The sequence below is a fragment of the Myodes glareolus genome, chromosome 5 (genome assembly GCF_982192425.1).
Source record: "Myodes glareolus chromosome 5, mMyoGla1.1, whole genome shotgun sequence".
NCBI lineage: Eukaryota > Metazoa > Chordata > Mammalia > Rodentia > Cricetidae > Myodes > Myodes glareolus.
Genome location: NC_142030.1, coordinates 72,816,851 through 72,933,362, shown reverse-complemented (window position 1 = coordinate 72,933,362; position 116,512 = coordinate 72,816,851). Strand labels below are relative to the sequence as shown.

The 116,512-nt window shown below is 38.5% G+C and overlaps 2 protein-coding genes across 20 annotated transcripts; one reads left to right on the top strand and one right to left on the bottom strand.

Moving 5' to 3' along the window:
- Positions 1-5,921: 5,921 nt before the first annotated feature.
- Positions 5,922-75,303, bottom strand: Swt1 (SWT1 RNA endoribonuclease homolog). Of its 13 annotated transcripts, XM_048431034.3 has the most exons (22): positions 74,676-75,035; positions 69,666-69,764; positions 67,308-67,394; positions 60,396-60,476; positions 56,616-56,674; positions 54,533-55,247; positions 52,432-52,491; positions 50,466-50,595; positions 49,090-49,191; positions 48,336-48,524; positions 46,388-46,481; positions 43,005-43,150; positions 40,492-40,655; positions 37,952-38,090; positions 33,115-33,263; positions 29,195-29,382; positions 23,756-23,887; positions 20,158-20,224; positions 14,771-14,835; positions 13,220-13,254; positions 10,719-10,773; positions 6,690-6,824 (listed from the first exon to the last, which is right to left on the bottom strand). In XM_048431034.3, exons 2-21 carry the CDS (start codon positions 69,717-69,719, stop codon positions 10,736-10,738), a joined length of 2,694 nt encoding a protein of 897 aa, XP_048286991.1. In that variant the 5' UTR covers positions 69,720-69,764; positions 74,676-75,035; the 3' UTR covers positions 6,690-6,824; positions 10,719-10,735. The 13 variants fall into 13 exon arrangements, 12 of the variants coding, with proteins under 12 accessions (XP_048286994.1, XP_048286988.1, XP_085544252.1 ...); XM_048431037.3 differs by lacking the exon at positions 10,719-10,773 and having other exon boundaries at positions 5,922-6,824; XM_048431039.3 differs by lacking the exon at positions 14,771-14,835.
- Positions 75,024-106,873, top strand: Trmt1l (tRNA methyltransferase 1L). Of its 7 annotated transcripts, none has more exons than XM_048431053.3 (15): positions 75,024-75,135; positions 81,015-81,110; positions 83,078-83,191; positions 86,546-86,610; positions 87,032-87,161; positions 88,614-88,737; positions 89,121-89,200; positions 94,245-94,488; positions 95,139-95,351; positions 96,985-97,175; positions 100,115-100,193; positions 102,664-102,830; positions 104,041-104,103; positions 106,163-106,289; positions 106,390-106,873. In XM_048431053.3, exons 4-15 carry the CDS (start codon positions 86,554-86,556, stop codon positions 106,640-106,642), a joined length of 1,728 nt encoding a protein of 575 aa, XP_048287010.1. In that variant the 5' UTR covers positions 75,024-75,135; positions 81,015-81,110; positions 83,078-83,191; positions 86,546-86,553; the 3' UTR covers positions 106,643-106,873. The 7 variants fall into 7 exon arrangements, with proteins under 7 accessions (XP_048287010.1, XP_048287009.1, XP_048287004.1 ...); XM_048431052.2 differs by having other exon boundaries at positions 75,117-75,135; positions 81,015-81,125; XM_048431045.3 differs by lacking the exon at positions 75,024-75,135 and adding an exon at positions 75,486-75,960 and having other exon boundaries at positions 81,015-81,125.
- Positions 106,874-116,512: the final 9,639 nt, after the last annotated feature.

Genomic DNA, 116,512 nt, shown 5'->3' with positions numbered 1-116,512 from the left:
CATTTTTCTGTGTGTGTGTGTGTGAGTGTGTGTGTATGGTTAGCCTGGAACTTACTATCTTGTCCCAGAACTTACTATATATTATCCAGGCTGATCTTAAACTCACAGATCTGTCTGCCCCTGCCTCCTGAGTGCCAGGATTAAATGTGTATGTCACCATGCTTAGTGATGCCATATCTTTTTAATTACTTTCATTTTATTTTTTTATGTGTGTAAGTATGTATGTGTAGTGCATGTGTGTAATGCCCACAGAGGTCAAAAAGGTGTCAGATCACCTGGAACTAGAATTACATATGGATGGTTGTGGGCCAACATGGGGGTGCTAAGAGCCAAAAGACAGGATCTTATAATGTAGTACTCAGTGCTGGTCTCTTGTCTTCACCTCCCAAATGCTAGGATTAAGGGCACACAGTCCCCACACCCAACTGAGTTTTTGTTTATTATGACTTTTTAATGTACTGTTCTACTGTTTATAGAGTAGCTTAATACTCAGTGTTTTAAAATTCTCTAAAGACAATCATCATAGGAAAGAATGTGGTAGAATGCAAGAATCATTATTACCCAGTCACTATTTTTTTAACACACATTTTTTTAACCAGAAGGAGGCAGAGAATAATAAAGCAGTCCTGTAATTGCAGGGTCACCTCAGGTGCCTGAGTCAGCCAAGTCTCTAGTATTCTTTCTTTCCTTTTTTGTTTTCCTTCTTTCAACAAAAAGGATTTTAAGGTTCTGGGTTAACATAAATTAACTGAGAAGGATCTGAGTGGTAACAAACATTAACAAGAAGGGGAACAAAGCATAAAGTGGGGTGAGTCACGAAAATCAGAATGAATATCTAGTCTTTTCGAAAGCCAAACAAATCCACCATTACCAAAGTTCAGTGCGGGTGCGATATAAAGGAATAACTGCCACCAATTAAGTTTTTTCAGAAGTTAAAATGATACAGTGGCCAGTAAAATACTTAATTTACAGTGGTACATACCTGTAGTCCCAGCACCAGAGGCAGCCTATTACATACATAGTGAGTTCCAGGCCAGTTAGGGCCTGGAACTTTATCAAACAAAAACAAGCTTTTGGCCAGTACTTGAAATTGTTAGGGGCTTCACACAGGGCAGACAAATATTGTACCTGTAGCCCTAAACCCATTGCTAATCTTACTGATGATACAAATGTATTAAAATATCCAAGTTGTTAGAACATGCAGAAAGTAGAGATACTAAGGTGCAGGAGGAACTACAAGATCATGTAGGTACTTTGAAAACTGTAGTTCAGTAACACCTGGGACAAAGCAATTACATTTGTAGTTATTTATAAAAGTAAAATTAGATTTGTTCACACCCAAACCTGTATGGGATTAGAGCTCCCCGAACTGAAAGCCACAGTAGCCTACCAATTGGTTAATGGTGTGAATGGGATAAAAAGAATGATAGTGCTGATAGATTGCAAGCATTGAGCAATAAAAATCTGCCCATGCTTTGACAATACATACTAAGATTGGAGCCATACAGAGATTAGCATGTCCCTATACAATGATGTCATACAAATTTGTGATGAGTCGTCTTCTCCGGCTCATTCTTCAGGGGCATTTAAATCTTTAGGGGGACACTGTAAGGATGAAAACCTTGCATTGTCTTTTAAAGGACAATAAACCTATGCCCTCTATTCAGGAAGCATTTGACTATTGTTCAAAGTGTGATAACTTTCATGGATGGCACAAGACTGAACCTTTGAGAGCATCTAGTATAAACTAACAGAACTTGTGAATCTTGGCTTTTATAGACATACCAACATAATTTTCTCCTAATACAGTCATTTAGCCCATCTTTGGCAGGACAGTCTTAACTCCAGTCTCAATGCTTGGTCTTGGGAAAGCTCTTGAGGACTATCTTCAACTAGATGCAGTGGTCATTGTACAAGTGATGTGGGAGAATTGTCTGTATTCTGTCAATCATATTTTAATAAAACGCTGATTGGCCAGGCAGGCAGTATAGGCGGGAAAACCAGACAGGAAGTAGAGGTGATGCAATGAGAACAGGAGAATTCTGGGAAGCAGGAAAGTTCCTCTGCCACTCCTGCGCAGACCACCGAAGAGGCAACATGTAAGCTGTCACACTGAGAAAGGTACTGAGCCCATGTGGCTAACATAGATAAGGATAATGGGGTAATATATGTTATAAGAGTTAACAAGAAGCCTGACCTAATGGGCCAATCAGTTTATAACCTTATGGAGTCCTGTGTGTGATTTTTTTCCTTGGGACTTGCCAGCTGTGGGGTACTGGGCAGGAATAGATACCCCAACAAGCCGGCCCCTCATGTTACATACAAGGTACTTCATGATGCTCAAGTTGTTGGAAAAAGCAGAAATGACTTGCTGGGTGTTGCTTAGGCAACCATTTTCAGCAAGGGAATTCATAAGGTTGGTAGTCAGGACCGTGATGTCATTCAGGCTTTGTGCTTTGATGGAACACTGAATGTAAACACCATGACTTAAGTTTTACTGGCCCAACTTACTTTATTTAGACACAGCAGGGCCTGCCTGACTACAGATAATTTAAAAGCCCCTTACCTGTTGGAATATCCCAGATGCTGTAGCCATCTCCCAGGTAACTATAGGTCAAAGGACTTTCATTTTAAATAAGGTGGAGAAACATGAAAATATTCCCATATGAAACTTTAACTTCCACATGGGCAGGTACATGCATATACTTAAGTAAAAAGCATAGCACAAAAGGCCCCAATTCTGTAGCATTCTGGAAAAGGGGGAAAAGAAATAGCAAACATCTGTCATAAACCCAAAGGTAGGAATAGGAGTTAGCCACAAAAGGTCACAAGAATTTATAGGAATGCTGTGACTTAGGACGTGAACCAACTGGTGATTACATAATTATGTATTTAGTAAAGCTCACAGAATTCTATAAGGGGTATTTATTTTCTCTAGCTTAACCCATAAAGTATTTCAAGTAGGTTTAGAATGAAGGGTAAGACAAATCTATATTTCACCTCACTAGGAAACTAGTTATTCTCACCTTGGAGGCACCTGTACTGAGCTGATAGTTTAGCTTGTAATCATTAGTTTACAGTAGAGTTCCAGGGGCTGGAAAGAGATTAAAACTCAAAAACAATGTTAAGACCAGAATTGTGGAGCTAAGGTGTAGGCAAGCTGGTAGAATGTCTACTTAGCATGCAGGAGGACCCGTAGTCCATCCTTAACACCCTATAAACCCAGTGTGGTGCTACAAGCCTATTGTAATCCCAGCTAGGTGGAGAGGAGGAAGAATGCGTAGTTGAGATTGGATTAGCCATGCCACACACAGCTTTATGGTTATTTTTGTGGTTTTGTTTCAGTTTTATACATGGGGATGTTTTATCTGCATATATGCCTGTGTTGCAGGTGCATGCCAGCCAGAAGCCAAAAGTGGGTGGGGTTCAGTGTCCTGGAACTGAAGTTATAGGTGGTTGTGAGCCATCAGTCTTGTTTTATAGCTTTCGTTAACCTCTGGAATAACTGTGTAGACCATGCTGGTCCCAGACTTGTGGTAATCTTCTTATCCTTTCTTCTAAATACCTGGACTATAGGTGTGAGCCACCATGCCTGACTTCTGTGGATGTGTGTGTGTACAACAGAGGTCAACATGCACTATATTCCTGTCACTTCCTGAGACAAGGTCACTCAACGAACCTTAAGCTCACTGACTCAGCCAGACTGTCCAGCAAAGCCTCAGGGATTCATTCTCCTGTCCTGGAATTACAGGTTTGCACCATTACTGGCATTCTCACTGAGTGCTGGATATCATACTCTGGTCCTCAAATCAGCATGACCAGCCTTCACCAAATACCTAACCCTACCTCAATTTTAAAAAGATAAAATTCTATACTGGAGAAGTGGCTCAGAGGTTAAGAGTACCTACTGCTTTTATAGAGAGCACAGATTTGATTCCCAGAACTCATATGTTGGCTTACAACTGTCTGTAAGTACAGTTCCAGGGTATACACTGCCCTCTTTTGACTTCTATGGGCACCAGACACATAACTGGCACACACACATACATGCAGGCAAAATAGTTATACACATAAAATATAAATATCTTTGAAAATTCCATGCTTAGGTATCTGGTCCCATTTTATCAATTTTTCCAACCTAATTCTATAAAAACGGATCTATTTCCTTCCTTAGTTTGGTAGGTCCCCAGCACTAGCTGGGGCCGAGGAAAACTGATTACAGAATTGGAATGTGTAACACTGGACTAGCACAAGACTTGGACACCTGAGGCTGCGGATCAGAACTTCATAGATAGCTGTTTCACGTTGACATTGCAGATCTTCGATGGTATAGAGACCAGGAGACAGAGCCAAATGTTACTTTCTCAGTATTTTAAATGTCATCTTACTGGAGCAGTTTTCTCAGTCAATTCATGTTTATGTAGTCTCTTGGTTGTTGCGGAAGTATCTTCCGCTGCCTCAGCCAATAGTCGCTGAAGCACGAGCCCACAGTGCGGTGGGGAGCGCTGAAATACCAGCCCACTGGGGTGTGGTATATTTCTCTTTCAAAAAGAGCCACAGATCCCGGATCAGGCTCTCTTGGTTACGGCGCTTGGTCCCGGCTCCTGCTCCAGCGACTAGGCTCCCTTCCTGACAGTTTATGGTGTATGTAAGTTTTACCCCCCAAAATAAATAACCCCTTAAAACATAACTGGTGTGGGATTGATTCGCCGTTACTTGGTCAACTCTCAGAGCCTAGGTCATAGTGTTCATATTTCCGACTTGACAACCTCCTGTCCCAACTGTGCTTTTCAACCATGAATCATCATGACAGTCCTTCTCTACCAGGTATTCAGAAAATCTGTACAGTACAAAGTGCCACTCACAGCACTTGCAATCCACAGACTAGACAAGCCAGCCTGCCTGTATTTTCATTGCTCTTAGGATCTTTTGCTAGCTGGCCTGTATTTTCATTGCTCTTAGGATCTTTTGCTAATCAACCCACTAGAGTGACTAACCTTCGATGTAAGAGGGAACTACAATTATCCTATGTTTTAATTCAGTGTTGACAAATTGACAACTTGAAATCTCTGTGGTATGCACTGGTAACAAGCCACTTAATAAATTGAAATCATTGCATCTCTATCAGATCCTGGAATGTGCCCCATAATGACATTCTTCTGGAGTCAAAGCACCTCAAATTTTGCCTAAGGGATTTAACACTATGTACTACATTAAAGTGTGATACCTGCATTCAGGTGAGAAAAGTGCATACCTGTATTGTTAGTGCAGGGGAAACAGAGAGGAGAATCCCTGGGGCTTGCTGAAAACAGCCTAGCTGAGTCAGTGAGATGAAGGTTTACTAAGGGAACATTTTTCAGGAAGTGACTCGATCACTCTCCACCTTATTTTCGAGATAGTGTCTGGCCAGTGAGCTCTGGGAGTCATCTGTCTCTGTCTCCATAGCATGAGGATTATAGGCAGATGCTGCTTTGCCTGGCTCTTTATATGGAAGTTGGGAATATAAATTCAGGTCTTCATGCTTCATAGCAAGCATGTTACTAAAGTCAGCATGGTAGTGCATGCCTATAATGCTAGCCTTAATAAGGCCAAAGCAGGAAAAGTGCCATAAATTCAAGGTCAAACTGACCTATCAGGCCAGCCAGAGGTGTAGTCTATCAGTCTTAAAAACCAAGGAAGACCTGACATGCTGACTCTCCTAGCCATTAAGAGGCTCATGGTCCCGCTAGAACAGTCAACTATCCACAAACTTTAACACATGGGATTGTTTCACCCTGCAAACATAAAAAGCAGGATCTGCTGAGCCAGTCCTGCACGACTACTACATATCCAGAGTCAATTCTTTTTACTGGAAAGAATCACTTATAGTCACACCTTCTACTCATTTCAGAAAGTATTTGGAAGTAAACTGAAAAGCAAAATATTACTAAAATAAGTTATTTATTGTTATTTAAAATAAACATTTATTATAGAATATCAAATTTGACTTAATCTAATATATTAACAAAAACATAATACAATACACTTCAGTAAACAAGGATTTCCAACTTAATGTATAACTAAGTCAATTAAAACACTTGAGTTTTAGGTAGGGGCAAAGAGCAGCCACTGCCATCTAATTCCCCAAATCCATACTGCTTCATATTTAAGGGGCAACCTCAGAGGGGGTTCTTCCCCATTGGAAATGCACAGAAAAATGACGCAACCCCTAAAGCAGCTACAGAGGAGAGGGTACTACTAGATCAAAATTCTACTTCATATCCCTGAAAGTGGTGGTGGTTTTTCCCACCAGTTTTATAGAAATGGCAGTTTGTTCATGAAAGCAGCCCATTCATGGAATGTGGTAGCATGGTCATGTCTTCAATCTTAGGGCTTGGCAGTGTCTGGTCACATGCCCACATTCAGAGTTAGGAGATACTAAGGCTGTGGGCTGCCGTCATGTCACAGTGATTCCTGCCTCAGGAACACTAAGAAGATGGCTCTCTTCTCTTTAGAGGTAGGAAGTATTGTCAACTCCAGAAGGGCTGAGTCTACAGTTTACCCTACATTGGATTCAATGAGATGGTCAATAAAACTTTTTTCTTTGTATTTGTGAAAGATTTTTTGTAATTATCCTACATTTGGTTCAACAAAGCAATCAGTTTGAAAGTTACTGGGTTACTCCATGATGATAGACGTCATTCCTCCCAAGAACTTAAGTCCTGTTGTTGAACATTTCTTCATACCATCCTCTGTTTTTGGCTTCCATACAGACAGATGCATGGCACTGCTGCATGGTATATTCCATCTCAATCAGTTGTTGGCATCCAATGGTTAATTTTTCCCTAGGGGAAAAGAGAAATAGTAAATCACCAGAGGATAGTCAAAAATCCCAGGACTCCAGAGGCAGAGGCAGGCAGGTATCTGTGAGTTCCAGTTTAGCCAAGGCTGCACACCCTTTCTCAACAAGTATTTGTAACTGTATGTATACATGTATGTCTGTGTGTGAGCTTATGCATATGAATGTAGTGCCCACAGAAGCTAGAAGAGGGTGTCAGATCCCCTGGGGGTCAAGTTACAGGTGGCTGTTGCTGCTCAAGTTGAGTGCTGGCAACTCTAATCTTTTCCGAAAGCAATGAGACCCCTGCACCATCTCTCCAGCCCACCCTACATTTTACCTCCAGACCCACAAGGTAGAAGGCAAGAAGTGATTCTCCAAATTGTCTTCTGCCTTCACATGTGTGCTATGGTACACACACACATGTAATTCTTTAAAAAATTAGTTATACAGATGGGTGTGATGGCTCATTAGAGGCTAGAGCAGGAAAATTCTCAAATACTTAGTTCCAGACCAGCATGGACTACAGAATGAGCTCCTATCTCAAAAAAAAAAAAAAAAAAAAAAAGAATTGTAGATATTGACTATATATGGTATGGCTTGAAATATGTATGCATTATAGAATTGGCTTGGCTGAGATATTTAACATACGTTATGCCTCAAACATCTCTTGAACTACTACTCATAACTGATGTTTTGTGTCCTTTAATTAACATCCACCCAATTTTTCAACCACTACCTCCAGGCCTGTTACTCTACTGCCTGTTTCTGGATTCCACTATTTTGGCTCTGTATAAAAGCAAGCTCCTACAGTATTTGTTTTTCTGCTATCATAAGACACTCAACATAACGGTGTCCAGGTCCATCCATATGTCTACAACAATAGGTTTTCCTTCTTTTCAAAGGCTAGACAGTGTTCTACAGAGCATTTTCCCTTATCTATTCCTTAGCTGGTAGGCATTTAGATTTATTCCATATCTGGTCTACTGTAACTAATGCTACACTGAACATGAAAGTGAAGAAATCTTTTAAACATAGTAAACCCATTTCCCTTAGATACATTAAAAACTCTATTTGACAGTTCTGAGGATTAAAGCTAGACTTCAGTATGTGAGACAAGTGTTCCACCAGGCAATATTCTTAATATAATGTGACAATTTGAGAGAAGATACTCTTCTTAGCAAAGAGCACAGATTCTTAAATACCCAACTGAGATTTCTAGCTGTAATTCCTAGAATTCAAAAATAAGAGTTCCCATGGCAGACCTCTGTAAATAAGCAAAGTTTAATCTTTAAATAGAACACTGTGGGTTGAACAGCCTAAGTTTCTACCTAACTCTCTGAAGGACCTCTAGCTTATGTTTAGATGTCACCAGGGGCTAAGTAGCACACTGTATCTACTTCAGTTGGAGAGGAAAGAAAGGTGAACTGTAAAGGTAGAACCCACTCCAGCAAATTTCCTCTGACCTAAGCATTCCCTCATCCCAAATAATAAAACCACTGCTGTAAGCCAACTAGCAGTTAATTGAAAATTCATACTCTTAAACCAAAGGTGAGATATGCGGAGAGTGGTGAAGTGAGTTCTAGGTCATTCAAAGCTACATAGTGAGATCCTGTCTCAAAATAAAAACTGTGGGAAAGCAGGAAGCCATACCTAATATACTCCATGCTCACATCACAATTTTTAAATTATTACTTTTTAAAAAAGATTTATTTTTACTTATGTGTGTTGTGGAATATTTGTTTAACTAGGCAAAGATGTGTTACATTTGTTTAAGCTGCAGAATATTACTTTATGTGAAGGTATGTTACATATGTTTATGCTGCCTTTGTTAACAATGTGTATGTTACACTGCATTTGTTTAACTATGTAAAGACGTGTTGCTGTTTTACCTTGCTTGCCTAAGGCACCTAATTAGTCTAACAATAAGCTGAATGGCCAAGAGCTAGGCAGAGAAAGGATAGGCAGAATAAACAGACAAGGAGAATAAGTAGGAGGAGCAATCTAGGCTGTAGAGGAAAGAAAAGAACCTGGGAGAGAGGGACACACCCAGAGCCAGAAGCCAGACAGCTGCCAGCCATCCAGACACAAAGAGGCAGTGAAAGGAAGATATACAGAAGAAAAGAAAGGTAAAAAAAAAAAAAACCCAAGACAAAACACAGATGAAGATAAACAGGTTAAGTTATAAGAGCTAGTGGGGCAAGCATAAGATAAGGTCAAGCATTTATAATTAATAAGCCTCATGTCATCATTTGGGAGCTGGTTGGTGGCCCAAAAGAAAAAAAAAACCTGCTACATTATGCATATATGTTCATTCATGTGGGAGCCAGAAGGTCAGAGGGGGATATTGATGGAGTTAACAGGTAGTTGTAAGCAACCCAACTTAAGTTCTGGAAACAAAAATTCAGGTCCTCTAAAAGAGCAATGGTACTCTTAACTGCTGAGCCATCTTTTCAGCTCTAATTTACTTTTTAAAAAAAAAAACTTGAAGTGAGAGGGCTGAAGAGAAGGCTCAGTGGTTAAGAGCACTGGCTGCTCTTTCAGGGGTCCTGAGCTCAATTCCTAGCAACCACACGGTGGCTTACAACCATCTGTACTGAGATCTGGTGCCCTCTTCTGGCATGTAGGCAAACATGCAGACAGAACCCTGTATGCATTAAAAAATAAATCTCTTTAGAAAATCTGTGATGAATCCAGTTGATTTGCCAAAAACTAATAAGGGCAAAATTATGAGACCCCTAATTTTAGAGCACTAAAGCGTTTTATTTAGCATATTTCTATCTAATAGGTGGTCTCTATAAATTCAGGAAGATTACTCAGTTATCTAGTACAATCTCTAGGCATGTTATTCAAGATAGGGCAATTATCTTCTTTATATTAAGAATGTCATGATTAGGGGCTGGAGAGATGGCTCAGTGGTTAAGAGCATTGCCTGCTCTTCCAAAGGTCCTGAGTTCAATTCCCAGCAACCACATGGTGGCTCACATTCATCTGTAATGAGGTCTGGTGCCCTCTTCTGGCCTCCAGGCATACACACAGACAGAATTATGTATACATAATTAATAAATAAATAAATAAATAATTTTTTTTTTTTAAAAAAGAATGTCATGACTAGTCAGGTGTGGTGGCACATGCCTTTAATCCCAGCACTCAGAAGGTAGTGGCCAGTCTGGTCTACAAAGTGAGCTCCAGGACAGTCAGGCTGTTATAGAGAGAAACTCAGTCTTGAAAGAAAGACAAAAAAAGAGAATGTTATTACTTCCTTGGCTTCTAGGATGGCTCAGAGCTATGTCCATAGTGTTAGAAAGGACTACAGCTACCTCTCCTCCCACATGATGGATCCCTTGATAGAGGGTACTAAGGGGAAAAGAACAAGTCAAAACTCAGGATCCTTGAGAGGAAGGAGAGACAACAAAAAGTAGATGTGCCATATATGAACTGCCCCACTTCCTGAGGATGTGTGGCTTCTCAGTGACTAAAAACAATTTGTGAGTGGAGGATGGGAAGGATGGACAGATGAGAGAATATGGAGAGGATTAACTGATTCTAAACACCTTTCTAAAAAGCTGTATGGAAACTTACTACAGTAAAAACTTCCTAAGATTACGTGAGCAGCACGTGCACACGCGAGCGTGCGCACGCACACACACAAGAGAATTTAAATGGAATTATCCTAATGAGATTACAACACCAAACTAGATATCATGCACTACCAGATAACCCACTTCCAGGAATGGATTGCTTCTTTTTCAGCTGTTAGCCAATGAGACCCAATAGACTGCCCCAGACACAATCAACTACTGGCACTGTTCTTGGTTACCCTCCAGAACTTGACAGTAAGATCCTATTGCTAGAAACACCACATAATTGAGTCATAAGCATGGAGAGATCAGGTACTGACCTGGAAGCTTCATCCAACTAGCTGGCTCTTACAGGGCTGGAAGGAGCTAGGCACACTACCAGAGGAGAAAAGTAATCATCAATCTCACTCAACGATGAGCCCTCTGAGCTACAATAATAACTTGCCTGGCAAGATATGCCCACCGGTACAACAGTGGCATGAATGTTACAGGATAACCAATCAAATTCTGGCTGGATTTAAGGCCTGTTTCAGAAGATAGACCCACATCCAGCACAGTTAATGACACCAAGAACCTGTGACTTGATAGACTATAGGCCATTGGAGAAAACCTACTACTAGTGAGTCTGCTGAATGGGCACAGCATTAAAACTCCTAATGACTTACTGCTATACATAGATAAATGCTAGTCTTAACCCTCATCAGAGAAGCTTAATGCAGGAGATGGTGATCACACAGAGAACCATAACTGTCAACACACAGAGTCAGTCTTATGAGGCACTGAGCCCTAAATAGGACATTTATATCATACCTTCCCTTTAAGGCTAATGGATCTTTGAGGAAGAAGATGGGAAGACTGTAAGAGCCAGAGATAGTAGCTGATGTCAAAGAAATGGTGTCTTCTATACCTAACAGCAGGTGCACATACAAACTCACAGAGACTGTGACAGCATAGACAAGATTTGCACAAGCTCAAGCCAAACAAAATCAAAGTATGCCGGGAAGGAGGTATGGGCACATATAGTCTCATCCTTCCATGAGGAGTCATTGGCATTTGATAGTTGTCAGGAAAGGCAAAGCCAGTATTTAATTGTATGACCTCTATATTACCACATTCCATGGCAGGTTCCACACTCAAAGAGCAGTTGGCAACATATACTGGATTTGATGAGGAAAGAGGGGGAAGAGGGATAGAGAAACACACAAAGTTGGGCAGTTAGAGAGGTGGGAGGGGGTGAATATGATCAAAATATACTGAAATTCTCAAAGAATTAAAAAATATTATTTTAAAAAACTTTGGCTTTGAGTTACCCTAGGTCTATTTCCTATACTTAAAATTTTTGCTGCCAATTCTTCCCAACAACTCAAAAAAAAAAAAAAAACGTTTTCAAAAAAGTCTTGTACAAGGTTGGAAACAGCAGAGATGAAAATGTTTTCTTATAAAATTCTTAAAAAAAAAAAAAGGCAGGTCCATATTCCTATCCTTGGTCATTTACTCTACATTTGAAAACAAAAGAACGTATCCTTCAGTAACCAAATCTATTTCTGTATCCTTCCTTTTCCTTCCCTTCCCTACCAGAGTTAGAAGGGGCTCCCTCTCCTCTTTAGCCTGGTGGTGCTGAGCTCCTTCCCTTCCTGTGAGTCAGTGTTCTGGCAACAACCACTCAGTTATTTCCTGCAGCGAGTTGTCAGTGCAAAAGGCTGCCGGGTGTAGTTAGTGTGGTGACGGAGTTCCTGAGTTCCTTTCCTCAGGACTCACCTGGGGGACCGATAACCAGCCTCTGAATTCCATTCTCTAGCACCTCCAGTGAGTCACATCCCTTGAGCACTCACTCACCCCTTGGTAAATGGGGCCCTCACAAACATGAGAAGCAGCCCATTATATTTTGGATACTCCCAAACTGCCTATAAAAGCCATTTATCTGAGCCCAAGTTAAAATGAAAACTATTTCTACTTTCTTCCTCTGATAGTCTTATTAAGTTGCTACACCTGGCTTAAATATGTGATCATCATGTCTCAGCCTTCTAAGCAGTTGAGATTACAGTTATGCACCACACCTACCTAACACTCTAGAGTTCTAAGTTCACATAGAACAAATAGATATGGCCCATATGAACATAATAATCTATAAAGATAGATGGCGGTACATGTCCACAGTCCCAGCTACTACGGAGGCTGAGACAAGAGGACCTGCTGGCTCTTCCAAGTTCAAAACCAGTCTGGGCAACACAGTAAGACCTTGCCTCAGAATAAATAAAAAAAGATCACACATACATGCATACAAGAAAGAATCTTGAGGTTGAACATTTGAAAAATCACATTAAACTATACAGTTGATAAATTAACTTAGGCTTTTTACATATATGAAATATTTTGTACCAATAAAAGTTAAAAATAATAAGAAAGGTTGGGAGACAACTTTATTACCGTACTTGCCATGAAAACATGAGGACCTGAATTCAGACTTCCAGCTTCCACATGAAAAGTCAAGCATAGCAGCATCTGCCTATAATTTTCATGCTATGGGGGCAGAGATTGGCAGATTTCTGGAGCTCAGTAGCCAGACACTATCTCAAAAACAAGGTGGAGAGCGATTGAAGAAGAGAGCCGACCTCCACTGCTGGCCTCTATGAGTTTACATACACATCAATGTTAACATACACAGACACACACACACACACACACACACACACACACACACACACCATAAAAAGTGACTTCACCCTCACACAGTGATAGTAAGCAGGGTAAAAGTTTGTTATAGATATGCTGGGGACATTATTTATCATAGCACATGACAATATTCAAGGTGTCAACCTACCAGTTTTCTGATGGACGAATCTCGTTTTGCAAGGCCTGTGAGAAATATAGAGTCCCAAATATCTTTTGCTTCTGTCTATAATTTTACAAGTGCTAAATTATACTCTTTCCCTAGTGGCTATGAGGAATTCCCACAGCCTGTATCTAATGTATGTGTATCTCATGAATATAATCCCAGTCTACTGGACATTTTATCTGTAGATTATCAAAAAGTGGCTCCTCCTTAGCTGTATTGTTGAATCAATATTAACACTGTTAGCCCATACAGAATCTTGATAATAAATACAAAAAGATGCTACTCAAGTCAGGGGTTGGAAGTTCCTATTAAGAACTTGAGAGGCAGAGGCAGGTGGATCTCTGTGAGTTTGAAGCCAGACTGGTCTCCAAGAGCTAGTTCCAGGACAGGCTCCAAAGTTACAGGGAAACCCTGTCACAGAAAACAAAAATAAAAACAAAAACAAAAAGAACCGTCAATTGACATAATTTCAAAGTAGCTTTAGATCAGACCAGGTGCCTTACTAATGAGTTTTAAGATAAACTATTCACAGAAAAATAAAATCTTACTTACAAGGACACATAGCCAGCTGTCTGATTTGTTGAGTCAAGGTAAACAATGCAAAGCAACTTAATTGTGACGCCAGGTCTAGCTGATACCCTAGGATGGTGATTAACTTTCTATACAACTTTCCAACCTTGGTTTTACTGGCCTTTGTTCAGATACCATGGGAAAATTTTCTCTAACTGGCCAGGGCTACAAAATACAAACTAACTTCATAGCCCTATGAAAGAGTTACAAGTTTCCCTTTTTTATGGTCAAGGGTTACATGCAGGACAGAAAAATACATTTTAATATTTAAAACACTTTTAATGTCATTGTGCTTTGGAGAGTGCCGCATGAGTGAACCCACCCTCTGCCCTGCAGCTTCTGGGCCGCAGTGGTTCAGCTCCAACAATGCTGCACTCTGACAACACTTTGCTCTTTGCAAACAATCTCCAGTCCGACAAAGTCCAGCCTTTCACAACTGCTAATCACAAACTGTTAGTTTAAAATGTTTATACATTTAGAAGTATAGGATATAGCACGCAATTTCCTTATTTCTTTCAGTCTCCTTAGTAGTTTAGTTTTATAAGGCTACCTCTATAGATAACAAAAAGATTTCTCCTTTTGCAGCTGCAGGTTACCCATTAGGAAGTTGACTGAGTGAAATGCTGCTTCTTTGCTACATGACAATTTATCTGGATTTATTGTACTGTGAGCTGTTGGAACGACTCTGTTTCTTATCATTTACCTAAGAAATAGTATATGACCTCAGATGTAATGCCTAAAAGACTTTGTGGATCTTTATAAGCTGTAAAGAACAAAGAGAGCTGGCAGAATTTAACATGGGAGAATAGAGTGACACCATCAGAAAAGTGTGCTTCCCCCCCTAAAAAACCTTAGGTAGAAATGCTGATTCCGTGGCTTTCTCTCAATACCCTGGGTGTGGTCTAGGAGCTGGCTTTCCATAGTCAGAGTTATAGATATCTCATTATCACATACAGATGTGCTTACCGATACTCAGTCTGAGAAACACAATCATAAAGTTCCTGGGCAGTAAATCTGACATTTTTGCTTACCTGAAAAGAACCAAAATACAATTATTAAGGAGATATGCTAAACTAAACAAGTGATGAAAGCACAATTAAAATGGGGCATATTCTGAGAGCAGGATATCAGATCTTCAGTCACCACCTAAATGAAAACTAAGACAGGAATAGGAAGAAGTTTGGTGACTAAAATGTTAACACTGAAGTATGTGTAAACGTTAGTCCTATTATTACAACTCAACCTAGTCCCAGAACTAGAAATAGTAGAAACAAGATGAATCTAAATTAACAGGAATCTTTAAAAAGCACATTACTTTGGCATTCAATTGTACAGAAAAAATACTATAAGCTGTGTGGAAAGGTCTGATTTAGGAAAAGGTTTGACCCATGTAATTCTGTCCCTCCCTCTTCTTCCTTCCTTCCTTCCTTCATTTCATTCATACATTCCTTTTCTTCCTCTCTCCCCACTTCCTTATGGCTCTAGGAATCAAACTCAGAGTTTTATACAAGCTAAGCAAATACCGACTCTAGAGCTATACTCTAGCCCATAGACATTTCCTAAAAACCTGTATTTTAAAGTGTTACCCAAAGACATAATTTATAAAACCACAAATAAGAGTCCATCATTCAAACTGTTGTACACCTGAAACACAAAATGAAGGAATCTTGTTTTTTTTTTAATTTTCCTTTATCATTAGTGTGTGGACAACTATCAGGGTAAGAGGATAATCTTGAGAGCTAGCTCTCTCCTTTTGATGTGGTTCCAGGAACGGAATTACAGCACCAGGCTTCACAGCAAGTTGTCCTGGAATCTTTATTTCTTGAAACTCCCTGCTTTTGATGCAGACAATGTTGGATTTTTTTTGAAGATTTTTTTTTTAAATTAATGATGTGTACAGTGTTCTGTCTGTATGTATCCCTGCCCGCCAGAAGAGGACACCAGATCTCATTACAGATGGTTGTGAGCTACCATGTGGATGCTGGGAATTGAACTCAGACCTCTGGAAGAACAGTCAGTGCTCTTAACCTCTGAGCCATCTCTCCAGCCTGACAATGTTGTATTTATGTACAAGAAAGAACCTTGAACTTTTTATCAGGAAATTTTGTGTAAGTATCTTTTTGGTTTTGGTGCTAGAGACTGAACCCAGGGCCTTACTAGCCAAGTACATCCAATGAGATACACACCTGCCCACAGAATTTCATTTTTAAAGGTGTACCTAAGTTGTTCTTAATTCATAATCCTCCATCTTCTTCAGCAAACTGCCCACTAGCAGGTGTCACTTCAGTGGGTGGTAAATTCAATAAATAATACAGTACTATTTAAACTTTCAGAAATCTGGAACTAGTGGAGAGAAACTCAGTAAAACTATCTTCTATTCAATTACTTTCAAAACTATATAAAGAGCTTCAGATGCAGCTCACTGTACAATATCCAGCATTGTAAAAGAAGCTTGAGTTTTACTAGCTAGTCCATATTTTCACTGAGGAAAAATATCCCTATCCTGATTCATATTACTTTAAAGGTTCTTATATCATACAAATGATCAATAAAGATCAGGGTATTACTTATTTTAAAAGTTCTGTAACTTTCTTCAATGTTTTCTTATGACATTACTCATACTTATGAGGAAATATTCATTTACTCTAAGTTAAATTCTATAAAATTTTTAAATACAATTATTTTAGAGCTGGGGGGTGTAGCTTACTGGTCGAATACTCACCTACCATGCATAAGGCCTGGGGTTTGATCTCAAATACTGTCAAAATACATGAGAGGGATATAGGTATCTTTAGTTTATAAATATATATACTTTTTAAAAGTTAATATAATACTAGTATTTTTTCTAAAATGAGGATCATATGTCTATATATTAAATTTCTAGTAATACATATATTTAATATTATACTTAATGACTGATGAAATTGGTATATAGTTTATTATAATTTTATGTGATTTATAATTCTTTAATTTTTTTGCATGTGTATCTATGTGTGTGTGTGTGTATGTGTGCGCGCGCGCGCGCGCACACAAGTGGATACATATGTGTGAAGGTTAGAGGTTAACATTAATTATCTTCCTCAATGGCTCTTCCGTTTATATATTAAGGAAGCATCTCTCACTTGAACCCAGACGGCCAACTTGCTCCCAGGATCCCATCACTGACTCACATGTTGGAATTACAAACATGCTACCATGCCTACCTGGTCTTGATATGGGTCCAGTCCTCAAGTTTGCATAGCAAGTGCTTTACCCACTGACTCATTTTCCCAGTTTTTGTATTTAAGATTTACTTACTTTAAATCATGTATACAAATGTTCTGCCTGTACACAAGAACGTGCATCATGTACATGCTTGGTGCCCTCAGGAGGCCAAAAGAAGGGACTGGATTCCCTAGAGTCAGCTATGAGGTCCAAATCTTGGTCCTCTATAAAAGTAACTCTGGCTCTTAACTACTAAGTCCTCTTCCTCTCTCTCTCTCTCTCTCTCTTTCTCTCTCTCTCTCTCTCTCTCTCTCTCTCTCTCTCTCTCTCCAGTCCATTAGGTTTTAGATTTGGGGGTTTTGTTGGTTTATTTGTTTTGGTTTTGATCTATATGTCTGTTTTGAGATACTCACCATGTAGCCTTGGCTGTCATGGAACTTGCTACATAGACCAGGCTCTTCTTAAACTTGGAGATCCTCCTGACTCTGCCTTCTAGGAGCTGGAATTCCAGGCATGAGCTACTATACCCAGCCCTATAATTTTTGTTTTAAAAATCATTTAAATTTTTTTTAAACATACATTTGGAATTAAACCATCATGAGTCTAGTTTTTCCTTTTGTGCATGTTTTGTCCTTGCCCCACATGCTAGGACCAACAAGGTATAAATCCGGACAGCCTGTCAACAGGCTACAGATGTTTGATCATAAGAGAAAGAGAATGGTCTGTTTGGTTAGTGGTTGGGAGAGAAAAAAAAATAACTGAACAACTGATTCTGAACATGATATAATAAGAACACGCAATAATTCTTAAGTTTCTAAAAGATCTTATTTTAAAAAGTACCTAGAACTACCTTTTAATTTTAAAATCAACCATTCCCATATACTGAGAGATTCAATATAAATAAAGGCAACATGACTCCACATTAAGTTAAACAACTTATAAAGCACATAGTTAGCTTACTAATGAAAATTAAAGCACAAGTTCATAAAATCTATACTCATTAATTTCAACTATTACGACATTTTTCCTTTACTCATTTGTAGACATTTTAAATTACTCTGTTACACCTCCATTTATGAATACATTATATATATATATGTATGTATGTGTGTGTTATGTATGTATCTTTGTCTGAGTGTGGCAGTCTTATGTAATACATAATACAGAGCAGACTCAAACTCACTATGTAGCTGAGGATGACCTTGAACTCTTGATCCTCCTGATCCTCCCAAATGCTGCACTATGTTACCACATGAGGCTGTAAATGCACAATTTTAAATTCCAAAGAACAAATAACTAAATGGTGTCTTGCCCAGCTTTTTACTAGGTTGTTAATGGACAATATGCCACACATAAAGTTACATGAAGAACTAACCAGGCATGAAAGTAAAGGAATATATTCAAATAAGTTTGACTCCCTATAATGTGAAGCCCCAGCATGTGCTGCTCCTTCACTGAGATCATTTATAAATATAACACATAAGCTAAGAGTGGTGTACATGCCAATAACCCGAGTACTCAAGAAGGTGAGGTAAAATGACCAGGGTTTAAGAACAGTCTGAACTACATAGTAAGTTTCAGGCTGGCCCAAACTTTAGCACAAGACCCTGTCTCAAAACCCAACAGGGCCTGGAGAGATGACTCAATTCCCAGCATCCACACGACTGCTCACAACTGCCTGTAACTCCAGTTCCAGGGAATCTGACACTCTCACACATACACATAAGCAAACACCAATGCACACAATAAAATAAATTTAAGAAAACAAACAAATAAATGCACAACAAAAGACACCATATACACATAAAACTGAGACAGGATATACAAAGAATAGCAGCAGAGAGCTTTTAACAAACAGGAATTAGGGCTGGAGAGATGGCTCAGCAGTTAAAAGCACTGGCTGCTGGTTCAAAGGTTCTAAGTTCAATTCCCAGCAACCACATGGTGGCTCACAACCATCTATAATGTGATCTGATGTCCTCTTCTGGCCTACAGGTATACATGCAGGCAGAAAAAACACTGTATACATAATAAATAAATCTTAAAAAACAAAAAAAAAAAACCCAGAAGTTAGAAATCAATAGAGCACTGTCCTTGGATCAAAAATGATGAGGAAAACATGGAGGTCAATGTAGAAGACACACTGCAACCTCATTTCAGTTCTTAGTCGAGGGTCTATGCTGCTCCATGCACTTAGTACCTAAGGAGCTAGGATATAGAACATCTTGCATTCATCCCACAATGAAGCAATGACCTGCCCAAGATGTTAAGTTCCCTAATGAGAAAGAATTCTGTGCTGAAACAAATATATTTCAGGACTCTATTGTAATTTCACTTAGGGAAAAAGATAAAAATTGGTTATGTTATTGTTAAGGAATAGATTGGAGAGGAAGATACAGATGAACAAATGCAGCAAGCTACTACACAACATGAAGACCATAGTTAATAACATCGTTAAATTTAGGATTGTTTTGCTAAAAAGGTAGATTTTAATTTTATTGCCAATTAAAGGGCATATTATATAAGATGGTGGTTGTGTTTATTAACTTGAATGTAATAGCTACTTGTTTTTTTCAAGATAAAAACTTTTAGAGTGTGCGTACGTGCATTTGTGCACACAAACACCCACAAGGCCAGAAAAGGGCACTGGATCCCCTGGAACTGGAGAATAACAGACAGTTGTGAACCGCCTGTCCTGTAAGCAATATATGTTGTTAAAAGCTGAGCCCCACCTCCATCCCCTTTTGCTTGTTTTTTGTTTGGGGTTTTTTTTTTTTTTTTTTGAGACAAGATTTCTCATAGTCCAGGCTAACCGGGTACTTACTACGTAGTCTATAGTGGTCTCTAAATCACAACAATTTTCCTACCTTAGCCTCCTGAGTCCTGAGATTACAGGCATGAATTATAATGTCCAACAAAACATTATCTTGTATATCTTAAATATATACATTTTTTAAACAGGTAGAGAAACAAATGTCACTGGAAAATTTTTATGACACTCTCAAGTTTTAATTCTGACCAGTCTGTATAAAACAGGAAGATCCTGCATCAAAAAAAAAAATCATTTAAAGAAAATACCAATAGCAATCTTATTGTACTTATATTCAAACAATATAAATATTATGTGAATAATATATATTTTTTCTTACCTCATACTTGACTAGGAAGTTATAGAGAGTCTCAACATCTTGGAAATTACTATTAGGAGCTAAAATTCTAAAAAGAAAAAGAGATACATTAACAAAAGAACTATGGAAATTAATTTTTAAAAACCTTTTATTTTCTCCTTCAAACTTACCCATATCTATGATCATTAAGTTTATTCAAACCATTAACTTAATTCAACTGAGATTAATTCATTAAAATATTTCAGCTACTTTAATATCTATACATTAATTATCACAAACATTCTTCTTTTAGTCTGCTGAGACAGTCTCATATAGGCCAGACTGTCCTCAAACTGGAAATATAGCCAAGGCTGGCCCTGAAAACCTAATTGCCCTGCCTCCACCTCTCAAGTACTGAGATTATAGACCTGTGCCACTGGACCTACCTGCCATAAACATCCTTACACATGAAATTATAATTCACATATTACATTATAATAACGCATAGTTCTCAAAAAGTAGACAGAAATGTAAATTTACACTCCCTATCTTTTAAACTGCAGATTTCTTTCTATAATGTTTAGCCAGTTCAAAGAGACAACAAATAAAACTAACAGACACATAAAAAAGACTGTAGTCAAATTCAAATAGCACCGAGCTATCTATCAGCACAGTACTCTATGAAAACCAGTAATTAATTAGAACTGATGGAAGTAACACAGAACAAATTATAGAAATCTTGCATTAAAAAAGAGGGCAATTATTTTCCACCCTCTAATAGTTAGGTATTATTTTTGTATACCAGACTTATTTGTTTGTTTGTTTAATGGCTATGGGTCTTTTGTCTGCATGTATGTCTGTGCTTTGAATGTCTGCCTAGGGTCAATGAGGCCAAAAGAGGATACTAGATCCCCTAGGACTGGAATTACAGACAGTTGTGATCCTCCGTGTGAGTGCTGGGAACTGAACCAGCACTTCTGGAAGAAGAGTACTGTTCCATAACCACTGAGCCACTGCTCCAGACCCTTACATGATTTTAATGTTTATAACATCAGTATGTAGAAAATTAACATGGAAGGTTATCTCCCATTTAAGACCAGTATTGGCTTCACAGTGAGTTCCAGATACCCTTGGCTATTGACCCTTGCCTCAAACAAATACATAAATACAATACCTTTATCATAGGTCTGGAAAAGCTTTTTGAGACAGGGTTTCATGTTATAGAATATTAAAGATATGTCACATTTGTTTCTGCTGTGGAATATTTGTTTTGCATTGTATTGTATTCTTTTATGTTGCATTTGTTTAACACTGTGAAGCTGTGTTACTTTGTCTGAACATTAGCTTGGTCTAATAAACAGTTGAAGGACCAATAGTGAGGCAGGAGAAAGAATAGGTGGGGCTGTCAGGCAGAGAGAATTAATAGGAGGAAAAATCTGGGAAGAGGAGATAAGGGAGTAAGAGAAGGAGGAGAGGGTACTGGGGACCAGCCGGCCAGCCACCCAGTCAGACACATAGTAAGAAGGAAAGAAAAGATATATAGAAATAGAGAAAGGTAAAAGCCCACAGGGCAAAAGACAGACAGGATAGTGTAAGTTTAGAAAAGCTGGATGGAAACAAGCTAAGATAAGGCCGGACAATTATAGGTAAGAAAAAGCCTCTCTGTGTGATTATTTGGGAGCTGGGTGGTGGGGGCCCCCAAAGAAAAAAGAGTCAAAGAGTTAAAAAACAAACAAACAAACAAAAAACCACAACTACAGTTTCGTGTAGCTCAGGCTGGCTTGAACTATGTAACTGAGGTTATCCTTTAATTTCTCATTCCTATATCACCATACCTGGCTCAAATTAAGAATATCCTTAATATTAAGTCACTTTAACTCTTAAATTCCAAAGGGCTTTTAACCACAATAATATCCCTAGGCCCTTGTCTTTGCCAATCATAATACCACAGCAAAGTGAAGTGATCTCAAATTTTTAGCTGTATCTTTGTAGATTATTTGTTTTTATTATACTTATGAAAGCTTCTAAAAATATTTCATAGGACATAGTCAAAATCTGAAATGTACTCTGCTGTCTTTTTTTTTTAAAGATTCATTATTTATTATGTATATAGGCTCTGCCTACATGCCAGAAGAGGGCACCACATCAAATTACAGATGGTTGTGAGTCAGCATGTGGTTGCTGGAAATTGAACTCAGGACCTCTGGAAGAGCAGTCAGTGCTCTTAACCTCTGAGTCATCTCTCCAGCCCTACTCTACTGTCTTAAAAAGGGGACATCCCATTATATCTTTTTTAAAAAATGATTTATTTATTATGTATACAACATTCTGCCTCTATGTATGCCCGCACACCAGAGGAGGGCGCCAGATCTCATTACAGATGGTTGTGAGCTACCATGTGGTTGCTGGGAATTGAACTCAGGACCTCTGGAAAAGTAGCCAGTGCTCTTAGCCACTGAGCCATCTCTCCAGCCCCCATTATATCTTTAAAATGTCCAAAAATTTTAATAATTCCAGTTTAATGGGAAAAAGTTTTCTCCTAGCAAGTAATTTTAAAATACAACCTCATGTCAGGCCATGGGGGCACATAACTTTAATCCCAGAACTTGGGAGGCAGCGGCAGGCAGATCTCTGAGTTCAAGGCCAGCCTGGTCCACAGAGTGAGTTCCAAGACAGCCACGACTACATAGAGAAACACTGTCTTGAAAAACCAAAAAATAACATAAAATAAGATAAAATAAAATACAACCTCCTAAACAAAGAGATAAACCATAAATCTCTCCCTCTCCCTCTCTCTCTCACATACACAATGCATATATATGTGTATACACACACATCAGAAAGGGAAAGGATCCATAAGCAATTTGCTATATATAAAAAGACAAATGTAGTATCACTATGTATAGTCACGCTATGTGCCTATTATACAAGAGCTTTCTCAATCTAAATACAACTAAACAAAACAAGAGAAACAAAAAGTCATCTAAACTTAAGCCTCGGGCTGGGAAAATGGTTCAGCGGGTAAAGTGCTTACTGCACAAGCAAATACCAGGATTTTAGTTCAGACATGTCTAAAGCCAGACATGACTGCACATCTGTCACCCCAGTGCTAGAGCAGAAACAGAAGATTCTGGGGCTCACTGGCCAGTCAGTCTAGTCAAAATGGTAATCTCCAGGTTCAGTGAAAGACCCTGTCTCAAAAAATAAGATGAAGAAAGACTTGAGGAAAGTACCTCAACATAAATCACACACACAAACACACACAGTACAAAAAGAGAGAGAGAGAGTATGTGCTTCAAAATGTACCAAGTTTTCTCATGAAAGACTAACTCGTTTCTCCCACTTTCCTCTCCTACAAAGGATACAGAATATAGGAAACTAAGAAAGGTAAAATTAAAAGCCAATCATCTGCTAGGTGTAATGGTACACACCTTCAATCCCAGGACTCAAGAAGCAGAGGCAGGCAGATTTTTGTGAGTTTGCAGCCAGCTTGGTCCAGACCTGACCATTCAAGCCTGTTTAGTGAGACCCTGTCTCAAAAGCAGCCAATAGTTTCTAACTTGCTAGACAACTCCTAGCCAGTCTAAATTAAGCTAATAAGTGTGGAATTTATAAACTTTAGATTTAATACAATGCTTACCTTTTAATTCCTTCAAGAATATCCTTCACAGCTGCCATTAACTTTTGAAGATATATAAATGCTTCTTCAAATGATGCTATTTTTGAAGTGGTCAGAGTTGAACTTGAGTCCAGTGTCTGAAACACATCTGTGCTAAAAAAAAAAAATGGAAAGAAAAAAGTATGTGCTCATTTAGTACTTATAAGTGCTTTCACTGATGACACATAGAAAATAATGAGTAATCTTTTGCAATGCTCATCTATTTAAGTAAAAGATCAAAGACAGTGAGTGACATGAGAGAAGTCTGGGCTAACATCCACACAAGGGATCTTGGTCACACACCACACAGACCTAATTTAAAGGGAACATGAAAGCTGGGTGAATAAACTTCACTCTAAAAGAGCACAGAGATGAAAGAGAAGTAATACTACTAATAGACATACAAGTCAGTACTCCAGAACATAAACATGAAGAATTAGGTATCAGATTAAATTAAAAAACTGGATGTTTATCCTTGTAATTCCACTTCCAGAAACTTATTGTGAATTAAGAATTACAAAAAATAATTAGTGACACCTTTAATATTTACTTAATAAAATACTAAAATGTTTATGCTATATATATTGGTCAAAACTAAAAATAAGATGAGGTATTGTAATAATCCTAGCAGTTGGAAAGCAGAAGCAGACAGATCTAAGTTTAAAGTTAACCTGGTCTACACAGTGAGTTCCAGGCCAGCCAGGGCTACATAGTGAGACCCTGTCTCTAAATACATAAATAAATATTTACTTAGGTAACAGCAACTATATTAAAAAATCAAAACACATTGTATTGTATCTGAATGGTGTCCTCCCCAAATTCACATTCATCTAGAGCAATGCTATGAGTCATGACCCCTTTGAGGTCAAATGACCCTTTCACAGGGTCACCTAAGACCATCTGCAATATCAAATATCTATGTTATGATTCATAACAGTAGCTAAATACAACTATGAAGTAGTGATGGAAATAATTTCATGGTTAAGAGGTCACCTCAACATGAGAAACTGTTATTAAAAGGCTGCAGCATTAGGAGGGTGGAGAACCACTGTGTTAGAGCTTCAGTATGGACCTCACTTGAAACAGGTCTTTGGCAAATGTAAATGGTTCAGCTAAATGAGGACTGGATTAGAGTAGGCCACACTCTCTCCATGAAGACAAAAAGCAGAGACTGGAGTGATGCTCTTACTAGGCAAGGACTGAGGAAGACATAAAAACAGAGCAGATTCTTATTTAAGAGTTTCCGCCAGTCTTTTGTTTTCCACTTAAAGGCCTTTGTGGTGGTACACACCTTTAATCCCAAGGCTTGGGAGGCAGAGGCAGACAAACCTCTGTAAATTCAAGGTATGGTGGCAGACACCTTTAATCCCAGCACTGGGGAGACAGACACAGACAGATCTCTATGAGTTCAAGGACAGCCTGGTCTATAGGGGGAGTTCCAGGACAAAGATATGCAGAAAACCTGTCTCAAAAAGCCAAAAGTTAAAAGTAGAAATAAAAGAAATAGAGGTTAAAATAAAGCCACAAAAAGATGGAAAATACACAGAGAATTTTGATAGTGTATTTATTATGCTCTCTTTGAATTGTTTAAATGCTGAGGAAGGAGCAACAGCTGCTAAAAGATATTTGCTTATAAATGCTGCAGAATTAAGCCAAGATAGGTATTCTGTAAATACCTTGGCTTCAAAACTGAAGTCAAAAGTATGTTACTTTGGAGAAGAGATTTTGCTTTTGTTTCCACAGAAAACGAGAGGCTCTGGATTTATTCAGAGTTAAGAAAAATCATCTTTGATCAAGGAAGACCACCTGAGAAATCTCCGGTAGGAACAGATGGCCCAATATCAGAGTTCTGCATCCAGAACAGGTTCAAGACTGCTGCCTGAGATGATCAAGACTTACAGGATACTTAAGTCAGGACTTGATTATAACTCGAAATTTTCTTTAGGTCCCCATAAGATTATCAGCGCCCCCAACCAGCTGGAAGTAGCCTGGACTACTACGCCCACATTCCCCCAAAAATGGACTATGGATATTTTCCTTTTTTTTTTTTAAAAGAGGGGGAAGTGGTGTGAGACAGTTGTCTGTATTCTGTCAATCATGTTTTAAATAAACGTTGATTGGCCAGGCAGGAGGTGTAGGCGGGAAACCCAGACAGGAAGTGGAAATGATACAAGGAGAACAGGAGAATTCTGGGAAAGAGGAAGTTGATTCCTCCCACTCCTGCCCAGATCACTGAAGCAGCAGGATGTGATCTGCCCCACTGAAAAAGGTACTGAGTCACATGGCTAACATAGATCAGAAAAATGAGTTAATCAAGATGTGAGAGTTAGTCAGCAAGAGGCTAGACCTAATGGGCTAATCAGCTTTATAACTTATGGAAATCTATGTGTGATTTTCTTTGGGACTAAACAGCTGTGGGAACCAGGCAGAACATAAAACACAAACAAACAGGACTCTTCATGTTACAGGCCTTCTTAACAACAACTAAATAAATCTCTACTACTTTAAGATATACAGTTTGTGGTGAATCATTACAGTTTCCAAACAGAAACATTTTAAACCAGGCTTATGTATGAAAGCTGCAATCTACTTTCAGATTCAACATTATGAAATAAGCTATTCAACTGGTTAATCAGTTTATAGAAAATTATGAACTATCAAACTCATTTTTTATTAGTTTTGCCTATATATTTTAATAACGTCACTGAGAATAGTAATAACAAAGGTAAAAGGAATCGTAACTATAAATCTTTCTGCAAAACAAAAATGCACATTTAAATAAGTACCTCAAAAACTTGAATGACAAACTGCAGGAAACCTTTTTATTTTCTAGACAGGATCTTATGTAGCCCAGGCTGGCCTCCAAGTCACAGCCTTTCTGTCTCACCCTCCTGAACTGTAGGATTACTGTGTCACCATGCCCAAATAAAAGATTATTGTTCTACATGAATCAGCAATACAAAACACTCATCCAATTTCCTCGTAAATAGACAATAAAAACCTAACCTGATATGATGCAAGTTCAACACTGATTAGTAAGGCACAAAAATGATGGCATTTATAGTTGTATTTAAGAACTTGTCTGTTCCTTTTCCTATTGCTGTAATAAAACACTGACAAAACCAACTGAAGAGAAAGGTTTCCTTCAGTTCACAGTGGGGTCTGAACGGAGTCATAGGAGCTTGAGAAACTGGTCACGTTGCATTGACAGTAAAGAGGCAGAGAGCAAGAGATAAACCCACACTGCTGCTCACTCCCTCTACTTCAGACATCCAGGACCCAGGCAGAGAATGGTGCTGCCCACAGTTGGTGGGTCTTTCTACTTTAATTAAGCAATCAAGATAGCCTTCAACAGGCACAACCAAAGGCCCATCTCCCAGATGTTTCTAGATTCTGTGAAATTGATAACACTAACTGGAGTGTATTTTAGTAACTTATATGAGTAATTAAGAATAGACCTCCAAATGAGCATTTATTTGCGAAAGGATTATATTTAATAAATTCTATTGCAATTCTGGTATACAATCAGGTTTGTTTAAAAAAAACTAGGCTAAATAAATATGTTTTGTTAAAGCAATATTAACATTGTCACTTACTGAAATGTTAGTATATACAGTCTGTTATTCAGAAATAGCATGGAGCACTCTAACATGCGGTACAAATGCATGAATATTATAGATCAACTCCCATGTTTTCATATATCTTTTTTTTGGTTTTTCGAGACAGGGTTTCTCTGTAGCTTTGGAACCTGTCCTGGAGCTAGCTCTTGTAGACCAGGCTGGCCTCAAACTCATAGCGATCCGTCTGCCTCTGCCCTCCAAATGCAGGGATTAAAGTCATGCCCAACTCAAATGTCTTTTAAAGCAGCCATTCCTGCCTCCTATAAAAGGTAATTTTATGTAAACAAGAACATTAGATTAGCTAAAGCACCAAAAATATGTTGAGTAGAAAAACAAACTGACTCATAAAAAAAATTATAAATTTCTAAGTACTATAGTTTTAATTCATATGCCAATTGTAGCTATCTTTTACATATGATGGGTTAGAAAGCAAAATATCAGGCCATAAATTTGTTGAAAAATGTTTAATTATAGCCAAGGAATAAAAAAGGAGCCCAAGAACAAAGCAGACAAATGGGAGGGTAGAAAAAAGGGGAGATAGGTGAGAATGAGGCACAGGGAATATGCAATATAATATACTTGTGGCAGTGTGGCACACGCCTTTAATCCTAGCACTTGGGAGCAGAGGCAGGAGGATCTCTGTGAGTTCGAGGGCATCATGGTTTACAGAGAGTTCCAGGTCAGTCAGGGTTACACAGAGAAACCCTGTCTCAAAACCCAATAAAATAAAATCAGAGGTTTTAAGTTATATAAGCTATCCTAACAGCACCTATCTGCAAAACTATTCAAGGGGAATGCAGCCCAGGTTCAGAACACCTGTCTAAAACACAAGTGGTCCCAAACACTGGGGGGAAAAATGAGGCAGCAAAATGGCTTTAACAAGTAAATCTGTTTGTTGTTAACCTTGATGCCCTGGGCTTGATTCCTGGAACTCACATAGCAGAGGGAAAGAACCCATTTCTGCAAGTTTATCCTCTAAGCTCCACACTATGACACTACTACACACACATATACACAAATATAAAATAAAAATTTTATATTTTTAAATGATCTCTGTACCTCATTTCATTAATTCTGAAGTGTTTTATGTTTATATACTAAAGTAATAGTATTTTCCTTTTAAACAACAGTATTTATACACCTTTAAATTCTTAAACGAATTTTCTTTAATCGAAGGAACTTTTCTCAAGTAAGGAACTTTTCTCAAGTTATTTCCAGTTTAATTACAGATTTGCAATCTGCTAAACTGCTGAATCAATCTAAGTGCCTCACTGGTTGTGACCTATGCAAGCAATGTTCCTTATCATGATTACATTAGAATCACCTAGAGAGGTTTTTTTTTGTAACTTATTAATTTTTATTTTGTGTGCCTCGGTGTTTTGCCTGCATGTATGTCTGTGTGAAGGTGTCAGATCTTAGAGTTACAAATAGTTGTGAGCTGCTATGTGGGTGCTGGGAATTGAACCCAGGTCCTTTGGAAGAGCAGTCAGTGCTTTTAACCACTGAGCTATCTCTTCAGCCCCAAGAGACTTTTTTAAATGCATTCTCAGACTCAACTCTTCCCCTACTGAATCCAAATTTCTAGGAATAGTGTGTAAATATAGAAACTTAAAAATTTCCCGGGTAATCCTGATGTTTACCCTGATTTAAACATAAATATTTCTAATGCACCAATTGGACCAAAGGCCCATAGCACAATAAAATCAGAGCCCAAACACTAACTACACTAGAAATTGTAATGGAAACCCTACAAAAGCAAACTTGTAATAATAAAGTGGAGGATGTCTTGGGAATTTAGTACCTGTTCTGATATATTGAAGTCCAAACATTCTCCAGGATAGACCATATTTCTTGATGCCTGGTGAACTGGGGAAGAGGAGAATCCGAGAAAACAGTAACATCTTGGTTATGAAGCTTCACCAAAGAAGTGTCTTTCTGCTTTTTACCCATTGTGCTTTCTGAAGAATCTGGCTTCAGTTTTGTCTTGACCTGTGACATAAGAATTACATAAAATGCATACCAGTCCTTCACTAGCAACTGAGAAAACAGAGACACTAGCTTACTAGAAATTCTGGTTACTCTTTCTTTCATATGTACAGAATATTCCTAGAAAAGCACTAGACTTAGAAAAAGTATTTTTCTTTCCTGTTTAAATCAAATAATATATCAGTTTATTTACTATAGTGATCTTTCTTACCTAACATTCGAATGTCAATATATTGTTATGGAAAGACAAAGCGCAAACCCCATGATTAAATGGGGAGGGGATAGAAGGGTAAATAAGGAAATCTGGAAAGGGAATATTAAAGGACATTTGAAAAAACATTTAGAAATCTACTACTGTATAAGTGTCTTAAAATGTATACATGAGTCACTGAATAATGGGGGACACAATACCTCAACTAGACATATTATGCCACCAAGTAAAACCTCCAATGCCAGAAATGGATTACATCTTGTTGAACTGTTGGTCGAAGCAGCCCCATGGAAATCCCCAAACATCACAGATGACTGCCAAGGCTATTGATTACTCTGCAATCTGATGGTGAGGTAAGACCATATTGCTGAAGACATCACTTACACATGCCATGTAACATAAAGAAGTTGAGCTGATGCCTAACTACAGCCTTCACTACAACTGACTGTTCATGGTACTGGAAGTTACACTATAGTCTATCCGAGGAGACTACGTCCAAGCAACAAACCCCGTGGCCTACAAGATTAACTGACCTACAAGATATACTGGTGCAACAGTATCACAAATGTTATAGGAATATCCAACCACTTCTGATTGGAATTAAGGCCACTCCATAAGATGGAATCTATACCTGATGCTACTAAAGTGGTCAAGAACCTGAGTCTAGATAGACCGTGTGCCTAGGGAAAACCTAATACTATTATTTACAAAAGGAACATAGCGATAAAATGATGTCTAATGACATATTGCTATACACATAGTTCAGTGTCTTGCTCAACCTTCATCAGAGAAGCTTCTTCTTGAAGCAGATGGGGACTAACAAAGAGACCCACAACTGGACAATGTGCAGAGATTGAGAGACGTTGGAGCACTCAGTCCTAAATGGGATGTCATCAAGGGTCAGGTGTCTAGTGGAAGAAGAGATGGAAAGACTGTAGGAGCCAGAGGACTCCAAGGAAACAATGTCTTCCAGACACAACAGTACTGAAGCACAAATGAATTCAGAGACTGTGGCAACACACACATGGCCTGCACATGTTCAAACCACATGGGGTCCCAGAACTGAGAGGGCCAAATGGACATAGGCTCTCATGCTTGACCAAAAAGTTATTTGCAATTGATACCTGCTTGCAAAGGCAAAATTAGTTTTCTCCAATGGAGTCACACTGGGTTTATTAGCCATACTTTAAGGCTGACCCCATGCCCAGGAGTAGCTGGCCAACATAAAACAAAAAACACTATTTCTCTAGGGTTAAGTTTCCACATTAATAAAAGAATGATTTCCAAAGTTAGCTTAATGTCGTACTATTTCTATGCTTTAAAATGTTGTGGTTTTTTTGTTTGTTTCTTTTCTTTTTTTTGGGGGGGGGGTTTTCAAGACAAGGTATTTTTAGAGCCTGTCCTGGAACTAGCTCTTGTAGACCAGGCTGGCCTCGAATTCACAGTGATCCGCCTGCCTCTGCAAATGTTTTAAATAAAATTATAATACTGTAAAAAAAGATGTTACTATTTACGTAAACACGCTGTGTACTGGAGCCCTCGGGGTTTTATATTAACTTACTCAGTCCTCGTGACTACACAGTACTATGACACAGAACTGAAACCCTATGAAACAGAAACAATTCAGACTTTTAAGTGAAGGAAAGAGAAATACAAAGATTAAAAACATCATGCAAGATAATTCAAATGGTAAGAAGCAAAAGAGATTTGACTCTCAGCAATCTAGAAAGTTATGATCCTACACCAAATGCAGAGGTGTTACCATGCTCTACTTTGTGGGGCAAAAAGCAAAAAGAGATGATCTTCTCATTTTCCCTGTTTGTATTAAATTATGAACTTACTATATATAAATAATGGCCCTATATATTTTTTCCTGAAATTAATTTTTGTGGCAATACTGGGCTGGACCTCAGGGCTTTGCTCATTTTTAGTAAGTTCTCCCACTGACCTATATCTCCACCCAGATAACTGCTTTAAAATCCATAAACGTTTAAAACTGAGTATTTGCCTATTTCTCCTTTGCTCTGGCTCTTAAATCTGAGTATACACAATCACGCAAGTAAATTTTTTTTTAAAAAAATAAACACTTATATATCACTTACTATCTGCCAGGTACTAATTTCTTCAGTAACGGTTCATTCTTATGGCAATTCTAAGTCAAGAATTATTACTGTACTCATAATACAAAAAAAGGGGGGTAAAGATTCAAAGAATTTAAAGAACTAGAGGCAAAAAAAAAACTGAAACAACAACAAAAAATCCACAGGTCAGAATCCTGAGCATGTAAAACCTAAAACTAATCAACAAAATTGATTTGAATTATTTTAGCATAGTGGTTGATCAAAATTTTGGGGTGTCTGGGAAGCTAACAAAACAAGGATGTCTCTTCCTACTTCAACCCCTCTTACACACATAGCTGAAAATGGTGCTAGTTAACTGTTTCATCCTAGTTTCTCAGAAGCTTTCCAGAAGCAAGTAGAAGATGAGTAATTCTTTTCTTGGTTTTCAATACTTGATAATTAAGATTAGGTGTACTTCTCAAGTTATTATTATTAAGAAACCTTACTTTGGAAATAATATATTTATTGTTCAGGTTAGAAACATAGATATTTAAGACATGGATCAAATCTAATGAATTATCCAACAACGACCAGCAAAATATATTCTAGGGTTCAGGATGTCTTAGTTGATGGAGTGCTTTGCCTAATATGCATGACACTCTTGATTAGATCCCCAAGCATTACATAAACACAGTATTATAGTACACATTTATAGTCCCAGTACTCAGGAGATAAAGGCAAGAGTATCAAAAAATTAAGGTTATCCTTGGCTACATTGCAAATCTGAGGCTATCCTGGGCTACATGAGACCCTGTCTCAAAAAAAAAAATCTCAAAATTTACTTTGTTATTTTTTTAAAATTATGTGCATGAGTGTTTTGTCTGCATTCATGTATGTGTACTGTGTGCATGCCTGGTGCCAGAAGAGGTCAGAAGATGGTGTCAGAACCCTTGAAAGTAGAGTTAAGGATAGGTGTAAACCACCATGTAAATGCAGAGAACTGAACCTGGATATTCTCCAAGAGCATTAAGGACTCTTAACTGCTAAGAGTCTCTCTAGCCCCTCTTTTTTGTGTGTGCACAGCTTTCTCTTGTCCATAAATGAAATAATATAAAATTCAACAACAAAAAAATAAAATCCCAAGTTTATAGTGGTATATACCCATAATGTCAATACTACAGAGTACTAAAAAAAAAATCATGCATTTGAAGCTTGGTGAACTATATAGACAAACTCTATCTCGAAAAACAAACAATTCAACTATTCTGCTATACCTTCCATAGAAAATGGATGTTTCATAATCTGTAAAAACACTTGCCTATACTTCAATGTACTTCATATTTACTCAATGCCTTTAAAATGCTAGAATAAATCATGGTAATATATCCTTTTATTGTTGGCCACTAAATCCACATTTGAAATATATGATTAACTACTCTAAACAGTACTCCATAGATATCTTACCTCTGCAAGTACTTGAAGTAGTCTGTTTACTTGCGCAAAGGTCTGTGGAAGAATACCATCATAATTTGACCTTGTACTGAAGGCATGTAACAAACTTTTAGAATCCTGAAGCAGGAATTTTACTGTTTTAAAATCCACTGCATTATTAGCTAGTAAGAAAAAAATTAAGAAAAAAAAAGTGAGAGAATAAGCATACAACATCTTGTAACACTAAGTATTAATTTTGCAATTTAAAGAGAGTAGACATTTACACATACATGTCATAACTAGCATGTCTCTCTGGTATAGAAAGCAACAACTGAACACATTTATTTATAGATTAAATGTTCACGATGAATCTGATATTCTGTTTTCAGATTCTAGGAGTTCCTTGAATACAGCCAACTTCAAAAGATAGGAAAGTGAAATATTACATTCTTCAGTAAAAGGAATTACTCACTAGACAAAAAGCCCAACCATGGTGTGTTCAAAGTTGAAGCTGTCTCACATCCAAATGACTATCATAAACAAAGAGCCATATGTAGGGACAAGCATATAAGTCAGATGTGACTCCTATCATGACTGCACAGCTATCATGTAATAACTTACCTGAAATTCTATCACGTGAAAAGTAAAACAAGATTTATTGAAAATAATATGTTATCTCTCTGCATACAACAAAAGTTCAGCTAATAAAGAATTTGGACAACAATAAGAAACAAAAGCTATAATTGTCCGCCTTTAAGTTAAATTAAGATAATCTACCATAACTTTCTCTCAAGAGGCTAAAAATATTTCCACTAATTCCTAAGTTATTGGTGACAATCATTTTGAAGTTTTAAAAAGTTAGGAAGAAGCCAGGCATAGTGGTATATGCCTGTAATTCCAGTGCACAAGAGCAAGAAGCAGGAAAGTCGCTATAGTGAGGGTCTATTGCAAACAAAAAACATTTTGAAAATGAAATAAACAAATGAGAGAAAAGACAAATCTTTGCCATTAAAATATAATGCTAAGTAGTTGCTTCCAAAAGCAGAAATCATCATGCTGCAATATTTGCTTTGCTTCTGTTTGTGGAGAATGGTGAACAAACAAAGACTTCTAGGTGTGGCAACGTGGGACCCTCACCCCTTATTCTCAAAGGGACAAAAAGAAATTTCCTAACAGAATGTTTTAAAATTAAAAACACAGACTAGCCTCACGTTCCCAGAAAGACAGCATTTTCCTTCCCCCTCTCATCCGGGAGATTATGAGCACAAGGACACTGAGCCCAGCCCAGTCAGCCACCTGGTTCAGGCTGCTAAAGATGGCCTGACTCAGGAACAGGGTGGCCTTGCTCTAACAAGAAAGAATTAGCTGACACAGCAGGTGGGGACAGAGCAAAAGACCTTGCACCCATGCCCAAAGCGACTTCAAAAGGCCTCTTTGTAGTTACACCTTTAAAAGCCTACCCCACAGAGGAGATACAACTCCTCTCTACCTCACTGCAGCGGGGTGTTAGAGATGGGTTCCAAATTAGCTCGTATTATGCTAAATAAACCTTGCTTATTACAGTCTGGGCCTCTCTGGGGGTCATTATCTGGGCACAACAGCAGTAAGCGTCTTTACCTGCTGAGCCACCTCTCTGGCCTGCAAGTTTTACACTTTTACATATTTCAGTAACAAGGCAGAGAGCATGATGTATGTGATGTACACCTATCTAGAATATGCCTCTAGTTTTGTGGTCTTAACTTCTAAAGAACTTCCTATTAAAATGTGTGTTCAAATGCTACAACAATTATTTGTATAGGTTCTAGTAAATCTTCCTTATTTTTTATTACCTGGCTTCTGTGCCTTTAAAACTCATTTTTTAACCAGGACTGGGGATTGAATCCAGGTCCTTATACACTCTAGACAAGCATTCTTTCACTAAGCTACACTTTCATACTTTTTTTGTTTTGTTTCTGTTTTTCAAGACAGGGTTTCTCTGTAGCTTTAGAGCCTGTCCTGGAAGTAGCTCTTGTAGACCAGGTTGGCCTCAAACTCACCATTATTCATGAGGGATAAAGTTGATTATTGACTCTTTTCAAATTCTACATGTGAAGCAATCTATTCTGCTTATTGTTTATATTCAGCCTATTTCTTAAAAAGGATTCACTGGCCTAGGTTAAATAACGCAAAACAAAACAAATAAATAAAATAATAAATAAATAAGTATATAAAACAAAAGAGTCAATAAATTAGGTTTAAAGTATGGGAGTATAGCCGGGCGGTGGTGGCACACGCCTTTAATCCCAGCATTTGGGAGACAGAGGCAGGCGAGTGCTGTGAGTACAAGGCCAATCTGGTCTACAAAGCAACAGTCAGGGCTGTGTACACAGAGAAACCCTATCTCAAAAAACAAAAACAAACAAACAAACAAAAAGATGTAGCTAGTTGACAATACATGAACAGTTAAGGCTAATTCCTTGACTTTAAAACATGAAAAAGTTGCAAAACCATGCACCAGTTAAAGCTGGATTTGCAAATCAAAGATACCAACTACTAGACTACATTCCCACTCCAATTTTGGCAGCAGAACTTCAAGAAACCAAAGTTTATGTCCAAAATAGTTTAAAAACCACAACTCAATGACTATGCCCTCTTCTGGTTCTAAACTCACTAGGAACCAAAACCAAATTTGTACAATGTAGTGCATGAAATGTGCTCACAGTTTGTGTTCAAAACCATGAAAAATGAAAGGGAATCATTTTAATAGAATTTTTTTTTTTTTTTACTTCTTATGGTTTTTCAAAACAGGGTTTCTCTGTAGCTTTCGGGTCTGTCCTGGAAGTCACTCTGTAGACCAGGCTGGCCTAAAACTCAAAGAGATCTGCCTGCCTCTGAGTACTGGGATTAAAGGCGTGCGCCACCACCACCTGGTTTTAATAGAGTTCTTGAGTAGATTTTGAAATGATAAAACATTTTTAAAACAAGGCGTGATGCACAACTATAATCCCAAACTTTGGGGGCAAAAGCACAGAGCTGGGAATTTAAGGTTTCCTTAGGGAGCTAGAGGTCAGTTTGGACTATGTGAGAGCCTTTCTCAAAGAATCCCAAAATAGCAACTTAAAACAAAAACTGGCTTTCTCGTCCATTTTCATATGATATGTGTGTGTATTCATGTGTGACACATACATGTATGGGGTGCACATGCACATGTGCATATGTATTGAGACACAAGGTTGATAACAGGAATCAGTCAAGCCCAGAGCTTACCAATAATAATAATCAATAATAATCAAGCTCTTCTTGGTAGTCAATTTGTGTTGATGATCCCATCTCTACCCTTTGAGTTTAGAATTACAAGGGGGTGGGTCACCATCCCACCAAGCATTTCTGGGAGTTCTGGGGATTTGAACTCGGGTTCTCATGGTTGCACAGCAAGCACTTTAACTGTTGAGTCATTTGTCAGCTCCAGAAGCAGCTTTCAAAGCACATATTATTAAAAATTATATTTACAGTGTCTAGAAACATTAAAAATGACACAATTTATAGTCACGACTTTTAAGAATTGTATCCATTCATCCAGCTGCCACAAACTTCCTTTGGAAGTATAAATCACTGTGAACTGATTAAAAGATTTTAATCAACTCATCTCCAAATTTATGACACATTTTGACTTAACTTGTGTGTTCATGTGTTCATATGTATTTGTGTGTGTGTGTGTGTACGTGCACATGTGGAGATACATATCCATGTGTTCTTTGTGTATGTAAATATAATGCCAGAGGCCAGTGTTAGGTCTTCCTCACTTTCTACCTTATTTTTTGAGACAAGGTCTCAAGCCCTGAACCTGGAACAATTTAGTTAGAGCTGTCCAACAAATCCTAAAGATCCTCCTGTCTCCACTCCCCTAGCATGGGATTACAGGCACAAAATAACATATCCATTTTTTAACATGAGCGCTGGACTGAACTCAGGATTTCATTCTTGTTTTGCAAGCATTTTACTGACTGAACATCTTTCCAGCCCTTTTTAATGCTTGTAAGTATAAGAGTGAGGGAGGGATGATGGAGGAAGGGAGGGATGATGAAGGAAGGGAGGGAGGGAGGGAGAACTTCATACAAGTATGCTTATGTATGCTGTTGAGGTGCCTGTGAATGTATGAATGAAGGTTAGAAGTTGACATCTTCAAGTACTCCTTGGTTGTTTCCTGACCTTATTTTTTTTTCAGTTATCATCAATCCAAGACTCTACTTGAACTAGCTGGCCAGTAAGTCCTTGAAATCCACCTGCCTCCATCTCCCAAGCACTGGGATCAGAGCACACTGCTACACCCAGTTTTTCCTGGGCTCTAGGGCTCTAAACAGAGGTCATTATGTTTATGCAGCAAGTACTTTACCGACTGTCTATTGCTGTGAAGACACACCATGACCACAGCAACTCTTATAAAGGAAACCATTTAAATGAGGTGGCAGCTTATAGTTTCAGAGGTTTAGTCTATTACCATCATGGTGCAATATGGTGGCATGCAGGCAAACATGGAGTTAGAGAGGTGTTGAGAGTTCTGTATCTTGCCCAGGCAACAGGAAGTGGTCTGAGACACTGGGTATGGCTGGCTGGAGCTCCCCTTGGGGGCCACTTTCTTCCAAACCACCACACCTACCGAGTCATCTCTTCAGCCCATTTTGATTCATCCTTTTTTTTCTTTTTTCCCCATCTGCTTTTTAAAAGGGTCCCATGTAGGCTGCTATTGCACTCACTAGTAACAGTTTATCTTGAACTTCTAATTTTTCTGCCTCCACCTCCCACATGCTAAGATTACAAGATTATACCAACATACTAGATTGATTTAAACTTATAAAAACTATTGTGAAAGAAAAAAAATAAAGATTCATACCTTTCAAGAGATTTTCATATAGGCTCTCAATAGTTAAAAGCAAATTATTTTCCATAACTAATCCAAATACAGCCAGCCAATGTTTTTTAAAGCACTGCAATAGATTTACTAGAGTCCATGGTGGTTTCAAGTACAGCACCTAGAAAGTATTACAAAATTATCATCTATTGTTTATTTACCTGTTATTTAAACATACCTGTGTAGGAACTTATACATGTCCCTAATAAAAATACAGCTCTTCACTCTATTTTTAAATTAAGAGGTGCTAATCACAATTTTAAAGAGGTAGGTCTAATACAGATTGATTTTTATAAAATTCGTATTAACTTTTAGTTCCATAACTTTTAAGTAAATAAAGAAAGCAAACTCTAGTTAGAGAAGTAGTATAGTTTTAACAAGAATGGTACCTCAATCTACTTTTTTCTTTTTTTAAGTTAATGCTTTTGCTATATTTTATGTGTAAAAGTGTTTCCTGCATGTGTGTCTGATCCCCACAGCGGCCAGAAGAGAGCATCAGATCCCCTGGAATTGGAGCTACAAATGGTTATGGGTAGCCATGTGGATGCTGGCTGGGTCCTTTGCAAGAACAGCAAATGCTCTTAACCACTGAGCCCCCACTCCAGCCCCTCAATCTTCTCTTCTATATGGTCATTTCCATAAGCAAAACAATCTAAATATTTCATATAGAAGAGGGAAAAATCTATATAAAAAATAATGAAATGCAACTGTCACTTGCTACACTCTTACAAAAACATATTTATAGATAATTGATCTCAGTTTAAGAAGATATCAATGCCTTTTTCTGAACCATTCATACTTCTATGAAATATTCAACATATAAACAATCCTCTTAAATATTTTATTCGTCTTCATTATTTTTGGATCAGCATTTGAAAATACTAAGCAGCAAATATATCACACTGGCAAGTTTTAGAATCTTGTTGAATAGCTGGAACAAAGGCATCAGCTACAACTAATGGGTTATAACATTTCTCTTAGCAAAAATGTGAATTTGAAACAAGTATTAAACTAACTTTTACAGCTGGGCAGTGGTGGTACAAACCTTTATTTTCAGCATTTTTGAGGCAGAGACAGGTAGTTCTCTGTGAGCTCACGGCCAGCCTGGACTACAAAGTGAGTTCTAGGACAGCCAGGACTGTTAAACAGAGAAACCCTGTCTCAAAGAACCAAAAACTAAACCAAAGTAATAAACTAAGTTTTATAAGTATGCTTGCTAAATTTGATTTCATTTAACTGTAGAAAAAAGACATTAAGCTAAAGAAATTCAAAATTCCTTAATTTTTAAAAATAACTTGTTTAACTTTATTTTTATGTACATTGGTGTGAAGGTGTCAGATCCCTGTAGTTACAAACAGTTGTAGGCTACCATGTGGGTCTTGGGAATTGAACCTGGGTCTTCTGGAAGAATAGCCAATGCTCTAAACACTAAGTCATCTCTCCAGCCTCCAAAATATCTTATTATGATCAATTTTTACTCTCATATTTACATGGCATAAAAGTCAAATATACAGTGAGATACAGTGGTGTATACCTTTAATCCCAGCAATGGGGAGGCAAAGGCAGGCAGACTGCTGTGAGTTCAAGGCCCACCTGGTCTACACAGAAAGTTACTAGGCAGCCCGGGCTACACAGAGAAACCCTGTCTTGAAACACACACACACACACACACACACACACGGTCAAATATACAGACATTTTGTCATACAGTTTGAACAAATCAAATTGAATGAGCAAAGTATTTATATATTGTCTATTTTGCTTGATCTCTTGTACCCCAAGCTCACTACATAGCCAAAGATAATCTTGAATTCCTGATCCTTATGCCTACCTTCAGGTGCTAGGATAATAGGAATGTACACCATACACGATTTATGTGGCACTGGGAATAAAACCTGCAGCCTTAGGTTGCTAGGTAACCATTCTACTAACTGAGCTATATCCTAGTCCTTGTGCAAGAACTTTCAGGATTTAATTTAAGTTCTAGGAGGTCAATGTATCAAATATTCATAGTAGATGAACAACAACTATTGGTTAATTTAAAACAAATACAGAATCTTCCCTTGGAGTACCTACCTCTTCTTTCTCATTTTTCCTTAATATATCTACTTTTGCTCTGTTCAAAGCAAAATAAATACTATAAAGTCCTAGCCTGTAAGAAATGTTCATCATATAATTATCAAAAAGTTATTACAAGGCCAGCAATGGTTCAGCATATTAAGATACTTGTCACCAAGTCTGACAACCTGGGTTTAATCATGACAAAAGGAGAGAATCAATTCCTGTCAAGTTGTTCTCTGACTTCTACAGGAGCACCAAGGCAAACACATACTTGCATACATGTACACACTTGTACACAAACAAAAAACAAAATAAATATATAATCAATTTGAAATTTTTAAATTATTATAAAACTTAGAAAAAAATGTGATATGGATTACTGTAAAGTTTTTTAATTTACACAAACATCTTCTAAGATAACAAACCATCAATAATAAAAAGTATCAACTAATATCATGTACCTCCATCCAAAGATTTCCAAAAGCAATTTTCATTTCTGTTTCTAATATTGAAGATAAAGCTGTTCCAAGAGATTTTTCAAAATCACATATAATGTGCTCAAGCAGAATGGACAGTCCAGAATTTGTAGATTCTTCCTTAGATGTCTCCTGTATAGGTGCTGTTTCTTTAAGACAAAGTTTCAGGTTTTACTAAAAGAGTTATCTTTAGTTTAGTTTAGTTTGTTTTACTAAACAAGTTATCTCTTGTTTTGAGACAGGGTTTCAAGCAGTATAAGCAGGTCTCTAAGTTACTGTGTAACTGAGGATGACCTTGACCTTCTGACCCTTGTCTCTTTCCCAATGCTGGGATTACAAGCATGCATCACCATGCTAAGTTTATATAGTACTAATATCAAACATAACGATAGGGCTATGCTCGTTCTAGGAAAGTACTTGACTAGCTGAGCTACATCCCCAATCCCCACTTAGGGTTTTTGACAAAAAGCAAAAACAACCCCCCAAAACCCTAAATTTTTTTTTTACTCAAATGGAAATATGAAAAAACATGTTATTTTAACTAAATAAATTTTATTATTTTTGTGTGTGTGCAGCAAGTGCTTTTATCCATTGAGCCATGCCACTGACCTCATTTTACATATTTTTATTTATTGACCATCTCTTAACATTAAGGCATTGTTTTTATTATTTAAAAAATCTAAATAAACAAAAAAACAGTAAGATAAAAAAATATCAAAATGAAACAATGAAACAAGAAGCCTACACACACACACACACATAAGACTCATTTTGTGTTAGTCAGCTACTCCAGGGCACTGGACCTATCCTGGAGGTGGCTGATAGACCCAGCCAGATTCCATTGGAGAAAGCTGATCTTCTCATCCCAGCAGGTATCAGCTGCAAACAGTTCCTTAGCTAGGGGAAAGACTTTGCGTACATTTCTTCTCAGGGCTGAGATGAAAATTTTATTTTATTCAAACAGAAGAATTACAAGAATTCTTTATTTTCTGGTTTTTTGTTTGTTTGTTTTTTTTTTAAACTATCTGGCAACTGCATCAAAGTTGGTTTTCTTCCCCAAAATGGTGCATATTTCAACCCGTATCAATAAAGTGTTTTAAAATGAACAAAGTTTCTGGCTTATCTACATCCATGCTAACCTCCTTCAAAATAATCTTTTATAAGTTCAGCTGTTACCATTTCATTAACATTATACTTTTATACTTGAAAAATCACTACAATTTCTTTACAGTAAATTCAAATACCGAGTGACTCATCTCCACAGACCCCAGATAAGGGTTGAGAGTGACAGTAATAGAATGGACAAACTGAAGTTTACTCCTGGAAAACCATGAACTATAATATCCTGTAATTCCTCCCAAATATCATTTTGAGTATCATGACAAAGATACACTATTCTCAAAAAGGGAACAAAGCAGTATATATGAGTGCATTAATATTTATACAATTACTTATAAAAGTATATCTAATGTAAAAAGTCAACAATTGCTTTCTCCACAAAGAGGCCAGAAAAATGGTCAGATCCCCTGGAACTAGAGTTGTTTGTGAATGTTGGCAAATGAACTCTGGTCCTGTGAAAGAGCAGGAAGCACCCTTAAGTACGGAAGGAAAGTTCTCCATAAAAAGAAAAGCTGTAGTGGTATATTAATCATTTTGATGAATAAATCTTGCCTGAAGATCAGAGGCAAAGCTAAAGCCACTACAGGTCAGGCAGGCATGGTGACACCTTTAATCCCAGGATTTGGGAGTGTTAGAGGGATCTCTGTGAGTTCAAGGTCACCCTGGGCTACACAAGATAAATGCAGAAACAAATCCAGGTGAGGGTACCTCACCATGAATCCCAGCACTAGGGAATCGTACACCCTTAATCCCAGCACTAGAGGGAATATAAAATGAGGGGAGACAGAGGCTTAGTCTGTTTAGTTTGCAGTCGCCCAGTCTTGGTAGAGGTAAGACTCTAGAGTCTACTAAGACTCTAGCAATGTAGTAGTTTATCAAATATCAAATCACAGAATAGATCATTCTAATAAAAAGTCAGTATTGTCCTTATATTCCTTAATTATTAGTTTAAATTTTAAGAAAAAACTATTTTACTAGAATTGTATATCTGATTTTTCTATGTTAATAAAGGATTAGGAATATGAAACTAATTTTACAAAAATTAAAGTTTCATGTCAAAAGAATAGTTCCTACAACCATTAATAATTTAAAAGACACGTTTTACAAGGTACAAGTTCTGTCCACAATGATTATAAATAAGTAAAAATAAAAGTGAGAAAATGAATAAAAATAAAATTAAAAGTATATGGAGATAAACAGCAAAAATAGTAATGCTTGCTTCTGCATTTTCATAATTTTAATTTAATACATGAGTAAGTATTCTAAGCTTGCTATTATTTTAAATTACTAGATAAAATTGTATATTAGTTTTAAATGTTTCCAAAAATATTAGTGCACAAGATGTACTTCTTTCTAATCATTAGTAGTAAAATTATTACCTGCTTTCAGCTGTTGATTAGAAATACAAGGCTGAGGACACACACTTGTGTTCAGAGCTAAAGATACCATCTCTGCATCCAATTCTTCTTTACTGAGTGACTTCACACCACTTATCAGTCCTTTACTTCTTAAATTCCTATCATCCCTGAAGGTATGGTTACAGAAGAAAAAATATTTTAGAAGATCAACTATATGTCAATTCAGAAACACAGGTTATCAATATAAACATTAAAAATCGTTAGAAGTTTAGAAATGAAATCGAGAAAAGCATTTATATGGGATTAAGGGGTTGTTTAGTGGTTAAGAGCACTGTCTGCTTGTGCAGAGCACCAGATGCCCCGGCATCCGAGTGTTCCTGTGCTCATACTCATGTGCCCACACATACACACACAAAATCAAAGATTATAAAATAAAACTTAGAGAAAGATTAAGGCTTAGATTATTTGAAGTTTCTATAAACGTCTCTTTAGGCACTAGCAATAGCCCATAAACTTCATATGGTGCCTTTCAACTGTCATTCAATATTTGTACTTGTGTGCTCACACACACGTGTCACAGAGGCCAGGAGAGGCTGTCGGATTCCCTGGAAGTGAAGAAGTTCTAGGTAGTTGTAAGCTGCCCAATGTCCGGTTGAAAACCAAACTTGGGTCCTCTGAAAGAGGAGTGCATGCTTTCAACTGCTGAGACATCTCTCTAGCTCCTAAGCATCTTCTTAAGAAACAGGAAAAAAGGGGGAAGAAAGGCATACCAGTACTTTCTGGGATGATCAATATGTTTTATATACTGAGAGAAATATGAACCATGCTACTGTGTCGATTTGATAATGCTGATAGTTATTAATATATCTGTGTATTCCAACATAAGTACATTTTTTCTCAAAAAAATAACTAAAAATAATCAAGCTAGATAGGGAGTGAATAAAGATACAGACGACAGAAAAAATAGCAGACTCTTAATAATTGTTGTAGTTAGATTAGGATTTCATTCCTCCCTGCCTTCTAGAACTGGGAATTGAGTCTAGGGCCTCATGGATGCTAGTAAGTGCTCTACCACTGGTACATTTCCAGTCCCAGGAGTTTATTCTTCACTTTAAATATTGTTGGAATTCTTCATAATATAAATAAGGAAGTACTATTTAATTTTTAGAACAATAAGGGTATCGAGTGAGGAAGTAGAAAGCATGATAGTGTTAACTGTAGAAAAGGGGAAAGTAGCATGCTTTAATGTGGAGTGGTGGCAGGGAGATAACAAAGAGACCCAGCAGAACAAAATATGAAAGTATGCTCTTTACACAGGACTCAGCATAGGACTTTGGAAACAGATCAAATATGGTACTTTTCACTCACTTAAAAAATAGTTTAAATTAGGCAAAGTTCGGGGAATCCTGAGGAAGTGGGAAAAGAAGGATTGAGCCAGAAGGGTCAACAGCAAAACAAGAAAATGGTCTACACAATCAACTAATCAGGGTTCACAGGGACTCACTATCAGGGAGCCCATATGGTTGACCTAGGTCTTCTGCATACATGTTATGTCTGTATAGCTTGGTATTCTTGTGGGGCTCCTAACAGTGAGCAGGGGGTTGTCTGACTCTTTAGCCTGCTTTTAGAACCCTTTTCCTTCTTGGCTGCTTCATTTAGCCTTAATATGAAGGGATATTCATATTAAGTCTTAAATGCCTAGTCTTAAAGCAACTTAATATGCAATGTTTAGTTAATATCCCTAGGAGAACTGCCCTTTTCTGAAGGGAAATGGAGGAGGAATGCATCTGGGGAGAGTAAAGGTGGGAGGAGGGGGGACTGGGAGGAGAAAAGGAAGGGGAAATGAGGTTGGGATGTAATACATGAGGAAAAACCAAGAGTATTTTTTTTAATAATGATAGATTTCAAATGTCTTCAAAATACAAGTGAAACTATCAAATAAGTAGGTGAGTATATTAGCCTGGAACTTAGAAGAATCATATAGATATGAGATATTAAATGAGATTGTTAGTTCAGACAGTAAATCTAAGGGAAACACTTAAAATAATCTGGAGCAGTGGATTCTGATTCCAGATCCCCTCGTCTCATGAGGAGTCTGCTTTCTCATCTTCTTTTTAAATAAAATTTGCTTTCCAAGGTTCCAAAGAAAATAATGCATAGTATACGGTGTTGTGCTTTTTCCTATTACTATCAACAACTGCTAACAACTGTAACATCATCACCATCATTATCCATACAGCTAAAGACATGCACCCTCACAATAGGTACAAGTTGGAAGATGACTTCTACAACACACAGTATCAACACTTAAAGAAAAGCCCTGTTGAGTGCAGCAGCACATACCTTTATTCTTACTACTCAGAGCACAGAAGCAAGTGGGTCTTCATGAGTTTGATGCCAACCAGCTCTATATAAAAGTTCTAGGCTAGACAGGCAGTGGTAGCTCATGCTTTTAAACCCAACACTCAGGAGGCAGAGGCAGATGAATCCCTGAATTTAAGGCCAGCCTGGTTTACAGAAGAATTCCAGGACAGATTTCTCTGTATTGGCTAAACAGAGAAACCCTGTCTGAAAAAGTCAAAAGAAAAAAGTTCTAGGCTAACCAAAGCTACATGGTTATATGAGCTCTAGGCCAACATGAGCAACATGGCTACCTTATCTCAACTTAAAAAATAAAAAAGTGACCATGTTCTAGGCACTACCTCTAATTCCTTTACATATATTACCTAATAAACCTTATGAAGCAGGTATTCATCCTTCTGTTTTTTAGACACAAAGAAGCTAAGTTAGAAAAACTGGAGAGTCGTACAGCTGATAGCTGACAGACCTAGAACTATAGCCCAGGCAAATTTACTGCAGAAGAGGCACCCACAGGGTAATGTAACATAAGCTACCTTCTCCTTGTATATAAATAAATAACCAACTTTTTGTCTCATATGACTGGAAAATTTTTTTAAATGTTTATTTATTTATTATGTATACAATATTCTGTCTGTGTGTATGCCTGCAGGCCAGAAGAGGGCACCAGACCTCATTACAGATGGTTGTGAGGCACCATATGGTTGCTGAAAATTGAACTCAGGACCTTCGGACGAGCAGGCAATGCTCTCAACCTCTGAGCCATCTCTCCAGCCCCTGGAAAATTCTTTAAGATTTTGATATCAACTTCCCATCCCTCAAAGTGTTCTGAGTATTATATAAATTATATTGAAATAAAAGCTCATTCATTTAGTATCTCATTCCTCTGGGATCGTGTATCATAAAAAATAATAGCTGAGTATGATTAGTGGTAGATTTAGAAAATTGTTTGATCCTTAATTTGGTAAATAAAATTTCTAAAAATTCTTTACTGTAAGTTATTATTTTAAAAATCAAAACAAAAACACAATGACTATGACACTCACGTGCACAGAATAACAAGAGAATATGGAAATAATTCCTGGTACTGCAGACAGCATTTTAATACTCGATCATCATTGTTCTCATCACTCAATCCATCTGCAAATGGAAAGATAACTGTCAATAAGTATATCAGAAATCTAGACATTGCTTGTGCATGTTGACTCATGCCGGTAATTCCAGTATTCAAGAGGCTGAGGCAGGAAGAGTGTCACAAATTCAAGGCTGGCTTGGGCTACAGAATAAGACCAGGCAATGGGGGAAAAAAGCTGGGGAGGGGGCAGGGAGGGCTGGAATAATAGTTTAGGTAATTTAAATAAGTGCCTGTTTCTTCAGAACAACTGTGCTTTCCCATGTACAGGAGAACATACACAAATATGTATATACACACACATCAGAAAAATACACCTACACAAAGATAAGAAATCAGGATATCACCTGAGTAATCTAGGCAATATTTACACATTAAAACTATGTAGGTTTTAAGGCAACGAAGCTACTCTGACAGCAGCACAGTGGATACATGTCAGTATATAGTTCTCCAAACCCATACAATATAAACTATGTGACAATGATGTGCCAAAGTGGGTTCACTGATTGTAATACATTTCTTTTTTCTTTTCTTTTTTGGTCTTTTGAGAGAGAGGGTCTCTCTGTAGACTTGGCTGTCCTAGAACTCACTACGTAGAGCAAACTGGCTTTGAACTCACAGAGATATGCCTGCAACTGCCTCCCAAGTGCTAAGATTAAAGGCATGAACCATCACACCTGGTTGTAATATATTTCTTACTCTGGTGGGAAGTACTGATTATAAGAGAATTATTATGCATGAGAATAGGAAGAATATGAGAAATTTCTATAACTTCTGCTCAATTTTGCTGAAAAGCTAAAACTTGTCCAAGCTTTTATTTTTTAAAACATATCTGAAAGAAAACTCATTCAATAAAATGAGGATAGCGAAACAGTATCTTCAGAACTCTGAATCCAGACATCACAGTCTATAACTAAATTTCTTGTATATGTTTTTCCTTAACATCTAAAACACTGCATTTAGAGAAGTACAGGAAAGGAAACATGACTCCTTGGCAGAAAACACAAAAAGTGAGCCAGGCATAATAGCATATACTAGCAGAGTATAGGAAGAAGGGTAAAGAGTTCAAAGTCATCTGCACCTACATAGTGAGCTCATGGTCTGCCTGGGCTGAGACCATGTCTTGAAAAACCAAAAAGAAAAAAAGGGAGGACAGGGAAAGGTAGAGGAGAGGAGGAATATAAGGGAAAAGGGGGAAGGTAGGGAGATAGAGGAGGGAAGACAGAAAAAGAAGAAGGGAAAAGGTTAAAGAGGGAAGACAGGAGAGGAACAAGAGAAGAAAGGAGGGAGAGGGAGTAACAGAAGGAAAATGTAAATCATTATATAAAAAGGGGGGGCTGGAGAGATGGCTCAGCAGTTAAGAACACTGGCTGCTCTTCCAAAGGACCTGGGTTCACTTCCTAGCACTCATATGGCAGCTCACACCTGTGTGTTAACTCCAATTCCAGGGTTTCTGACACCCTCACACAGACATATGCAGGTGAACATCAATGCACATAAATAAATTATTTAAGAAAAATGGAAAATCCGAAGTTCTATAGCATAGTCAAGTATGTATAAAAACTATTATTTAAAAAAGAGGGGGAAATCTAAAGTTCCATAGTATATTCAAGTACACATAAGGAACTATATAATCATTATCTGTGAAATACTAACACAGCCTAAGAAAGGATAGAAAAAACAGTAAGACAAAACCAAAGACTCCCAAAATGAGTCAAAAATTGCCACAATACCCTTTCCATTTCACATTTTTATAAAGGACTACACACTGTTAATTTTTATATCACTTCCTTCCAGTAATAAGCCAGCACCCAAACAAATCTTTATCAAGGATAAAGACACCCAGGAACAATAGTACTTACAAAGTTTTTGGGATGCCAGTTGTAATGACTGACCCCACAGCTTTCTATCTTGACTTCTGAGGCTGTCATTGATGAAGTGAATTGCAGGCACAGCTTTGTGCTGGACATGTTTTAATAATTTTCCTGCCTTCATGCGATCTAGCTCTTGCACAACCACCCAGGGAATTATTAACACAAGTGTGTCAAAGCCTAAAAACAGAAACATTTCTTAGAATCCAACATGCATTGAGCTTCTACATCAGTTTCTGTAGAAGTCGAAGTTTTAAAGTACACAGCCTCCAGGCCATCTTGATGGCTTGGCGGGCAAGTACATTTGCTGCTAAGTCTGAGGACCCACATGGTGGCAAGATAAATGGAGTCAAGCTGTCTCCAAGTTATTCTCTAACTTCCACACATATCCTGTGGCATGTTAAGAATTTAAATATTAAAAACTACCAAATTACAAAAAGAATGAATTTAGCAAACATGAGTCCTATAATCAAGGTTTGCAAATGTAAACAATTTCACAATAAACAAATAATTTTACATACTGTTCATTTAAACCATTTCCTTTCAATAATAAGACAACACCCAAACAAATCTTTATCAAAATTTAAATATGCTAAGTGGCATCCAAAAGTATATTTTAAATTTCTAGATTAGGATATCTTTTAAAAAATTCAGATGACGTAATACAACTGTGAGAAAAAACAACTGTTAATACAGAATATCAACTCAAAAAAGAAAATCAGCATCTGTGAATTTTTATATATACCTGGTATCTCTGTAGTCTTCAAAATTTTAACAAACTTGAGATGATTCATCAGAATATTTGTGTCAATAACAATTAGAAGCTTTTTGTCTGTGGCAGTATTTACTGGAGAAGAAGAGCAGAGGTGGGATTTCACAACACTTGAAAATACATTATGATCAAATTTGGGGATCATAAAAGTACAGACAATTTATTGAACTTAAAAACCTTAGCTTAATGGAATAAGAGAATCATAGGATTCTCAAACTAACACCTATCTGATCCACTACTGTTGCCATGTGACTTTCACTCCAGCCAGGGTTCCCTGGGTAGCACCCACAACCTTATTTAAGCCAGAGAGTCCGGCAAAAGAGGGTCAAGGGAAAGTGAAGCCTGATGAAGCAGAAGTGCAGGCACAGACAGGATCAAGACTAGCGAACTGTCCATAAAAGTGTTCTTAGGAACATTCTTATAGGAAGAAGTCCTTTAAACAGGGACTACAAAACTCCGATTACTTCAGTTCTTAATGGAAAAAATAGTAACCACAAGTTCCCACCCCAGTAAACTATCATAAATTGTGGGTATATTTTCAACATAAACTGACCTGCCCCCGCAGTAACTATGTACGGTTCTAAATTCTGCCCTGCATCCCTGAGAGTTATGCACTCAAGAAGCATAAATTAATTTTATTATAATCTCACTAAAATAATTACTGAAAATCTGTTTGCATGTAAAAAAAAAAGAAAAAAGAAAAGCAGCAGTGTTATTTCATAGGACCTTTGGGAAGATCTAGTAAGTTTCCTACCAGATCATACAGAAAAAATGATTAGAAATTTGTAAAATATAAGCACTTTAAATAAGAATAAGAGGTAGTACTATAATTTTTATAGTAAATTCAATATAACATACTAATTTAGATAACCTTATTTGAGACAGGAATATATAAGACTATAAAGAACAGGCTGTCCTAGAACTCTACATAGCCCAAAACAGTCTTGAACTCCTAATCCTCCTGCCTCAGCTTCCCAAGTGCTGGAACAACAGGCATGCACCACCATGTCCAGTATTTTGAATAACTGTTATTATGTGTTCTCAGTATTAAAAATTTTACTATATTAACAAGGAAATCATGAATATAATACTGTTAAGCAAACTGCCTTCTATCTGATCAGTGCTTTTATATGACTAAAAGAACTAAAAGTTGTAATTAAGAGCAAGCATAAAAGACAGTGCATAACCTGATTATTCTTGAGAAAATGTCTAATAGTCTACTAGGATAAGAAATTCATGATTATCATTTTAAATGAGCACCTTGTAACATCTGTACACAGTAAAACCTGAATGCTAGTACAACAATTCTTAGAAAAAGCACAGATCATAAAAAGTAACATAGAGTATACCAGTAGAAGAATGCACATCATCTTCCACCAAGTCAATTTCCATACTCATTAATTCTCCAGAAGGTGGAACCACAGGTAAATGCACACTTTTCCCCACACGTGCAGCATGGAGCTCTTCTACTATCTGCATCTACATTTTAAAAGACCCCAGTGAAATATCTGAATTACTTACTAAAAATATTTAATAAGAAAGCAATACATCACAAACACCTTAGAGAAATAAGAGACAACACAGTAAAGCATATAGATTTATAACCACATGGTTTTAAAATCAGTTCCTTTCTGTAGCCTTAGGCAAACAAACTGTTTTACTACTTTAGAACTTAACTTGTCCATTTATAAAGAATATTAAATTTGTCTATTTTCTTTATGATTTTTATATAATTAAAGTTAAGTCATGTGAAGTTCCTTGCCTAAAACCTAGTATATAGACAACAAAATAAGTTCACTGTCATGTCTATTTCATCTCACTTTAAGGAGTCAGCTTTCTCCATCTTAATGTGTGTGAAGTGAGTGTGAACTGAGAAGACAGCTGAGTGCTAGAAAGTTTGCTCAGCATGTGTGAGCCCCTGGATTCAACCCCTGCCTCTATTAAAAACCAAAAATGTCTCGTCCAATGTCCTTGACACTTCTAATATTGTTTATCCTCCATCAGAAACTAAGCTAAATCTTTTATCATTAATTGTATTATACTTTAAAATTATTTGCATTGGGGCAACACAGGAGTGAATGTACACAAGCATCTTTACCCCCGCAAGCCATCCCGTTGGCTTTGCACTATAAATCTTAAGATCCTTCTCATTTTACATGTACTTCTCTGATGGTATTTTGATATAAAAAAATTAAATATGGCTGGGCATGGCATCACACACCTACAATTCCAGCACTCGGAAGGCTGAGGCTGGAAGATCATTCAATTCAAGGCTAGCCTTCTTCACACAGCAAGAACAAGGCCAGCCTGAGTCACACAGTGAGAAACTGTATGATTTAAAATTTTTAAAAAAAAAAGAAGAAACAAGAGTATGTTCTATCTTTAAAGCAGTCAGGAGCAGTCTTTTATCAAGGGGTACTGACTCATAAAACAGGAGGAAAAAGTATTACAAATAAAAGTTATCAACAATATTAAAGAGAAAAATGCAAAATGGCAGTGAATTTTAATTTACTCAGGCAACATAAAATTTACACAATAACCTCATAAAGATAAATCAGAAGATTCTAGGTAGAAAATATAGCAATAGGCAAAAAGATAAAATACTGTGGACTTTTTTTTGACAATAACAATTTCATCTTATTGCTGAGTAGAAAAATGAAGAACAGGTTGGCAAGTCTAGGTATAAATATGGAAAGGCATAACATTAAATCAAAATAAATTTAACTTGTGGTACATGAACACCACCCTCTGTTTAAAGTAGAGCAGCTTATCAGAAACAAAAGCAAAAGTCAAGCAAATGTATAGACTTCTCCCAGTAACTACCCCATGCTAGGATTAACCCAGAGCCTTATTCTGCTAGAAAAGTACTCTACTACCGCATTGCATCCCTAGCCCCTCTGAATGGTGTTTGATGACCTAATTAAAACTTACAGACTGATCTTCCTAGTAAATCAATATACAGAATTCTTTTGGAGTTTAAGTTGAGACTTTTTTACAGATAGTTTATTAAAAATAGCAACTGCTTAGCTAGGCATCCTGACATATACCTGTAACTACACCAATCAGGAGGTCGAGTCAGAAGCATCACAAGTTTGAGATCATCCTAGGCTGCATAGTAAGACCCTGTTGCAAGTTACCTTCACAAACACACACTGAAAAAAGAAGGAAGGAAGGAAGGAAGGAAGGAAGGAAGGAAGGAAGGAAGGAAGGAAGGAAGGAAGGAAGGAAAGAAGGAAGGAAAGAAGGAAGGAAGGAAGGACGGACGAACTGTTTGAATTTCTTTAAATAAACAAAATAAGAAAGTGCATCAGTAACCTCTTCATCTGTATCTTGGATGTTCTCAGATGACACTGAAGAACATGGTGTTTCAAAATTCTGAAATGAGAAAAGGATTTTGAGTTAAGCTTTATGTGGTGTATAACAGCATCACTGAATTCAAGTAGTCAGCTACCAGAACTGATACTCACCCTGCCCCCAATAACAAAAAAATAAAAATATGTATTTATGTTTGTGTGTGTAAATCAGAGGACAACTTGGCAGAGTCAGCTCTCTCCTTCCTCCGTGTGGATCCCACGAATCAAAACCAAGTCATCAGGCTTGGTGGCAAGTTGCCTTCATCCACTGAGCCATCTTGCCAGTCCCCACCATATTGACAAAGAAAAGAGTTTCCAAACATTAATGAACACCCTGAGAGATAAAACTGCCCCCGCATGAGAAATCACCTCTAGAAAAAACCTGTTCTCCTAAGTCATAAAATGTGAGTCATATTCCTTAGGGCTTTCAGTCATTAAAATACTCTTCTTTCAGTAACAGAATTATATGCTAACATAAAGATAAATAAGCAGATTTTCAGTGGCAGAAAAATTTCATTCAGAAATCACTGAATTCCTTCACAGCCCTTTCACTAAAACCAAGTGCAGAAGTCACTGAGCCATTTCTAAAAGTAACCTGATAAAAGACACAAAACAAAACAAAGAAATTTGAGGACTGTATAACAGCTAAGAAGAAAAGGCCAAAACCCACAGGGCTGCATTACATGTAGTGAGAGCACCAGAAATCTGTTTTATTGTCTGTCTTCTAATAGAGAAGGGAAAAAAAAAAAAACTTTCCAACCTTTCCATAAACTCCAATTCTGTACCAGCACTTTAATATTTCATGACAAGATCTCCCTCTTACTTTAAATATAATTAAAATTTATTTAAGGTTTTCTTAAGCTAAAAAGTGCCAAGGGAGATAGCTAAAATAATCAGAGCTGCTTGTAACTAGATATTCTAATATCTATGTTATCTTTTTTAGGCTTGTTCTATTCATTGTTCTCTGACATCACATCACTTCCAGAGAGGTCAATGAATCTTTCACCTAGTGTAAGAAATTCATGTCATCTCTGAAACTTCCTAAGCCTAATACAAGTAGAAAGAAATATTAGAGGGCACTGAATTAATGCTCCACCTTACTATACTATACTTTATTAAATACACTGAATGTGGATAACAAAGTGACTCTGAATGGAAAAACTCAATGATCTTGCTTCCCTGATTACCTCTCAGTGTCTCTCTTCCATCTACAAGATACAATACAAAACACTAGGCTTTCCTATGACAGCGTCTTAGTTACTGTTCTATTGTTATGAAACAACACCATGACCAAGGCAACTCTTATAAAAGGTGCAAAGGTGACCTATAGTTCATTATAATATTATAAACCACTAGAAGAGATTTAAGATTCTAATTTAAGATATGATATGTAACACATAAAGTTGTATGTATGCAGAACTACATATAACAAGTACACACAGAAAAACCAGTGCTATGCAAATAAGCTAAAAATCCAAACTAAAGTAACATAAAACTGCAACTCTTTGTGCAGTAGGGTGGAAGTTATGAGTTCCTCTCTATCCCAATCAGCTTCTTCCCCTTGGAAGTATATCTTCTAATAAATTGCTGCTGCCTGGAATTGTATCCTTTCTGACTAAATTTTTCTCCCTTTGCTTACCACTATCTATATGTACAGTTATTTGTCCCTGAACACAGAACCTAGATACTGCCCTGATTCCAAAACCAGGTGCTTTCAATATCATCCTAAATCAACTGGAATGAAATATAATAAAACAAGACTCAGGGCCCGGCAGTAGTGGCACACGCCTTTAATCCCAGCACTCGGAAGACAGAGGCAGGTCAATCTCTGTGAGTTCGAGGCCAGCCTGGTCTACAGAATGAGTTTCAGGACAGGTTCCAAAGTCACACAGAGAAACCCTGTCTTAAAAAAACAAAAATAAAAACAAGACATGGATACATTATCTACATGGCTAAATCTGAATTAGCACTCTACGATTATCATCAATAACAGAAGCAACTAAAACTTGAACATTTTAAATAAATGATTTTGCTAAAAGCAAATCCTCTATTTTATACATCACCTGGGTACGGTTTTCCTTCGAATCTGAACTATTAATATTAACTCTTGGATGCTCATGAAGGTCTTTCCTTTTCCCCTCACAGGCAGTCTGCTTACATGTGGACTCTGAAAACAAGTTCCCGGCTTTGGGCCTGGTCAAATCGAATGACGTCTGGGAACTTTTCAAGCACTCCTTTTTTTCCTGCTTATTCTTTGACTTTCTAGAATCAACACTGAAGACGTTTCCTTTTACAAGCTTCTGGATGGCGCCAGAGGGCTTTTTGGGAATTTTGAAGCTGATCTTCTTTCTTCCAGAGTCAAACGGTTCCTTGATTATATTGCTGAAATTGTAATTCTGAGGAAGCTGATTTTTCTTATATTTCTCCAATTCTTCAGAACTGTCTCTGAGTTTACTGTTCTTTTCTTTCTTGAATTCTTTCATTTTCTGAATAAGTGAATGAGGCCAATTCTTTTCCTTTGTCTGGCCTTCAGCTTCAGATTTCGTATCTTTGGTAATTTTAATGCTGCGATGTTTTTTTATTTCATAATCAAGCTTACTTCCAATATTTGTCAATTTACTATCTTTAAGTTTAGTATCTTTAGTTCCATTTGATGCACAACTCTGTGAAGTAACTCGATTGTTATTTGAATATGATGTTACTTGGAGTTCAGTAGGTCCTTCAGTGGAAGAACTGAATTTTGATCTCTTTCTGGGCGTGTCAACTTCTACATCCGATCTATAAAGCAGCACAGAAACATGTTGTACTTGTTTACACACTGCTGAGATGTGTCATTATGTTACAGTCAATCGGGCTGGAGAGATGGCTCAGCGCTCAGGAGTACACACCACTCATGCAAAGGGCCTGAGTTTCATTCCCAGCACCCACACTGGGTAGCTCACAATTGTCTGTAACTTAATGTACACATTATTCTTTTTATATTTATCTCCATTATTAACAAGAAACTCCTTAACTATAAAACTCTTTGAAGTTTTTATCCAAAGAATGAAGAAATTAAAGAAAAATAATTTCCTTCTCTCCATCATTTTTCACATTCATTAGTTGAATTCACAGGAAGGCTAATTAACATAATTTTAGAGCCTTGTCTATAATTTAGTAAATTACATATTCTTTCACAGGTAATCTATAAAAGTAATCTATAAATAATTTCTAAGTAAATTTTACAAGTTCTCTACTAGCACATAAAATGAAGTCATGTATCTTATAATTATGTATCGAAACCAGTTCCCTGGAGTTAATAATAATTCATACTGAGTCTGAGTGCATTTATACAACAGTTTTGATAGATTTTTCTAATTTCACTCAACTTTTTTTTTATTTACTTATTTATTTTTTGGTTTTTCAAGACAAGGTTTCTCTATGTAGTACTGGAACTCACTCTGTAGACCAGGCTGGCCTCAAACTCAGAGATCCACCAACCTCTGCCTCCTGAGTGGTGAGATTAAATGCATGTTACCACCACTGCCTGGCTTTTTAGTATTTTTTCCTCAACTTTTTTCTTAAACTTCTAGTAATCTATGATATTACCAGAAATATCTGCATGTAAAACAATACTAAACAAAGTAAATAAAAAGTTTACCAAATTTAAACATTTAGTCTTGGGCCAGCAAGGTGGCTCAGTGGGTAAAGGTACTTGCCACCACTAAGCCTGACAACTTGAGTTCAATCCCTGGGATCCACATAGTGGCTAAAGAAAACCTACTCATACAAGTTGTTCTCTGATCGCCACATACCAAAGCACATATAAATAAATAGAAAAGGATAAAATAAATATAAAAGTAATTAAAATTTACATAAACAAATATTTAGTCCAGATGTTTATCATGGTGCCTCAAGATAAGGGAAGAGGATCATGAGTTGAAGATCTAACCTAGGTTACACGACAAGATCCAGGTCAGCCTGCTCTACATGGTAATAACCTGTCCTAGAATCCCAAGGGTAGGGATATAACCCAATGACAGAGTGCTTGCCTAGCACATACAAGATATTGGGGTTCGAGCTCAAGTACTGGGGGAAAAAAATCTTTTAGTGTCATTAATTCTGAGCTAAAACTGTAAAAGATGTGAATAAAGAGAGAGAATTTACCTTTTCAGATCTTGTTCTCTGTTTGTATTATAGTATGCAATGTCTGTATCATCTGATTTCTGAAATTTAAAAAAAAACAATTATTTAGAAAATATAAATTGTGTACTGTTGTTACAGTTACAGAGAATAAGAATGGGAAACGTCTATGTTCATCAACAGGCTGTCATAATAGTTTACTTAATCTTTCTAATCATCTTGGGCCAGACATTATCATCTTTATTTTATAAACAAAGCACCCAGAGCTTACAGAGTCTGGCATCTTTCTGATCCAGTGGAAGTAGGTGGCACTATCATGATCCAAAATACATCTGTCTGACTCAATTCCACTGTCCCATATATGTACTCTGAGGATCCAGACACAAAAAGATAAAGGAGACATAAAGAATATGTATAAAGGAGTCTAATATAACTAAATGTCAAAGTAGAATACAGTCAGTATATGCTAAGATTTCAAAACATTCATCACAAAAACGTGAGTATCTCTCGTAAGAAAAGATAAGCCGAACACATATGAAAGATTGAAAGCAGTAAGTGGTAAGAATTCAGCAGAAAAAAATAAATTAACTGAGCTAGAGTAAGAGTGCTTTTGTCATAGAGCAAAGAGAGGGAAAAAGGGCAGTGAGGAGAGGATAAATTAAATAGATAAGATTAGACCAAATTTAATTTGGCAGAGGACAAATAAGAAGATTGGGGGCTGGTAGTATGTATACTCAGCATGTGTAAGGCCTTGGGTCTAATCCCCTGCACTAGAAGACTGATATAAAAACAATAAACTGCCAACAAAGTCTCCTAGTAATGGGGTATATAGAGCCCAAACTGGCCCTCTTCTCTAACCAGGCAGGCTCCTAGCAGTGGGACTGGGAGGTCTATCCAGCTACATCCAGCTACAAAACCTTCAGCCTACAATCTGTCCTGCCTGTGAGATGTGCTAGGGCAACGGTGTTATAGAACTTATGGGAGTGGTCAACACATGACTGGTCCAACTTGTCGCCCATATGAGAGCCTACAGCCTATGCCTGGCACTGCCTAGAGGGCCAGGAACCAGAAGCAGGACAGTCCAGAGACCCAGAAAAGAACCAAATACAACAAGCAAAGAAAAAAAAAGTCAATAAAATGATTTCTAAGGATATTCTGCTATACTCATAGAACAGTGCCTAGCCCGACAGTCATTAGAGGAGCATTATTCAGCAACTGATGGGAGCAGATACAGACACCCACAGTCAAACACTAGGTGGAGCCAAGGCAAACCTGCAACAAAAAAGGGGGGGGGGACTGAGTCAGAGGGGTAGAGGACATCAGGAGAACAAGGCCCACAGAATCAACTAAGCAGGACTCATAGGAGTTCATAGAAACCGAAGTAACAAACACAGACCCTGTATGGGTCTGAGCTAGATTTTCTGGTTGCGTAGCTAAGTATTCCAGTGGGATTCCCAACAATGTGAGTAGGGTAATATCTCTGATACTTTTGCCTATGCTTGGGACCCTTTTCCTCCAACTGGGTTGCCATATCCAGCTGTGATATGAGGCTTTGATCTCAGTCTTACTGTATCTTGTTAAGTGATGTTTGATGGATATCTGTAGGAGGCCTATTTTTCTTTATTTTTTAAGGGAAACTGAGGAGGAGTTGATCTTGAGGAGAGGGACTAGGAGGAGTGGAGGAAGAAACTGTAGTGGGGCTGTAATGTATGAGAGAAGAATAAAAGTTAAAAAAAATATCATTTTAATCTTTTGTAACATATCTTTACTCTTTTCTACCTTCTTCTTTCCTTTCTTTCTTTGGAAATGGGAATCTCATTCTATATCCCAGGCTGAACTAGAACTGTATAACCGAGGCTAAACTCAAATTTGCACAAATCCTCCTGGCCCTTAGCTTCCTGAGTGCTGATATTCAAGTGTTACCTAGACTGTGGAGGTGAAGACAAGTGAATTCCGGGAGTTCACTGGCCAAACAGCCTAGTCACATCTGGAAGCTCCCGGTTCAGTGAAATACTGCTTCCAGTATGAGAATGACTAAGGAACACACTCAGTATTGGCTTCTTGCCTCCATGCAACATGTGCACACAACCACATGAACACACACAGACACGTATACCCCGGAGACACAAAATTATACATCCCTACGTATAAAAAAGAAAAAATGTTAAAATACAATTCTGCATACCTAGAACTTTCACTAGACTTTATCCACCACTTTATCGCAATTTCACTGTGACCAGTACTTCATAAGTCACCCATAAATTAGCTTCATGTGTTTAATTGACTGTTATTGTTTTAACCATTAGTGAAAGAACAGACAGAACTCTAGATTTGGCTCTGTTGCAGCATATAATTTTATATTAATGAACAATTTGTTTTTGTGTATCTAAATTTCTTATCTCAATTTCTAAATCTGGGAGTGTAAGCAATGTCTCTGTTTCAATTACTTCAAAAGGAGAATGTAAGTCAAGCCTGGTGGTACATGCCTATAATTTTTGCATTTAAGAAGCAGGAAGAGTGCTAGTTCCAGTGTTCCAAATCTGCCTGATCTATGAGCTACATAATAAGACCTTGTCTCATTAAGTAAATAAACTATAAAAATAAATATGACAGTACATATAAGAAGACAGAAAAACTCTCTAAATTTATTTTTATGTTCCCTAATGCTATGTAATAGGGTCTACCAACATAAGAAATAAAACCTGCTAGGGTGGTGACACACACTTCTAATCCCAGCACTCAGGAGAGGCAGGGTGAGACTGAGGCCAGTCTGGTTTATGTTATCAAGCTCCTGGAGAACCAAGGCTACATAGTAAAAACCTGTTTCAAGAAAGTAAAAACCTGGGGCTGGAGAGATGGCTCAGCAGTTAAGAGCATTGCCTGCTCTTCCAAAGGTCCTGAGTTCAATTCCCAGCAACCACATGGTGGCTCACAGTCATCTGTAATGAGGTCTGGTGTCCTCTTCTGGCCTTCAGGCATACACACAGACAGATTATTGTATACATAATAAATAAATAAATATTAAAAAAAAAAAAGAAAGCAAAAACCTGCCGGGTAGTGGTGGCACACGCCTTTAATCCCAGAACTCGGGAAGCAAAGGCAGGCGGATCATTGTGAGTTCGAGGCCAACCTGGTCTACAAGAGCTAGTTCCAGGACAGGCTCCAAAGCTACAAAGAACCCTGTCTCAAAAAAAACTAAAAGAAAAAAAAGTAAAAACCTGAAAAATTACTTTTGGCAAATAAAAGGAAAAACAAAACACTGGATGGCTTTCACAAACTAAGCATAACAGAAAAAAGTTACAGAAAAATAGAAGTTTTATATCATAGACCCTCTAACTGTACATTAAAATTTTACTATGTTTGGGCTAGAGAGATGACTCAGTGGTTAAGAGCACTAGTTGCTTTTCCAGAGGTCCTGAGTTCAATTCCCAGCAACCGCAACCACATGGTAATGAGATCTGGTGCCCTCTTTAGTTTCAACTACTTGGAAGAGTAAAGCAGGACTGATTCATCTAATAGTTCAAGGCCAGCCTCAGCAATATAGTCAGAGTCAAATAAAAAAGAAAGAAAAAACAAACAAACAAGCCGGGCGGTGGTGGCACACACCTTTAATCCCAGCACTCAGAGGAGGTAGAGGCAGGAGGGTCTCTGTGAGTTCAAGGCCAACCTGGTCTAAACTGTGAGTTCCAGGACAGACTCCAAAGCTACAAAGAAACCCTGTCTCAAAAATCCAAAAACAAACAAAAAATAATAAAAATTTCAAGATAAATAATATTTATTGAGCTATGGTATTTAAACACTTACCAGTTTTCTCTTCTTGGCTGAAATAAGTTTAATACAGTGTGCTGAACTAGTAGAGCCTGCTGAGATTTCTCCCTCCTTGTCCTAAATGTCATTCAGGAGAAAAAAATATGTACAGAAAGGCACAAAATAAAGCATAATTTATTCACTATTATAAATTGACATTCTCATTAAAAAATGAGCTCTGAGGACATTTAGAGACACAAATTTAGTAGGAAGGGAGCTCAACTAGAGGACTCAAGGAGAAATTAGAAGCTCTGGAGATAATTACTTATCTATAAAATGAAGATAAGAACAGTCAGATAAGAACACTGTGAGACAACATTGTCATAGTGGAATTCAGTCCATAAAATAAAACCAGATGTCCCTCAGTGGATCTTGAGTTCAAAAGGCTGAAGGCTGAAAGCAATGGTGTTTGAAGTATCAATTATGTACCAAAGATGTATCAAACAATGAGGGGAGTTTTTAAATAAATAAATATTGTTCTTGCCTCCACAAAGTTACAATCTAGTACAGAATTTACAAGTAAACAACTAATATGTTTAGAATGTCAGATGATGTAAAGAGAAAATCTCAATACTGAACATCCATGTCCCAAATACAAGGGCACCCACATATATAAAAGAAACACTTCTAAAACTTATATGATACATTAAATCCCACACACTAATAGTGGAAGACTTCAACACCCCACTCTCACCACTGGACAGGTCTGTCAGACAGAAAAATAACAAATAAGGGAACTAAGAGATGTTATGACTCAAATGGACTTAACTGACATCTATAGAACATTCTATTCAAACATAAAAGATATATCTTCTTCTCAGCACCTCAAGGAACCTTCTCAAAAATTGACCACATAGAACCTGAAGAAAATCATGTAGTTATCCTCCTGGAGATTGGAAATAGACAAGAGTCCCAGGTAACCTCGGGTGCATGGGGGGGTGGTTGTTGGAAGGGGAGAGGGTTAGAGAGAAGGGAGTAGGGGAGGAATGGGGAAAGCTCAGGGGACTGGGAGGGGGGGAGGGAGGAAGAGTAGATATGGGATCAGGGAAGAATATATCTCAACTAAGGGAGTCATTTTAGGGTTTACAAGAGACTTGATTATAAATGGGATCCCAGGTCCAAGGAGAGATCCCCAGATTGTTCTCTGAACAGAGGAGAGGGTGCCTGAACCGGCCTTGGCCTACAACCATACTGATGAATATTTTACTTATCACCATAGAACCTTCATCTGGCGATGGATGGAGATAGAGACAGAGAACCACATTGGAACACTGGACTTAACTCCCTAGGTCCAAACGAGAAGCAGAAGGAAAGAGAATATGAGCAAAGAAGGCAAGACCAGAGGGAACCTTCATCCAACGATGGATGGCGATACAGATGGAGACCCACATTGGAGCACTGGACTGAGCCCCCCAAGGTCCAAATGAGGAGCAGAAGGAGGAAGAACATGAAAAAGAAAATCAGGACCGCGAGGGGTCCGATCACCCACTGATACAAGGGGACTGATCTAATGAGAGTTCACCAAGGCCAGTTGGACTGGGACTGAACAAGCACGTGATCCAACCAGATTCTCTGAATGTGGCCGGATTCTCTGAATGTGGCTGGCCCGGAGTCTTTCTGAAAAGCCATTGACAATGGCACTGGGACTTGTTTCCTCTGCATATACTAGATTTTTGGGATCCAGTCTGTTTGGATACTCACCTTCCTGGACCTGGAGGGAGGGGGGAGGAACTTGAACTTCCCACAGGGCGGGAAACCCTGACTGCTCTTAGGGATGGAGAGGGAGGAGGAGGGGGAGTAGGGGGAGTGGGAGGGTGTTGGGAGGAGGGGCGGAAATGGAAACTTTTATAATTTAATAAATTTCACACAGTTGAAAAAAAAATTGATCACATACTCGGTAACAAAACAAACCTCAACAGATACAAAAAATATGAAATAACCCCATGTATCTTATCAAATCATCATGGCTTAAAATTAGAATTCAACAGGAAAACTAATTCCAGAAAGCCCACTTACCAAAATTAAATCAAGACCAGATAAGCAAATTAAATAGACCTATAACTGTTAAAGAAATAGAAACAGTTATCAAAAGTCTCCCAACCAAAAAAAGCCCAGGACCAGATGGTTTCAGCTCAGAATTCTACAAGACTTTCAAAGAAGAACTAATACCAATACTCCTCAAATTGTTCCACACAATAGAAAGATAAAGAACATTGCCAAACTCTTTTTATGAGGCTACAATTACCCTGATACCCAAACCACATAAAGACTAAGAAAGAGAATTACAGACCAATCTCACTCATGAATATTGATGCAAAAATACTCAATACTGGCAAATGAAATCCAAGAACACATCAAAAAAAAATTATCCACCATGATCAAGCTGGCAACCAGAGATGCAGGTCTGGTTCAACATATAAAAATCTGTCAATGTAATTCACCATATAAACAAACTGAAAAATAAAAACCACATGATCATCTCATTAGATGCTAAAAAGCCTTCAACATACTACAACATCCCTTCATGATAAATGTCTTGGAGAGAGCAGGGATACAAAGTACATAAACAAAATAAAGTCAATATACAGCAAGCCAACAGCTAATATTAAACTAAACAGAGAGAAACTCACAGCAAACACACTGAAATCAGGAACAAGGCAAGGCTGTCCACTCTCTCCATATCTATTAAATATAGTTCTTGAGGTCTCCTAGATAGAGCAATAAGACACCAAAAAGGAGATCAAGGGATACAAATCTGAAAAGAAGTCAAACTCTCGTTATTTGTAGATGATATGATAGTTTACATAAACGACTTCAAAAATTCTACTAAGGAGCTGGGAGGTGGTGGTGCTGGCCTTCAATCCCTCGGGAGGCAGAGGCAGGTGGATCTCTGTGAGTTCCTGGTCTACAGAGCTAATTCCAAGACAGGCTCCAAAGCTAGAGAGAAACCCTGTCTTGAAAAACAAACAAACAAAAAAACCAAAAACAAAAAAATTTCTACCAAGGAACTTCTACAGCTCATAAACACTTTCAGTAATGTAGTAGGATACAAGATTAACTCAAAAAAATCAGTAGCCTTCCTGTACACAGATGATAAGTGGGCTAAGAAAGAAATCAGAGAAACATCACCCTTCACAACAGCTACAAATAGCAAAAAATATCTCAGAGTAACTCTAACCAAACAAATGGGAGACCTGTATGACAAGAACTTTAAATCTTTGAAGAAATAAATTGAAGACACCAGAAAATGGAAAGATCTTGCACATTCATGGGTAGATAGAATTAACATAGTAAAAATGGCAATCTTACCAAAAGCAACCTATAGATTCAATGCAATGTCCAGCAAAATCCCAGCAAAATTCTTCACAGACCTCAAAAGAATATTCAACTAACTTCTTAAGGAAAAGCAAAAAACCCAGGATAACCAAAACAATCCTGTACAATAAAGGAACTTCTAGAGGCATCACAATCCCTGACTTCAAACTCTACTACAGAGCTAAAGTACTGAAAACAGTTTGGTATTGGCATAAAAATAGACAGGAGGGCCAAGGGAACTGAATAGAAGACCCATATATTAATACACATACCTAAGAACAGCTGATTTTTGACAAAGAAGCAAAAAATATCAATGCTGGCATAACTGGATATCAACACGTAGAAGAATGAAAATAGATCCATATCTATCACCATCCACAAAACTCATCCAAATGGATAAAAGACCTCAACATAAAGCCTCATATTAAACCTCATAGAAGAGAAAGTGTGAAGTACACTTGAACACACTGGCACAGGAGACCACTTCCTAAATATAACTCCAGTAGCATAGACACTGAGAGAAACAATTAATAAATGGGACCTCCTGAAACTGAAAAGCTTCTGTAAAGCAAAGGACATGGTCAACAAGACAAAACAGCAGCCTACAGAATGGGAAAAGATCTTCACTAACCCCACATCAGACAGAGGTCTGATCTAAAATATACAAAGAACTCAAGAAATTGGTAATCAAAAGAACACATAATCCAATTAAAAAAATGGAGTACAGACCTAAACAGAGAACTCTCAACAGAGTTGAGAACTCTAAAATGGCTGAAAGACACTTAAGGAAATGTTCAACATCCTTAGTCATCAGAAAAATGCAAATCAAAACAACTCTGAGATTCCATCTTACACCTGTAAGAACGGCCAACATCAAAAATACTGATGACAACTTATGTTGGAGAGGATGTGGGGTAAAGGGAACACTTCTCCATTGCTGGTGAGAGTGCAAACTGGTACAGCCCCTTTGGATATCAGTATGGCGATTTCTCAGAAAATTAGGAAACAACCTTCTCAAGACCCAGCAATAACACTTTTGGGTATGAACCCAAAGGATACTCAATTGTACCAAAAGGAAATGTGCTCAACTATGTTCACAGCAGCACTGTTTGTCATAGCCAGAACCTGGAAACAACCTAAATGCCCCTCGACCAAAGAATGGATATGGGAAATGTGGTACATTTATACAAGGGAGCACTACGTAGCAGAAAAAAAATAATGACAGCTTGAAATTTGCAGGCAAATGGAAGGATCTAGAAAATATCATATTGAGTGAGGTAACCCAGACCCAGAAAGAAAAACATCATATGTATTCACTCAGAAGTGGCTTTTAGACATAAAGTCAAGAAAACCAGCCTACAATTCACAATCTCAGAGAACCTAGACAACAATGAGGACCCTAAGAAAGACATACGTTGATCTAATCTACATGGAAAGTAGAAAATGACAAGATCTCCTGAGTAAACTGGGAGTATGGGGACCATGGGAAAGGGTTGAAGGGGAGGGAAGAGGTGGGTAGGAAAGAAGAGAAAAATGTATAGTTCAATAAAATCAATAAAAAAAGAGTGTCAGGATGCTTTGGATGAAATAAAACAGAAAGAAGGTGGACAAGAAAACTGAACTGGTATAAGTAGGAAGATCTCCAATTTTTAAATGTGTTCATAAAAGGTTCCATTGATAAACTGACAGCTGAATAGAGACCTAATTAAAGAAACAAGGGCTGGGTATGCAGCATGCATAAGGCCCTGTGTTTAATCTTCAGCACTATATATACCATGCACAGTGGCACACATATGCAATCCAACTACTCAGGAGTTGGAAACAGGATGACCAGATACTCAGGGTAATTCCTAGTCCCCCAGAATTTGAGGCCAGCCTGGATACTTAAGACCCTATCTAAAATAAAAAGAAACATGGCTGGAGAGATGGCTCAGAGGTTCAGAATATATACTGCTCTTACAGTGGACTCATTTGGTTCCAGACACCCACGTCAGGCAATTCACACCTGCAAATAACTTAGGCTTAGGGGATCTGAAGCCCTCTTCTGGATTCCTCAGCACCTGCATGCACATGTTCAGATATACACATAGGTACACACATTATTTCAAAAGTAAGATCATTTTTAAAAATGAAACAGTGTATTTTCAATTTAAAGGGAACGACTGACTGACAAGTGAGAAACCTCAGAGACAGAAATGCTCCTAAGAGGCTGGAACAAAGAAAGTAATGTTAAGATGAAATGGGGAGAGTGAATGGCCTTCCCAGTCCCAACAAGAGGATGTCAACATGGAAAACCCCAAGAAAGTACAGAGCAGAGAAGTGACACAATCTGACTTACAGTGTAATAGGACCACATTCGTCACTGTGTTAAGAATAAATCACGAGGGAGGCAAAGGCAGAGACGGGGAAGGATCTAGAAATCAATGGAATAACTAAGGAAAACAAGTTCTTTGCTTAGATCATGGTAACACCAAGGGGGAAGTAGTGAGACTCTGAATATGTTAAAAAGAGAAGCAAATAGAAATCACTTATAGACTGGCTGCAGGTACAGGCTAACTACTAAGTTTCAGCATAAACTGAAAAAAATGGAACTGTAGTTTATTAAATTAGAAAAAGTGAGCTTAGGTACTTGAAAGGTTATAACTTAAGAAAATGAGTAAGAAAGCTGGGTGTAGTGGCATACTCCTTTAATCAGAAGCAGAAACAGGTAGATCTCTTGGGGTTCAAGGTCAGTCTGATATACAGAGTAAGTTCCAGGACTGCCAGGGTAGTAAGTAGAGACATCTTGTCTCAAAAAACTACAAAGAGAAGAGCAAGGGAGGAGAGGGGGAGGGAAAGGGGGGATGTGGGGGGAGGTGAGGGGAAGGTGGGAGGGAAGGAGGAAGGAGGGAGGAAGGAAGAGAGGGAGGAAGGGAGGGAGAGAAGGGGGGAGGGAGGGAGGGAAGGAAGGAAGGAAGGAAGGAAGGAAGGAAGGAAGGAAGGAAGGAAGGAAGGAGAAAACAGGGACAAGAGCTGTATGTAGTGACACTTGCTATAACGTCAGCTCTTAGGAAGACTAAGATAGGAGGATGATAAGTCTGAATCTAGACTGTGCTACATTAACAAGGCCTTGAAGATCATGCTTCAAGAAAAAAAATACATGGTGGAACAAGCAAAAGAAATATGAGAAACAGTCACCAAGAAATAAGGAAAATTAACAAAGCAAAGTACCCCAGAAGTCAAGTCAGAAAAGGGTTTCAAGGAGAAGGTATAACTGACTACAGCAAACACTGCTGGAATGTCAAGGAAGACAACTCTCAGAGTTAACCGATGGAGTTAGCAAAATATAAACCATTGCCGGTCTTGAAGGGATCATATACAGAGAAAACTATTCCCCAAGTCTCAATTTCTTAACTGTGATTTGGATAATAAAAGTAAATAACTCATATATTTGTGATAAATTAAGTAACACCAAGAATGGAAAGAAATGGCTTTCCCTTGGGACTGATAGGCAGAACAAAATTTTTAAATGTCATTGTAAAGCTAAGGAGTTTCTTTTTCATTATATGATTTTTAAAAAGAGGTATCATTAGATCAGCAAATTAAAATTCTTACCTCAATAAAAGCTGGTGAAGAGGTAGTCTGTTTTTTCTGAGACTTTTCTTCTTTCTCACAAGACTCTTTGATAGACATCTTGAGAAACTAAAAGAAACATGCAAAACATACTTTTTCACCACAATAAAAAGTTTATCACAAGCCACTCTTCTCTTAGTTACATAAGACTCGAGTTTTACAAAACAATTTCATTTTCTTGCCAAATCCAGCACAGCAAAAGCTAAAACTTGGTAGTTCCTGGGAAAGATCAGTGACCAAAAAGATTCACAGGGATTCTCTGGGTTTCTTTCATTGAGGAAAGCAGAACAACTTTATTTTACTGGGAGTGCCAGGCTTAGCTAGAGTTTTAGAGATACAGGCTCAAAGACATCTCAAGGCATACTTTCCCAAAAGACACAACTAAAGGCATTTCCTTCTGGCTGTTTTCCAAGACTTGGTAAACACAGGGAAGGGATTCTGAATTACAGGTTATCCTTGAACCTAGGTATGCCCTTTCAAGGAATTTCTAAATACTCTCAAGATGTGGTTGTTTACCCTCAGTGTCTTTTCTTATATTCTCTTGCCTAAAGATCTGCTCCTTCAGATTCATCAATCAACTTTTCAGGAATGGTTCTCAAGACAAAGCCTTGAAACTCTACCTTTTACCGTAAGCATCAGATTAGCATTTCTGACTTATTATTTTGCCCTACCTACACCTGAAAACATATTAACCATAATTCTTCATTTCTCAACACTATGTGATACTTCAAACAAATGGCATATATTTTTCTAAGCCCCAGTTTCATATTATGCAAAATAGAAACAACTTATCTCTGAATATTTTTGGTTTTGTTTTCATTTTGGTTTTAGAGAAACAGTTTCTCTGTATGGATCTGGCTGTCCTAGAACTAGCTTGTAGACCAGGCTGGCCTCGAACTAGGTAATCCAGCAGCCTCTGCCTCCTGAGTACATGGATTAAAGTGTGTGCCCCCACATCCGACCATAGAACATTTTTTAAGAAGCCAAAGAGTACAGTAGACATAAAAATTACTTTGACGTTGGTGAGATGGCACAATGGACAAAAGTCCTTTCTGCACAAGTCTGAAATCTTGTAGAGATTTGGAGACCGTGATATAATATGCAGGGATCGTGCCACCCGCATCAGGGGAGGTGTTGAGTACTGCCTTGGAATCTAAGAGAAGTTTCATGGAATGCTATGGAACATTTCAGAGTCCTCTGGCCTTGTTGCAAGTTTCACACACCCTGTGGTTTGTGGAAGTGGCTGCCCTGAGGCACAGTCCCTGCTTGAACCAGCTGTTCTGTTTACTGAAGGAAGTCTTAGATTAGATCACGTCTCTGGAGACCCTTGTTTAAAATAGGCCAGGATGTTTTGCAAGCCCTCAGACCACCCTTGCTACGTTAAGCTGCCTTGTGTGCATAATCTAAGTAAGTCGTTGGTTAGCTCATGATTTATAGTTCCTCTTTTAGATAAAGCTGTTGATTGAAGCAATTGTTTCAAAAGTGTATAAAAAGATTGCTTAATAAATGCGCAGCATGCAGTTGCAAGGGCTGCTTTTGCTCTGCAGCCCCCGTGTCCTGGTTTGTTCGTGACCCTTGCCCAGGGACCCCGACAAAACCTGAGTTTCATCTCCCAGCCACACAGTAGGAGAGAAGTGATTCCTGAAAGTTATCCTTTCACTTCATACGCACACACACTGTGACAAGTACGCACCCACACTTATGCACACACAATAATAAAAATTTTTAACTACTTTGCACAAAGTTATATATAGTAGAATCTAAATAAAAACCTATGTGATTGGCTTTCTATTAGACCTAGAGTTCCTTGAAAAGTGTGCTACATAAAAAACTTGGAAGGCAAATAGGCTTAATAGATACAACATGCCTATAATCTCAGCATTTTGGAAGCTATAGCAGGAAGATTGCTCCAAGTCCTAAGCCAGATGGGTCTACATATTAAGTTCTTCAGAGTAAGACTCTATTTAAAAGAACAAAGCAAAAACTGGAGAAATATTCATGAATGACTAAGTAAATGAATGAGTGAATTCATTCTCCTTAATGTATCAACTTTTTTATTCTGAGTTATTTCCAACTCTTTCCTAAACCACAGAATTCTCTGTTCATTTCCTAACCCAGTTTCACTTTTTCAGCCCCACTTTAGACCAAGACAATACTATTAGCCAATGACAAAAAGAAAGACAGAGAGAGGGAAAGAGGGAGAGAGGAGAGAGAGAGGGAGGAGAGAGGGAGGGAGGAAGAGAGGGAGGGAGAGAGAGGGAGAGAGAGAGAGAGAGAGAGAGAGAGAGAGAGAGAACAAAGCAACAGAAAAGAAATGTGTTAAGACAAGTATAGTCATACCTTATGATCATAAACAGTCTCAAGCTTGTGGGCACTGGTAGTGCAGAGAAGCATTTTGTGGTGGGATATGGTGGTCAAAGATTGGACACATCACCAAGTCTGTTACGGCAGGACAGAATGAAAGCCCGAAAAACAGTTAAAAACTGGCAATGGCAATATGAATATAACAAAGGCTATAAGCCAAGTAATCCAATTATTCCTAGTTAGTCATAAATCAAATAGGTAAAGGTGTATAAAATAAGATCTCCCAGCATTAGGGAGGCCGTGGAAGGCTACACAGAGAGACCCTGTCTCCAAAACACCAAACCAAATAAAATAATATCTAATGAACTTGAATAAAAACAAATGCTGGTAGCTAATGGGGGGGGACTTACAAAATTAATACATGAACAGTTAACAAACTTCTAAAAACAATCTCCTAAGTACCAAAAATGTTTGCCTTCAAGGATAGTCTATGATAACAGCTCAATTCATGCTTCTGGCTTTTTCTCTCTTGTCTAAAGAATTTAATTCCAGTAGCATGGATGATACAACAAAAAAGAAAAAAAAAGAACAACAAAAAACTCTCGAGTCTGGCCTGATGGCCTTTGATATCTATAGTCTCAGTTACTTAAAGGCTAAGGCAGGAGACCAGACTGAGTCCCGGAATTCTAAGTCAGCCTGGATTGTTTCTTAATATAAGACACTGCTTACAGAGTATGAGGCTGCCCTTGACATTTTCGCTGATTCATCTCAGTTTGATGTTGTTGCTTTGGATACACTAATATCTGAAACTTCTCTTCCAATGAGATAGTAGAAAAAAAGCACTAGACAATGTACTATCCAAGGAAAAGCATCTGCCACAGTTGAGACTTGTACTGAAGAAATAAAGGCCATGACTAAAAACAAGCTGGGAAGGAAAGGATTTATACTTCCATATCACAACAGTCCACCAATGGACTAAATAAATGAAGTAGGGGCAGGACAGGGCAGGCAGGAGCTGATGCAGAAGCTATGGAGGAGTGCTGCTTACTGGTTTGTTCAGTCTGCCTCCACAAACACTCCAGGACCTCCTGCCCAGAAGTGATAGCACCCACAATGGGTTTTGCCCTCCCACATCAACTACTAATTTAAAAAGTACCCTAACCTGGTACTCAACTTCATTTGGAAAAGCAAAAAACCCAGGATAGCCAAAACAATTCTGTACAATAAAAGAACTTCTGGAGGTATCACAATCCCTGACTTCAAACTCTACTACAGAGCTACAGTACTGAAAACAGCTTGGTATTGGCATAAGAACAGACAGGAGGACCAATGGAACCGAATAGAAGACCTGGATATCAATCCACACATCTCCAAACACCTGATCTTTGATAAAGAAGCAAAAAATATCAAATGGAAAAAAGAAAGCATATTTAACAAGTGGTGCTGGTATAACTGGATATCAATATGTAGAGGAATGAAAATAGACCCATACCTATCACCATGCACAAAAACTCAAGTAAAAATGGATCAAACACCTCAACATAAAGCCAGCCACACTGAACCTTATAGAAGAGAAAGTGGGAAGTACATTTGAATGCATTGGCACAGGGAACCACTTCCTAAATAGAACCCCAGCAGCACGGACACTGAGAGAAAAAATTAATAAATGGGACCTCCTGAAACTGAAAAGCTTCTGTAAGGCAAAAGACATGGTCAACAAGACAAAATGACAGCTTGAATTTTGCAGGAAAATGGATGGAGCTATAAAACATTATTTTGAGTGAGGTAACCCAGACATAGAAAGACAATTACCACATGTACTCACTCATAGGTGGTTTTTAAACATAAAGCAAAGAAAGCCAGCCTACAAACCACAATCCCAAAGAACTTAGACAACAATGAGGACACTAAGAGAGATTTAAACAGATATAATCTGCGTGGGAAGTAAAAAATAGAAAAAGACAAGATCTCCTTAGTAAATTGGGAGCATGGGGACGTTGGGGGAGGATTGAAGGAGGGAGAGGAGAGGCAGGGAGGGGAGCAGAGAAAAATGTAGAGCTCAATAAATATAAATAAGAAAACAAACAAACAAATAAAAAAAAGTACCCTAACCAAAAGAGGTAGCACATGCATTTAATTCGAAACTCTGGAAGACAGGCAGATCTCCATGAGTTCCAGGCCAGCCTGGTCGTTTTGGGAGGTGGTGGTGGTGGTGGTGGGTATAGTGTTTTATAGTGAGTTCCAGACCAACCAAAGCTAAAAGGTGAGACCCTGTCTCAAAAAAAAAACAAACAAAAATGGAGACATTTTCTCAATTAAGATTCCCTCTTCCCAGATATGTCTCTACCCTATGTCAACTTGACCTAAAACTAACAAACAACGCATTCCTGTGTACTATGACATTCTTTAAATTCATTTTGTCATAAAGTTTACATTCCTTTATATGCAAATTAAAACAAATAACTGAAGAGGATTTTCTTCAGTTTCTTCAGTGAGCAGTTCTCTAGATTCCAGCGTCTTAAACTATGGGTTACAACCTTATATTAGCAACATTAAAGGGTTTCTGAACACACAAAGACTAAAATTAATTGAAAGTCATGTGTAATGAATCCTAGATGTTTCTGGCTACACTCACAGTACTGCATCGAGTGACACCACTGCAGCCTTGAACACAATATACACGAACTTTGCATTGCACATGCCTTCATACCCACAAAACCCCAGCTAATGCTACCTTTAGTACCTTCGCTCATATGCATGGCTGCTGTATGTCATGAATTGCAGTGTTGGTTTTTTATTTTTTTTATTTTATTTATTTATTTATTATGTATACAGTATTCTGTCTGTGTGTGTGCCTGCAGGCCAGAAGAGGGCACCAGACCTCATTACAGATGGTTGTGAGGCACCATATGGTTGCTGGGAATTGAACTCAGGACCTTTGGACGAGCAGGCAATGCTCTTAACCTCTGAGCCCTCTCTCCAGCTCGAACTGCAGTGTTTTTACTGGACATGCAAAATTTTCCTTATAGAAACACATTAATAATGGCTTGATTACAGAAAACAAAGAATTTTAATATCTTCCTACAGCACTCAATTATTACATCTTTGGACTATATTGCTTTAGAATGTTTGCATGCAAATTGCTGTTTGAGTTGCTGACTTCAGTTTCATATTTCAAAAATGTTAAATTAATTTTGGTTTGATATTAGAGAAAAATTTCCAATAATTTTTGAAATGATCATAGAGATACCCATTACATATTTATGTGAAACAATATTCTCAGCACTGATTATTATAAAATCAAAATTATCAATCAATCATCTCTGAAAAACTGAAGTACTTACAGTATCAAATATTCAGCTAAAATTTAACTATCATTTTGTCTTTGATAACTCATGCTAGGGAAAGCCAGACACCAAGTCCTAAATGACACCAAGTAGCTCATGGAAAGTCACACACAGCAACCAAAACCAAGTTTCAGACAAGAGAGTGACTTTGAAGCTGACCCTTGTCAACTCTTTACATGACAGTGGACCTTGCAGATAGTTTGGAACTGTATCCTCATTAAATACTCAAAGCCACATCTGCCCAGGAAGCTAATTTTAATTTTTAGCTCCACAAAACCTGTGGGACTTATGTTTATTATTGCTTTAAGATATGAAAGAACAGTTGGATAATGAAGACAGACCTAAGCGCACCTCTAAGTTCGAGGTCAGCATGGTCTAGAGAGTAAGATTCAGGACATTCAGGGCTACATTGAGAACCCCTATCTCAAAAAATAAATAAATAAGTAAATAAATAAAAGATATAAGATAGCTTATTTGGCAACACAACTGATGTTGAAGAATACTCCCTTAAGTCTTCAAACTGAAAATTCTTTCATACTTAGAAATTCTGAACTAAAACTGCCACTGAATCCCCTTGCTACCATTAACTTAGTGTGTTATTTAGATGGCATTAAATGAGATTAAAATATTGAATCAAGCTTTCAAATTAGGCATTTAATTGAATGCTGAGGATGTCTTTTAAAGATAAGATACAGTGCTTCCTATCCATACCCAAAGTCCTGGGTTTCATCCTCAACCTCACAAGGTGCTGCAAGAGCACAAGAATAAAGGGTAGGGGTGGGGGAGTTCAGGAAATTAAAAATAATGTCAAGTCTTGGATGGTACACTGATACAGTTAGCATTTCTTTAAGTTGTAATTGGTGCCATTATCTCATTTCTAATGACTGTTAAACGGTCAGTCAACTCTACACACAAGAATACTCATCAAGGGCTGGAGAGATGGCTCAGAGGTTAAAATGCTCTTCCAGAAGTTCTGAGTTCAATCCCCAGCAACCACAGGGCTCACAACCACCTCTACTAAGATCTGATGCCCTCTTCCGATGTGCAGGCATACATGCGGACAGAATACAGTATACATAATAAATATTATTTTAAAAAAGAATACTTGTCAAAAAGAGGTGATAGATTGACAAAAAGGGTTTTAGCTGTCTGGTAGTATCAGGCCTCTGACGTAAAAGCTTGTGAGCTAAGCAAATACTCTACCACTGAGGTAAGCACATTCGCAGCCTTAAAGGGACTTTAGAACTTGCAGAAGATTCCTGGACAATCTATTAACAATAAACCGGGAAAGGAAAAACACATTCAAACACACTTTCTAACTAGGAGAATGAAAAGATGAATTTCCAGACAGCACTTCAGAGGGTCACATAAGCAAGTGTCATTTCTTACGCTTTCCCAACAGAGGAAGAAACAGACCAGCGAGCAAAGACTTGACCCTATTAAGCAAATACTTGACCACCCTCGAAGTGTGGGTTTTATACCTGCCTTTAACATTCATTCAAGAGAGTCCCAAGTGGGGCAACCAAAATGGAAATTCTTTTTTGTTTTGTTTTGTTTTATTGTTTGTTTTGCTTTTTTCCGTCTACTCCAATGCGCGTCTCAGAAATAAAGAGAAAAGAACGAGTAAGGCTTCGGTGCCATACAAGCCCAGGATAAAAACGATAAAATCTGGGATACAGAGGATTCATTGGTCACCTACCTTGGAGAATCTAAAATGCATCTGAGTGTCCCGGTTGCGCAGATCGCTGTTTTTAAAAGTCTAAAACCAGGTCAAAACAGCAAAAACCATCTCCCACAACCACACCGCGCTTGTTCTGGTAACGCTGAGGCAAAACAGTAGGAGAAAAGAGAGGTCTGCTCAGGAGCTTGAGGAAAGTTGGGAATGGGGGGGCGGGAGCAGACGCGGGACTCTTCCTCAGCGCGGCTGACTGAAAAGCGCCACCGCGAGCCCTCCACAGCCTAGGCCCACCCCCTCGGAAGCCGTCATCCCCTCAGCACAGCTGGAGCAACCTGGCTCCCAGTCACACCCTCCACAGAGAGGGCCGACAGCCGGCCAGCCAACAGAGTCGTCCCGCCACACCTCGGCCCGCAGTTCCCGAGCCCGACAGGCATCTGGGTAGCCGAGACAGGAGCGGAAGGCTGTCGCCCAGCGAAAAGCCGTGAGTCCCGAAAACCCTAACTTACCAGCGCCGGAGGCAGAGGCGGAGGCGGTGGCGGCGACTCCCAAGTCCCCGCGGGTGCCAAAGACGCCTTCCTCGAGCCCGCTGCACGCTGGGAAATGTAGTTCTGCGCTCTGACCCAACCAAGCGCCGAACACTCCAGGGAATTCTAGAGTTCTCGGAGATCTCTGTGTACTTCCTCCGAGGACCGGAACTGAGCCCCGCCCGGGGGGCGCGATGCTCCTGGGTATTGTAGTCTTAGCTCGGTTCGGTGGCGGCCTGTGGAGCACAGAGGCACCGAGGAAACGGAATTCTTACTCCTCATTGGACAGTGCCCGCGACGCGCTTCTGCGCAGTCTGTGGTGGCGTCGTAACGCCTCGGGGAAGGGGAAGCCGGTGAAAGCTCGAACCGCTGCCTCTGGCCCTCTGCTTTTCGGCTGGCAGGGCTGTGTTACTGACGCCTTGCTGTTCGTCTGTGGCACCCGTGCAGCCTTCCCATTTGCTTCCCCCGCCCTGGATCCAGCCCTGTGGGCATTAACGTCAATTCTCTTGCTCCGTCGCGAGTCCCCTCCGCGTCCCCTGGCACGGAGGCCGTAGCTATGGAGAATATGGCGGAGGAGGAGCTGCCACCCCAGGAGGAGGAGGAGGCCCAGGTCAGGGTCCCGACCCCGGCCCCGGAATCGGCTCCGGTCCCAGCTCCGGCCGCAGATTCGGCTCTGGACTCGGCTCCGACGCCGGACTCGGCTCCAGCCCCAGCCCTTGCCCCGGCCCCGGCTCCGGCCCTGTCCCCGTCCCTAGCCTCTGTCCCCGAGGAGGCTGAAAGCAGTAAGTGCAGACGGCCTGATCTTTCTGCCGCAGAGAAGCGAGTAACCTTTCCTCTCTTGGGGAGGCCCTTCTCCGGGGTGGTTTTTAATGTGGAGAGGCAGATTTAGGGAAATGGGAGGAGGAACGAGAGCGGCAGGAAGGAATATAGAATGGAAGGGGGTACCTCCGTAAACCTCGAGGACATCATCATGAAAGATACATGAAGGCCAGGGGTGATGCAGATAAAATAAACAATGAGATTAGTGGCGTTGTCGGTTAGTGTGTCTAGTAGTTTCCGTCTCAACCCAGTCTACAATAGTTAAATAACTCCTTTCAAGTGTGTTACAGTAACGGAGGCAGCCTCTGAGGTGAGATCCTGTCAAGATTTAGAAACTGTAAACTGATTTTTCAATCAGGACGTACACACACACACTCAGGTGGATTTGTCTTACTAAATTTTCTGTAGTATATCTTCCTTCCAAAAATAATTTGAAATCCATAGACACGAACCTGCTAAAAGCCAATTGAGCTTTGTACTTCATTCCATCAGAAGACGATCGTGAAAACTTAATAGTTCATTCTTTTGTTCCCTGAATGTGTTTATGTGTGTTCTTAGTGATGGTTTATTGGATCATCATATAGGAAACCCAAGATTGATAATTAGCACTTTAAGAACCTTCTTTAAAAAAAAAAAAGACCTTAACACTATACAGTGAGCCTAAGAAAGAGTCAACAAGTTCTTTCAACACATCTTGTAGTTCATAAATTGATCTTTATTGATCTTTATACTCTTTCCAAATTATCACTTATGAGAAATTAATACATATTTACTATTTCTAAGCCAACTTGGGGTTTGATGTATATAAAACAGTCATAATCTAAAAGAATTATTTTGCAGTTCTAAAACTACATTTAAGAGTTGCAGGGCTAGTCACAGGCAAAACAAAATCAGCCAGTGGGGGCTTCTGATCATTCGCAATCACAGCTTGCAGTGCAAAATAAGGCTGGCCCTTCTTTCTTCCTTCCTTCCTGTCTTCCTTCCTTTCTCTCTTTACAGTCTGATGCACAGAGAATTTCCTACTCTTAAGGAAGTAGCTACTGTCCTCCTGATTATGTTAAATAAAAATAGTTCAGCAGTTTGGGGAATGCATGCCTTCTTGACCCCCCTCACCATTTTAATACCTCGACACGGGGCGTAGATAGTGGCTCCACATGGTAGTGCATGCCAGTAATCCTAGCATTTGACAGACTATCAGGAGGGCTGATAAATTAGAGATTAACCTGGTCTCTTTAAGGAGACATCTTCTCAAAAGTGTAAGTGTTAGGGGACAGGGGCTGGAAACATTTGCATATAAATGCTAAAATAAATGTGTAACTTGAATATACTGTTTAAGAAAGCTTCAAACACACACTAATCATCTAAAAATGTATTTTCAGTTGATGTAGTTAGTCCTTTGAAGTTAGTCATAGCAGCCAGGCAAGATGAAGATGGTAATTCTGAACTAGAGTTGAAAATTGAGGAAGAAGTAACAGAAGTTGTGAAAGAACCTTCTAGTTTATTTGGTTTATCTGATTTAACAACAGGTTTGCTTTCTTGATTATTAGTATGTTACAAAAAAAAGTTGACTGATTTAAATACAGAATGATATCGACCATGTTAAGCCAAAAAGTGATTTTACAGATAATTCTAGGCTTATGACGAATTTTCAGACAGGTTTTTTGTTTATTTGTTTTTTAGTTTCCTTCAGTAGTGGACAACAGCATTTTCAGTTTGCTTCTCCTAACTTAGTAGGCTCTTTCTCTTGTTTTGCACAACCTGGCAGAATAGTTTAAGCACACCTTTATACAGCATATATAACTTGTTGCACATACATGTCTGGACCATGAAACAACCTTTCATGATTTCAAATGTGGTAGTTTAGTATGTACACATGGATTCTTTTTTGATCATTACTGTCAATTCTAAAAACTAAGGATGCTTTTTTCCCTCATATATCTCATTTTAACTTTTTGAGTGCAGCCTGGTATGTGAGGTGCTCAAGCCTGTAATCCCAGCCTTTAGGAGACTGAGGTAGGAGAATAATGGATTTCAAGCCAGCATGTGCTGCATAGTGAGTTCCAGTCTTAGCTATACAGTGAGCCCTATCTCAAAAAGTAAAAAACTAATACAGTATTTGTCATTCTGCTTTTGCTTAGGAAATTGTTTGAGCAGAAATGTCTGATGGTGTTTGATTCCGAAGTTGGGATAAAAATGTGCTGCTACCTTCAAAAAGTAATGGTTGCTGGGCGGTGGTGGCACACACCTTTAATCACAGCACTCGGGAGGCAGAGGCAGGTGGATCTCTTTGAGTTCGAGGCCAGCCTGGTCTATAAGAGCTAGTTCCAGGACAGGCTCCAAAACTACAGAGAAACCCTGTCTCAAAAAAACAAACAAACAAACAAAACTAATGGTTTTTCAAAACTACTTAACTATCCTTAGTGCCTGCTGAGTACCAGTTCTGTGCTTGACATTCAGCCACCAGAAGGATAAATCAAGTATAACTGCTGCCTTTTTATTTACTATGAGAAAGAAGGAAAAAAGGACACAGATTATGCACACGTATGAATGAGTGGACTGAGAATGGAGCTGGTAGACAGGAAGGTGGCAGCATCAAAAACTGAATTAAAATATTTGAGGCTTTAAATTATTTAGCATATTGACTGGGCCTGAGATTCCATTCTCTTTGGAGATGTTCATCTGTCAGGTAACATCCCCTGGCCTTATGAGTTCGGGTTCCCACTCTGTAAGAATGCCTTTCCTTTGGAATGCCTATGTATTCAGAACGCTTCATCTTTAGGAAGAACAAACTGCAGTTTTTATCTGTCTCCTTTTCTGCAGTACCAGAGTCCTGAAAAGACATCTACACTGGGTTTTGTGCTGATATTTTATTTGTATTTTAATAAATAAATCTTGCCTGAAGATAAGATTGCAAAGCTAAAGCTACTAGAAGCCAGGGAGTGGTGGCACACACACTTTAATCCCAGGAGGCGGGCGCAGATTGATCTCTGTGAGTTCAAGGCTATCCTGGGCTACACAACAATGATCCAGCAAGAGACCCAGGTGGTGGCCACTCACACCTTTAACCCCAGTGTTTGGGAGACACACACTGCTAATCCCGCCACTAGGAAGGTGGAGAGAGGACTATAAAGGAGAAGAGACAGGAACTCACTGGAGTGTGGAGTCTGAGGATTCATGAAGACAGGATCTTGTTCTTTTGGTCTGAAGATTTGGTAGAGGTAAAAGGTCTCTTTAGTGACTGGCTGCTTTGCTTTTCCGATCTTCAGCCTGAACCACAGGATCTGTCTCTGGGTTTTTATTATTCATGCTACAGGTTTTCTGGATTTGCTTTCTCTTTCCTTTTGATTATCTATTCTTTGCACTTTTTCAAGATCACAGGAAACTGGATGGTGATGGCATACACCTTTAATCCCAGCACTCAGGAAGCTGGGGCAGGCAGATCTGAGTTTGAGGTCTACAGAGCCAAGTTCCAGGACACCCAGGGATACACAGAAAAACACAAGAGACCGTTTACTAATACAGTAGTGTTTTCTTGTTTATTCCAGCTGTAATACTTAGTTATGTGCATTCCTCTCTTACACTTTTCTCCTTTGGCTGCTCCTCCTCGATTCACCCTGCCCATTTATTCTTTCAGATTCTACCTTCCTGCTTCTTTTGACTCAACTTCTCTTTCCAGTCACTTGTAGATTATTTACTACTTTACTCAGTAGTAGATTTAACAGTTTAAGACTGCTGCCCCACCACCAGCACACACACATACATACTAAACGAAGTGCATGGTCCAGCATATTTCAGGAAACTTAACTTATAATTTCCAAGCATTTGACTTGAGGAATGTGTTGTGTTTAGGAAATCTCAAAGTGCATAACAGACAAAAATGGTTGGGAAACATAAACTGTATTAGAATTGAAACACATGTTAGTTGCATTTAAGAACTAATTTTCTGGCTGATGAGATGGCCTTGTAGGTAAAGGCATTTACCGCCTGGTCTTCAGAGCCAAGTTCCAGGACCACCAGGGCTACACAAGGGAAACCCTGTCCTGCAAAAAAGTATAAGACTAGTCACCAAGTCTACTTAACTGAAATTCTGTTCATAACCTCAGTTATGAAATTGTTCGTCATTTGTTAATTCTAATAAATAATATTGCCAGCCACTTGTTAGGATTGACTAGGCATTCCTTGGTATCATATTACCTGTACATCTGATATTCATACATTATATAGCTACTATGTTAAAAATTAACATCTTAATATCTTGCCTGTAATTAAAGCTCTTTGAAGACACAAAACATCGATTATAGTTCTCAGGCTATTTTGTACAGGGTAGAAATTTTTTTAGTTTTGGTTTTGTTGTTGTTGTTGTTTTGACTTGGTCTCATATAGCCCAGGCTAGCTTTGAAGATATTTGTAGTTGGGCTGGAGAGATGGCTCAGAGGTTGAGAGCACTGACTGCTCTTCCAGAGGTCCTGAGTTCAATTCCCAGCAACCGCATGGTGACTCACAACCATCTGTAATGGGGTCTGGTGCCCTCTTCTGGCCTGCAAGCATATGTGCAGACAGAACACTGTATACATAATAAATAAATAAATCCTTTAAAAAAAAAAGATATTTGTAGTTGAGGGTGACTCCGAGCTTCCTGTCCTCTTGCCTCCACCTCTGTGTGCTAAAGTTATAGGTGTGCACCACCATGCCCATTTATGTGGTCCTAAGCTTCAGACTCAGGACTTCCTGGATGCTAAGCAAATACTCTACCAACTGAGCTACACCTCCAGCCCCAAGGGCAGAAACATTTTCCATGGAATTACCTTGACTAAACACACTGGAGTTTTTCTTCATAGCGTTTGTCTCCTGAAGTACACTTGCCATTTTCTGATCTGAACTATAGCCGTTCCCATGAGGTACTAGACTCCATACGATAGAAAACAAAAGTATAAATGTCTGTATGGTAGGAATAACTAAAAATGGAATAGGGGAAAATGCTAAAACAATTTTCTAACTCTTTAAAATTTCTTTTCAGAGAGACACATCTCAATTCAAAGACGACTTGCTGATCTGGAGAAGTTAGCTTTTGTGACTGAAAGAGATGTTGACTCTGCCAGTTCATTGAACTCAGGTACTCTGGATCCAGGTATACCCGTGTTTGGGGGTACACACACACTTTCTGTTTTGTTCTTTTTGTTTTTGATTTTTTTTTGAGACAAGGTCTCATATCTTGTTTTCATTGCTCTGTTTTGTCTTTATTTTTTCCTTTTTGAGACATTTAACTCATGAAAACAGTTTGTAAGAATAAATTTATTCCTATTGAACTAGAACAGTAGTACAGAGTTTCTATAGGGGGGTAATTGAATTAGCAACAAGTTTTGAACATCCCAAAACACTGCTTTAAAATAGCTTAGCAGGGACTGGAGAGATGGCTCATTTTTTGTTGTTGTTTTGTTTTTTGGGTGTTTGTTTGTTTGTTTTTGGTTTTTTGAGACAGGGTTTCTCTGTAGCTTTGGAGCCTGTCCTGGAACTAGCTCTTGTAGACCAGGCTGGCCTCAAACTCACAAAGATCTGCCTGCCTCTGCCTCCCAAGTGCTGGGCTTAAAGGCGTGCGCCACTACCACCTGGCAAGATGGCTCATTGATAAAGAGCACTGGCAGTTCTTCCAGAGGGTATGGGTTTAAGTCCCAGCACTTGGACTGGGCCACAGTCATTTATAATTTTAGTTCCAGGGGACCCAACGCCCTCTTCTGGCCACTCTAGGCACCAAGCATGTCCATGGTACACAGACATATATATTCAGGCAAAACACATACACATAAAATAAAAATAAGTTAAAAAGCAGGTAAAATTCTCTGGTACAAAGTGGGGGCAATATAGTTGGAACAAATTTCTAAAAGGTTGTCAGTGCTCCACTCTCCTGCCTCTACCCCACTATTCATCCTCATAGTTTCTGTCTCTCTATTTAATACATTTTATTTATTTGGTAAAGAGAGCACGCTGTGGCACACATGTGGGAGTCAGAGGGTGACTTGCGGAGCTCAGTGCTTTCCTTTCGTGTGCCTCCCGGAGATCCTAAGGCTGGATGACGAGTGCCTTCCCACTGAACGTCGCGTCTGCCCCGCTCTCTGTTCTAGGTGCTTCCCATCGCATCTGCCCGTGCTCTGCTCTGCTAAGTGCCTACTTCTCGTGTTTGTTTAAAATAAGCAGTGTATATTCAAAAATGAATTATACTTATTCTTGCATTATTCTATGTACGAAAGATATTTTTGCATTAAAATCATTATTGATTGGTAATTTCTGTATATTTTATTGCTTTAAGCTTAAATTTGAGATTGTAGTTCTTATTTGTTTGCCTACTTATTGGCAGTGTAGGTCCTGGGCATTGAACATAGGTTGTCAGGCTTGGTGGCAAGTAAATTCCTTTACCTATTGAGCTGCTTGCCAGCCTGAGATTTTAATTCTTGGACACTTTATCAGAACTGTTATTTAAAATATACTGTATTGCTAAGTTAATGCATATTTTGATGATCTAGTCTTTTCAGTAATACTTCATAAATAAGGGAAAACATAAATGTAGTGATACAGTAAAGATCAGGATATGATGGTTTTTCCAGGTCCCTGGCCTCAGAACAGCAATGCATTGCGCTCTGTCTTCTATTTTTTTTACCCTGTCTTTTAGCTGTCTTCACTACTGCCAGTGTAGTAAGGGAAGTACCATAGCAGATGCCCAGGCACCTCTGCCCAATACCTGCCTTTTAGAAAGGTCACGTTGCTGGTTTTCCATTCTCAGGTGCGGAGTGGTAGACTTCCTAGCAAAAGTTTAGCAAAAGGCAGTATCACCTTTTAAACTTCTCTGTTCCTACTGGAAACAGCTGTCATCAACTAGCCACAGATAGCAGAGTTTCAAGGCTAAAAAATAGTCATTGTTCATATGCTACAAATCTTCTGAAGGACATCCAGGATCAGAAATAAATAGATCCCTGCAGTTAAAATCTTTGTCTAAGAAGGGGGGTGAGTACATGAGGTTCCCTGTAGTTTTTGTAGCTGAATCCAGGCGTTAATAGCTGATAGTCTGTGCTTTTTCTTCTCTTTAAGAAAACAGTCATACTTGTCCATTGTGCCCTAAGGAAAAATTCAGAGCTTATAGTAGTCAGAAGCTTCGTCGACACCTTCAGAATTTACACTGGAAAATCTCAGTTGAATTTGAAGGTTAGTATTTCAAGTATTTTCACTTTATAGTATGATGATTTAATGTATTTAACAAAAGACAGTAAACACATGACAGTTCAGTGGACATTTCTAATCATCTGTGACTGCGATGTATGGGGCAACTCTGATCTGTTGCTTGTTAAACAATGTTTTATTAGGTTTCTTTTCCTCATGTAGAACAGCTGCTATTCCACATATAATTGTAACGACAAAGTAAATGCAAAAAAGCAAGAAAATAAAATAATTGGTACTGAGAAAAAAGTCAGTAGCTGAGATTTTCAGGATGTTAATAGAATATAAGGTATTCAGAATTAGCTTTACTATAAGATAAGGGAAAATGATTAAAAATACACTAAGTATAATGACAAAATGATGTAATTTGAAGGAATAAATTTTTAACAAGTTGGTTCATAAGGAAAATAATAAAATTGAAACTAAGATCACTTTAAGAGACTAGATTCTGAGGCAGTGAAGTACGGCATCTTTTACATTTTAAAATATATATATTAATCCTTCATGTGAGTGTCATACCAATAAAATAACCAGTAGACAAGAGTAGAGACACAGTGGTAGATAGATGTGTGAGGATAGTCATTGCATCACATACTTTGCGACAAAAACTTGGAATTAAAAGGAATATTGACTGCATTGTGGCATATGCATATCTAATGCAGCCTCTAAGAAGAATATGTTCGACATAGCCTAGCAAACTTCGAAGTTTCTATTTCCACAGTAAACTACAGTCTTAGTTAGGTTTCTATTGCTGTGATAAAACCGTGACCAACAGCACGTAGTTCACCATCCATGGAAGTTGGACATGAATTCAAAGCAGGAACCTGGAGGCAGGAGCGGAAGCAGAGACTGAAGGTGTATAGCTTACTAGCTTGCTCTTTATGGCTTACTCAGCAGCCTTCTTTCTTTCTTTCCTTCTTTCTTTCTTTTTCTTTTTCTTTTCTCTTTCTAAGATAGGGTTTCTCTGTACCAAGTCTGTCCTGGAACTCACTCTGTGGACCAAGCTGGCCTCTGACTTGGAGATCTGCTTGCCTCTGTGTTCTGAGTGCCAGAATCAAAGGTGTGCACCATCAGTGCCTGGTTGTGCCAGTATTTTCTTATTTTGTTTTATTATTTATTTGAGATAGGTTTTCTGTGTGTGTCACCCTAACTGAAATTGCTCTGTAGACCAGATGCTGTCCTCAGACTTGCAGAGATCCGCCTGCCTCTGCCTCCCAAGTGCTGAGATTAAAGGCATGCGCCACCACTGCCCAACTTTAGCCTGCTTTCTTATAGCACCCAGGACTACCAGCCCACTGGTGGTACCACCCAAGGTGAGCCACATTTATCAGTAAAGAAAATGCTCCACAGTCTTGCCCACAGGCCAGTCTAGTAGGGGCATTTTCTCATATGAGATTCCTTCTTCCAAAATGACTCTAAGTTGACATAAATAGTCATTGTTGCTACTAATGAAATTAGCAGTATGTGGAGTATATTTTTAATATTCCACTTGAATAAAACTGAAGTTTTTCTCTGAAGAAAAACCTCTGCATTGCAGTGTTATACCTACATATGTATGGAATACACACATACATACACACACACACTTTCTCTCTCTCTCATACATGCAAATCCATATGCACTTGTATATAATTATGTGAGATAGAAATTGTTGAATATGTGGGCCAGTCAGCATCCTCTAGCTGAGTTAATGGTTACTGGAAATGGAAGAGACATTTTCTTACATAACCCTACTTCTTTAAGTAACCCATGCTTCTGAAAGCAAGCCCTCACCTTTGCTCCTGTAAGTAGCTAATGAAACTTACTGGGTCGTAATTTTTTTTCTGAAAAAGACATGATGGTAGAAAGGGATCAGCAGGCATGAGATGGAGACAAGGTGTGATAGTGAGCAGTAAATGGGGCTAGAGATATACATTTGGGAAATGTCAGAATCGAGACAGTATTTAAAGTTATGAGATTTAACAACATAGACAACCTTCTGGGCTCCTCAACAATATGCAGTGGGGGAAACGATGTAAGTATTAGAATAAGGAGGAGGTGAGTTACAGACTGGGTTGGGAGAGTCCTTCTGTCAGCAAAATAAAGCTGAAACGATCTGGTTCAAGGAAATGCATAGGGACGGAAATATAACTCAACGGTAGAGTAATTCCTTAGCATGTAGAAAGCCCTGGAATTTATCCCTGGAATTACCCAAAGAAAGAACTGAAGAAAAGGCCTAATGGTTTGTTCAAAGACAGGATCTCAAGTAGCCCAGGCTGACCTTAAGTAGATGTGTAATTGAGGATGACATCATTTTCTGGCTTCTACCTCCCAAGTAATGGACTTACAGGCATGCTACACAATACCCAGTATTTTGACAAATACATTTTGAGATGACCAGTAGTCAATTAAAATTCTTTAACAAGCGATTAGAATTAGGGGTCTTAGTGTTTGGAATAAGTTAGTAACTAGCACTATATTATCCATTATATTTAAAATTCCTATAAGAGATCATTGAAATCATGAAAGAAGTTAAACTTACTGGAGAAAAAGTATATAGTCACCAACCAAGCTTAATAAATATCTATATTTAGGGTATGAAAAATATCTAAAGATCAACACCAAAACTAAGAATAATAAATTTATGGGGCTGGAAAGATGGCTCAGAGGTTAAGAGCATTGCCTGCTCTTCCAAAGGTCCTGAGTTCAATTCCCAGCAACCACATGGTGGCTCACAACCATCTGTAATGAGGTCTGGTGCTCTCTTCTGGCTTGCAGGCATATACACAGACAGAATATTGTATACATAATAAATAAATAAATATTTAAAAAAAAGAATAATAAAGTCAAAAATAAAGTAAAACATTTACAGGTGGGAGGAAAACCAAGATTATTCCCTGTTATTTTAGTAAAGAAGCAAAGAAGATGAAGTTCAAGGTTGTGAACAATATATAACAGTCTTAGTGCCAGAGCACAAACCATCTTGACAGAACTAGAATTTGCACACAGGTCTCCTGTATTTGCTTGACTTCATATGTGTCTGTCTCATTTATTAAATAAATGTTGTTCAAGTAATCATAATGTTACAAATAGAAGAATAATCCTAATGATTCTTTCTTTTTTTCTTTTTGAGACAGGGTTTCATTATACAGCCCTGGCTGACCTGGAATTCACTATGTAGATCAGGCTGGCCTCACACTCAAAGAAATTCACCTGCCTCTGCTTCCTGAATGCTTGGATTAAAGGCATGTGTCAGTGCACTGGGTGATCCTAATTATTTTTAGAAAATTAAAAATTATAACTTTGAATGCCAGTAGGAGTTTAATGAATAATAATAACACAGCTCGCCATTTTTTATTCTAGGCTACAGGATGTGCATCTGTCACTTAGCTTGTCGGCCAGTAAAACCAACCATTGTTGGAGAACAGGTAATCAGATACTTGCTCTTATTTTTAAATTAGTTGACTTTAAAGAAAGCACATTTTTTTCCCATTCTTTAAACTACACTTTGCCTGGGCTTAAGGGATGGCTCAGCAGTTAAGAGCACTGGCTGCTCTTTCAGAGGTCCTAAGTTCAGTTCCCAGCACTCATACATATGGTGGCTCACAGCCATCTCTAACAGTAGTCCCATGGGATCGGATGCCATCTTCTGGTGTGCAGATGTACAAGCAGACAAAAGTACATAAATAAATAAATCTTTAAAAAAAAAAAAAAACTACACTTTGCCAAGAGCCAATTATCTTTCCTTCACCTTCTGTACTAAATCCAGTGCTCACGAACATATTACAGCTTAAAACTCGCATTTTATTGCCTTGGTAACCTGCTTAAATGAAATGTTCCATTCGGTAGATTTCCAGTAAATTGGGTGCCCATTACCATTGCATCATCTGTTCAGCGACAATCACCAGAAGGACTGACATGCTAGGGCATGTTAAGCGCCATGTGAATAAAGGAGAAACTAAGTCCAGGTACATTGCTGGTAAGTTATGCAATCTCACTAACATTAAGAATTAGGTCCTTAAATAAAACGATCCAGTTACTCTTTTCATACATTAAGTATATAAACATACTGATTTAACTAAATTATTTGGTTGACGTTGACAAGTAATTCATAACTTCACATTTTTTTCTTTCTATGATGTTTCCAATAATGTTCAGCTATTCTCAACAGATATTAGTAAATGTTATAAAAGCTGCAAATGGCATTCGTGCCAAATCAGGAATTTTTTTTTTGTGTGTGGTGTTTTTTTGAAGACAGGATTTATGGATTTATCTGTGTATCCCTGACTGTCCTGGAACTTGCCTTGTAGACCAGACTGGCTGCAAACAGAGATCTGCTTGCCCATCTCCTAAGTGATGGGATCAAAGGCATGCATCACCATGCCCAGCCAAACTAAATAGCTTAATGAAAGAGTTTATAATTATCTATTATGAAAAATTATAGAATTATAGTCATAGGACTTTTCTATCAGTAACTGTTTTGCTTATTGTGGAAATCCTGGGAACAGGATGCCTAGTGGAAAAGTCCTTTATTGTGAATAATATAAAATCTCAAGGGTTAGGTTAGCAAAAGCTGATATTGTGAGATACCAGACATGCCTCTTCAGTGAGTAAACATTAGAAAAGGTTACTTTTCTTGATGTTATAGAAGGGGAAATATGGATGTCATTTAATGTCCTTAATATAATATTGACCAAAAAAGGACAGATAAAGAATATAATTATTTTTGCAAATATTACATTTGTCTTACCTCTTGAATATTTTAAATATATGTGCATCTGTTTTCATAACAGTATTCCATTTGAGTTTGTAGCTGAAGGATTATAATGTATACTAAATATAAAATGTTCCTATCATTACTTAATAGCCATTTGAATGCAGTTTAGTTTAAAATTATAATTGTGGGAAAGTGAGACCCACGAGATTGCTTAATGGGTAGAAGTCTTCTATGCATGCCTGGTAAGCAAGTTCTACCCCTGAATCCATAAGATGGTAGGGGAACACTGACTCCCCAGTGTTCTGAAGTTCAGAGGTTCAGAAAATACTAAGATTCTTACTCCGCCCACGAATGGAAAGTACCCTCTATAGCCAGCCTGTGAGTGCATAATGTAGCGTAATGAATCATAAAAATACTCTAGGATTTTTACTATCTGAAGATATTCTTGGGTTTTATAATACTGATATGATGATAGGATACACAGAATTTTAAGTGGATGAACGTACTCGCATTCACCAAATGCCTGCCAAGGCACGACTCTTTCCACAGACAATTGAATAAATTCGTTCTGTGACTTTCTTTTTTTTCTTATGCCTACTGAACTATTTGCTTTAGCACAAAATGATATAAAGCTACTTTTTAAAATGTATTCTGTTAGATATTTAGCATTATTTTCAATTATCCTGTAGTAACAGTTTTTTTCTTCTATTTTAGCTTCTACTGCCAAATCATCTAATGAAATTTTGAAGGAGACAGATACAGATATACAAGTTTTTCCTAACTACTCTATACCTCAGAAAACAGATTCATATTTTAATCCAAAAATGAAACTAAATCGGTAAGATTGATTGAAAATAGAGCAATAGACTTTTCAGATGAACCTCTTTCAATCTCTCTGTTGATATATATTAAGATTAAAATCATCTATTTAGCATTTTTCTCAAAATATTTTGATTTTCTACCAACCCAATTTTTCAAAGAATAAAATAGGCCTAACTTTATGTAATTAAACTTGTACAGACTGGTGGAAAGTCTTATTTATTAAATAAATGGATGCTTGTTAAATATAATTCAGTTAGATTCATAGTTTAACCTCACAAAACTTATAGGTCTTGAACTGTTAATTTGAGAGTGTATATAAGGTAGATAGATATGTTATTTATTCTGCAAAGTTGAAACCGTAATACAGCAAAGTTACTTCAGATTATTCTTTCTTTCTAGTCAGTTAATATTCTGTACGTTGGCTGCTTTGGCTAAGGAACGAAAACCTTTGGAGTGTTTAGATGCTTTTGGAGCCACTGGTAAGAAAAAAAACTTAATTTTTCAAATTTATTTTGCCTGTGTGATGTTTATCAAATCCATGCAGTACTTTTAGAGGCCAGAAAAGGGCATCAGATACCCAGGAAGTGGCATTCGAGATGGATGCAAGCTATAATGTGGGTGCTAGGTCTCTGGAAAGCGGCCATTGCTTTTAAGTTAAATCTATCTCCCCAGCCCCTATATAATGTCTTCATGAGCTGCACGTGGTGGTGCTGCTCAGCTTTAATCCCAGCACGTGGGAAACAGAGGCAGGTGAATCCCTGTGAATTCAAGGCCAGCTTGGTCTACATAGTGAGTTCCAGGATTGCCAGAGCTACCTAGTGAAACTTTGAATCAATAAAAAAGAAAGAAAGAAAGAAAGAAAGAAAAAAAAAAAGAAAGAAAGAAAGAAAGAAAGAAAGAAAGAAAGAAAATCAAATTTTCACGTAAAGTTTAAGATCTAAGGCAAGATTTTCTATTTTTTATGGAATTTTTAAAAAAAGATTCTACATAAAAATAAGCAGTGTAATTATCTAATTCCCATGTGTCACTTCAAATATAATTCACTCATGTTCTGTCTTATTCTATCAGTATCTCCACAAGTTCAGATTTCACACATTAGTCTCTTTATTCTTGTTAATTTAAAACAAATTCTGGACATATTTTATGTAAATACTTAAGTAGGACTAGTAAAAGAAAAAAGAAAACAAGCAAGGGATCCATGTGTGGCTGACCTTCGACTCCATGAACTCCTGATTCTCTGCAGCTTCCCGTGCTGAGATAGCAGGACTATCTATCCTCCATACTCAGGGAACTCTTTTAAAATGAAGCTATAATAGCATTATCATGCCTAGAAAATGAAGACTAATTCAGACAACTAAACATTTCTAAAAATTCAAATCAAAATCCAAAGAGTCTATATTACCTTGACTCAAGTCTATGTCTCTTTTGTTGTTGTGTTCTTTAGACACAGAGTCTTACTATGTAGCCTTGGCCGACCTGGAACTCACTTTGTACCCGAGGCTGGCCTCAAACCCAAGAGATTCTTAATTTCACCTGTCTCTGCCCAGAATTAAAGGCATGCACCATCATGCCCAGCTAAGTCTCTTATATGGTCTCCTTTCATTTTGAGTGAATGAGAGCGAGAGCGAGAGAGAGAGAGAGAGAGAGAGAGAGAGAATGTTTATTAAGAATCAGGTTTTTGACATGAACTTTCTGCACCTAGATTTGTACTGTCTCACTGTGGCTTACGTAACATACTCCTACAACCTGTACTTTTCCAAATTGCTCTGCTTCTCAAGTGGCTCAGACTAGCCTTAAACTGGCCGAATGACTGAATATGACCTTGATCTCCTCCCAAGTAGTAGGTATATACTACCATGTCTGACAAGAAGAAAAACAATTGTTTTTCTGAAACAGAGTGAAGAAGACAAAACTAGCTCTTGAACTCATAGAGATCCTCCTGCCTCTGCCCCTCAAGTGCTGGGACTCAAGGTGTGTGCCACCACTCCTAGCCAAAAAACAATATTGAAGGACATTTGTTCACTGTAGTCAGCTAATAGCTAATAACTCCTTTTTGTGTTTTTCACTTATTTTTTGTTATTGTGAGAGAGCATGTGTGGATGTGTATGTATGTATGTTATTGTGAGAGAGCATGTGTGGATGTGTATGTATGTATGTTATTGTGAGAGAGCATGTGTGGATGTGTATGTATGTATGTTATTGTGAGAGAGCATGTGTGGATGTGTATGTATATATGTTATTGTGAGAGAGCATGTGTGGATGTGTATGTATGTGGGGGGGGGGGTCAAAAGACAACTTTGAAGAGTTGCTTCTCTCGTTCCACCTAGATTTGGGAACCAAACTCAGGTAGTTTGACTTTCACCTGCTGAGCCTCTTCGCCAGCCTTCCTGTGGGTTTGGATGATCGTTGCCAAGTCTCGGTTTTGTTCTAATTTTGGCTTTCTAAGACTGACTCTCTCTGTAACTCAAGCTGGTCTAGAATCAACTGTTTAGCCCAGGCTGTCCTTGAAGTGCTCCTCTTACTGCTGTGTCCAGTGTAGGAGTCTAGCCTTCATGTACAATGCCAGCCCGCATTGAAACCAAAACCATTTTTTCTCAAAAGACTTTTAGCAATAGAGAAAAGAAAATAGAAACAGCAATTTCTGAAAGGCCATTCGTGCTCGTCACATGTCTTCATAAAGATTAGCCGAATTCCACTCTTGGTCAAGTGTATACTGAAAATGAAAGCATTTAAAAGCATGAACTCTGGGGCCAAAGTCCCTGGGTTCAAGTCTTGGCTTCATCACATGCTGGTCTGATGCCCCCAGGAAATTGTGTTTTGATTTTTTTTTCATGTATAAAAGGGTACAGGGGATAATATCCATACAAGTATTAAAGATTTAAATCTCAACACAGATAAAGTCATTGGAACAGTACTTACTAAGGAAATGCTATAGAAGCATTAGGTTTCATCTCCGTTGTATTATTAGTACTATAACCATTCTTTAGTAAGATATTTAAAATGGTAACAGTAATGAGGTAATCCTTCTAAGATGAGCCATTGAAATGTGAACTTTCAATTATTTTTTTCTATGTCTGGTATATATATATATATATATGTGTGTGTGTGTGTGTGTGTGTGTGTGTGTGTGTGTGTGTACATGTGGGTGCATGTGTGCAGAGGTCAGAGGTCAACACTGGCTCTCTTCCTCTCTACCTTGTCTTGTCTTGCTCTCTACCTTGTCTTTTGAGTCTGGGTCTCACTGAACTTGGATGGAGCTCACTGAGTTGAGTAGACTGGCTTGAGTAGCAAGCCCCTAGAAACCCTATCTCCACCTCTCAGAGATTGGATTGCAGATCCTTACTTGTTGGATTTTCACATGAATATTGAGGATTAAACCTCACATCCTAATGTTTGTATGCAAACATTTGACTGACTGAGCTCTCTTCCCAACTCAGTTTTTTTACTCTTTCGGGATCAAATCAGTCACCAGTTTTGTTCTGATTTTGGTTTTCTCTGTGTATCTACACACAACTCTATGTACACCAGGTTAATCTTGAACTCACAGACATCTGTCTTCCTCTGTCTCCCAAGTGCTAGGATTAAAGGTGTATGCCACCATTCCCAGCTTGAGTTATCTTTTATAATGTAACTCACACTCCTGTCCTCTCTCGAGTCTATTGCAATAGTCTCCGTGTTCACAGTCATTTTCCCCTGTGTCACACAGCAGCCGTTTCTCTGAGCTCCAAATGCTGATGCTGCAGTTAACAGCAGCGTCTTGATTACCTGAAGTCTAGAAAGTGCTCCACCATCATTTCTGTCACCCTCATGAACTTTTCCCCAAACTTATTGCCATGTTCTTCCTTACATATTCTGTTCTTTACCTTTTAAAATCTGAAATTATTAAAGTTGATGCCTACAAAAGGTATATTCAACATTTTTATAAACTGCTGGACCTGGCACCATTTTCTTTTTATTGGCTTCTCAACCCATCTTCTGAAAGTCAGATATCCTGGACCAGCATCATTAAAAGCAGCTCTGGCAGAGCAGTCACTACTATTCTGTTCTTTTTAATATATTTGTAAATTGTTGGTAGCTCTGTGGCAGTTTCTTTACATGTCTGTTCCCCTAAAATGATAGTCTTAGAATTTATCCCACAAGTTTAATGTGAGAGTCTGAAAAAAATTACATAAAGTCTATAACAGTAGATAAGATTTTATTTCCATTTGTACAGTAGAAGTGTGTAGAAGGTGTCAGTATTTCAGATGGTGTGTTAGAGATGCCTGTCAGTTGGGTTTATGTCACTATTTCCAGTTAGAAAATGGTCTTTAGTTCTCATCCCCCACTCCCTCCCCTCTACTTCCTCCCCTTGCTCCCAGCCTACCCGGGAGATCTCATCTATTTCCCCTCTTGGGGAAATCCATGCATCCCTCTTAGGGTCTTCCTTTTTACCTAGCTTTTCTGAGGTTGTGGACTGTAGTCTGGTTGTGGGCTATAGTTTGCTCTACATCTAGTATCCATTTATGTGAGTATATACTATGCTTGTCTTTCTGTGTCTGGGTTACCTCACTCTGGATGATTTTTCTACTTTCATCCATTTGCCTGCAAATTTCATGTCAGTTTTTTACAGCTGAGTAACTCCATTGTGTAAATGTACCACATTTAAATGAATAAAAAATATAAATAAAAAAGGAAGAAAATGTTCTTTATGCCCTTTTTAGTAGCTACGGAAAGCCTGTGAGAATGAGCTACCCAATTGAGTTCTTACTGCATATACAAAGTTGTTCCTTTTACTGCACAATGGTGCGCCTGTGTGCTGTTTGGAAATTTTGGCCTAGAAAGATTATTTCTTCTTTATTTCATTTTGTAATTATGCATGTGTGAGAATGAAGGCATGCATGTGGCAGGGAAGGTGGGTAGGCGACTTTGGGGAGTCTGTTCTTTCCTTCTTCCATAGGTTCTGGGCCTCAGAATCATCATCTAGCTGCTCAGAGAACACTTTTGCCTCCTGAGCTATCTCATTGGCCTGGAAGTTATTTTTCAGGTTTAAGGGAGATGAGCATATTAGTGCATGCCTATAGTCCCTGTACACAAGGAAGCAGAAATAAGAGGATTAATGTTTCACAGCCAGCCGGGAATTGTGGCACACAACTTTGATTTCGACATTTGGAAAGTTAGAGGCAGGTGGGATGTCTGTGAGTTCAAGAACTACTGACCCTGCCTAAAAAATAAAATATTTGAAGACCAGCCCAGGCTACAGTCAAAGTACATTGTCTTTGTTATTTTTATGGTGCTTGAGGGTAAATTTGAGCAGCAGGACTTTCACCTTGCCATCTTCTTTTTCAGCAGGGTATCACCCTGTTAGCATACTGTATTCTGGGATTCATAGACATGACGATTTGGAGCGCGCGCGCGCGTGTGTGTGTGTGTGTGTGTGTGTGTGTGTGTGTGTGCACATTACTTATAAAATGCCTACCACTTCAGTTATTAGTTGTTGCAACTTGATATATTTAATTATTGTCTTCTCCCCTATTTTCTCCCAAGGAATAATGGGATTGCAATGGGCAAAACACCTTGGAAATGCAGTCAAAGTTACAATTAATGACTTGAATGAAAACTCTGTGACTTTGATTCAAAAAAACTGCCACTTAAACAAATTGAAAGTGGTGGTAGACAGTGAGGAGAAAGAAGAGGGTGATGCCCTTGAGGAAGATGACACTCTTGGTGATATCCAGGTGACCAGGATGGATGCCAATGTACTGATGCACCTGAGATCTTTTGATTTTATGTAAGTGAAGAACATTTGTCAAATAGATTAAACAGGTCTACTGAAGGTGGGTGCTTTCAAATTAAAGAAACTTGTAGTGGTTTATTTTAATACAGTTTTTGGCCTTGGCCTGAGATTCCCAATAAGAAAAATTTCAGACTTCCTGGGAATGAACATTTTCTCTTAGGCTAATTTGTTCCCGTGTGTTTGGCATGTCACTGTCTATTTTATTTATTTTTAAAACCTAATTAAAAGGCCAAGCAGTAGTGGCGCACACCTTTAATCCCAGCACTCGGGAGGCAGAGGCAGGCGGATCTCTGTGAATTTGAGGCTAGCCTGGTCTACAAGAGCTAGTTCCAGGACAGGCACCAAAAACTACAGAGAAACCCTGTCTCAAAAATCAAAAAAAAACCTAATTAAATATTTAAAAGAGATTGGCAAAGTACTTTTTTTCCCCTCAGTTTTTTGAGACAGTCTCCCTATTAGCCTAGGCTGACTTAAAACTGGAAGACCTCCTGCCTCCTTCTCAGTGCTGGATTCCAGGTGTGTTGCCATCACACCTGGCTTGCAAATTACTTTTGAACCTGTGGACTTTCATCATTAGAAATAATATTGGTGTCCTGTGGCTTACTGATGCAAACTCAGGTATGTCTGTTTCTTTCTGATTTTAGACACCTAGACCCTTTTGGAACATCAGTGAACTACCTAGACTCTGCATTCAGAAACGTAAGAAACCTTGGCATAGTATCAGTGACTTCTACAGATATCAGTTCCTTATATGCCAAGGCACAGCATGTTGCCCGGCGTCACTATGGATGTAACATTGTCCGAACAGAGTATTACAAGGAACTAGCAGCCAGAATTGTCGTAGCTGCAGTGGCAAGGTACCAAATTGCCAATAGTGTTCCTAATATGTTTTAGTGTGTCTCATGATTTTAAAGAGATAATACTATGAATGAATGCTTATTTTTGAAAATATACATAAATTTTTAAATTCTGTATCCCTTACATGTAATTTTAATTTGATTTATTTTAGTGGTTTTAATTTTGTCGTCTTTTTCTTTCTTTTTTTTTACATGTATTCATTTATTTCATGTGTATTTCTATAGGTGCATGTGTGGAGGTCAGAGGACAGCTTGGAATAGTCGGTTCTCTCCTTCCACCATGTGGGCCTGGGGATCAACCTCAGTTCTCAGGCCAACAGCAGCACTCTTACCCACTAAGCCATTTTAATGGCCTATTATTCTTGTGTTTTATTAGAACTTAGACGTTTATATCTGAAATATAAAAGAGAAACAAAGAAAGTAAAAGTTAATTTCAGACCTGTCTTAATTCAGTGCTTACAGGAGTAGGGAAGAGGTAGCAACATAAAAAGGAGAAATAAATGTTGTTTTTAGATTTATAAGCTGTTTGAAAGATCTTTTCATCTTCGAATAGTCTGAATAAAATGATGGCTTCTAACTTGATTCTGAAAATGACCTTGTAAAACGGAAGGTCTTTCTGTGTCGTCCCAGGAATTGAGAACTGTTGTAAGGAAGACTATTATCTGCCATGTACAGAATTTTATGCCACAAAAAATATTTTCAATATTTATTTTTGTGTTTGTGTGTATGTGTGTGTACGTGTGGGTGTGTCTGCCACATGTATGCAGGAACCCGCTAGGGTCAGAAAAGGGCATCAGATCCTCTGGAGCTAGAGTTATAGGCATTTATGAGCTACCATGTGGGTGCTGGGAAATGAACCCAGGTCTTCTGCAAGAGCAGCAAGCACTCCTAACTGCTGAGCCATCTTTCCAGCCCCCTGTAAGAATAACTTAATAATGCAATTTGTGATTTAGAATATCATAATGGTTGATCAGCCTATTCACTTGCCACCCGAACACAGGTTCTACAGCATTCCCATGCAAATTCTTACCTCAGCATAATTACAGGTTCTTCGTCCTCGTCAGTCTTCAGCATGTGTTAAGTGAGCAGCAACCCTGATGCTGATGCACAGTTCGCACATGATGCTGTGTACTCAAAGTGTTCATAAGAGCAGGCTTGGGAGTGGTGTGTCTTGTAGGAGCTAATCCAGAGAGTCCACACAACCACAGAGGAAAGGGCTTTGACGGGCTCTCACTGCATAGTCAGCAGCTAGCAAATAATCCTGCATACAGTCAGTAGTCAGTAAATTCATGTGGTTGTAAGAAGCTTTTTAGGAAAAAACTAGATTAAACTCAGACAACTGGTCATGATTACAAAGAAGAGCCATGTGGAATGGCAGAGACTGCAGTCCCAAGCTATTCTGAAGGGGAAATGTCTAGAGACAGAAGACCTGGACTAACAACCCTCATTTCCTGTATTTCAGTCTGTGTGTGAGTCGTGGTAATGATCCTTTGGAAGCACTGTTACCAAAGATTGAGTTTCCCACAGTCCACCCATAGTGTGCTGTCAGGTTAGCTCTGTCAGCACAGTGCTATACAGAGGAAATGAGGAGCCATCAAAATAGCTTGTGACTTTTTTTTTTTTTTTTTGACAGAGCTGCAGCGCGATGCAACAAAGGCATAGAAGTGCTGTTCGCAGTGGCTCTGGAACATTTTGTGCTGGTAGTTGTGCGGGTCTTAAGGGGGCCTACTTCAGCAGACGAGACTGCCAAGAAAATCCAGTACCTGATCCACTGCCAGTGGTGCGAAGAGAGGATCTTTCAGAAGGATGGTAACATGGTAGAAGGTAAGCTGAAGTCCCTCTGGCCTGGGCATCACATAAGCCTCCGGCGAGTGAGCCCCCATCACATCCTAGTCATGCACGCTAGGCTTTGCTTTCAAACATTACTGCTGGAGAGTTGAAGCACTCCTGGGACAGCAACTGTCTTACCCATTGTTGTTCTCTTAAGTTCTTGGTATTTTTTAACATGAGTTTTTTAAATGTATGTGGGTATTTGGCCTACATATATATCTTGGTATGTGTCTGGTACCTGCAGAGGACAGAAGAAGGCATTGGATCTCCTGGAAGTGGAGTTACAGACAGCCTTTGTGGGTGCTGGAAATCAAACCTAAATCCTCTGGAAGAGCATCCAATGCTCTTAACTATTGAGGTATCTCTTCAGCCCTTTACTAGAATTCTTAAGAACTCTTTATTAAAAAAAAATGAAGTAATTTACCTCTTGCTGTATATATTGCCAGTAATTTTATTTCTTGCTTCAGTTTCTTTCTTTGTTTTTTTAAATGTAGGTTTTGTTTGTCTGTTTGTTTCCTGATGGTAAAGTTACATATACTCTGGCTTTTGTTTATAAAGGCATTCCTGGTTCCTAAGTACTTCAGGGAGGTTAGGTTTTTACTGACTAACCCGGCACATCTCCTCTATTAGACTATACATTCTTTTTCTTATACTGAGTCCATATCTACTTGAGTTTGTTTCTGGGTGTTCTGTCTTTCCTGTAGAAGGGTAACTAATCGTACACCTGTGTCACACCAATTGCAGAAGCTTTTTAACTGTTTTTATTTTTTGACAGTGTCTCACATATCACAGCCATTGATGACCTTGAACTTTTTTTAAAACTGATTTTATTTACTTTCTGTCTGTCTATGTGTGTGAGTTTGCCATGGTGTGCATGAGAACGTCAGAGTACATTCTGTGGAGTCAGTTCTTTCCAAGTCATGTGGGTCCCAGGGATCAAACACTAGTTGTCACCAAGGTGGCAAGCACCTTTAGTCTTTGAACCATCTCACTGGCTTTAGCCTTAAACTTCTGATAGTCCTGCCTCTACCTCCTAGATGCTTAGATCCTAGGTATACTACCAAGGATATACTACCAAGCCTGGTTTGTGAGGTGCTCTGGATCAAAGCTTGGGTTTTGTGCATGCTAGGTAGTAAGCAAAACAGTCTTTCAACTAAACCACATCCTCAGGCCTAACTTTTATTTATTATGCTAGGGATCAAAACCAGCCAGGCAATGAACAACTGAGCTATTTCTCCTGCCCTGACATTTAATTTTGTTGTATAGCAAAATGATAATATCAAATAGACTAGAACTGATTGATTTTTATCAGGCTGTCCCAAAAAAGCCAGTGATCAATCTAGGAATAACCTGGAGTTGGGGGAGTTTAGTTGAAGAGAGGTTTTTTGTTGTTGTTATTATTGTTGTTTGTTTGTTTTTCATTTTTCAAGACCAGGCCTCATTATTTAGCTGTCCTTGAACTCACTATGTAGACCAGGCAGTCTGACCTAAAAATATGCACCACTATGCCTGGTAAGAGGTTCTAATTTTTTTTTTCCAAGACAGGGCTTCTGTGTGTATCTCTAACTTTCCTAGAACTCACTCTGTAGACCAGAGATTTCACCTACTTCTCCCTTCCAAGTGCTGGGATTAAAGGCGTGCACCACCACCTCCTGACGAGGTTCTAATTTTTAAAAGGACTCTTTTTGAGGGCCGACAGTGCAGCTCAGTAGTAGAACATTTGCCTAACATGAATGAGGTCCTGGATCAACCCCCAGCACCACTAACATGAATAAATAAATAACCAGTCTTCCATAAGACTGGGTTTCAGTCCCCAGTACCCACATGACAGCCAACAGCTGCCTCCAGCTCTAATTCCAGGGGATCTAACAGCCACACAGATACACAGATAAACATGCAGGCAAAATAATAATGCACATAAAAATTTAAAAACTAAAATAAAATGAAAATATTAAAAAATAATAAGACAGTTGCTTTCTGATTTTTAACCATTGCTTGTGACAGACCAATGACTACAAAGGAACAATGAGCACAGTGAAGAGATGTTTCCCCAATATTCATATACCATATTCATATACCCAGTTATATAAATCTAAGTATAAAACCATTCCGAAGGCTTTGAGGTGGCATTCCCCATTTCTGTGGGAAGTTGAACATTACTAATTAAGAGCAACACTATTTTGAGAAAGCAGTGGTACTATTTATGGAACTGGAATTGCTATTTTTAATGATCATATCCACTTTACCTTAAATCAGAACTGTTCAACAAAAATATTTTGTTAGCTACTCATGATCTGAATCCTGGTTTATGAATCAAATTATGGTACACATTAAAAGTAATGAGACATTTATTTTATAATAAATAAGGCAGTGGTATTACTCACTAGTAGCCTTTTTAAGACAAGCCATTAAGTCTACCTTTTCTCCCTTCTTAATTCTGGTGAAGATCATTTTGTCCCAGGGATGTACTCTCTAGGATTCTCCAAGTACTCTACCCAGTGTCCTCTCCCAGGTAACACCTTTGCTCTTCGCATCTGTGTATAGAATCCAGCGGCCTGACCTGGCTTCCACCCAAGCAAACCAAGGAGATTTGGTCCAATCTTAAGTTTGCCTCCATTTTCAGTGTAGTGCTGGGCACACTTCTGAACAAAAAATCTTCCTTTTCTCAACATCACCCATTTTAATTAATTTTTTCCCCGCTGCTCAACACTGCAGACATTTCCACCTGAAGCTGAACATCCTGCTCTTGTGGTTGAAATTTTTAACAATGCCTCCCTTCAAAAGGCTTTAAGGATTATATTTTCAAGTACACAAAAAATTCTTAACACAGTACCTGGTACATAGTAGGTCCTCAGCACATAGTTATTAATATAACAGTTATATCACTTGCATTTGTCATTTATCCTTTATATTTTTGTGTTTTATTTTTACAGAAAATCCATATAGACAGCTGCCCTGTAATTGTCATGGAAGCATGCCTGGCAAGACAGCAATAGAACTCGGGCCTCTGTGGTATGTGCCTAAAGACAGTCTTGAGTTTGATTTACTGGTTGTCAGCTTTTGATGTCTAAGCAAATAATTATGAGTCCCCTTCTCCTGAGACCTTAAAGTATTTCAGATTTTCTCAAATTTTCTAAAAGGTGGTAGAACAGAAGATAGTCTGGATCTGCAAACTAAATAACTTGTGTCTGCATAGTAAGAAAGGGTGTTTGGTTTTTGGAAGATGGTGTCTCTGAGGTGAGGCAAGGTCTCAGCAGTTGGGAGCCCTTGCTTTGCAGAGAGAATGGACGTTGACTTCCCTGCACCCATCAATTGACTCACAACTATCTATACCTCCAGCTCTAGGGAATCCAGCACCCACTGCTAATCACCACCTCCATAGGCACCTGTACACACATGCACATTCCCACACACCACACTTAATTAAAAATATAAGGCCGGGCGGTGGTGGTGCACGCCTTTAATCCCAGTACTCGGGAGGCAGAGGCAGGCGGATCTCTGTGAGTTCGAGGCCAGCCTGGTCTACAAGAGCTAGTTCCAGGACAGGCACCGAAAACTACAGAGAAACCCTGTCTCAAAAATCAAAAAAAAAAAAAGAAAGAAAGAAAGAAATCTTTTAAACACAGAGTCCCATACAGTAGCCAAGCCCTGACCTCAAAGTTGCTGATTTGTTGTTGTTGTTGACCTCTTGTGTATGATGGCAAGTGCATGTGTGCATGCCACGGTGTCATATGAAAGTCACAGGACAGCCATGCTGTCAGTCCTCACCTTCTTGTTCTACCACTGCACCTGCCAAGCTGGTGGGTCCAAAGCCTCCACCAATAGTCTCCACCACCTAGGTCTCTTTAGGAGCACCAAGATGAGTTTAATCCCTTACAAACATTCGAAGAGTAATTGAGCAAGCCCTACCTTCTAGTACTTTCTTACCTATATCATCTCCCACACAGTGATCCTACACACTGGTTACAGAACAGAAATTGTCACTAACAGGTTGCTGCCTTCAGAAAGATGATCTAGTCAGCTCCCTCATTTCATGAAGAAGGAAATTATGGGATGGTGTTTTTAAGTGCTTGCTAAAACTGAGCAAAATAATTATTACAGTTATTATTATTTATTACCTATTATTGTTAACTGTTGGTGTTGTTATTTTGTTGTTGTTATTATTATTATTGAGCTAGAATTTAGTTTTTCCAACTTCAGGCCTGAGTCTTGTCTTTGACTTCCTCCTCACAGCCATCAAGCCTCTTCCCTCTCCCCAAACCTCAGTTTAGTAATACTTCCCATTTCAAATCTCTCAGTGTCTCAACCTAAATAATCTCTAAATTTCCCTCAACATATCTTACATTGACTACTCATTTTGTACTTTAAATGGCCCTTTAGTATATGCTTATTGTCTAATATTTTATATTTACTACTTTATAGCTACTACTCAGTGAAGAACCTTTGTACAAAGCATGGTAATAGGCTGTCTCATTCCCATGACAAGTCTGTGAGGAATTTTATTTACAGTAGCATGATTAAGACACAGAAGGAAAGATGGGGCCTGATGGTGTAGGCCAGTAATCCCAGCTACTCCTGAGGCAAGAGGATCACAAGGTCCAGGCCTGTCTACAGTGAGTTTTTGGACTATAGCTGTGAGTTCAAGACCAGCCTGGGCAACTTAGTGAAACTGTTGGGGAGAGGGGAGTTAAAAAAAAAAAAAAAAAAAAAAAAAAAAAAAGCCGAAACTACACATTCAGTGGTAAAGCACTTGTGTAGCATGCAAACTCCAGTCCTGGGAGGAGAACACAGGAGTTATGGCTCAAGTTGACCTACATTGCTAGTGGGTGGAGCCAGGATTGGAATTTCTGTCGTGGAATTTACATTTTGTCAGCTATACTTAAGCTGCTCAAATGAAATGGAGGCATTCATCCCTGAACCTCTTTGAAACAAGGCCTTACTCTGCAGCCATAGCTAGCTTGAATCTCCTGTGTAGAGCAAGGTAGTCTTAAAGTCACAGAGACCCACCTGTCTGCCTCTGCAGTGCTGGGCATTTTTAACTATAGTCCTCACACAGGCACCAACACGGAGGGAGACTTACTACTGTTCCTTGCTAGACGCACTGTGGAAGTTTACACTTTGCATTATGTTCTCTATGGTTACAGAGTTTTGCAGGCTGTTACGGAGTCAAATTGTCTTTTCTGTCTGACTGTGTTCTCCTCAAACCTACTCCATGTTTCATAGCATTCTACAACTTATGAGCGCCAAAAAGTTCTTGTTGATTTTATGTGAATGAATTTTTTAGCTAATCTTAGTAATTTCCAGAGCTAACATGATTATAAAGGGTGAGAAATTAGTTTGTAAAAATACTAAATTAGAAATTCCTGAATTTCAATATTATTCTGTCTCATAATTTGTTATATATTTTAGTTAATTAGAAGACTTTTTAAAATAAATAAACATTTCTCAAATCCAGTTTTTTATTTATTCTCTTCCTTTCCAGGTCAAGTTCCCTTTTCAATACTGGATTTCTAAAAAGAATGCTATTTGAGTCTCTTCACCACGGTTTGGATGACATTCAACCCCTAGTAAAGACGCTGATCTTTGAATCAGAGTGTGCTCCCCAGAGTCAGTGTTCAGTTCATGCACCTTCAAATCTCAGCAAGCAAGGTGACTCTAACTTGCTCGACTATCCTTGATGTTATAATCAAAATGATGCAATATGCTTTAAAAATTTGGTTGTAATTTTTTTTTTTTTTTGGAGGCAAGATCACATGTAGCTCATGCTAGCCTTGATTGTTTGTTTGGGGTTTTTGAGACAGGGTTTCCCTGTAGCTTTGAAACCTGTCCTAGAACTAGCTCTTGTAGACCAGGCTGGCCTCCCACTCACAGAGATCTGCCTGCCTCTGCCTCCCGAGTGCTGGGATTAAAGGCATGCGCCACCACTCGGCTTCCAAGCTAGCCTTGAAACCCTTATTTTCCTGCCTTTATCTCCAAAGGCTGAGCATCTACTGCCATGCGTGCCACCCCTCTGTCCTCTTTCTACTCTTCTATAAAGAGACACTGTAGGTAACTGTAGGCGTAGATATAGCCCAGACTTTTGGTGATGCCCATTGAAACGCAGAAAGTCAATTCATATCACTTGGTAAAGCTGCTTTTTACTCCTTAAATAGGCGTTTGTCAGTTCGCCTGCCTTTGATCTAAGGGGAGGGCATAGTAGTCTTTATGCTTTTGTAAGTACTAAGAAGAGGCTACTATTACAGACTTGAAATATATCATTTGCTTTTCTTTGGAAGATAGAGTCTTCCTGTGTAGCTAGACTGGCCTAGAACTCAGATCTGTCTGCCTGTACTTTTCAGGTGCTGAAGTAAAAGATGTATGCCACCATACCCAGCCAAAAATACATTTTTTAAAGATTTATTTATTTATTTATTTATTTATATAGTATCCTTCCAGTAGGCCAGAAGAGGGCACCAGATCTCATTATAGGTGGTCGTGAGCCACCATGTGGTTGCTGGGAATTGAACTCAGGACCTCTGGAAGAGCAGTCAGTGTTCTTAACCGCTGAGCCATCTCTCCAGCCCCCAAAAATATATTTTAAAATTTATTTTGCTATTATTATTACTGTGTATGTGTAGGCATATGTGTGGAGGTCAGAGGACAACTTTACAAAGTCAGGTCTGTCCTACCTTTACATGGGCTCTAGGAATTGAACTTAGATTGCAAGTGCTTTTAGCAGCTGAGCTATCTCACTGGCCCAGTAAGTTAAAAAACATCATTCTTACCTATTCAAAATGTGGAAGGGATTCCAGTTTTATTTAAACATTAAATTGTTACTTAATGTCACCTATAAATATTTTCCCATTTGTTTTTATTTTAGAAGAAAATGGTGTATTTATTAAAACTACCGATGATACCACAGTAGATATTTACAGTGCACAGGGTATGTATATTTGTACTATATAACTATTAAGTATCGGTGCATTCTAAATGTGTCTTAAATACAGACTTAAAAACAGAACATAGATAGCATTAAGGCAGACAAGCAACAGCCTATAATTACAAGCTATAATATCGTAGTAGTGATTGCTCACTTAAATAGTCAATGGAAAGAAACTTAAAGTTCCTGTTGCGAGTATATGCTTTAATAATGTGCCAGTCATGTCATTTAGCATCTTCATCTAATTTGGTAGAATGCAAGTCACTGAAAATGATAGTGTGCTGAAAAGTAGCATTCTGGTACGCTGAACAGCACTTGGCTCTCAGCACTGTTCCACCTCATTGTGTTGGTGGTGGAACTTTTACCAGATTCTTCATTTTTAGCAGAAATGTCTTAAATCTTTTTAAGAATAGAAGGTAAAACAAACGCTTTAACATATTTTTTAAAGATTTATTTACTTATTTATTTATGTGTATTGTTCTGCCTGCATGTATGCCTGCAGGCCAGAAGACGGCACCAGATCTCATTACAGATAGTTGTGAGCCACCATGTGGTTGCTGGGAAGTGAACTCAGGACCTCTGGAAGAACAGCCAGTGCCATCTCTCTGAGCCCCTCTTATATCTAAGATAAGGAAGTTGAACTACTCTCTATGGCTGTTCTGTGTCATAGACCTTTATACTTTATATTAGCACAGCACAGGAGAAAAGAAAATCCGTATGCTGCTTCTAATAATTACTATTAAGGTATTATATTGGAGTTTTTTCATCGTAGGCTTCTCTATAATTTGTTCTATATTACGGATGTATTTTTTTCATTAGATGTCTCACTGATCATGTAACAATACAATCATATTTTATTTATCTGGTTTAATTAATTTGGGGGTCCCAAATCATTTTCATTTTATTGTAAAAAGGAAACAGTTCAACAATAATTTATCTTTGGATATGATTTACCAGTTTCATGCAGTACATTTGCCATCTAGGCACTTGTGTTTAAGCATATATCAATTGTTTGTCCTGAAGAAATAGCATGTGAGGATAACACCTACATATAATTAAGGCTTATCTGGGTACCATGACATATTCCCATAGTACCAGCAATGGCAGGAGGATCTCTTGAGCTTACAGCTTTAAGACAAAGCTCTTGTCTAGCATAGACAAGAGTAAGACATATATAATAATCATAGGCTGAAAGTTGGAGCAAAATTTCCTTTTAGTATTTGAAGTCTCAGTTGCTGGGGGGGTCAGTCAGTCTGTATTTATTCATGCATGTGTGTACATGCACGTGCACACACTCGAGCCTTTGGAAAGATGGCCTGCTGGAATAACTTGTTTGCCGCCTTCCACCTAAAATGGAAAGACTAAGTACAGTGTTGAGAAATAGGCAACGGAGTCATGTATTATACTTTGATCAATCTGTGGTAGCACTCTTGAAACTCATGTGTATATTAGGGGAAGGTGTGTGCACGTGTGAGTGCAGGTAAGTCAGAGTCCAGAGCAGGGCACTGGATTGCTTGGAGCCACTATGTGGGTGTTGAGAACTGAACCCTGGTCCTCTCCAAGAGTACTACTGAGTGTTCTTAACATCTCTCTTGACCGTCTTGATTTTGTTTTTTTAAGATTTTTTTTTTTGAGAATTTCATACATGGTGTGGCTGTTGTTTTTCACATTCATTGAAGACTACTATGTATCCGTAAAGCATTCAGGTATAAAAAACAATGAATGACATTGCCCCAAGGAATCCAGAATATAATTTAGAGAGAAGGATTTACACACACAGAAGACCTGCATACAAGAACAAGGAAAAGGAACGACAGACTTCAGTCAGTCTGATGGTGCTGTGTGTACTCTAAGGAACGGAGAAGTCATAGGCCCTAGGTTCATAAACAGGCTTCATACAGGAAATGCAAACAGAGCCTTAAGGAAGGTAGAAGGAAGTCCCGGCTCAAGCAAGAGTTGGACACATTACATGAGTGAAGGACAGCCCGAATTCTGTAGCCAGCAAAATTATAAGGCGTTCCATCCGCAGCGTTTAAGAGCATACTTATTCTGTGTGTTCCAGGAAAGAGGAAAAGCAGTGAAACAGTGATAAATACAGCCAAGAAGCAGAAGGTCGAAGCCAGTGCTGCACATCCCCCCTTCTATTACAATATCCACAGGCACAGCATCAAAGGGATGAATATGCCAAAGTAAGGCCACCCGTGGCAGAATGTTTATCTCATACTTTAATAACATTGTGATTGAAGTCAAAACATAAGAACCTAATAACTTTTACTTTCCCTATTGCAGGTTAAAAAAGTTTTTGTGCTGTCTTTCCCAAGCAGGCTTTCGAGTAAGCCGAACTCACTTTGACCCAATGGGTATTCGTACAGACGCACCTCTGATGCAGTTCAAATCTATCCTGTTAAAGTACAGCACCCCCACTTACACTGGAGGACAATCAGAAGGTCCCATGCAGTCAGCATCTGAAGATACAGTAGCTGACAGGGTTGAAATGTCGGTGAAGGACAAAGCAGAAGCAAGTGGCTGCAGAAGGTGGTAAACGCAAGAAGCGTTTCTTCTCAGGGTTTTTATGATGGCCCCATGACTCTGTACCAACTGTAATCCTTTTTTTATTCTTTCAATTTAGTGATATAAGATAAAAAATTTAAAAAGCACTGTTTTCATTCAGAAAATTGGCTGTTTCTGACTTGGCTGGTGTGAGAGCTTTGCTTTTTAAGTTTTTATTATTTTAAAGAAAAAATTTAATAAAAACATTTCATGATGAAACCAAGTTTTTGACTTGGCTCACCCTACTGTTCAGTAATTTAGAAATTTTTCACGTTTTTCTTGGAAATTGAGCATATTCTGAAAGTTATCCTTTATACTTTCTGGCACAAAGGATTGAACCTAGAGGCTGTGGCTCTCCAGTAGCTGGAATGCAGGCATGCATGAAGTACCCAGCTTAGCATTGATTTGTGATAGCATCTCTACCGGTTTATGGTGTTTATTCTCGTATATAACATACAAAATAAATCTAGAGAATGATTCTTTATAAAATAGTAAGAATAGTGAATGTTCTTCTACGTGACTCACTTAAAATACAATTCTAAAAAAATTTCTTACTTTTGAGAAGTCATACTTCTAATTGTTTTTCCTTGAAGCTTTTTAGAAATTCAGTACTTGCCTGCTACAAAACTACATTTTTACAAGTTTATATTCTAGATGACTAAACTTCAGAATAAGACTTTTGTCAAAATAACTGATGTCATGGTTATAATAATGTCCACAAATATGAAATCCCAGAGGGGTTTTTCTTTTTTTTTTTTTTCCTGGTTTGTTTGTTTTTGGTTTTTTGAAACAGGGTTTCTCTGTAGCTTTGGATCCTGTCCTGGAGCTAGCTCTTGTAGACCAGGCTGGCCTCAAACTCACAGAGATCCACCTCCCTCTGCCTTCCGAGGGCTGGGATTAAAGGTATGCACCACCACTGCCCAGCGCCCAGAGGTTTTATTATAAACAGTTTAGGCCAGGCATTGGTGGCGCACGCCTTTAATCCCAGCACTCAGGAGGCAGAGGTATGTGGATCTCTATGGGTTCAAGACCAGCCTGGTCTATAGAACGAGTTCCAGGACAGGCTCCAAAGCTACACTGAGAAACCCTATCTCAAAAAAAAAAAATTAATTAACATAGGTGATCCTTAGATGCCTCAGTTAATGCATATACCAATGCCCCTTAGCTTAGTTTTGCCACCATTCAGAAGTAAAATTTGCCATCTCAAGAGAGGTACGGAGCTGGAGAGGGAGCTAGCAGTTGCAAGCACTTGCTATGCAGCAGACCCAGGTTTTCTCCCCAGCACCCTCATGGAGGCTCACAACCATATATAACTAGTTCCAGAGGACCTGATATACTCTTCTGAACTCTGAGGGCCCCAGACACGTGGTAGTTAGCAGGGTTGGCTTTGTTTTTGAGGTTTACATACATTTTTGTATAAATAGCACACACTAACATAACCGTTAAGATTAGGAGAGGGGAAAATCCTATTTCCATTAATAAATATTCTCCTGTCATTTGAAGAATTTAGATGTGAAGACTTGATATAAAGTTTAGGACTCTTGTTTTAAGAAATGAATCTATATTTACCCTAAGTATTCTTAAGGGGATTTTGGCCAAATTCAGGGTTAGCTTCACTCATGGGTTGAATTTAATTTCAATTAAAAATGTACATAAAGCAACATACTTTTTAAAATATTTGTTTAATTACTATAGAGCAAATGAGCAAACAAGCATTCACCTGATTTGATATGTATTTTGTTAAATTGACTACTTTAATCTTAAATTTTGCTAAGTGTCATTAGCCTGATTATAGTAAGCAATGCTGAGTTAAATGTTAGGCAAAAACCACATTTGGTGGTGGTGGTGGGGGGTGTTCTGGTTTGGGTTTTTGGGGGGGTGGATGGGTTCTGTTTGTTTTGTTTTTGAAACAGGGTCTAAACTATAGCGCTGACTGACCTAGACCTTACTATGTAGACCAGGCTGGTTTCAGATTCAGAGATCCTTCAGCCTCTGCCTCTTGTGCTAGGATTAAAGGTTTGTAGTGCCACACCCTGATTTAAGAGCCTAATTTGACACAGAAGCATGTGATTTATCACCCTCTGAAATATATTTAAGTAATAGATTTACATATAAAAGCAATTTTTTTTAAAAAAATGTGAGGTTTGTAGGGAGTAGTTTGACACCGTGACTAGGCACTGTACCAACCTGAAAAGAAAATACCTTAAAACTTCCATGTGGCAGAGATGCTGCAGTTAAGAGCACATGTTCTTGTTGGAGTTTGTCTCCAGCCCCTATGTGGTACACAAAACTATCCATAACTCCAGTTTTTTGGGAAACCAGTGCCTTCTGATGTCCCTTAGCACCAGGCATACACATGGTTCAAGTACATAGATACAGGCAAAACACTCATACATTTTTTTTAAGAAAGGTTTTTAAATGTCATGTAAAATAATAATAGCATTAACAACTTTGTTCCTATAACATAGTGTTTGAGATGGCTAGATTGTAAAGTAACGTAACCAACCCTTCATTAAAATTTAAGAAAGCAGGCTGGAGGTGTAGCTCCATGAAGGAGTGTTTCCCATTTACAAAGACTCGATCCCCAGCACTGCAGATAAACAAACAAACCAGCATGCTGACAACGCTAGCAGTTTATGTTCGTACACTAACCAGAAAAATGGTAGACGTAACCAGAAGCTGTTTAAGGGCCACAGTGATTAACTTGTGCCAGAATTCTACTTACTGTACGTACGTCCATAATACTAGCTCTAGTTCCCAGAATTTAGGATTAACTCCAGACCAGTGGAGTTCTGAAAGGCATGAGGATTTCTTTCTGCACTATGTAATTTCTCTGCTTAAGAGCTGTAGGTCACTCTGAACTATTGACTGAAATATGGGTAAGGCTTGAGATATTATCAGGATCCTTTCATGAAGGACTTGGAGAAAATACTAAAATCATGCATGGGGTGAATGGTAATGACTACTCTGCCTTAAGTCACATTTTTCAGGTATGTAAATCAAATAGGATCGAGAAATTGGTCTTCTCCCGTAGATCACTTGGTAACTAACCAAGTAACAACTATGTATTCAGTCTGCTGGTAACTCTGTGGGTATGACTGCCTATTAGATCACCATACCCACTCTTCTCGTCAGTAGTTACTAATACCCTGTTGGTCTACAGAGACGGTTCCAGGACTGCCAGACAGAATTCCTGTCTCCAAAAGCAACAAAAAAGCACTTGGAAGTACTGCTTGCTTGTATTTATGTGAGAACAGTACATGGTGTCTACAAAAGCTATACAATCCCATCTTCAGCAGTTCTTTCAGGGAGACAGGAAGGACAGTGCAGTAACTTTCTCAAGTGCTGCTGTAAAACTTTCAAGCACGTGAGCCTTGCAAACTCTAAGCGGACCCTGTGCCTTTATCTGTGATAATCATTACAGACATCACAAAATTAAAGTGCTGGATTGCACACAGGCAGTCTGGCAGAAATTTCGGGAACAGAATTGGAAATTAACTGCTATCTGCCATGAATTCTCCATTATTAACCCTCCTAATCGTATGTTTTATACTCAATAATTTATGCATTTAACTCAACTTCATTCTCATTTTCTATGGTCAAAGTTTTCTAAGGACTTAGTTTCAAATTGATAGTGAAACCATCACAAACAAAAATTCTCTGAAAATAACTGGTAAAAAAAAAAAATACCAAACTCCTGTTGCTCATTAATCAGTTAGAAAATCTCAGTACACATGAGAATCTATCTTGGACATGTCCAGTTTGGCAAATTTTTTGTGTGTATCTTCAAATATAAAGCATTCTCACTTCACAGATTAAAAAAGATATCAGCCCCTTTTCATAGAGAAGATACTGACCATGGAGTGAAACTAAAGTATTTTGCTAAGGCACAAAACAATACATAATACATTTTAGCAGGTCAAATTAATTCTTTGGAGAAGAGGGAATCGGTCTAAGATGTATTGTCTAAGTGCACTAATAATCCTCATTTAAACATCAGCCACTAAATTAAATGAAGATGATTTGAGCTATCTGACCTTATGTTTTCTGGGTATCCTATACTACTCGATATACATTATTTTATATATTGGGAGAGTGGGGCTGAGAAACCTGGGTAAAGGCACAATAAAACATAATCATGGAAGGGTGTATTTTTACAACCTAAACAATCTCCTCACCCCCAAAACTATCACATTGCATTTCAACAAAAATGGAGTAGTCTGTCTGTGCATGCCATTTTTTGTTCACTTTTAACTGCATCTTAGTCCTTCTCTCACCCAGTTCCTTGGAAACCACCGTTCTCTTCTATGCCTCTGAACGTAATTTGCTTAGATTCTGTATGTGACACCATGTCTTTCTCTGCTTGTTTATTCACCTAACCGTAGTACCATTCAGATTCAGCCCATTTTCTTCTGGTATCCACTGTATCTACACTGTATACACACTCATTCACCAATGCTACATAAACAAAATGCTGATCATTTTTTAACAGAGTGCCTATATTTCATGTGAACAGATGTGGCTTGAATGAGAAATGTCCTCCATATATTTGGGTATTTGGCCACTTGATTCCCAATTGGAGGCACTGCCTAAGGTTTAGGTGATGCTGCCTTGTATGGCACTAGGGATTATACAGCCTTTCCCTAACCCTCCAGTTCCCTCTCTAGTTCCTGCTCCCTCCACTTGCTGCCATTCCTCCCCACGTTGGAGTCTTATCCTTCTGAAACGTAAGCCCACATAAACGCTCCCTTCTTTTTCATTCATTTATTTATTTTTGGTTTTTTGAGACAGAGTTTCTCTGCAGCTTTGTAGCCTGTCCTGGAACTAGCTCTTGAAGACCTGGAACTCACAGAGATCCGCCTGCCTCTGCCTCCTGAGTGCTGGGAGTAAAGGAAGGCATGGGCCACCACTGCCTGGCTGTAAATGTTTCTTCCAAGTTGCACTGATCATGACATTTTATCAAAGCAACAGAAAAACATCTCTAGTTGTGTCATGGACATTTGTTTGTTTTGGTTTTTGGTGGTGAATAAGTACATAAAATATACCCAATGCATCCAAGTGGCTAGCACAGAACTCTGTATGTAGACCAGACTGACCTAAAACTCAGAGATTGACATGCCTGTTTCTTGGGTGCTGGAATTAAAAATGTACACCACACCCAGCTGAGCTTTTTGTTTAGTATCTGAGGGACCCCAATAGTTTCCCGTAATGGCTACACTAACTTACCTACCACAAGGTAGTTTTCTGTTTTACAAAACTCACAGATAGTAACTTTTTTCTCTAATAGTAGCCCTTCTAACACTTTCTGATAATGTCTTATAATTTGCACTTTCCTGATTATAGTGATTTGGTAGGGACACTTCATAGTCTATGCAAACACATTTGTACTTTGTTCTAAAACAAAGAACCAACATTTACACACTGTTGAGGGAACCTGGTAACTAGATGTCATCCAAATGACTGCTTGGAAGGAACACAAGACTCAGTGGCCTTGGTATTTGCACACCCTTACCCCTGCTGCACAGAGATATGGTATGGAGAAAAACACCATCGCCATCATCCTCAGAGACCAACCTCTTGACAGGAGGGGCAGGACTGAGCTTTGGGATGATTCGGGGTTTGCCCTCTTTATACAACTGGCTGGCTAAAAAAAGAATGTTAGGAAACGAATAGTTATGATTGCTGACTCTCAATATAATGCAGCTAAAGGACTCAGTTTCTGGTTCAAAGTATATCATGGGCTGCTTACAGTTTTTAGCATTTCTTCTATTTGTCTTTTGAGAATTATCTGGACCTTTTGCCCATATTTTTTTCTTTTCTTTTCTTTTCTTTTCTTTTCTTTCAAGACAGGGTTTCTTTGTGTAGCGAGCTTTTCCGGAACTTGCTCTGTAGACCAACCTGGCCTTGAACTCAGAGATGCATCTGTCTGCCTCCCGAGGGCTGAGATCAAAGGTATATACCACCATTACCCAGCTAAACTGATTTCTTTAAACATAATTTTTTACTCATTCTTCAGGAATTTCACATTAGCACCCCAATCCCACTCATTTACCAGTCCCCCTATATATGCCCTTCACCCTTGTAGTGTCCCCTGCCCCAAGGAAAATTCAAAAAGAAACAAAAATAAGAATACTAAATAAAACCAAACAAACCAATCCTCCATCTTTCCCACCTCTCCATCACCTCTTCATCTTACTGGCACTGGGAGCTGTGCTGTGTCACCCAGTGTACTCTTGTCCACACAACTTTACTTGAAATGTTCATTGTTTAATGTGTTGTTGGTCTGGTTCAAGGTCTCCTGCTTCTGCTACACCACCAATATTGGACCCTTCACCAAAACTCCTCTCAGAGATCCTGCAGTTGATTGCAGTTAACACTCTCCAGCAGGTCACAGATGGGGTAGATGTTGGAGAGTGCCAACTCAAAGTTCTGGATGTGTGCCAGGGGTAGCTGAATTCGTCAGTCCAGGCTGTTGGACCATGTTCCTCAGAAATGCGACTGTTCAGCAGTCTGGTTCACCATAGCTGCATCAGAGGTGAATGTGTTAGGGAACAGGTTGCGTTGGGAGGCTGACATCTGGCCAAGGCTGCGGTGCGCCACCACTGCTCAGCTGCTTTCCTGTTTCTTTACCTGCCTTTTAATATACTGCTGCCAACAAGCAGACTTTCAGAGCGTGAAACTGGGTGTGGTGGCACTGCAGGCCTGTAATCTCAGCATCCACTCTAACGTCACAGCAAATCCAAGACCATCCTGGGCTACCAGAAACCCTGTCTCAAAACTTTACAACGACAACTTTGGGTACCAGAACTCATTTCCAATTGCGTTTCCTGTCCCTACTGGACTAACTTTGTAAAGTATGCATTTGCCTTAGTAGTTTATTGGTCAGTAACTGACAGGACAGCTTTTCTTTCTTTCTTTCTTTCTTTCTTTTTTTTTTTTTTTTTTTTTTTTTGCTTTTTCGAGACAGGGTTTCTCTGTGGCTTTGGAGCTTGTCCTGGAACTAGCTCTTGTAGACCTCGAACTCACAGCAATCTGCCTGCCTCTGCCTCCCAAATGCTGGGATTAAAGGCGTGCACCACCACCGCCCGGCAAGGACAGCTTTTCTTTGAGCTATGAATTCCTTCCAGCCTTAAGAGCTGTTTTCAAATAACACCTATAACACTCTAGTAATGAACTTTATGTTGCTCCTTAGCTTTCACACACAGGCAGACCCATTGGTTTCCATAGCTACCTCTAGGAGACCATTTATTTTGAAAGTTGAAGAAAAGTAAGGAATGATTAACTTGAAATACTTGAATTTTCTTAAAACTGTCAGAAGCCTTGATTGATTAATTCTAGGTCTAAGAAACTCCTGAAAGCTTGTGGCAAGAGTTCATGTATGAAAAACCAACAGACACAAGTACTTGCTCATGTGGGCTTTTTATATACTGTGTGAAGATGTACTGCTGTGATTGGTGTAATAAAGAGCTGAATAGCCAATAGCTAGGCAGGAGAGAATAGGCAGGACTTCCAGGCAGAGGGGAACTGAAGAACCTGAAGCAGGCAGGGGATGCCAGTGAGATACTAAGGAAGTAAGATATACATTGCAGAAGAAAGGTAAAAACCCATATGGGGAAAAGTAGATTAATAGAAACTGGTTAATTTATAAGAGCTAGTCAGGAACAAGCCTACGGTAAAGGCCAAGCTTTCATAATTAATAAGTCTCCATGCCATTTGAGAACTGGTGGTTACCAAGAGAAGGTTGGACAAGAAATTCTTGCTAAGTTACCTTTTGTCAACAGGACACAACCAGTAATTTAGGGAGTGGGGACCCAAACTGAACAACCAACTCCAGAGTGGCCAGTGGGCAGGTCTGTGGAATGTTTTCTTGACTAATTGTTTATGTAGGAAGGTGATGCCAACCCTGAAGAGGTAGGTGGTCCTGGGTTGTATAAAAACCCAAGCCAGAAGCTGAAGAGCTCAGTGACTAAGTGCTTATTCTTGCTACAGGGCCCCATTTCCAGAACCCTCACGATGGCTCATAATCGTTAAGTCCAGTTCAAGGGACTCGGATACCACCTTCTGACCTCTGTGGGCAGAGACACACACAGGTGCACACACATGTGCAGGCAAAATCTTCACACATAAAAATACAATACTTTAATAAAGTAAACTGAGCAAGCCACTGAGAGCATGCCAGTGATCAGGTCTCCTACTTAGTCTCTGGTTCAGTTTTAGTCTGACCAAATCCTCCCCAAGCTGTTTTTCAGTCGAAACATTTTTTAACACCAGCAATAGAAACCAATTATGGATAGATGGGCACAGACATATACACACAGTAAATAAATGTTAAAAAAAAAAAAAACCAAACCAGTATATTGGCAAAAGAGCAAGGTCCCAGCTTTTTGGCAGGCAGAGGCAGGAAGACAAATCATTTAATCTCCAAGGTTTGAAGCCAATTTGAAATAACCCAGAAAAACTTCATCTAAACAAATAGAAGGGCTGAGGATATGTAGCTCTGTGAAAATGCTCTACTGTGAGGAGGGTCAAGTTAAAACCCAGCGCGCGCGCACGCACACACACGCACGCACGCACACACCAGGATTTGAATATATATTGCTCTGAAAAACATACATAAATGACTGGTAAATACATGAAAAATGTTCAACATAAGCCATCGGGGAAATGAAAAATAAAACTACAATGAGGTACTAGTTAAGACTGCTTTTTTTGTTTTTCAGGACAGGGCTTTTCTGTGTATCTTTGGCTGTCCTGGAACTCTGTAGACCAGGCTGGCCTCAAACTCACAGAGATCCACCTGCCTCTTAAGTAATGGGATTAAAGTCATGCACCACCAAGTACAGCAAGATTACTTATTTTTTTATGGGCTGGAGAGATGGCTCAGCAGTTAAGGGCACTCACTGGCTGCTTTTGCAGAGGACCTGAGTTCTATAACATGTCAGCTCACACCTGTCTTCAATTCCTTCTAGGGGATCCACACCTCTGCCGACACCATGCATGGAAAAGGGCAAAACAAAAACATACACAAAATCTAATTTTTAAAAATGTTAATTTTGGGTTTCCACATTGTTCTTTTTGCCTTTAAACTGGGTTGTTGAAGGCGTTTATTTCCTAGGGATAGGGTCTAATGTACCCTAGGCTGGCCTTTCTATGTAAATGCTGACTTAGTCTCTGGCACTTCTTTCTCTGCCACCCTAAGCTTCGAATCACAGGCATGCATCGCCACTCTGGTACCACGCAAGTTTTACACTATGCTGGGAAGCACTCTACTAGTTACAGCTGCATTTCTAGTCAAGGTTGACTTTACAGCTCCAAATGTAAACTACTCTTTTCCAATAATCATGCTCAGAAGATTGGTATAAAAGATATGCATACAAAGCTGGGAGGATGGTGGCACAGACCTTTAATCCCCAACACTCAAAGACAGGAGACAGAGGCAGGCAGATCTCTGTGAATTCAAGGATTTCCAGAATCTTTGTGAATTACAAAGATTTCCAGAACAGCTTCCTAGAGAGAGCCTATTAAAGAGACAGAGAAAGGGTAGTTATACATACAGAAATGCAAATATGTTTAAGTTGAAGTGTTCAAGAAAAATAATGTCCTCATAAGGTTGAAATGATTAAAATTATACAATACATATTATAAAGTGATGAAAAACAAAAAAAATTAAATATAAAGGGATAAAGAAGGGCTGAATATAAGAGCCACAAGTTATTGAAGAGTATTCCTTGGTTTTGTGAATAAGTACATAAATATATTCAACACTGTAAGTGTAAAGTTTACTGTGAAACTCCACAGCTTCCATTCTGAATGTCGATTCTAATATTCTACATAATATTCAGAGCTGTATTAACTTTGAGTC

What these genes read in the sequence shown, in the direction of transcription:
- Swt1 (XM_048431031.3), bottom strand. Translation starts at nt 69,719, where the DNA reads ATGCTTCTCTGCACTACCAGTGCCCACAAGCTTGAGACTGTTTATGAT. An exon ending in CAGCCAAGAAGAGAAAACTG is followed by an intron (nt 56,675 to 60,395) that starts GTAAGTGTTTAA and finishes TTTAAATTTCAG; the next exon opens with AAATCAGATGATACAGACAT. An exon ending in TCTCTTGTTATTCTGTGCAC is followed by an intron (nt 43,151 to 46,387) that starts GTGAGTGTCATA and finishes CCATACCTTCAG; the next exon opens with GGATGATAGGAATTTAAGAA.
- Trmt1l (XM_048431045.3), top strand. Translation starts at nt 75,735, where the DNA reads ATGGAGAATATGGCGGAGGAGGAGCTGCCACCCCAGGAGGAGGAGGAG. An exon ending in CTCAGGTACTCTGGATCCAG is followed by an intron (nt 81,126 to 83,077) that starts GTATACCCGTGT and finishes CTTCTCTTTAAG; the next exon opens with AAAACAGTCATACTTGTCCA. An exon ending in TTCAAATCTCAGCAAGCAAG is followed by an intron (nt 102,831 to 104,040) that starts GTGACTCTAACT and finishes TTTTTATTTTAG; the next exon opens with AAGAAAATGGTGTATTTATT.